We start from the raw sequence: 143,161 nt of genomic DNA, 5'->3' as shown, positions 1-143,161 counted from the left end.
TCAGTGTGTTGGACAGACAGAGAGCTGTACATGTCAGTGTGTTAGACAGACAGAGAGCTGTACAAGTCAGTGTGTTAGACAGACAGAGAGCTGTACATGTCAGTGTGTTAGACAGACAGAGAGCTGTACATGTCAGTATGTGTTAGACAGACAGAGAGCTGTACATGTCAGTGTGTTAACCAGACAGAGAGCTGTACATGTCAGTGTGTTAGACAGACAGAGAGCTGTACATGTCAGTGTGTTAGACAGACAGACAGCTGTACATGTCAGTGTGTTAGACAGACAGAGAGCTGTACATGTCAGTGTGTTAAACAGACAGAAAGCTGTACATGTCAGTGTGTTAGACAGACAGAGAGCTGTACATGTCAGTGTGTTAGACAGACAGAGAGCTGTACATGTCAGTGTGTTGGACAGACAGAGAGCTGTACATGTCAGTGTGTGTTAGACAGACAGAGAGCTGTTCATGTCAGTGTGTTGGCCAGACAGAGAGCTGTACATGTCAGTGTGTGTTAGACAGACAGAGAGCTGTACATGTCAGTGTGTTAGACAGACAGAGAGCTGTTCATGTCAGTGTGTTGGCCAGACAGAGAGCTGTACATGTCAGTGTGTTAGACAGACAGAGAGCTGTACATGTCAGTGTGTTAGACAGACAGAGAGCTGTACATGTCAGTGTGTTAGACAGACAGAGAGCTGTACATGTCAGTGTGTGTTAGACAGTACAGAGAGCTGTACATGTCAGTGTGTTGGAAGACAGAGAGCTGTACATGTCAGTGTGTTGGACAGACAGAGAGCTGTACATGTCAGTGTGTTAGACAGACAGAGAGCTGTACATGTCAGTGTGTTAGACAGACAGAGAGCTGTACATGTCAGTGTGTTAGACAGACAGAGAGCTGTACATGTCAGTGTGTGTTAGACAGACAGAGAGCTGTACACGTCAGTGTGTTAGACAGAGAGCTGTACATGACAGTGTGTTAGACAGACAGAGAGCTGTACATGTCAGTGTGTTAGACAGACAGACAGCTGTACATGTCAGTGTGTTAGACAGACAGAGAGCTGTACATGTCAGTGTGTTAGACAGACAGAGAGCTGTACATGTCAGTGTGTTGGACAGACAGACAGCTGTACATGTCAGTGTGTGTTAGACAGACAGAGAGCTGTACATGTCAGTGTGTGTTAGACAGACAGAGAGCTGTACATGTCAGTGTGTTAGACAGACAGAGAGCTGTTCATGTCAGTGTGTTGGCCAGACAGAGAGCTGTACATGTCAGTGTGTGTTAGACAGACAGAGAGCTGTTCATGTCAGTGTGTTGGCCAGACAGAGAGCTGTACAAGTCAGTGTGTTAGACAGACAGAGAGCTGTACATGTCAGTGTGTTAGACAGACAGAGAGCTGTACATGTCAGTATGTGTTAGACAGACAGAGAGCTGTACATGTCAGTGTGTTAACCAGACAGAGAGCTGTACATGTCAGTGTTAGACAGACAGAGAGCTGTACATGTCAGTGTGTTAGACAGACAGACAGCTGTACATGTCAGTGTGTTAGACAGACAGAGAGCTGTACATGTCAGTGTGTTAAACAGACAGAAAGCTGTACATGTCAGTGTGTTAGACAGACAGAGAGCTGTACATGTCAGTGTGTTAGACAGACAGAGAGCTGTACATGTCAGTGTGTTGGACAGACAGAGAGCTGTACATGTCAGTGTGTGTTAGACAGACAGAGAGCTGTTCATGTCAGTGTGTTGGCCAGACAGAGAGCTGTACATGTCAGTGTGTGTTAGACAGACAGAGAGCTGTACATGTCAGTGTGTTAGACAGACAGAGAGCTGTTCATGTCAGTGTGTGTTAGACATACAGAGAGCTGTACATGTCAGTGTGTGTTAGACATACAGAGAGCTGTACATGTCAGTGTGTTAGACAGAGAGCTGTACATGTCAGTGTGTTGGACAGACAGAGAGCTGTACATGTCAGTGTGTTGGACAGACAGAGAGCTGTACATGTCAGTGTGTTAGACAGACAGAGAGCTGTACATGTCAGTGTGTTAGACAGACAGAGCTGTACATGTCAGTGTGTTAGACAGACAGAGAGCTGTACATGTCAGTGTGTTAAACAGACAGAAAGCTGTACATGTCAGTGTGTTAGACAGACAGAGAGCTGTACATGTCAGTGTGTTAGACAGACAGAGAGCTGTTCATGTCAGTGTGTTGGCCAGACAGAGAGCTGTACATGTCAGTGTGTGTTAGACATACAGAGAGCTGTACATGTCAGTGTGTTAGACAGAGAGCTGTACATGACAGTGTGTTAGACAGACAGAGAGCTGTACATGTCAGTGTGTTGGACAGACAGAGAGCTGTACATGTCAGTGTGTTAGACAGACAGAGAGCTGTACAAGTCAGTGTGTTAGACAGACAGAGAGCTGTACATGTCAGTGTGTTAGACAGACAGAGAGCTGTACATGTCAGTATGTGTTAGACAGACAGAGAGCTGTACATGTCAGTGTGTTAAACAGACAGAGAGCTGTACATGTCAGTGTGTTAGACAGACAGAGAGCTGTACATGTCAGTGTGTTAGACAGACAGACAGCTGTACATGTCAGTGTGTTAGACAGACAGAGAGCTGTACATGTCAGTGTGTTAAACAGACAGAAAGCTGTACATGTCAGTGTGTTAGACAGACAGAGAGAAGTACATGTCATGGTGTTAGACAGACAGAGAGCTGTACATGTCAGTGTGTTGGACAGACAGAGAGCTGTACATGTCAGTGTGTGTTAGACAGACAGAGAGATGTTCATGTCAGTGTGTTGGCCAGACAGAGAGCTGTACATGTCAGTGTGTGTTAGACAGACAGAGAGCTGTACATGTCAGTGTGTGTTAGACATACAGAGAGCTGTACATGTCAGTGTGTTAGACAGAGAGCTGTACATGACAGTGTGTTAGACAGACAGAGAGCTGTACATGTCAGTGTGTTGGACAGACAGAGAGCTGTACATGTCAGTGTGTTAGACAGACAGAGAGCTGTACAAGTCAGTGTGTTAGACAGACAGAGAGCTGTACATGTCAGTGTGTTAGACAGACAGAGAGCTGTACATGTCAGTGTGTTGGACAGACAGAGAGCTGTACATGTCAGTGTGTTAGACAGACAGAGAGCTGTACATGTCAGTGTGTGTTAGACAGACAGAGAGCTGTACATGTCAGTGTGTTAGACAGACAGAGAGCTGTTCATGTCAGTGTGTTGGCCAGACAGAGAGCTGTACATGTCAGTGTGTTAGACAGACAGAGAGCTGTACATGTCAGTGTGTTAGACAGACAGAGAGCTGTACATGTCAGTGTGTTAGACAGACAGAGAGCTGTACATGTCAGTGTGTGTTAGACAGACAGAGAGCTGTACATGTCAGTGTGTGTTAGACATACAGAGAGCTGTACATGTCAGTGTGTTAGACAGAGAGCTGTACATGACAGTGTGTTAGACAGACAGAGAGCTGTACATTTCAGTGTGTTGGACAGACAGAGAGCTGTACATGTCAGTGTGTTAGACAGACAGAGAGCTGTACAAGTCAGTGTGTTAGACAGACAGAGAGCTGTACATGTCAGTGTGTTAGACAGACAGAGAGCTGTACATGTCAGTATGTGTTAGACAGACAGAGAGCTGTACATGTCAGTGTGTTAACCAGACAGAGAGCTGTACATGTCAGTGTGTTAGACAGACAGAGAGCTGTACATGTCAGTGTGTTAGACAGACAGACAGCTGTACATGTCAGTGTGTTAGACAGACAGAGAGCTGTACATGTCAGTGTGTTAAACAGACAGAAAGCTGTACATGTCAGTGTGTTAGACAGACAGAGAGCTGTACATGTCAGTGTGTTAGACAGACAGAGAGCTGTACATGTCAGTGTGTTGGACAGACAGAGAGCTGTACATGTCAGTGTGTGTTAGACAGACAGAGAGCTGTTCATGTCAGTGTGTTGGCCAGACAGAGAGCTGTACATGTCAGTGTGTGTTAGACAGACAGAGAGCTGTACATGTCAGTGTGTTAGACAGACAGAGAGCTGTTCATGTCAGTGTGTTGGCCAGACAGAGAGCTGTACATGTCAGTGTGTTAGACAGACAGAGAGCTGTACATGTCAGTGTGTTAGACAGACAGAGAGCTGTACATGTCAGTGTGTTAGACAGACAGAGAGCTGTACATGTCAGTGTGTGTTAGACATACAGAGAGCTGTACATGTCAGTGTGTTAGACAGAGAGCTGTACATGTCAGTGTGTTGGACAGACAGAGAGCTGTACATGTCAGTGTGTTGGACAGACAGAGAGCTGTACATGTCAGTGTGTTAGACAGACAGAGAGCTGTACATGTCAGTGTGTTAGACAGACAGAGCTGTACATGTCAGTGTGTTAGACAGACAGAGAGCTGTACATGTCAGTGTGTGTTAGACAGACAGAGAGCTGTACACGTCAGTGTGTTAGACAGAGAGCTGTACATGACAGTGTGTTAGACAGACAGAGAGCTGTACATGTCAGTGTGTTAGACAGACAGACAGCTGTACATGTCAGTGTGTTAGACAGACAGAGAGCTGTACATGTCAGTGTGTTAGACAGACAGAGAGCTGTACATGTCAGTGTGTTGGACAGACAGACAGCTGTACATGTCAGTGTGTGTTAGACAGACAGAGAGCTGTACATGTCAGTGTGTGTTAGACAGACAGAGAGCTGTACATGTCAGTGTGTTAGACAGACAGAGAGCTGTTCATGTCAGTGTGTTGGCCAGACAGAGAGCTGTACATGTCAGTGTGTGTTAGACAGACAGAGAGCTGTTCATGTCAGTGTGTTGGCCAGACAGAGAGCTGTACAAGTCAGTGTGTTAGACAGACAGAGAGCTGTACATGTCAGTGTGTTAGACAGACAGAGAGCTGTACATGTCAGTATGTGTTAGACAGACAGAGAGCTGTACATGTCAGTGTGTTAACCAGACAGAGAGCTGTACATGTCAGTGTTAGACAGACAGAGAGCTGTACATGTCAGTGTGTTAGACAGACAGACAGCTGTACATGTCAGTGTGTTAGACAGACAGAGAGCTGTACATGTCAGTGTGTTAAACAGACAGAAAGCTGTACATGTCAGTGTGTTAGACAGACAGAGAGCTGTACATGTCAGTGTGTTAGACAGACAGAGAGCTGTACATGTCAGTGTGTTGGACAGACAGAGAGCTGTACATGTCAGTGTGTGTTAGACAGACAGAGAGCTGTTCATGTCAGTGTGTTGGCCAGACAGAGAGCTGTACATGTCAGTGTGTGTTAGACAGACAGAGAGCTGTACATGTCAGTGTGTTAGACAGACAGAGAGCTGTTCATGTCAGTGTGTGTTAGACATACAGAGAGCTGTACATGTCAGTGTGTGTTAGACATACAGAGAGCTGTACATGTCAGTGTGTTAGACAGAGAGCTGTACATGTCAGTGTGTTGGACAGACAGAGAGCTGTACATGTCAGTGTGTTGGACAGACAGAGAGCTGTACATGTCAGTGTGTTAGACAGACAGAGAGCTGTACATGTCAGTGTGTTAGACAGACAGAGCTGTACATGTCAGTGTGTTAGACAGACAGAGAGCTGTACATGTCAGTGTGTGTTAGACAGACAGAGAGCTGTACACGTCAGTGTGTTAGACAGAGAGCTGTACATGACAGTGTGTTAGACAGACAGAGAGCTGTACATGTCAGTGTTTTAGACAGACAGACAGCTGTACATGTCAGTGTGTTAGACAGACAGAGAGCTGTACATGTCAGTGTGTTAGACAGACAGAGAGCTGTACATGTCAGTGTGATGGACAGACGGAGAGCTGTACATGTCAGTGTGTGTTAGACAGACAGAGAGCTGTACATGTCAGTGTGTGTTAGACAGACAGAGAGCTGTACATGTCAGTGTGTTAGACAGACAGAGAGCTGTTCATGTCAGTGTGTTGGCCAGACAGAGTGCTGTACATGTCAGTGTGTGTTAGACAGACAGAGAGCTGTTCATGTCAGTGTGTTGGCCAGACAGAGAGCTGTACATGTCAGTGTGTTAGACAGACAGAGAGCTGTACATGTCAGTGTGTTAAACAGACAGAGAGCTGTACATGTCAGTGTGTTAGACAGACAGAGAGCTGTACATGTCAGTGTGTTAGACAGACAGAGAGCTGTACATGTCAGTGTGTTGGACAGACAGAGAGCTGTACATGTCAGTGTGTGTTAGACAGACAGAGAGCTGTACATGTCAGTGTGTTAAACAGACAGAGAGCTGTACATGTCAGTGTGTTAGACAGACAGAGAGCTGTACATGTCAGTGTGTTAGACAGACAGAGAGCTGTACATGTCAGTGTGTTAGACAGACAGAGAGCTGTACATGTTAGTGTGTTAAATAGACAGAGAGCTGTACATGTCAGTGTGTTAGACAGACAGAGAGCTGTACATGTCAGTGTGTTAGACAGACAGAGAGCTGTACATGTCAGTGTGTTGGACAGACAGAGAGCTGTACATGTCAGTGTGTTAGACAGACAGAGAGCTGTACATGTCAGTGTGTGTTAGACAGACAGAGAGCTGTACATGTCACTGTGTTAGACAGACAGAGAGCTGTTCATGTCAGTGTGTTGGCCAGACAGAGAGCTGTACATGTCAGTGTGTGTTAGACAGACAGAGAGCTGTTAATGTCAGTGTGTTGGCCAGACAGAGAGCTGTACATGTCAGTGTGTTAGACAGACAGAGAGCTGTACATGTCAGTGTGTTAGACAGACAGAGAGCTGTACATGTCAGTGTGTTAAACAGACAGAGAGCTGTACATGTCAGTGTGTTAGACAGACAGAGAGCTGTACATGTCAGTGTGTTAGACAGACAGAGAGCTGTACATGTCAGTGTGTTGGACAGACAGAGAGCTGTACATGTCAGTGTGTTAGACAGACAGAGAGCTGTACATGTCAGTGTGTGTTAGACAGACAGAGAGCTGTACATGTCAGTGTGTTAGACAGACAGAGAGCTGTTCATGTCAGTGTGTTGGCCAGACAGAGAGCTGTACATGTCAGTGTGTGTTAGACAGACAGAGAGCTGTACATGTCAGTGTGTGTTAGACATACAGAGAGCTGTACATGTCAGTGTGTTAGACAGAGAGCTGTACATGACAGTGTGTTAGACAGACAGAGAGCTGTACATGTCAGTGTGTTGGACAGACAGAGAGCTGTACATGTCAGTGTGTTAGACAGACAGAGAGCTGTACAAGTCAGTGTGTTAGACAGACAGAGAGCTGTACATGTCAGTGTGTTAGACAGACAGAGAGCTGTACATGTCAGTGTGTTGGACAGACAGAGAGCTGTACATGTCAGTGTGTTAGACAGACAGAGAGCTGTACATGTCAGTGTGTGTTAGACAGACAGAGAGCTGTACATGTCAGTGTGTTAGAAAGACAGAGAGCTGTTCATGTCAGTGTGTTGGCCAGACAGAGAGCTGTACATGTCAGTGTGTTAGACAGACAGAGAGCTGTACATGTCAGTGTGTTAGACAGACAGAGAGCTGTACATGTCAGTGTGTTAGACAGACAGAGAGCTGTACATGTCAGTGTGTGTTAGACAGACAGAGAGCTGTACATGTCAGTGTGTGTTAGACATACAGAGAGCTGTACATGTCAGTGTGTTAGACAGAGAGCTGTACATGACAGTGTGTTAGACAGACAGAGAGCTGTACATGTCAGTGTGTTGGACAGACAGAGAGCTGTACATGTCAGTGTGTTAGACAGACAGAGAGCTGTACAAGTCAGTGTGTTAGACAGACAGAGAGCTGTACATGTCAGTGTGTTAGACAGACAGAGAGCTGTACATGTCAGTATGTGTTAGACAGACAGAGAGCTGTACATGTCAGTGTGTTAAACAGACAGAGAGCTGTACATGTCAGTGTGTGTTAGACAGACAGAGAGCTGTACATGTCAGTGTGTGTTAGACAGACAGAGAGCTGTACATGTCAGTGTGTTAGACAGACAGAGAGCTGTTCATGTCAGTGTGTTGGCCAGACAGAGAGCTGTACATGTCAGTGTGTTAGACAGACAGAGAGCTGTACATGTCAGTGTGTTAAACAGACAGAGAGCTGTACATGTCAGTGTGTTAGACAGACAGAGAGCTGTACATGTCAGTGTGTTAGACAGACAGAGAGCTGTACATGTCAGTGTGTTGGACAGACAGAGAGCTGTACAAGTCAGTGTGTGTTAGACAGACAGAGAGCTGTACATGTCAGTGTGTTAAACAGACAGAGAGCTGTACATGTCAGTGTGTTAGACAGACAGAGAGCTGTACATGTCAGTGTGTTAGACAGACAGAGAGCTGTACATGTCAGTGTGTTGGACAGACAGAGAGCTGTACATGTCAGTGTGTTAGACAGACAGAGAGCTGTACATGTCAGTGTGTGTTAGACAGACAGAGAGCTGTACATGTCAGTGTGTTAGACAGACAGAGAGCTGTTCATGTCAGTGTGTTGGCCAGACAGAGAGCTGTACATGTCAGTGTGTGTTAGACAGACAGAGAGCTGTTCATGTCAGTGTGTTGGCCAGACAGAGAGCTGTACATGTCAGTGTGTTAGACAGACAGAGAGCTGTACATGTCAGTGTGTTAAACAGACAGAGAGCTGTACATGTCAGTGTGTTAGACAGACAGAGAGCTGTACATGTCAGTGTGTTAGACAGACAGAGAGCTGTACATGTCAGTGTGTTGGACAGACAGAGAGCTGTACATGTCAGTGTGTGTTAGACAGACAGAGAGCTGTACATGTCAGTGTGTTAAACAGACAGAGAGCTGTACATGTCAGTGTGTTAGACAGACAGAGAGCTGTACATGTCAGTGTGTTAGACAGACAGAGAGCTGTACATGTCAGTGTGTTAGACAGACAGAGAGCTGTACATGTTAGTGTGTTAAATAGACAGAGAGCTGTACATGTCAGTGTGTTAGACAGACAGAGAGCTGTACATGTCAGTGTGTTAGACAGACAGAGAGCTGTACATGTCAGTGTGTTGGACAGACAGAGAGCTGTACATGTCAGTGTGTTAGACAGACAGAGAGCTGTACATGTCAGTGTGTGTTAGACAGACAGAGAGCTGTACATGTCACTGTGTTAGACAGACAGAGAGCTGTTCATGTCAGTGTGTTGGCCAGACAGAGAGCTGTACATGTCAGTGTGTGTTAGACAGACAGAGAGCTGTTAATGTCAGTGTGTTGGCCAGACAGAGAGCTGTACATGTCAGTGTGTTAGACAGACAGAGAGCTGTACATGTCAGTGTGTTAGACAGACAGAGAGCTGTACATGTCAGTGTGTTAAACAGACAGAGAGCTGTACATGTCAGTGTGTTAGACAGACAGAGAGCTGTACATGTCAGTGTGTTAGACAGACAGAGAGCTGTACATGTCAGTGTGTTGGACAGACAGAGAGCTGTACATGTCAGTGTGTTAGACAGACAGAGAGCTGTACATGTCAGTGTGTGTTAGACAGACAGAGAGCTGTACATGTCAGTGTGTTAGACAGACAGAGAGCTGTTCATGTCAGTGTGTTGGCCAGACAGAGAGCTGTACATGTCAGTGTGTGTTAGACAGACAGAGAGCTGTACATGTCAGTGTGTGTTAGACATACAGAGAGCTGTACATGTCAGTGTGTTAGACAGAGAGCTGTACATGACAGTGTGTTAGACAGACAGAGAGCTGTACATGTCAGTGTGTTGGACAGACAGAGAGCTGTACATGTCAGTGTGTTAGACAGACAGAGAGCTGTACAAGTCAGTGTGTTAGACAGACAGAGAGCTGTACATGTCAGTGTGTTAGACAGACAGAGAGCTGTACATGTCAGTGTGTTGGACAGACAGAGAGCTGTACATGTCAGTGTGTTAGACAGACAGAGAGCTGTACATGTCAGTGTGTGTTAGACAGACAGAGAGCTGTACATGTCAGTGTGTTAGAAAGACAGAGAGCTGTTCATGTCAGTGTGTTGGCCAGACAGAGAGCTGTACATGTCAGTGTGTTAGACAGACAGAGAGCTGTACATGTCAGTGTGTTAGACAGACAGAGAGCTGTACATGTCAGTGTGTTAGACAGACAGAGAGCTGTACATGTCAGTGTGTGTTAGACAGACAGAGAGCTGTACATGTCAGTGTGTGTTAGACATACAGAGAGCTGTACATGTCAGTGTGTTAGACAGAGAGCTGTACATGACAGTGTGTTAGACAGACAGAGAGCTGTACATGTCAGTGTGTTGGACAGACAGAGAGCTGTACATGTCAGTGTGTTAGACAGACAGAGAGCTGTACAAGTCAGTGTGTTAGACAGACAGAGAGCTGTACATGTCAGTGTGTTAGACAGACAGAGAGCTGTACATGTCAGTATGTGTTAGACAGACAGAGAGCTGTACATGTCAGTGTGTTAAACAGACAGAGAGCTGTACATGTCAGTGTGTGTTAGACAGACAGAGAGCTGTACATGTCAGTGTGTGTTAGACAGACAGAGAGCTGTACATGTCAGTGTGTTAGACAGACAGAGAGCTGTTCATGTCAGTGTGTTGGCCAGACAGAGAGCTGTACATGTCAGTGTGTTAGACAGACAGAGAGCTGTACATGTCAGTGTGTTAAACAGACAGAGAGCTGTACATGTCAGTGTGTTAGACAGACAGAGAGCTGTACATGTCAGTGTGTTAGACAGACAGAGAGCTGTACATGTCAGTGTGTTGGACAGACAGAGAGCTGTACAAGTCAGTGTGTGTTAGACAGACAGAGAGCTGTACATGTCAGTGTGTTAAACAGACAGAGAGCTGTACATGTCAGTGTGTTAGACAGACAGAGAGCTGTACATGTCAGTGTGTTAGACAGACAGAGAGCTGTACATGTCAGTGTGTTGGACAGACAGAGAGCTGTACATGTCAGTGTGTTAGACAGACAGAGAGCTGTACATGTCAGTGTGTGTTAGACAGACAGAGAGCTGTACATGTCAGTGTGTTAGACAGACAGAGAGCTGTTCATGTCAGTGTGTTGGCCAGACAGAGAGCTGTACATGTCAGTGTGTGTTAGACAGACAGAGAGCTGTACATGTCAGTGTGTGTTAGACATACAGAGAGCTGTACATGTCAGTGTGTTAGACAGAGAGCTGTACATGACAGTGTGTTAGACAGACAGAGAGCTGTACATGTCAGTGTGTTGGACAGACAGAGAGCTGTACATGTCAGTGTGTTAGACAGACAGAGAGCTCTACAAGTCAGTGTGTTAGACAGACAGAGAGCTGTACATGTCAGTGTGTTAGACAGACAGAGAGCTGTACATGTCAGTGTGTTGGACAGACAGAGAGCTGTACATGTCAGTGTGTTAGACAGACAGAGAGCTGTACATGTCAGTGTGTGTTAGACAGACAGAGAGCTGTACATGTCAGTGTGTTAGAAAGACAGGGAGCTGTTCATGTCAGTGTGTTGGCCAGACAGAGAGCTGTACATGTCAGTGTGTGTTAGACAGACAGAGAGCTGTACATGTCAGTGTGTGTTAGACATACAGAGAGCTGTACATGTCAGTGTGTTAGACAGAGAGCTGTACATGACAGTGTGTTAGACAGACAGAGAGCTGTACATGTCAGTGTGTTGGACAGACAGAGAGCTGTACATGTCAGTGTGTTAGACAGACAGAGAGCTGTACAAGTCAGTGTGTTAGACAGACAGAGAGCTGTACATGTCAGTGTGTTAGACAGACAGAGAGCTGTACATGTCAGTATGTGTTAGACAGACAGAGAGCTGTACATGTCAGTGTGTTAGACAGACAGACAGCTGTACATGTCAGTGTGTTAGACAGACAGAGAGCTGTACATGTCAGTGTGTTAAACAGACAGAAAGCTGTACATGTCAGTGTGTTAGACAGACAGAGAGCTGCACATGTCAGTGTGTTAGACAGACAGAGAGCTGTACATGTCAGTGTGTTGGACAGACAGAGAGCTGTACATGTCAGTGTGTGTTAGACAGACACAGAGCTGTTCATGTCAGTGTGTTGGCCAGACAGAGAGCTGTACATGTCAGTGTGTGTTAGACAGACAGAGAGCTGTACATGTCAGTGTGTTAGACAGACAGAGAGGTGTTCATGTCAGTGTGTTGGCCAGACAGAGAGCTGTACATGTCAGTGTGTTAGACAGACAGAGAGCTGTACATGTCAGTGTGTTAGACAGACAGAGAGCTGTACATGTCAGTGTGTTAGACAGACAGAGAGCTGTACATGTCAGTGTGTTAGACAGACAGAGAGCTGTACATGTCAGTGTGTTAGACAGACAGAGAGCTGTACATGTCAGTGTGTGTTAGACAGACAGAGAGCTGTACATGTCAGTGTGTGTTAGACATACAGAGAGCTGTACATGTCAGTGTGTTAGACAGAGAGCTGTACATGTCAGTGTGTTGGACAGACAGAGAGCTGTACATGTCAGTGTGTTAGACAGACAGAGAGCTGTACATGTCAGTGTGTTAGACAGACAGAGAGCTGTACATGTCAGTGTGTTGGACAGACAGAGAGCTGTACATGTCAGTGTGTTAGACAGACAGAGAGCTGTACATGTCAGTGTGTGTTAGACAGACAGAGAGCTGTACATGTCAGTGTGTTAGACAGACAGAGAGCTGTTCATGTCAGTGTGTTGGCCAGACAGAGAGCTGTACATGTCAGTGTGTGTTAGACAGACAGAGAGCTGTACATGTCAGTGTGTGTTAGACATACAGAGAGCTGTACATGTCAGTGTGTTAGACAGAGAGCTGTACATGACAGTGTGTTAGACAGACAGAGAGCTGTACATGTCAGTGTGTTGGACAGACAGAGAGCTGTACATGTCAGTGTGTTAGACAGACAGAGAGCTGTACAAGTCAGTGTGTTAGACAGACAGAGAGCTGTACATGTCAGTGTGTTAGACAGACAGAGAGCTGTACATGTCAGTGTGTTGGACAGACAGAGAGCTGTACATGTCAGTGTGTTAGACAGACAGAGAGCTGTACATGTCAGTGTGTGTTAGACAGACAGAGAGCTGTACATGTCAGTGTGTTAGAAAGACAGAGAGCTGTTCATGTCAGTGTGTTGGCCAGACAGAGAGCTGTACATGTCAGTGTGTGTTAGACAGACAGAGAGCTGTACATGTCAGTGTGTGTTAGACATACAGAGAGCTGTACATGTCAGTGTGTTAGACAGAGAGCTGTACATGACAGTGTGTTAGACAGACAGAGAGCTGTACATGTCAGTGTGTTGGACAGACAGAGAGCTGTACATGTCAGTGTGTTAGACAGACAGAGAGCTGTACAAGTCAGTGTGTTAGACAGACAGAGAGCTGTACATGTCAGTGTGTTAGACAGACAGAGAGCTGTACATGTCAGTATGTGTTAGACAGACAGAGAGCTGTACATGTCAGTGTGTTAGACAGACAGACAGCTGTACATGTCAGTGTGTTAGACAGACAGAGAGCTGTACATGTCAGTGTGTTAAACAGACAGAAAGCTGTACATGTCAGTGTGTTAGACAGACAGAGAGCTGCACATGTCAGTGTGTTAGACAGACAGAGAGCTGTACATGTCAGTGTGTTGGACAGACAGAGAGCTGTACATGTCAGTGTGTGTTAGACAGACAGAGAGCTGTTCATGTCAGTGTGTTGGCCAGACAGAGAGCTGTACATGTCAGTGTGTGTTAGACAGACAGAGAGCTGTACATGTCAGTGTGTTAGACAGACAGAGAGGTGTTCATGTCAGTGTGTTGGCCAGACAGAGAGCTGTACATGTCAGTGTGTTAGACAGACAGAGAGCTGTACATGTCAGTGTGTTAGACAGACAGAGAGCTGTACATGTCAGTGTGTTAGACAGACAGAGAGCTGTACATGTCAGTGTGTTAGACAGACAGAGAGCTGTACATGTCAGTGTGTTAGACAGACAGAGAGCTGTACATGTCAGTGTGTGTTAGACATACAGAGAGCTGTACATGTCAGTGTGTTAGACAGAGAGCTGTACATGTCAGTGTGTTGGACAGACAGAGAGCTGTACATGTCAGTGTGTTAGACAGACAGAGAGCTGTACATGTCAGTGTGTTAGACAGACAGAGCTGTACATGTCAGTGTGTTAGACAGACAGAGAGCTGTACATGTCAGTGTGTTAGACAGACAGAGAGCTGTACATGTCAGTGTGTTAGACAGACAGAGATCTGTACATGTCAGTGTGTTAGACAGACAGAGAGCTGTACATGTCAGTGTGTTAGACAGACAGAGAGCTGTACATGTCAGTGTGTTAGACAGAGAGCTGTACATGTCAGTGTGTGTTAGACAGACAGAGAGCTGTACATGTCAGTGTGTTAGACAGACAGAGAGCTGTACATGTCAGTGTGTGTTAGACAGACAGAGAGCTGTACATGTCAGTGTGTGTTAGACATACAGAGAGCTGTACATGTCAGTGTGTTATACAGAGAGCTGTACATGTCAGTGTGTTGGACAGACAGAGAGCTGTACATGTCAGTGTGTTAGACAGACAGAGAGCTGTACATGTCAGTGTGTTAGACAGATAGAGCTGTACATGTCAGTGTGTTAGACAGACAGAGAGCTGTACATGTCAGTGTGTGTTAGACAGACAGAGAGCTGTACATGTCAGTGTGTTAGACAGACAGAGAGCTGTACATGTCAGTGTGTTGGACAGACAGAGAGCTGTACATGTCAGTGTGTTGGACAGACAGAGAGCTGTACATGTCAGTGTGTTAGACAGACAGAGAGCTGTACATGTCAGTGTGTTAGACAGACAGAGAGCTGTACATGTCAGTGTGTTAGACAGACAGAGAGCTGTACATGTCAGTGTGTTAGACAGACAGAGAGCTGTAAATGTCAGTGTGTTAGACAGACAGAGAGCTGTACATGTCAGTGTGTTAGACAGACAGAGAGCTGTACGTGTCAGTGTGTTGGAAATAGACCATGGAAATAGTAAACCATTGTAGTTCTGGTTAGACAGTTGTACTCTACACACAGCGGATGTTGATTTGCTAGGTGAAGTGTAGGCACACTGTCTTTATAAGCACATCAACCTGATATTTACAGGAAATGTTTTGTCTTTGTAACACAAACACATCCATAGATTTTCGTTGATGTTTCTACACTCAAGCTGGGCGATGTTTGTACAATGTTCACATGTAGCCTACACCTGTAGGGATATTAGTTCTGGGATTTGTCCCCGGGAAAGATCTAACAGAGGACATAAGGAGAGACAAGACAAAACTAGCCAGTTATAGAATATTTTGTTGTAGGACAGCTGAGCTGACTGACGACCGCTGACTGAAGACCGCGGGCATTAAACTTGCAGTAGTTGATATCGTTTCTACGGTAACATGTATTACACGGTGTGATGAAACATTGAAACTAAGTTGCAAGCTACTTTTGTAACAAGGTGTTGTAGAACAAGCGTCTTATGAAACACATTTCAGACACTGGCTCTTGCTACCTTGCCATAACGGATTTGACAGAGAAATATCAGCGAGATTGGATAGCCAGCTTAAGCTATCACCAAGCTATGCTAGCTAGCTGTTGTCAGCTTGGCTAAACACAATGTCAGCGCAGGCTTTAGCCTAAACCTTGAACTGAATTAGCTGACCATCTTGAGATGGCCAGTCAGCCAGAAGGGGAGAAGTCCTCAACTTCAAAACTTTGTTCTCTCCATTGCAAAGCTAGCTTATTTTACCTCACTGTACCACTGGCCTTGTTTGTTGTGATTGAATGGCAAAGACACACCCATGAAACACCCACATCAAACCACACACCCAAGATTATTCTTGTTTGCCTTCTGTAATGGTCGCTAGCATTTCTTAATGAGTATTGATGGAAAAACGAGGCCAAATCAGGAAGTGCAGTTGACCTTTAAAGAGTTTCAGGCAGACTAAATGAAACGCTTTTTCTTCAAGCTAATTTGATCTGTCTGAACAGCCTACTTATCATACACTGAACCCTCCCCTTGTTTGATAGTTGAATGAAGCCATTTACATCACTGATTTTTAATTAATTTCCCTGTTTTGTTTTTTACTCTTTCTCCAGTAGACCATGACAGTACAGACATGTTTTAATCACAAGAGTAAATGGAATAATTAAATCAGTAAATTTGGTCTTGTCTTTATTTTCACATGGGTGATTAAATATGTAACCAAACCTCAGGATATTATACTGGCGAAGTGTGTGTGTGTGTGTGTGTGTGTGTGTGTGTGTGTGTGTGTGTGTGTGTGTGTGTGTGTGTGTGTGTGTGTGTGTGTGTGTGTGTGTGTGAGTAAAGGAGACTTTGACATTTTATGGCTTTAGAACCTTAAGATATGCCATGCTATGCTCTATGGTCAGTCTCTCTCCTCCCGTCTCTCCTCTTATCACTACAGATATAGTCCTGATAGACATCCATACCCAGCGACGGTGTGTGCCACATCAGCTGATGGACAAGATGTAACGCCGCAATGACGAGGAGATGGTCGTATCGGTCGTCATGGCGATGGTGATGGAATGATGACAATCATATTATTCCCCCTCCTACTCACAAACACTTAAACCCGTACAGACAAACCTACTCGTATTCCTATGCAGTATGTACAACTGAGCAAACACAAGTATGTACACAGGACAGTTCTACGTTTTGTAAACACATCTAAACTCTTGCGCAGGGCGGTGTCACACCCACAATGTATAAGCGAATGATCAACCGCGTGCATAAACCACCGAGGAGTTTGTTGATTTTTTTTGCCGGTGTTTCTTACTTCCAACCAATTTTACCAGATGCATATCAGCCAGCGCAGTCTGCCTGAGGGAGATAAGAGCCAGTAGATGCTGCAGTTGCAACATCCCACTGAGCCAATGAGTGAGCAGAACGCTTCTCATACCGACCCTGAGCAGATAGGCCTGCTGTGTCTCACCTCCCTCACCCCTCCCTCACCCCTCCCTCCCCCGTATCCCCACTCACTCTGTGTGATGGCTGTGATAATCTCTGATAAACTTCTGTCTGGTTCGCAGGTAGACCCCCCCATGGTGGGGTGAGGGTGAGTGTGAGACTGGGGACTGAGGACCTCTGTCTTGGGACCAAAGGGTTGTCCCAAGTAACACCAGGCTCATTCTCGCCCTTTGGGGTTCAATGTGAGGGTGCGGGGTGGATCAGACGATCAGATAGCATTTGTTTACATGGACATCGCTGGGGTGCTGAGGGCTGAGACAAAACAAAAACTACAGCCATGGACAAACAATACATAGTGTTGTCTAGGAATGCCCTCACCTGAGGCACCATTTCTGCATCAGTGACAAGCCAAGGGGGACTGTAATGATGCCTAACCGACTGGCTCCTGACGCCGGCTCACAATGAGCACCATACAGATGTAGGATCTTAATTTGAGCCAGTTTGCTACAGCAGGAAAATATATACAGAGTGTACAAAACATTAATATTAACGCTAATATTGAGTTACACCCCCCCCCCCCTCCCCCTCAGAACAGCCTCAATTTGTCAGGGGATGGACTCTACAAGGTGTCGAAAGCGTTCCACAGGAATGCTGGCCCATGTTGACGCCAATGCTTCCCACAGTTGTGTCAAGATGTCTGAATGTCCTTTGGATGGTAGACCATTCTTGATACACACAGGAAGCTGTTGAGGGTGAAAAACCCAGCAGCGTTGCAGTTCTTGACACAAACCGGTGCGCCTGGCACCTATTACCATACCGCGTTCAAAGGCACTTAAATCTTTTGTCTTTCCCATTCACCCTCACAATCCATGTCTCAATTGTCTCAAGACTTACAAATATGACTTTAACTTGTCTCCTCCCATTCATCTACACTGATTGAAGTGGATTTAACAAGTGGATTCACCTGGGCAGTCTATGTCATGGAAAGAGCAGGTGTTCTTAATGTTTTGTAAACTCAGTGTAGTTGGTCTGAACGCCCTATGCTGGTTATTCCAATGTGCTTCTTTTTGTGTGTAGACGGTGTAGGTAAGGCCACTAAGTCCATAAGGATTGTTCAAGGTCACAGTTAGAAACATAGCAGCTACATTGCAAGTCTTTGTCGTTCTATAGACCACACACCTGTAGAGAAGCTCATCCTCCCAATCTTTAGGGACTCTACAAAAGAGACCCTTAACAGTTTACTAATATGAATGAGATAAAGGAGGTATCAGAGGGTTGTGACTCCTCTACTTTCCTCTTACCCTGTCTCGTCATCTCTCCTCCTAGGGTCCCGTCCCCCAGCCCTCACCCCTGGCACTGGGCCCGGCTGCCCTAGATTCCCCCCAGTCCAGTTCTCCAATTACCTGCTAGTGAAAGCTGGGGGGGAGCATTGTGAGGGTGCCGAAGAGGATAAGAGGTCCAGACGCCCACTCCCCCGAGCCCTCCCAGGCATTAGTACTGAACTTCCCCCCTGGTTTGTAAATGGGAGCCCCAGATGAATGGGCTTGTTTGTCCGCAGACAGCAGGGATGAATTTGTCTGCCTCACAAAGGAACAGAAGGGCCTCAACACTGCCTGAACGCTACACCTGAATGGCACCTGAACACTACCTGTCCCAGGTGAATGCTGTGAATGCTGCCCGTCCCAGGTGAGAGGAGGTCTGACCTAATTTCGTAGAGGATCAAGGGGAGGGCGGTTTCCTTGGTGTCCGCACCTTGCAGCAGCCATTACTACCCAGGCCCAGGATTACCCCACTCAACAGTAGAATAATATGCATGAATGGAGCAGAATGGAAATGGTTAGATGATTGATGCTAATTCTTAATGGTGTCAGTCTGAATTGAATGAAGTTCATGTGATTAGGGAGCTGAATAATGTTGGGTTTTTGTACCAGGTTTTTGTAATGCCTTTATATTATTCCAACAATAACGTCTCTATCTGCAGAGTCGGGGTTACTAGATGCCCAACACCATTCTGAACAGTATATAATCATAGGGGAGCACAACTTAATTTGCTTTCCAACTATACCAAGACCACAAGCACATTTCGATGGTCTTTACAACCTCTTTCATTACTGGCCTTCCCATTGTGAAACCCACAAGGAACAGCAATAATGATTTACCACTAACCACTTCTCAATGATATGAAACACTCTCAGTTTCTTTCCCTCTTTCGCTTTTCTTCTGTCGTTCTCATCATTGATCTCTTGTTATCCCGTCAATCACTAAAATGTTGATTTATACAAATGTATTGAATATGTCACAAATTAATATGAGGTAGGCTACCCAACTTTCTGTTTATCAATCTTGTACTACCCTTCCTTTGTCAGATTCTGGGTCTCAATCGGTCCTAATAATACTGCATAAGTATTTCCTGTTAGAATTTTTCTCTTCTCGTTTTTTTATTTTCTGTGTGCATCCAAGCTTAAGTGCAGCTGTAGCAGTTGCTGTATGGAGGTGGGGCATAGTGGGACAAAATTATGTGAGGGGGAGTACATGACTTATCATGCAATAAAAACAGGGCCAGTTCAAGGCATAAGCGACATAAGCTCGTCGGAGGTCATAGCGGTATTTCTTATAAGTGTCCGGATTAATGTCCCACTCCTTGAAAGTGGCAGCTCTAGCCTTTAGCTCAGTGCGGATGTTGCCTGTTACTCATGTCTTCTGGTTGGTATATGTACGTACAGTCACTATGGGGACAACGTCATCGATGTACTTATTAATGATGCTGACAAATCCGTCCTGTAGCTTAGCCTCCGCTTCATCGGACCACTTCCATATTGAGCACGCCATTGGTACTTCCTGTTTGAGTTTTTGCTTATAAGCGGGAATCAGGAGGATATATTTATGGTCAGATTTGCCAAAGGGAGAGGGCGAGAGAGAGCCTTGTTTGTGTTTCTGTGTGTGGAGTAAAGGTGATCTATAGCTGTGTTGACTCCAGTTGCACAGGTGACATGCTGGTAAAAATGAGGTAAGATACATTTCAGTTTCTCTGCATTAAAAACCCCACGAGAAGTGCTGCCTCTGGATGTGCATTTTCTTGTTTGCTTATGGCTCTATACAGCTCGTTGAGTGCAGTCTTAGTGGCAGCATTGGTTTGTGGTGGTAAATAAACAGCTACGAAAAATATACAGTTCAGCAGATGAAAACTGTTTTGGTAAATAGTATGTTCTGCAGCTTTTAATGAGGTATTCTAACTCCTTAGCATTAGAGATTGCGCACCATTTGCTGTTAACAAAGAGACACAGCCCTCCCCCTCTCAGCTTACCCAGAAGCTGCCGTCTGATCTTCACGATGCATGGTAAAGCTAATGACGTGTATATTATCCATGTCATTGTTCAACCACAACTCAGAGAAACATAGGATATTACAGTTCTTCTGGTCCCGTTGATAGGACAGTCTCGAAAGATGCTCGTTCAGTTCGTTCTCTAGTCATTGTACATTCGACAACAAAACAGAGGGCAATGGCGGTCTAGATGCTCGCCGACGTAGTCTAATCATGACGCCGCCTCGCTTTCACCGCCGCTTCCTCTTTGGAATCACGGGGATCAGGGCCTGGTCTGGGGTAACCATAACATACATAGCTGCTGACTCATTGAAGTAGAAATCTTCATCCAAATCAAGGTTAGTGTTTTCTGTTTTCGGTCATAGGAAATGATGGAGGAAACATTATGTAAAAAAACACACAAAATAGCAGAATTGCTCAGGAGCCTGTAAGACGGCAGCTATTCACTGCAGTGCCATCTTTTTACATGAAGTGTAAGACCTGAATTATTCATAGATAACATCATTTATATAGGAAGTATAACATTCAATGATGTGGCATGTACACAGGCAGGACTACACGTCCCATTCTTTAAAGCTCTAAATATAGTCCAGAATATACCCAGTTTTACATCCTCATGTCCTACTAGGGGTTTGGGGTAGAAGGGGAGGGTGCTTTTTCAGTTAGGCTAGTGTGAAGGTCAGACCCCACCCTCAAAGACACACACACACGTATCCAGTCCAGGAGAACTTTGTCTGAACCGAGCTGCACTTCCTTTCATCTTTCCTCCCTGTCTCCTTAACTCCACTCTGTGTGGGGAAATGCCAACTACCTTTTGATTCTGCTAATTCAATTTGATAGAAAAACAAATATATGGAAGGAGTGGGAGAGGGAGAAGAGAAATAATTGGGAGTGGGAGGGGTGGAGATGTTGTAGAGAGCCAGAGGAGGGGGTTTGTGGGAGAGGGGGGAGGTAGGTGAAGGCAGAGAGGGGTATACGGAAGGAAAGATATCTGGAGGATGAGGGAGGGAGAGTGGGACAGAGGGGACATAAAAGTCCCAGGTTGAAGACTCATAAAGCTCTCAGAACTCTGATGAAGACAACCAGCATCTTCACCCTGCTCCTCATCTAAGGTCATCTTCCATCTTCATCTATATTTTTGGAGCTTTGCTGCTGTAGTTTAATGCTACCTTGGCGGTGAAGGTAAAATTAGCTATAAATACTTGCTGGTTATTATAGTTGTTCTGAAGTGTATCACTACTTTTGATCCTGTTATTATCTTTCTTAGAGAGATTCAAATTCCTGAAATGTTCTGTCCAATGTGGTTATGTCACCCCATGCTGATTTATACACATAGCCACTCACAAACGGTTTATTATGTACATCCACTCAGGTTTAAAAGGTGTCAAGGAGCCAATACTTCTGAAGAGGAACCTATAACTATCCCTAGATCAAACCCTCACTCTCGATGAGTATGGCGTCTCCTACCCATATCAGTGGAACCCTCTCCTTCCATGCAGCAGGACAGAGCAGCTGTCTCCTTCCCTCCCGTCTCTCCTGTCTCTTAGACTCTGGCAGACTGCTGTATTATTTTTGGGAGGACTTCTCTTTCCCTCTGGAGGGCCTCATTGAGGAGGGCTGGATCTCAGGCTCTCGCTCTGGGGCTCAGACATCTTTACACACACGTCACTGGAAATCACCATGTATTGGTAGTGTATGTGGTCAGATTCCCTGCCCCCCTTATAATGTAAAGCACTTTGAGCACTTTAGAATGCCCTTTATGAATACAAGACATTATATTCATTCATATATTAACACATTTTTGTAGCTACATGGCTTTATTTATTATAGACTAATGATGCAGAGTCATTTTTTGCCCATTTTACATAACATGCCAATTCCCATAGATACAAAGCTGATCGTACTACACAGGGTAACAGGGTGGGTAGTGTTATGGTCCAAGTTCGGATAGGGTGGCACTAGTTCTGTTTGATGGCGTCTGTCCAGGACCTGTTTGCCATGGCCGTGGTGTGTGAGGGCAGCTAGGCGGTCAGTGAGGATGACCTTGGATTGGCCCTAATCTGCCCGGCTCATTAGCTGCAGGCTCTGCTGATGGTTTCCTCTGTTCCTCCGTTTAGCTTGAGAGAGAGAGAGAGATAGAGAGAGAGAGAGAGAGAGAGAGAGAGAGAGAGAGAGAGAGAGAGAGAGAGAGAGAGAGAGAGAGAGAGAGAGAGAGAGAGAGAGAGAGAGAGAGAGAGAGAGAGAGAGAGAGAGGTCGTGTTTATACCTGGTTCTAACATGCAGCCTTGGTCCTGATCTTGTCCACATTCTGATTGTGTGTAGACGATTAAAAGATGCTTTGTGATCTGATTGTGATCAGTGTAAACCGTCAAGATCAGAACAAGACCAGGATGAAAGAAACATGTTAACGGCAGGTATAAACAGGGCTAGAGAGAGAGACAAAACAGCAGACGGAGGGAGAGAGAGTTGAGAGCTATTTCCTGCAGTCCTCAGCTGCAAGCACATCTGCGTGTGAGGGGTCCAAACAACCTCCCATGTGTTTGCTCACAGGTCGCCTGATTGCCTTTCCTTCCTCTTTTCTCTCCCACTAAAGACCTTCTGTCCTTCCTCTCACTCCAATCACCGCGCTGTGGCCCAGAGAGGGGCATTCTGGGAGAGGGACACGAGGAATCGAGATGCAAATAAGGGAGGAATAAAGTTTTTGTTCAATCGCTTTGGTGCTATTTTCACAAATATGTGGTGAATTTTCCAAACTCTTAGCACAAAACTCCAAACTATTAATACTTGTAACGCAGCAAGTACTATATTCAAAACCATTTATTGTGCATTCATTTTGTTATGAGACATATTTTACTGCACAGCCATTGATCCAAACAATAACTTTACTGTAAAATACCATATGTAAAATACCATAAGAACATCGATTTAATCACCAAAACACACAACAACCAGTTAATTCAATAGAAAAAAAATCAAGATACATGTTTAAAAATTCTCCTTTGAATGCAATTTGCTGTACTGTAAATTTCTGTACATTAATTACACTGTTCACATTAGGCAATACTACCCACTAAAATTGACTGAACATCAAATTTCCACTGAAGACATCTTTCACAATGTATTCAAACAAACTAAATGAAAGAAACTAAATGTTTGCATCAAGCTTGTCTTGAGTATTTGGCTATAAGTTCTCATGGAAATCGCAGTAAATGTCCTCATTGTTCATGCACCTGGGGAGAATGCCTGACATAGGTCTGGATTGAAATGATGTCATGCCTCATCCATGGCCTGAAGGAGGGTGGTACGCTCATGGGGATGGCAATCATACATCTTCCGTCTATATTGAAGCTGTGTATTGTATTTTACAGTATTGGTTGTACTTGTGTGTTGTAGTGGTCCTGTACATTGCTTATTTCATAAGAGCATGGCCCTAGCAACACCAGACTTGTGGACTGTTTTCATGTTGGATAAAACCGTCTTCTACGTAAATTGTATATATTACAGTATTACAGTACTCTTTTTGCCAGTACAATTTTTGTGAAGCAGTGTGAAACAGGCAAACCACTTTAAAAGCTGTAGGTTTACCAAATAGTTAAGTGATTATCAATTAAGAGCAGTCGGATTAAGTAATAGTCAAATGTATTTTAACAGATGAGAAGACAATCATATCAAAGGTAATGGGAGCATTGCATTGTGAAAAGCAACTGACTTTATATGAACATGTATTCCAATGTGAAATATGTATTTCTAGATGAAACACTGACTAAGTTTGGTGAAAAAGGGACTGTGATTTTGTGTGTCGTACTTAGTCAATTGAAAATGTGCTTAGAATTTTTAAACAACTGCCTTGTTTTGTACTAAGTGTTGTGAAAATGTACCACATACTGTACTTGTGAAAATCGCACCAAAGCGATAGAAAAAAACTGTAATATGAACCGAAAATGTGTATTTCTGTAGGACATGTGTACGCGTTAGTGTGTGACGTGGGAGCCCTGTGCTCACCCTGGGTTTGGAGCCTGCTGTCTGGGTCACACTGGTGCACCCTGGGGCCTGAGCTCCACAAAGAAGCCTTCTATAAACAGCAGCACATCACTCAGGGGAGGAGCACAACAAAACCATTACTGCGCTTTGGGGATCATAGAGCTGGCTTCATTACATCTGATATCACTTAGAAATATAGCAGAAATCAGAACCTCTTCCCCGACACTGGAATTCACACTGACACTCCAATAGACAGAGCGAGAGACAGTGAGAGAGAGACAGAGACACGATACAGTTCACGTTTCAAGGACTCAGTGACATTATTTAGTATTTAAACTTTATTTCCTTTATTTTGTGAGATGGAAAAATGATAAAAACGTACAGCTCAGGAACAATGTCTCGTGTAAGATAAGTCTGTGTTCTTTTCTTTACATAATAACAATGAAATTATAATCGTAACAATATCCTTGTGTTCTGAAGAAAGCAAAAAGAGTGAAAATAAATTATCATAACAACTAGTATAACATCAATTATAACAACAATAATAACAATTATTAACTTTATATAAACTTTCTGTTTGCTTGCTTCTTTTTCCCAATAAAGTCCAGGGGGACCAGGTGGGTGGTGTGTATTCCAGCATGTGAGGGGTAAGGGGTCAGTGGTGTGTGTGTGTGTGTGTGTGTGTGTGTGTGTGTGTGTGTGTGTGTGTGTGTGTGTGTGTGTGTGTGTGTGTGTGTGTGTGTGTGTGTGTGTGTGTGTGTGTGTGTGTGTGTGTGTGTGTGTGTGTGGGGAGGCTGGTTCAGAAAGTCTCTCATACCCACGGTGTCAACAGTCTGTCCACAACAGCCAGGACAGAGGCGGAAGGGAGGGGGGGGGGGGGGGGCTGGTCTCATTACACTACAGAGGTTCAGGAGGGGAAAGCAGTGGTTCTCCTAATACCTCACATATTTTCTCTCATGGGGTGGGAGGGGTACCAAAGTGACTCAGTAAAAAAAGGCAACTTAAAGGGAGCAACTCAACACGCCCACGTTCCACTTCACCGTCGCCCTCTCACGTTCTCTCTCCCTTCAGTCACGTCTCCTCTCCATCATTCTCTAAATGAGGCCAGGCAAAACAATGTCCTACTGACAGTGAGCCCAATTCCTCCTCTAGAAACAGAAGCAGTCGTGGTGATGATATGGTGGAGGGGTGATGGAGGGGCTTCAGGAGGTTTCAGTGCTCAGCCCAGGCCGGCGACCGTCCAGAGTGATGGTGAGGATGGCCGAACGAAGGGTGGATGGGAGTGGGAGTGGGCAGCATGTGTCCGGAGTGGCTGAAGGGGGGAAGGTGGCCCATGTGGGTCATGTGTCCAGCCAGGCCGGGGCCACCGCCGAAGGGAGAGGACTTGTCATGCATGCATTTGGACAGCTCATCGTAGCCATCTCCGGACCGCTTGCCCCTCTTGGACTTGCTGGACATCTTGCGGTTTCGTGTCTGGATGCCCTCCTTCTTCATGGTCATTGGCCTGTTGACCTGTGGAGAGGCCAGGGAGGAAGGATGTTAGCTAAGGAGTAGTCAGACAAGCCTTGAGTAATATAGTTAAATAAAGGTTAAAAATATATATAAAAATATATATAGGCTACTACATATAGGCTTCATGTTAATATTATGTGGGTTTCAAAATCAAATAGTCCACCTGGGGGTGGCAGGTAGCCTAGTTGTTAGAGTGTTGGGTCAGTAACCAAAAGGATGCTGGATCAAATCCCTGAGCTGACAAGGCAAAATTCTGTCGTTCTACCCCTGAACAAGGAAGTTAACCCACTGTTCCCCAGTAGGCTGTCATTGTAAGTAAGAATTTGTTCTTAACTAACTTGCCTAGTTAAGTAAAGTTTTTTTTTTAAACTGTGTTTCTTTTTTTTTAACTGTTCATAACTCAATTATTAGTCATTGGACATTTTCTTGCACTCTTAGTGATTTTATAATCAATTATGTCAAGTGTAATTCGTACTTTTAGATCATTTAGAAAACTCCAAACAACTATGATGGAAAACATGTTGCCTTCTTAATAAACACGAGGGGGAAAATCTGATGTGCCATAAATGTTGTGGAACAGATTTAACAGGCATTGGATGATCAAGCCACAATAAAAGGCATGAGCCTGTTAGGCTATTGTATATAATTATCTCACTAAACATGAACACACAGGACTGGAAGCCATGCTGGATCTGAAAGGGCTACTCTCAGACAATTTCGCATCAATGTAACTGACGCGTTACCCTGACATCAATGTAACTGACGCGTTACCCAGAATGACAGTCCCACCCTCTAGCCTCTCCTGGGAGTAACACCCCCCATTGAAACAAAGATGGATTAATAAAAAGGGAAAAAACGACCGCGGGTTCTGCTTCACAGGGAAAGCAGGCTTTGCATCTCTCGCCCCCGCTCCTAAATCGATACAAGCTGTCCGCCCACTTGACCAGCTCGCCCCGCAGTTTCTATGTAAGCGGTTAGGCTACTTACGTTGTGCAGTTTATAGTAGAGCCCGCAGGCGTTGCACACCGGGTCGCCATTGCCGTTACGCCTCCAAAGGGTGGTGGTGGTGGTCTGACAGTTAGCGCAGCAGGTGCCAGCTCGTCTCGAAGCGGACTGAGGAGGAGAAAAAGGCAGAACGTTAATAGGCTACATTATGAATAAAGCCATTCAAATGTTCGCTGATTTGACGATTGTATTAGCTTAGGCAACAGAGATCAACGAGGAAAGTGAACATGACATGAATACGATTATTGAAATTAACTACCATAGCCATGTAGGCGTAGCCTAAGGCATAGCCTAATATAGGCTAGGCCTTTACATTTCAAATGTTCATTCGGGAATTTTGCCTATAGGATATTTCTGCGTTTAAAACTTAAAACATCTCGTTTTATAGCCTATTGTAATGTCCCACTCTCAGGGCTACATTCACAAATAACTTCAAAGCCAGGCCAGCGCCTGTTAGACTCATGAAATTGCTTACAGGGAGTCACATCTGTATTTGTTTAATTGAATATATTCTGTGATTTACACAAGCTTAATTCAATGTTCCAATTTGTGCAATGCTACAAAAGCTGTTTCTCTGAAATGCGTTGTTTCTCTCTTGTACCAATTTCTGCTGTCATAATTCATTTAATAAAAAAATTAGATAGGGCTCATTAATAATTTATACCGTCTCTACGGATGATTCTCCCTTCCCTTGATCCAGAGAATCAAACGACTCGGACTATAGGCGTCTATAAGACCAGGACCCTGTCTGCCAATGCGCTTTGTGTCCATTACAGATCTATTCTTCATACATAATAAGAAACATTTAGGCTCACAATACAATAACACTACAGCCATGTATATTGCATGTAGGCCTATCTATTTATTTTAATTAATTTTGGGTTTTATGACAGTGGTTCATGCAAAACATCCCGAATAAAAACTAGGATGGCGACGGACGGAATTTAAAAAGCAGACAAATAGAATACTACTACAACAAAAAACACATCGCATTCCGGCGCATAAAGCTTGAGCCAGTGCCAACCGAGCATGACTAGCAAACAAGAGACCAAGAACATAAATACATTTATTTTCCAATCCCCACCACCATCCCGCCCCTCACGTTCTCTCTCTCTCTTCACACATAACTGGGTCCTATAGTGTTATGATAATCGCTTTACAGTATATTGTAAAAGTCTGGCCTGCCGGGTCCATACAAAATGCAGCGGTATTTGTTGAAGGCGGAAACACCCGGGAGCCTGGCTTCCTTATCGTGCCGGGGCAGATATCCGAATAGGAAACAACTGGATGCCCTTTGAACAGAACTCTGAAAACACTTGAGTTGAAAATGCAAAGCTGTGGCCACAGACCGACAAATGGAAAATGTAATGGACTTCTCATCGGGAGAACGAGTCAGAGGCGCGCGTATTTACACCAAGCTGCGCTAAAATGACTTATAGCCTACTTGTTCCACTAATGCTGACAATAACGCTAATACAGTCTGTTACAATATATTTCAAAAAGACAGTTATAGAAATAAAAAACAACATTCGCAATGTTCTCCATCCCATTACATGTATCTCAATGGAAGAAAACCTAGGCAAAGACAAACTCAGGCGACCATTGCAATGTGTTAAACAATTATGATATTTCAAATGGGCCACCGCGTGGGTTAGCCTACACCTGTAAATTAAAACATTTAACAACACGAGTGAATTGGGCTACAATTTGGTGATCCAACTATTGCGTCTTTGGAACTGCATGACTGGACGGATGCATAACGAGTGTCCATTTAATTAGATAGTAAGGTATTAGCTATTGATTGAAATATTCCCATTAGCCCTATGTATAGTAGTATGATTTAATTATGTCAGAACAAAACTATTCAGATCTAGCCCATACAGAAATGAGATGTGGCGGGTAAACCCTACTGATCATTAGAGGTAAACAGGGTAGAAAAGTTCCTTATATAAATCAATTAAAATATGTTTTAGCAAAATGTAAGTAACGAATTCAAAGTTTATATCAATCTAAATCCATTGCATATTAATGCGTAAATGTTTGGAGCTACCCAAAAGTTAGCATTTGGAATGTGCCTTGAACTGCCACTGAAATGAAGTCACTTCTCACAACTTGAATGTCTTAAAAAGTACAAGATGTTAAGTAGGCCTATCCTATACAATCAAAATGATGAATCCTAATCAGAGGTCTGAATATAAAATTAACAAATAAACCTTTTCAAAATAATCAGGAACCAGTATAATTTGGGGAAAAAATGTATTGTAATAATAACTTGTAAATTAAACATACAATAATAATTCAGCCCACCTGAGACAAGGAAAATATATAGGCGTATGTGCATTAGAAATAACAGGGCTCAGAATAACCCTTGCTCTTAAATGCCTGTGCAGAAACACTGGACAAAGTATTTGTGTGTGTGCACTGTTTTTCACTCACTTCAGCATGGTGATAACCAAAGCAGCATGGGCATTGGGATCAGTGACAGTATCAGCAGTATCAGCACTAATGATAGCAGTTAAAATGGCAATAGTAGCAGTATTGTAACAGGCGGTGTAGGCAATCACCAGGGGGTGCGAGGGACAAACAATTCCAGGAAGATCATAGGGAAAATACAACTTTCCTGGAATTGTCCTGGCGGTATCTGCTTCGTGCTCTATTTTGGCCCCCTTTCTCAGATGTGGAAGGGTAGACGGGAGCGAGATGGGGACTCACCAGTCTGCGTTTGGGCTTGATGAGAGGTCTGTTCTGGCCGTTCATCTTGTGGTACAGGCCGCAGGCGTTACACAGGTAGTGGCCCGTCCCGTCCCGCCGCCACAGCGGGGTGGAGGTGGCACCGCAGTTGACACACTCGCGCCCCTCTGAGCAGAATTCAAGTGGAGGGAAGACAAAGGAACATTTATATAATTAAAAAGTTCACACTCCATCAAAAGCTAAACAGTAACAGATTCACATTGAAAACAATAGCCGCCAGGAGGACACAGAGGAAATCAAGAGCCTACTGGACACACTCTTCATTAGTAGTGTAATATGAAGTCCAAGCCCCCCCCCACACACACACACACACACACACACACAAACACACACACACACTGGGAGGACAGTGTCTCTGTGTACATATCAGTGTGCAGGTGTACCAGCCAAAGACAATCCCATATGACTGTCATTTGTACAGTTTGGTTCAGGGCGAATCGCCATGGACACAGACACCTGTATGTAAAGTGATCCAGGGTAGGAAGCCCAGAGACAGCCAGGACGTGTCCAAAGGTGTCCAAACAGATGAATGTGAGACACCATCAAATTAGAGCTACATAATTCATGTGCTGTGGGCACACATGAGAGGAAACAGAAGAGTGTGGTGCTGGTGGTGGTGGTGGTATTAAATGTGGGCCTGACCACATTGTGGTCTCCAACAAATAGGTGCCCAAATTATAGCTCAGTATCACTTTATACCAGCCCGGTTTCTATGTTTCCCTTTACTCATGACTTTTGAAATTATTTACAAAATCTTTTCATTGTTAGGTTTCTGTTTGTGTGCCTGGCAGCTACTGTGACCCATTTAGTGGTGACCCTCTTCTGGTGTGTTCAGGGTTCAAGTCTTTTCACCCACTTCTACATCTTCAGCTGCAGAAAGACAGTGGGTGTTGTCTGTCTCTCTCTCTCTCTCTCTCTCTCTCTCTCTCCTCTTACAGGTTGCACTGTGATATAATGCACAGGCTCAGTCAAATGGGCCGTTGCTGAACCTCGACCAAAATGGCCTTGTTTAATTCATGTCTCTCTCTCCCTAGAGCATCGTGCCTTTATTCCTATTATAATGTCAGCAACACCCATAGTCCCACCTAAACCCGAGAAAGGGATCTGCTCTGGACAATGGCAACGCTCCTTTTGAAGTGTATTCTGAGTGTTTGACTCTCTCTCCCTGTTTTGTCAGTCCAGCAGAGGCACCAGTATCAATACAACATCGCCTTCCAGCTCCAAAAATACAAAAGCTGTTGAATTGTTGTGTAATTTGGGAAGTTCCTTGGGGAGAGAACACTGAAATCCCACTGGCCGAGAGTATAGTAGAAAGACTGAGGCCATTGCCATTCCAGGGAGGAGGTATGTAGGTGAGGGCTAGTTTAAGGTTATTTAAACAGGAAGCCACACTGTTGTGTAAGGTAGGTGCTGACTGCTGAAATGTCAATGTGGCATTTCATACAACAATCAATCAGGGCTCCATCAGACTTTGGGACTGATAAAGGAATGGCAGGCCTTGTGCGAGTTACTGATTCTGGATCTGTAAGGGAAGCTTCAAGTTCATGTGTATTTCTCTGTTGTGATAGTTACAATGCTCTTGCACAAAATAATCCCTTTAAAAGATTTGTGGATACCGTTTTAATTAAAACATTTGCATAACCAATCTCCCATCCACAAATGATTGAACTACTGAGCATACATCAGATAATAACACTTTGATCTGTAGTGATAATCCAAATGAAGACAGTTGTTTGCTAATATCTCTATACACTAACGAACAGTTAGTGAGACTCCACATTCAAATCATTTTTGGACACCAGACCCACAGCATAATTAACTTTGAGTTAATTAGTCTGAGCAAAATGTAATGATAAATGTCTCCCTATGAGCTCATGTGATGGCTTGATTAACTATGTAATTAACGATCTAATATTTTCATATATTTATCTGAAGGTGATGTGCTCTTTTCGGGAGAACCGAAACTGCTATAAGAGTAACGGTTATTACTGCAATATCATAACCTTATTATCAATTATTATTATTGTATTATGACTTTGTTGTCTTTGATATGGTCATTACTACTAGTGTTAATCATCCTTTCATCTCCCTGGGCTTGATTCTTTCTCACTATCTCAGCGCACTGGGCCAAGGCCATGCCTAAAAACACAAACAGCAGGGCTCTGTCGCCTGTGACAGCGCGTCCCGACAGCGCTTTGTTAGTATTGGGGCGAGCAGTGGACGGTGGAGGTCGTGATTTGTTCACTCAAGGTATACAGGATATGGCAGGAGTCGCCAGAGCGTCGTGACTCCTGCATTTTTTAAGCTTCTGCCAAACAAGGGCATCGGTGGCATTTATTTTCAGCATCCAGCCAACCAGCCAAGATAAACATAAACACGACCACATTGAATATGGTTTCAAAAGAATGATTAGGTTACCATTCGTGCAATTTTGTAATAAAAAAACGTTATTTTTTAAATCTGATAGGCCTGTCAGACATGCTTATTATAGGCCTAGGCCACGTAGCACTTTCAACAGGCCTACTAATAAAAACATTCACAATAGGTATTATTACATATTCTATTGAAATATTATTATATTCAGCACCCTCTTTATAATAATTATGCCAACTAGACTATAAGCCAAATTATTGACAATAAATAAATGTTTCACGTTGAAATCCGTATTTTCATTTTGGTGATTGTTTGACTTTAGGCCGTTATCTCCTTGCCTCGACTCAAAAGTGTTTAATCATGTTCAAACCTGAATATTTGCGATTCAAATATTAGCCGTTTCATGTCAAATGCTTAATCATTTCATTTAAGTGGACGGTGTTTACAAGTGGTGACGAATGCGATGGAACAGAGATAAGAGCCACTGGGACAGGTTTGGGAAGGTGAGAAGCGCTGCGGGTAAAATAACCTGAGGTTAACAGCCACTGTTCGACAGTGAAACATTTACAGGACCACCCAATCTATTTCTTGAAGATTAAAGCATTCATACCCCTACAAGTAAAATACATTTAGAACAAGCTAAATGTTACTTATTGTTTGGGCCCTGACAGAAATCCATGCGCTTCCAAAGCGTTTTGACAAAACATAGGCCTGACACTGGTTTAAAATGTCCTAACATGGACTCCAAATATTTGTATACCTTAACATTTCATAATTAGGCTATACAAGACTCCTTATGTGCAAGGTACGTTTAGGAATAGACTTATGAAACTCACCTGAGCACGACCGGGCTTTGCTTTTACACTTCGGCGTAAAGCTGGATGAAGATCCACCCAGCAGGCTACCGGGGTGGAAGAGACTGCCGCCGTATTCGTGTGGTGTTGGGAGAGAGTATGGGTAGGTCGGGATGGGGTGGTGTGTTGCGGGAGTTTGGGCACTCATCGAAGCCAAGCTGTTGCGGAGAGGACTGCAACCCTCCAATTTCATTCCTTCTGCCAGTGACACTTGGTATTTGATGGACTCCTTTTCGTCCATTCTTGTCGAGGTGGAGGTTGGAGAAGTAGGGCCGAGGTCCGGGGACACGTCTTTGGGAGGCGTAGGAGGGAAACTGTAGAGATGGTGCGGGCTGCAGTGTGACGCAGGGGTGAGGGAAGACACCGGAGCAGTGCTGGAGCTACTACTGCAAGGGTAGCCGGAGCTAGCAGGATGCATTCCTGGCTTGCTGAAGTGGCTGACCGCCCATGCGTTATGGTGGTGGGCAGCAGAGAGGGCCGCTTTCCCGCTGTCAAGCCACGGAATGCCGGGACTGTGGATGAGGTGTGGCCGGCAAACCGGACTCCCAAGGCGAGCTGTAAATAAGAAATATTATTTTATTTTTTTTCTAATCGAAAGCGATGTGTCCAGTTCTATCACACTGCGTAAAGTGCTGTCTCCTCACCTGTTGATGTCAATTCCAAACTATTTAAACTCGACATTGAGGTATACTTTTGTTAGTGTAAAGGTTATTCAAATAGCCTACAGGGCACCGACTTTAAAACCACGCCATTTCACAGTCCCCAGCGAAATCTAAAACAATAGTTAGGCTACTACAGTTCCGTACCATAGACTACTTGACAAAAATATTTACAGATGTAAATGTTTACGCTTGTTGCAACACAATCTCTTATTGTCGAAAGCATGTATGGGAGAAAGAAATCCACGGGGAGAAAATGGGATCAGTGTAGAGGCCTCGACTGAACTCCTATTTGCCTATGGTCATTGCCTGTTGGTCGCTCAGTTCCAGATCTCGGACTAAATAATGTTATTAGTAATTTTGCGTTTGGATTTTATATCCGGGAAGTGCCTCTCTCTCTCTCTCTCTCTCTCTAGAAACCCCTGCTTCAACAGAGGGGTTAAATGACATACTTCCCTTTCCTCTTGCTGTCTCTTGCTAGAAATTCTCGTTTTATGAACCCATGCCGTGCGCCAGAGACAGCCACGCGCATGGACATCTATGTGTTACAGTATTTCAGTTGACATCATTTATGTTCTCACATATTGAATAAAATACCGTATATAGATTTGTTTTTAAATACAAGGTTCTGTATGGACGACTTTTTACTGGTAATGGAAAAATGTTCTGTGCCAAAGGTCTTTGTGCATTAAACATCACACAATCAGTTATGGCAAAAATATAGGCCTACCGTCGATTAGTTTTAAAGCAACAGCCTGGGTGGTTGGATACATGTTGTCTTATTGCACCCTCTCACAATGACCTAAAGGCTATAAAGCGGACCTAATTAATACAGTTTAGTCACAAGGCTGAGCGCGTCTTACCATGTGCCTGGCTGTATGTAACCCTGGCCCGGGAGTTGGCATAGTAGGGGTTCCCCTGAGAGTCCAAGTGGTTTAAAAACACATCCACTTCGTCTGGGGGCAAAAGCGGCGCCATGGGCTCCATGTAGTTGTGGGCCAAGCTGTGGTGATGCGAGTCCGGGTGCTGCCCATTCAACACGGCGTGATGATGCGCCATCCACCGTGATTGATCGGCTGCGACTTCCATACCTAAATCGTCGATAACTTTATCCAAGATATCACCGAAACGTCGTACTTTTTCTGAAAATACAAGTTATCTTTATGTGGTCCTTCTCCTGGGTTAAGCACTTTTTACAGTCCCGAAATGTGGAGAAAAGGATGGACGTAGTGATGTCATACGGGTTTTCGGCACACTCTCCTTAAAGGTTCTTTGCTTCAGAAATAGAATCCTTGATCCGTTTTATTGGCTCTTACTGACACCTGAAATGAAACACAACAACATTTTATAATTTAATACACAACCCGATGCCAGACTCTTTTGCACAACTCCTTCGGCGATGTATGCAAAATATAAGAGATTGTTGTTTTCCCTATATTTTCAATCATCCCAGGAGCATTGTATAGCCTACTGACGACCTTTTACCACAAAACTGTATTTTTTAAAAACTACTTACAGTGTATTGCACCATTGCTGCAATGTTAAACTCATAACACATGCATCCAATCTTATTCCATTGGAGAAAAAATATTTATTCTGAATTTACCTGTTGAAAGTTTGATCTATGACTACGATCAGCTGTTCAAACACACTTTAATCTCTGAAACGCCTGATCCGTGAGGTACCCGGGCGCACTTTCCTACTGAATTGTGGCAGTACACTGACGCGACTGGCGCCAGTAAATTCCATATCAAGCGAGCCGGGGCGGAGTCAAGAGCGAGCAGTGACCTCCTGTAAGCCAATCACAGATCAGTATAGCTGCAATTGGCTCATGTATCCCAGCTCTTTCAGTTCCCATTCGAAACAGTAATGCCCCGGACCAAAAAACTACAAGACATATCAATCAGCGGTGTAATTTCTCGGGGGACTTTTCTCTCTCGTGAAGCTCGCAGAATGAGCAATTTGCCCCTGATAATGTCTTATTTTACCAACACTCAGAGACGGACAGCCCAGATGGAGGCAAATTGAAACTGTAAATTGTAAGCCGTACAATTTCTGTAACAGTCAACTAGGCCTACATTATCTGGCAAACGCAGTAGCCTATAGGCTGTTGTCACTTAGCCTTGCATACCACCTTGAGATTGTTTTGCCTTTAGATAACACAACATTATATTGCTAAGTTTGAATTCAAAGTGGATGCCAATGCTATTTTGTATAGGCTAGTTAAATGAAACCAACCAGATTAGATGTTCAACATGTTTAGTGGGCTAATTGAAATGCTATCAAACATCATAAAATAATTAAGCAGTCTTTTGGTTATTATTCTGTATTCAACAGTAAAGTGGTTGGTTTTCACATCTGCCTTGTTTTACAGCATAGGCCCTTGTGGAGAACTGCATCGGCAGTTTGGACACATTTTACAAGGATTCTATATGCCAATTATGTAAATGTCTTGTAGAACAACACCAATTGCAAGTGTGAATGTTCACATGAACCTGCAATGCATATAAACCCAATTTTCAGTCCCTCTAGGATTAATAGGAGAGGAGCCGTTTATGACTTCGAAAGTGAGGCCATTGTTGTGAGCGCCTAATTGTCTTAATTAGTAGTCACGACATTCCTCTTGTGAAAACATTGGTTTTGCCTAAGATCTAGAGCAGTCAACACTTTTTGCATGTTAATGGAGCCCTTTTTCTCACTTGGTGGTACAGACAGGGCGTCAGGCCCGCCTCATTTGTGTAAAACCAATTGGTGACCATTAGCGACACTTTGTTAATTCTTGTTTACGTTCACCTTATGGCTGAAACAAGAAGGCTTGTCCACCACAGGCATAAAGACAGAGTGTCGCCAATAACCTTTTATCAAGTGCGCCGGTATAACCAGCTAGGCTTTGTCCTACAACCGCTCTACATACCCAAATACCTGTCTGCATACCCAAATACCTGTGATTTATTTCAAACCAGGAATAGATTAGAAGGACTCATAAGCAAAAGCCTATTGAATAATAGGCTACCAACTGAACCTCCTAAAATGTAGTCTATAATCCAGCTCTTGTTATGAGGTTATTAGGTTTAGCCTACAAGTAGTATTTTATTATAATGTGATGAAATACTGTAGCCTACACACTTTTGCACAGGTATTCTATGGGCCTGTCTGTACCTGATCAAAATAATACGGGGAAAGAGCATCCAGGAAAAAATCGCCAGTCAAGACGTTTCGTGCCATACATCACGATATTAAATACTAAAAAGAAAATGTTTGAATGTCTTTTTTAATAAAGAATGTGTGTGTGTGTGTGTGTGTGTGTGTGTGTGTGTGTGTGTGTGTGTGTGTGTGTGTGTGTGTGTGTGTGTGTGTGTGTGTGTGTGTGTGTGTGTGTTTGCGTTTGCGTGCGTGATTGACAGACAATAATTGGACGGAGCTCGGGGCCCAGACTGGCCGCCTCTCTGACGCCCCGACTAGACGTCACAGAAAAAAATCTCAGCGCATGGACTTCACAATCGTTCCAAAAAAGCCTCGAGATCAGTTAGGACCAAGCTTTGTTTATTCTGATAGAAATACAGTGTTATTTTGGCCAAGCCTAAATCAAATAATTACATACTTAGGCTACTATACTCAACCTGTGAAGAAAAGGATGCATGAATAGCTTAACGCAATGTTAGAACGAGGGCATTTGGACAGTTTGGGCTTTGATATGAGGATGTTTGCAGGGTGTGTATGTTGGTGTTTGTGTGCGTGCTTGCGCGCGCGCGAGAGTGTGTGTGGCTTGGCATTCAGTCATTGGCATCTGGTCAGGGGCCATGACATGATGAGCTCAGCTCTCTGTGCTTGTCAACTTCTAAAATCAACAAATGAGTGTATGTGGGGTCATAACACACCCAGGGGTTTCCCTATGTAATCACCCGAATAACAGACATTCTCCTGAAATGAGAGCTATAGCAGCTGAAAATGTCAGGTGTAGCGAGGACATCTGTCTTAATAAATAGGTTTCTTCGAAATCATTTACAACTCTGTCAATTGTCATTCATTGGCAGGTCAAGTTACATAGATTTCAAACAATGTTTTCTGTGGCACTTTGGTCTAAAGTACAACATAGATATTCCCTAAAGATATTTCAATGAAAAAGTACAGGACTGCATTAAAAAAAGAATAAAAAGCATCAACACAAGAGATCTTTCTAAACTATGATGCATCGATTTAACGGCAATGCAACGACTACATGTTTTCGATGTAAACCAAGAGGAAATCAAATCTTGCCTTGACCAAACCCTAATAGTGATCATAGCAGGTCATCTTTTTTCCCCCTGACATCACCGCTGCTGTTTGTCTGTCTGTGTGGTTGTCTGTCCTCGGTGCTGTGCTCCTCTGTACCGCAGCCCGCTCTGTGCAGTGTGGCTGGGCCTTGGTGGGTCAGGCCCAGCAAGCAGCCTCTCCATTGTTGTTTTGCATGTTTGCCAAATGGATTACTCAGCGGGATTTACCCCTCTGTAATTTATACCTTCATTAATCCCATTTGTATCTGTGCTGGAACAAAGGACGGGATGATGGGTTTGTGTGTGTGTGTGTGTGTGGGGGGGGGGGGTCCACGCTCAAGGACATAGCAGCATTGTCTCACAGGGGATGCTATCCTACTAGAGCAGTAGAGCCCTTGGATGTAAGTACATGAACCCTTCCTTGCTGCCTATGGCTGAGGGAAAACATTTATTCCCATAAGAAATGTTCATTGGCTATACATGTCATTGACAGGCATTTGTTATGAATAAGAGGCAATACGATGGTAGCAAAACCATGTCAATTCAGGATGCTTTTTCTCTTCTGCCATAGGTTTGTAGGCCTATCTGTGCAGCGGTCAGCTTTAAAGTCCTACTCCAGTCTCATTTTCACCCCATTTAACACCTGATTTACTTAACAAAAGGCACATCTCATGTTGAAGATATCCCTACGACCATTGCTAAGGTAAGGTGAATGACCCGGACCGTTGTTATTTATTATTTATTTATTATTTAACCGTTATTTAACTAGGCAAGTCAGTTAATAAGAACAAATTCTTATTTACAATGAAGTCCTACCAAAAAGCAAAAAGCCTCCTGTGGGGACGGGGCCTGGGATTAAAAACACATGACAACAACATGGTAGCAACACAACACGGTTATTACTGAACCAGAGTTGGTGTACGAGCAACAGAGACCATTCCAATAATTAACAGGTGCTGCTATGAAATGAGCTTGCCTTTCTCTACCTGTTTGTTCCCCTTGCTTATGGTCAACATCCATCATTATTCAGAGGGGTGAGGGTGGGGGATGGGGGGGGGGGGGGGGGTAGAGAAAGCCACAGAGGGGTTTGTGAAGATAAGCAGAGCTGGGGAGAGGAGAATGACACAAACCAGCTGAAGCATTATTGTCCTTTACTCATGGGTAATTACATCGAGCACAGGGCACTGGGGGCTATAGAGTAGACAGAAGCAGACAGCTCACAGCCCATCCTAGTGGAAGTGCGAACCCAGAACAGGGTTTCACCCTCATATTAAACTAGATGCATTAACTGTTTTCTGAGTTGGTGAGTCTGGCTACTGTATGTTCAAAGGAAATGTTCATAGTATAATGGCCCATTATTGGATGGACTTCTGTACATTTTGGCTCCATGGACCTCGCTGGCCTTGATATCGTTTGAGAGTGTATTTATATTAGGTCTAAGTGATCATCTTGACCACACTTATCTGAGACACACACACGCAGAAAAGGGACGCTTAACTGGTATGGCATGTGAGGTGACTGATAGGTAAGGGGCCACATGCTGAGTTTCGAGTGTAAGTGTCATTTTTATTAGCTGATGACAGTCTCACGAGGGCAATAAATCTGCCTGCTCGAGACAACAGTCCCGCCCTTGTTTCTATTCGGCCACTGAGACCATGACGTTACTGCCCTTTCTTGTGATGAAAGGGGGTTGGTTACTGGAGTCTTAATGCGTTTGAAAGCACAGGTGATTAGTGGATACATACATCGTCATCTCAATACGAAGCTGCAGGAAGCTGATGTTGATCTCACACCCGTGATTGGTTCGCCTAGATCTGCACAATTCCACAGTTCCATAACCCAAGGCCACAGCAATTGTCACGTTTAATTAAAGTTCAATTGTGATGAACTTTTTAATACTTCACGAACATCTAGTAAAAAACAGACCACATGAAGTCAGTTCATTCAACTGATTGGGCTGCTCGTAATAACCACGTAATAACACTGTTAAACCATGAAGAATTGAATTTGGACAAATGATAGCCTAATCGATGGTGCGGAAGGTATGTCTTTGGGAGGACCTTAGCTCGACCAGATGACTTCATGTTCAATGCATCACATTGTGTTATATTCCTGGTTTATACAGCCTAATAGTTACAAAGACAAGTAATAACGAATACTGAAAGGAGCTATAGCATACTGTTTCTATGCATTCTATTTAGTCTGATTTTTAAAAAAAATGATGTTATTGTTTTGCAAGCCAGAAAACCGTGCTTGATAGTAGTAATTATAGATGTTACGGAAGTGCATGCAGTACATAAGCAGAAGATAATAGCAGAATTAGATTACATGCTGCGTAACGAATTCTTATAAATGGAAGACTATATGATAAACACATGAGAAACTGTTTGCATAAAATACAGTGAAATTGTAGTCTATTGTTATTATTGTGATAGCTTATAGGCTCTCTTGTTCTTCCCACATTCTAACACGGCTACTCCGTGACGGTGCCACTCCAAGTGCGGTGCCAACTAGGGCTCTCTGTAGCCTATAATGTGTGCAGTCAACGATGCATCATTATGAGGCAAGTATATTGTAAATGATATATAGGCAGATGGATAAAAAAAGAGCTTTACGCTTGGATAGCCTACTCTCACATATTTAATTTCAGTTGATGGACAACTAGTCTTTCAAGATGTACCCCAACCAGTAACACGATTGCAAGGAATTTACAGCATGTCTGAATAATTCCACTAACAACAATAGTAAATAGTAAATAATGAATATCTCTTACCATCAGACTGACTCGGTCCTGCTCTGTCTGGGAGAGGAGTAATGAGAGATTCAGTCCGGTAGCCTATAACCGGTTCTCGGTTTCGCCTGCCTGGCACTGCGTGGTTCTCGCTGACGTTTCCCTATTATGCGCAGTTATGGGTGGTGGACTGCCTAAAAATCAATCCGCGTTTGTTGGGGATGCTGCTGTGGAAGCTGTGTCCCTCTGTCCCAAAAGAGTTATGTCAGCTGGCAAGCAGTTTAGCACCCCCCCCCCCTTCTCTCTATCTCTCCCGTTATCTCTATTTCCCTTTCTCTCTCTCTCGCTCTGCTCTCCCCCTTTTTCTTTCTATAGCTCCGCTGAAAACGAGAAGAAAAAAACTTGATAGACATTGGAGACATGTATGTTGTTATGGTGCGTCAACCAGTCCCAATCTTGTCTTCCGGGTCGTGACTTCTTTGAGCATTTTGATATGGATTTTGAAGGAGGGGACGCACGGTATCTAGTGTTCATTCCTAAACCCTTTTAATCATAAGGTTTATCCGGCCAACAATTCCACTTCATAGTCGAAGCAGAACAGTTCCTTATGGAATGTTAGAGAGAGTGGCACGTCAGTATCACTCAACCAACCCGTGCAAGGTGAGTAACCCAGTAACTGAGTGAATACGAAAAAAACGCTTCCGAAAGAGACACTGCTTCATTATTGTCATCCAATCCACTTGGACCAAACATCTTCCCAATCAGGTTATTGTGTTTAGTTGACTCAGATTTTTTGGGATTATATTACATATTGAGCTATCTTGGGTTGCTTGGCTCTCAAGCAAACTAAAACTACATGCACAATATAATTGGCCAACAGCAATCCGATGTAATGAATTCCTTCCCCGCTCATTTTGATTGAAATACGGTATACCCCATGACCGAACCTCCCTCCTACGATCTTCTTTTTACTCTGTCCCACACATTAACACCAACTTTAAAACATGCAAAGCCTCAAAATCTCCTGCACGCGACCTAGGCTCGTGCGCTGCAGCTAAAGCCAGGCAGGTGCAAGGACTGCTGCATCCCGGGCCGTGTCCCCTAGAGTGCACACACACAAAAAGAGGAGAAAACCAAGCTTGCATAAAGAAAATAAAGAAAAATTGAACTTTGACAGAATTACTTGCATTCATTTCAATGTTTAAAATCACTTCTGCAAATACCTCTGTTTTGCGTCCATGAATAAGACCTTGAATAAAAACGACATCAGAAAAGAATATACACACTGTCACTAGTTTATTTGTCATCCCCAAAAGGCCTAGTTGATTAAATCATCGAAAGAAAAATAAACTGATAATAATCGGTCTGGTCTACATATATCAGATTTTCACAAAATAAAGAAGAACAGCTCGAGAAAGAAAGACAGGAGATGAGCCTATATGTTATCTTAAGATGGCTTTATGGCAACCCTCCATGGAGGCAGAAAAAAGCTCCCCAATGTAGGCTACACGGTTGTTGTATTTTGACGCCATTTAAAAGTTTGTGCCTATAGGCCCATATTTGAAATAGCCTGTATGGCGCATAGGCCTTCATTTTCTTCAAAATGTTTTTGTACAACATCAAATTCAATGACCGCGCACAATTGACGACACCATATCTTGTTGAAACTGGATAGAGCATTATAGACGTAGGCCTACTTGCACACAGTGGTGACTCCAGCCTGCCTGTACCTTCCTTGAAATGTAAACTCGACCCCTGTCTGGATGTTGTTATCCCATTATTCAAATTAGAGGTTGAAAATGCACTTAACATTTGGGAACTTGGAGCAGACATAAGAGATCAATTCGAATGTCCATTATTTTCACTGTATCCACCCCAAAAGCAACAGTTATTTCTTTTAGGCTACATAAAGTTACGTCAACAACAACAGCAAAGTTTATGATAATACTTGTTAATGTTAATAATTACAATCAAACACTCATCACGAATAGCTCTTTTCGTTTAGATTATCGTTTATTTACAAGCCCATCATCACTTGACAAAAACAAAATGGTTGGGCTAAAATAAGAATTTCGTAACATACCATTAAGTCAATTAGAATGCCAATTAGTGACAGATCAATAAACGTATGAGCAGCGTGAGCCTTGTGATCTCTGTCCAGCGAAAATAACAGCCTCTTGGTTTGAGCGCCCGTTTAAAGTTTATCAGCCCAGAGCGTCAATTCCTATTTGGAAGTTGTGTAAAAAAAATATATTAAAAAAATTATAAAACATATATATTTCATAGACAGACAATATGACACGTCACATTGTCCACCCAAATCTAGCCTATAGTGTGACACCTAGCTTATATTATGGACATTTTAAAGCAAATTATCTTGAGGTGAGCGTAATGACAATATAGCCTACAAAGTTATAGTTCAAGATTAGCCACAATAATTATAAGGCGGAGGACTTAATAATGATAATAGGCCTAACAATAATTGAATAATAATATTTTTCATAGGGTCATCATAATCACATGAACATGTATTCTGTGTATTTATTCATTTATTTAGCCTATGTTTCTTTCTTATCAATTTCAACATGTTCTGCAGCAGGGTTTTTGTCCGGTCTGCACGGCGCTTGGCAGAGACGTTATTATTTATATATGCATGCTGCATTAGATGCCAGGGCCCTTCTTCTTCCGATTATTAGCCTACCAGGGGTAATATTTCATCGGCACTAGGCAATCTTTGTTCTCTGTGAAGATAATAAATGGCCTAATCGTTATCAGCAAACTGCTGGGGGTGTCAGCACCGAACGAGGCTGGAAGCAGGGACCAAAGTGCCGCTGAATAAATTGGTGTTCCTTATCTCTCATTCCCAGATTATCGCCGCCTTTTCAAACTTGCACAAGAAATACATTCAATGCATCTAATGCATCATTTGTGGGGGGAAGATCCCGCAGGTTGATAGAGACAGATAGATGCAGAGAATGAACAAATATTTACAGGTTTTACGCGCCGGGTGTTGGAGCCAATATTAGCTCCATTGGGGTTTTTTAAATGAGTTTACTGAGTATAGGCCTTTGGTACACACACTTTACATATCAATACACGCTGTATTAAACATATATCATAGTGAAGTGATATGATGGTTATCTGACTGATTAATCCTGTCTCCTCGGTTGTTGTCTCTACATTGGCAAAGTGGTAAGGCTAAATGTGTTTTTTTTACTCCTTTGCCTGGGATGTAGCCATGCATGCGTTTTCAGATATGCTTTCTATACTGAATGGTAGCCTACTTCCTGTAACTTATATTAACTATCACCGTTGAAATTTGAAACACAATGTAACATAATAACTAACACATAAGAACAATTAATAATGATAATATTAATGGCCATAAATAACAATCAAATAAACAATAACATAATACTGTCATAATATTAGCTTAGGCTAAGTAAAACGAAGAACAACAACATTAATACAGGCCTACTATTCCACTACTACCACTAATAATAACAATATTAATAATAATAATAATAATCATGATAATAATAATAATAATGGGCCTAATAATAGTAATAAAATATAATTATTATGTCTATTAATCATAGTATTATCAATGGCAATTATGTCCACTTCAATATCGACTTAAAAATACAATATATACTATAACGCATACAATAGGCTACACTAAAGATTCCGAAATGCCAAAAGTTTATTAGTGCAAGTGGACAAGCAGTTCCTGCTGTTTTAGTATATGTGTATTCTCTAACACTGCCTTTCTTACCACTAGAATAAAATATTCCAATTCAAACACAATTATTATTCAATGTCTTACGTGTAGACCTATAATCTTAACAGGTATAGGCTGACGATAGACATGGTGTGGTATGGGCCTAATATTACTTCACTCTGATATTTCATTACTGATGGCTTATGAGCGCATATTTCGCAAACACTATTAGCCGCAAAAACTGCACCATGGACACCCAGGTTTCTCATGACTGCCCTTTGCTGTAGCCATAGAGTCTACATTAATCATTTGACCACACAGATAGTACAATGTTTTGTAAGAGGGAGAAACCAGGTTTCCATTCATAATCGAGCATGGAACATTATCTACAATTTATGTGACACTTATGACAACAACAAGAAATCGTGTATACGCAACCTCCCCTTTTAATAAAGACCCACTGCACACACTGGTTGAATCAACGTTGCTTTCACGTCATTTCAATGAAACAACGTGGAATAGACGTTGTATTGATGGGGCATATCCACCCGCCCGGTGCTCTGATGGTCTCCTAGACAACCAAGATAACGTAGCAGCAGTTTTCCATATCAGCACCAGTCTATTATATCCCGGGATTAGCTCTCTTTCCGAAAAGGTCAGACACAAAGTCATGAAACCTGGTATTTTCACCCTGGCCCAGAGTGCATGCACATACATATATGCATTCGTGTGCCATTTCATTCGTATGCCTACAGTCATTAACTTAATGGCCTTCAACATTTCCCTGCTCACAAAATATCAACATCATAAAGAACGATCTTCTGTGACTTATGGTGAATGAATGTAAAGACAGAACAAGGCTTGTCGGGGTTACTCAGGCTGTTTGTGTTATTACCAACCCGCTAGCGCTCGGTTTTAGCAATCGGGCCCTATTGTACTGTTATGTAGCGACCCCTAGTGATAAAATTATGATTAAACTGTAGACCCATTCAAATGAGGAAAGTGAAGTGGACGTGCGCGCGTACCTTAGAGACACCAGAATAGTGGATTTGATTCCCTGCATGACCCGTACATTAAACGCATGCATGAGTTTAAGTCGTCTGTTAAATGGCTTTTTTTGTGCATGTGTGTGTGTGAGAGAGAGACAGAGAACCTAGAGAGAAATTCATGCCAGATAGAAATTCATAGAGTCACAGAGAAGAGATGCAGGAGATGGAGACAGTGTGAGAGACACACAGAGAGAGAGAGAGAGAGAGAGAGAGAGAGAGAGAGAGAGAGAGAGAGAGAGAAAGAGGGTGAGAAAGTGAAAGAGAGGGAGAGTGCATGTGTGTGTAGGTGTGTGTGTGTGTGTGTGTGTGTGTGTGTGTGTGTGTGTGTGTGTGTGTGTGTGTGTGTGTGTGTGTGTGAGTGTGTGTGTGTGTGTGTGTGTGTGTGTGTGTGTGTGTGTGAGAGAGAGAGAGATAGAGAGAGAGAGAGAGAGAGAGAGAGAGAGAGAGAGAGAGAGAGAGAGAGAGAGAGAGAGAGAGAGAGAGAGAGAGACTACAAAAGGCCATTGCACAGCTGGAATGTTCCAGCTGGGATTCCCGATGGCTGGACAGGAAGACAGTGGAGTCCTGACAGGAAGAGTCTGCTGGGAGGGCTAGCGCTGGGTGGGGAGAGAGAGCTGTTTCCTGTTCGCTGCTCTCCCTCTCTCAACACATTTCTCTCTAAGTTTTATGTCTACCTATCCCTCTGTCTTTCGCCATGCTTCACTCCCCATCCACTTTAGGGCTTGTCGGCCTATCGCTTTTGAATCCATCCTATTTCTCTGAAATGTTCCCCTTCAAACTCCTCATGTGAATTCACACAGCCACCGTATATGATACGTTTGTTTAAGGGGGTTGTGGGGAAGAGGACAATGGGTCAAGCTGCCAGGCTGCCAGGTTGCTTGAGGTGTAAGTTAACTGGGGTGCAGGAACCAGGTGTTACCACGGTGACACTTCCTGCCTGTCAGATCTGGCTCACAATGTAAGGCCATGTACCAAGGGGACAACAAAGAGTTAATGTCAGATTGGCAAAAAGAGGTGAGAAAACACGGAAATAATGAGTCTCACTGTAGAGATGAAATAGAGTGGTATGTGAAGTGTGAGAGGAAAAATGTCTTTGTCTCTCCTAAGCTCAGTGGACAATCAAAGTTTCCTATCAGCTCTGGAGTAGGGGGAAATTGGCTGCCCTGGAAAGGAGAGGGCCACTCTCACAGCCAATGGGAAGTGGCCCTGTCACTCTAATCAGGAGTGATAGAGAGAGGAGGAAGTGTGTGTGTGTGTGTGTGTGTGTGTGTGTGTGTGTGTGTGTGTGTGTGTGTGTGTGTGTGTGTGTGTGTGTGTGCGTGCGTGCGTGCGTGCGTGCGTGCGTGCGTGCGTGCTGATACTGGGTGTCAAGTAAAGTGTTACCGCATGGGTATTTGAAAACAAATAAATATTTATTTGATGGCTGCCAAATATTTGATGAAGAACAAAAACTACAACAGGTAGTCGAATTAGTCTAAATTTATGATCATGAGCACATGGTTTGGATACAGGAAGGACATGGATTCACCTCAACATTAGAGTACACCCCTTTTGCAGCTTCAATATGACTAACAAATATATTTTCATAATGAGTGAGACAAGGTAATACAGTAACACTTCACATCAAATTCTAATACTTTGTGATCGTTACAATAGCTACATTGTTGTTACATAGAACATGAAATTGCTTTATAGTTGCATAAAAATTTAGTTATTACATAGCTAAGTGGAATAAGGAACAGTCACTATTCCTCTTGTGTGCAGAAGTTACAAAAACTCTCAGCTCATTAATATGCAATACATATGCAATTCCGAAGTATTATGTAACAACATGCTAATAAAACATTGTTCAAAAACGTAATTACAGTTTGATTAAACAGGCACAAGAACAGTTTAATGTTACAGTAACAAAATATGGCTATTACATGTCAAAATGAAACCAGAATATCGCAAAACTGCCTTCTTGAATAAACTACAGCCAAGGTACAGTAGGTTGAAAATCATGTTAGTTTGTATTTTTAGTAAACTATCCCTTTAAAGATGGTATAGTGTGTGTTTAAAACAATAACACTTACCCTCAGATGGACAAAGAGGTTCGAAGTTGTTCTTGCTATGCATCCAACTTGCTGTTTGCAATGTTTGCAAATGGCTTTGAATTACTCTGCAGTATTTTCAGGTAACATAAAATTAATTGCAGCTTTCAACCTTTTCAGTGGCCTGTTGAAAAAGTAATTCAGTAGTTGAGCCTTACAACTTGTACTTATCTGTTCAAAATATAATTGGTTAATTGGTTTGACTTGATTATGTACACCTGGGGCAATAGACAATCAGGATAATGGACATTTGCAATATATTCAGATAGACATGTATTTTGTAGATCAAATGGAGAGTTCATTCTAAAATGCTATATATCCATTTTCAGAAATGTTGATAAATTAGCTTATCTTATCTCATTTACATACAGTAAGTATTCACACCCTTGAGTCAATACTTTGTAGAAGCACCTTAGGCAGAAATTACATCTGTGAGTCTTTCTGGGTAAGTCTCTAAGAGCTTTCCGCACTTGAATTGTGCAACTTTTGCCCATTATTCTTCTCAAAATTCTTCAAGCTCTTTCAGATTGGTTGTTGATCATTTCTAGACAAACATTTTCAGGTCTTGCCATAGATTTTCAGTAGATTTAAGTCAAAACTGTAATTTTACCACTCAGGAATATTCACTGTCTTCTTGGTAAGCATCCCAGTGTAGATTTGGCCTTGTGTTTTAGGTTATTGTCCTGCTAAAAGGTGAATTCATCTCCCAGTGATGGGTAGAAAGCAGACAGAACAAGGTTCTCCTCAAGGATTTTACCTGTGCGTAGTCCCATTACATTTATTTTTTTATCCTGAAAAACTCCCCAGTCCTTAACGATTACAAGCATAGCCATAACATGATGCAGCCACCACTATGCTTGAAAATATGAAGAGTGGTACTCAGTAATGTGTTGTATTGGATTTGCCCCGAACATAACACTTTGTATTCAGGACAAAGAGCTTTTTGCGGTATTACTTTAGTGCCTTGTTGCAAACAGAATGCATGTTTTGGAATATTTTTTCTTCTTTATAATTCACTTGTAAAAATGTTTTGAAAAACATAATTCCACTTTGACATTATGGAGTATTGTGTGTAGGCCAGTGACAAAAAAAATCTAAATTTAATCGATTTTAAATTCATGCTTTAACACAACAAATGTGGAAAAAACTCAAGAGGTTTGAATACTTTCTGAAGGCACTGTAGCATTTTGGAATGAAACTTCAAATATGACTGTCAGATAGATTAGAATAGTATAAGAGATTGTGTGTGTGCTCTATTCATTCTATTTCTATATTCAACATGCTGTTCCAGATACAGCCCTGCCATTTGATGAAGGCAGCCAATCCAATAGTTTCCGAAAAGTAGTCACTTCCCGAGAAATGTAATCAAATCTTTTTTTTTAAGTAGTTGCTTTCTCAAATCTGTTTTCAAATTGTTTGCAAAAGTGGTTAACATCTGAGATCTGTATTCGAATAGTTGTAGTCACCTCGAAAGTAACTATTTTTTCCCCCGGAAAAATAGTTACTTTCCACAAGGCATTGTTAAAACTATAGTTATCCCATGACTCTAAGAGCAACATATATCCATTCTTTTTGTAAAAAATGCAGCACTGTTCATACCTTGTCTCAAACCTTATTTTATTAATTTGGAAAATGTTCTGTAATTCTCTTTCACTTTGAAAATGGGATGTAGGTTGTGTAGATCTGTAGGAAAATATCTAATTGAATCCCTTTTTCGATGTAATTTTAAGGTAGTAAAATGTGAAGACAAGTGTAAGGGTGTGTGTAGACGTTCACTAGGCACTGTACACAGTTGAAGTCGGAAGTTTACATACACTTAGGTTGGAGTCATTAAAACTCATTTTTCAACCACTCCACAAATTACTTGTTAACAAACTATAGTTTTGGCAAGTCAGTTAGGACATCTACTTTGTGCATGACACAAGTAATTTTTCCAACAATTGTTTACAGACAGATTATTTCACTTATAATTCACAGTTTCACAATGCCAGTGGGTCAGAAGTTTACATACACTAAGTTAACGGTGCCTTTAAACAGCTTGGAAAATTCCAGAAAATTATGTCATGGCTTTAGAAGTTTCTGATAGGCCAATAGACCTCCACAAGTTTGGTTCATCCTTGGGAGCAATTTCCAAACACCTGAAGGTACCACCTTCATCTGTACAAACAACAGTACGCAAGTATAAACACCATGGGACCACTCAGCCGTCATACCACTCAGGAAGGAGACGCATTCTGTCTCCTAGAGATGAACGTACTTTGGTGCGAAAAGTGCAAATCAATCCCAGAACAACAGCAAAGGATCTTGTGAAGATGCTGGAGGAAACAGGTACAAAAGTATCTATATCCACAGTAAAATGAGTCCTATATCAACATAACCTGAAAGGCAGCTCAGCAAGGAAGAAGCCACTGCTCCAAAACCGCCATAAAAAAGCCAGGCTACGGTTTGCAACTGCACATGGGGACAAAGATCGTAGTTTTTGGAGAAATGTCCTCTGGTCTGATGAAACAAAAATAAAACTGTTTGGTCATAATGACCATTGTTATGTTTGGAGGAAAAAGGGGGAGGCTTGCAGGCCGAAGAACACCATCCCAACCGTGAAGCACGGGGGTGGCAGCATCGTGTGTGGGGGTGCTTTGCTGCAGGAGGGACTGGTGCACTTAAAAAAATAGATGGCTTCATGAGGAAGGAAAATTATGCGGATATATTGAAGCAATATCTCAAGACATCAGTCAGGATGTAAAAATTGGTCGCAAATGGGTCTTCCAAATGGACAATGACCCCAAGCATACTTCCAAAGTTGTGGCAAAATGGCTTAAGCACAACAAAGTCCAGGTATTGGAGTGGCCATCACAAAGCCCTGACCTCAATCCTATAGAAACTTTGTGGGCAGAACTGAAAAAGTGTGTGTGAGCAAGGAGGCCTACAAACATGACTCAGTTACACCAGCTCTGTCAGGAGGAATGGGCCAAAATTATTGTGGGAAGCTTGTGGAAGGCTACACGAAACGTTTGACCCAAGATAAACAATTTAAAGGCAATGTTACCAAATACTTATTGAGTGTATGTACACTTCTGACCCACTGGGAATGTGATGAAAGAAATAAAAGCTGCAATAAATCATTCTCTCTACTATTATTCTGACATTTCACATTCTTAAAGTAAAGTGGTGATCCTAACTGACCTAAGACAGGGAATTCTTACTAGGATTAAATGTCAGGATTTGTGAAAAACTGAGTTGAAATGTATTTGGCTAAAGTGTATGTAAACATCCGACTTCAACTGTATATGCAGTACATGGACGCAACAACAACATTCTCAATGATCTTTCCTCCATCTCCTCAACCCTCCCTCCGTCCACCCCACCCACCCCACCCCTGACAAGAATGTGTCTCTCCACACCCGCGACACAATCCTCTGTTTGAAGTCAGACGAACACAACCCATCCAGCGATATCTCCCAATCGCTCCCTGTTCCCTTCCTTCCCCTCCTCTCTGTCTGTCTGTCTGTCTGTCTGTCTGTCTGTCTGTCTGTCTGTCTGTCTGTCTGTCTGTCTGTCTGTCTGTCTGTCTGTCTGTCTGTCTGTCTGTCTGTCTGTCTGTCTGTCTGTCTGTCTGTCTGTCTGTCTGTCTGTCTGTCTGTCTGTCTGTCTGTCTGTTTGTCGCTGTCATTGTGCTCCTCTTCCTCGCCCTGCCACCTGCACAGGACATTGGCCCCGACCAGGCTGCTTTCATCCCCCTCCCCAGCGCAGGCCCCTCTGCCCAGGCCTGTCACTGTGGAATGGCTGACACATAGGCCAGAGGACAGAGGGCCACAGAAAACGGGCTGCTGTTGTCACCTCTCCATCTCGGTTTGTTTCCAGGTCAAGAGGAGCCAAAGTATGCAGGATTTGTCCACAGCGAAGCTACAGATTCTAGCATAGGATGCTATATTTGTAAATGATTTTGAATACAACAGGAGGCAGAGACCTGGGAGTGTGTTTATTGCCAGGATGCATGATGTGGATTTTCCAGATTTATTTTGCCTTGTAGCCCAAAGTCAATTCTTCACAGACCCAGCTAACAATTCTAAGGAGAAATAACATTTTTGTAATGTTACCCATAATGTTCCCCTGATGTTTGAGTATCCAGTTTTCCGCCATTTCTGGGAACATTCTATGTGTGATAGCAACCTTTTATCATGTTTTGGCACTAGAGTTAGAACATTCCCTTAATGTCAAACAGAATTTACCCAGAATGTGGTTACCATGTTCCCAGAATATCCCATTGTTCTAGACACTTTCATGGGACGTTGCACGAACATTCACATGTCCAGTTTCCTTCTCTTCTCTTCTCTTCTCTTCTCTTCTCTTCTCTTCTCTTCTCTTCTCTTCTCTTCTCTTCGCTTCGCTTCTCTTCGCTTCGCTTCTCTTCTCTTCTCTTCTCTTCTCTTCTCTTCTCTTCTGTTGTGTGTGTGTGTGTGTGTGTGTGTGTGTGTGTGTGTGTGTGTGTGTGTGTGTGTGTGTGTGTGTGTGTGTGTGTGTGGGTGCGTGCGTGCGTGCGTGTGTGTGTGTAATAAAATGGGGACAGGGAGGATGGTGTCTGTTGGAGTGATTTATGAGCATGCGCTGTGAAGTGTCTTCAGTTCATAATATTGTTATGACAGTGACTGGTCCTTCGGAAGGGTGTGTGTGTGTGCATGCGTGAAAGAGAGAGAGCGAGAGCGAGAGAGGGAGAGAGAGAACGAGATTAGGAGAAGGGGGCTGCAGGTGAGCTCAACATAATCAATCACCAGCACGTCACGTTGCCCTTGCCCTCTGAATTCCCAATTTCACAGGTACCTGGCTTTTTATTTCAGATTCTTCTTAAACTATTCATCAGTTCTGAGAAATAACCTACTTGCAATAGCCTAAGTTACATAACAACCACATGGTGCCCCTTACCCACACACACACACACATATGCACACACACACATATGCACATGCACATACCAGTGCTTCTCAGCTTTCACTGTTCGCCACATCAGGATACAGTTCTGTTCATGGATTCGGGTTTAAACAGAATGTTGCTCGGCTTTGGCCAACAACTCAACCGCAGCCCTGGTGCGACCAGTTATCACATCCACTATAGGCTGAAGCTAAAGCAGAGCCAGAACTCAAAAGAACATCTCTAAGAAATATTTTCCTTCTACCAGCAACATACAGTTGAAGTCGGAAGTTTACATACACCTTAAGCCAAATAAATGTAAACTCAGTTTTTCACAATTCCTGACATTTAGTCCAAGTAAAAATTCCCTGTCTTAGGTCAGTTAGGATCACCACTTTATTTTAAGAATGTGAAATGTCAGAATAATAGTAGAGAGAAGGATTTATTTCAGCTTTTATTTCTTTCATCACATTCCCAGTGGGTCAGAAGTTTACATACACTCAATTAGTATTTGGTAGTATTGCCTTTAAATTGTTTATCTTGGGTCAAACGTTTCGTGTAGCCTTCCACAAGCTGTCCACAATAAGTTGGGTGAATTTTGGCCCATTCCTCCTGACAGAGCTGGTGTAACTGAGTCAGGTTTGTAGGCCTCCTTGCTCGCACACACTTTTTCAGTTCTGCCCACAAATTTTCTATGGGATTGAGGTCAGGGCTTTGTGATGGCCACTCCAATACCTTGACTTTGTTGTCCTTAAGCCATTTTGCCACAACTTTGGAAGTATGCTTGGGGTCATTGCCCATTTGGAAGACCCATTTGCAACCAAGCTTTAACTTCCTGACTGATGTCTTGAGATGTTGCTTCAATACATCCACATAATTTTCCCTCATCATGATGCCATCTATTTTTTGAAGTGCACCAATCCCACCTGCAGCAAAGCACCCCCACAACATGATGCTGCCACGCCCGTGCTTCACGGTTGGGATGGTGTTCTTTGGCTTGCAAGCCTCCCCCTTTGTCCTCCAAACATAACAATGGTCATTATGGCCAAACAGTTCTATGTTTGTTTCATCAGACCAGAGGACATTTATCCAAAAAGTACGATCTTTGTCCCCATGTTCTGTTGCAAACCGTAGTCTGTTTTTTTATGGTGGTTTTGGAGCAGTGGCTTCTTCCTTGCTGATTTGCCTTTCAGGTTATGTCGATACAGGACTCGTTTTACTGTGGATATAGATACTTTTGTACCCGTTTCCTCCAGCATCTTCACAAGGTCCTTTGCTGTTGTTCTGGGATTGATTTGCACTTTTCGCACCAAAGTACGTTCATCTCTAGGAGACAGAACGCCTCTCCTTCCTGAGCGGTAAGACGGCTGAGTGGTCCCATGGTGTTTATACTTGCATACTATTGTTTGTACAGATGAAGATGGTACCTTATGGAGGTCTACCATTTTTTTCTGAGGTCTTGGCTGATTTCTTTTGATTTTCCCATGATGTCAAGCAGAGGCACTGAGTTTGACGGTAGGCCTTGAAATACATCCACAGGTACACCTCCAATTGACTCAAATTATGTCAATTAGCCTATCAGAAGCTTCTAAAGCCATGACATCATTTTCTGGAGTTTTCCAAGCTGTTTAAAGGCACAGTCAACTTAGTGTAGGTAAACTTCTGACCCAATGGAATTGTGATACAGTGAATTATAAGTGAAATAATCTGTCTGTGAACAATTGTTGGAAAAATGACTAGTGTCATGCACAAAGTACAGTGCCTTGTGAAAGTATTCGGCCCCCTTGAACTTTTCGACCTTTTGCCACATTTCAGGCTTCAAACATAAAGATATAAAACTGTAATTTTTTGTGAAGAATCAACAACAAGTGGGACACAATTATGAAATGGAACGAAATTTATTGGATATTTATAACTTTTTTAACAAATAAAAAACTGAAAAATTGGCCGTGCAAAATTATTCAGCCCCCTTAAGTTAATACTTTGTAGCGCCACCTTTTGCTGCGATTACAGCTGTAAGTCGCTTGGGGTATGTCTCTATCAGTTTTGCACATCGAGAGACTGACATTTTTGCCCATTCCTCCTTGCAAAACAGCTCGAGCTCAGTGAGGTTGGATGGAGAGCGTCTGTGAACAGCAGTTTTCAGTTCTTTCCACAGATTCTCGATTGGATTCAGGTCTGGACTTTGACTTGGCCATTCTAACACCTGGATATGTTTATTTGTGAACCATTCCATTGTAGATTTTGCTTTATGTTTTGGATCATTGTCTTGTTGGAAGACAAATCTCCGTCCCAGTCTCAGGTCTTTCGCAGACTCCATCAGGTTTTCTTCCAGAATGGTCCTGTATTTGTCTCCATCCATCTTCCCATCAATTTTAACCATCTTCCCTGCCCCTGCTGAAGAAAAGCAGGCCCAAACCATGATGCTGCCACCACCATGTTTGACAGTGGGGATGGTGTGTTCAGGGTGATGTGCTGTGTTGCTTTTACGGCAAACATAACGTTTTGCATTGTTGCCAAAAAGTTTGATTTTGGTTTCATCTGACCAGAGCACCTTCTTCCACATGTTTGGTGTGTCTCCCAGGTGGCTAGTGGCAAACTTTAAACGACACTTTTTTATGGATATCTTTAAGAAATGGCTTTCTTCTTGCCACTCTTCCATAAAGGCCAGATTTGTGCAGTATACGACTGATTGTTGTCCTATGGACAGAGTCTCCCACCTCAGCTGTAGATCTCTGCAGTTCATCCAGAGTGATCCTGGGCCTCTTGGCTGCATCTCTGATCAGTCTTCTCCTTGTATGAGCTGAAAGTTTAGAGGGACGGCCGGGTCTTCGTAGATTTGCAGTGGTCTGATACTCCTTCCATTTCAATATTATCGCTTGCACAGTGCTCCTTGGGATGTTTAAAGCTTGGGAAATCTTTTTGTATCCAAATCCGGCTTTAAACTTCTCCACAACAGTATCTCGGACCTGCCTGGTGTGTTCCTTGTTCTTCATGATGCTCTCTGCGCTTTAAACTGACCTCTGAGACTATCACAGAGCAGGTGCATTGATACGGAGACTTGATTACACACAGGTGGATTCTATTTATCATCATTAGTCATTTAGGTCAACATTGGATCATTCAGAGATCCTCACTGAACTTCTGGAGAGAGTTTGCTGCACTGAAAGTAAAGGGGCTGAATAATTTTGCACGCCCAATTTTTCAGTTTTTTATTTGTTAAAAAAGTTAGAAATATCTAATAAATTTCGTTCCACTTCATGATTGTGTCCCACTTGTTGTTGATTCTTCACAAAAAATTACAGTTTTATATCTTTATGTTTGAAGCCTGAAATGTGGCAAAAGGTCGAAAAGTTCAAGGGGGCCGAATACTTTCGCAAGGCACTGTAGATGTCATAACCGACTTGCCAAAACTATAGTTTGTTAACAAGACATTTGTGGAGTGGTTGAAAAATGAGTTTTAATGACTCCAACCTAAGTGTATGTAAACTTCCGACTTCAACTATATCAACCAACCACACACAGTAAATTACACTAAGCTATTACAAGTAAACACTATGGCATGCATTTGTGTAAAACAATCAAATTATTACCACTAATGGAGGTGATGCCAGATGTAAGGAATTGGTGTTATTATGAAGTGCTAATGCAACATACTGTACAATACTTTCTCTCCCTTGTGATATAAAAATAAGTTTACTTGCCAAACATACAGCAGTTCAGGAAAAAGTATACAGATGATACTCAACCTGGTGTAGAATACAATATCGGACTATCTCGTAACCAGGTGGCGATGTGATGGTGTCATTAGATTGTAAGAAGCATTACATTACCTCAGTCATTTTGTTTGACATAGCAAACAAGTGAGGGAAACTGTCTCTACTACAGTCTGTCTGCAGTACAGTTTGTTGGTGTGAGAATGAGAGGGTCTCCCAGCCCTGCAGCTCCAAATCTCCACTGAAGCACAAACACACTAACAAAAACGCCATTGTGGAGCCTTTTAACACCACCGAACATCAGTGCTAACAGACATTGTCTTTGCCTTCCTCCAATGTGTATTTTCAGAATGATTATTGTATGGCACATACAATAAGTTAATGTTATCATGGCAACCAGAATGAGTTTTGTTATCATGGCACAGGAAATGAACTAAGGCAACCTCTCATGACCCTAAAGGGAAAGTAGTGACCTTAGAATGACCTGTGTCTCATCTCCTGTTTGTTCTACTCTCTGATTGGGAAGAATTAAGCAGGTCTCCACCCTCTCCACCCTCTTCCTACAGAAGTTTGGATCAACCTGCTGAGGCCTGGTGTGCACACTAGAATACATCAGGGTTGGAAATGTATGCAAATTCCCAGAGTGGAGAGAGAAGGGAAATGTAATCAATGATGTCATGCAGTATGTGATAACTTTGGATGTAATGGAGAATTCAACCCACCATTGCCCTCTTGCTTACTCACTGACAGGTGAGCCATTATTTCATGTCTTCATCACATAACCAATTATTATTCTTGGTGATGAGGAATTTAACAAATAATATCGGCAAACCACATCTCCATAGATACTGTAGATGACATATGGATTGTGCACATATTTGTACGCATATTGAATTAAAGTCAGGATCAAACTTTGTACTCTCCCTTTCCGAAGTCAAAAACTGAATGAATGACTCGGTCACCACCAGAGATGGGAAAATATATTGAGCGCAAGATTGCCCTCAGTTGGTGGAACTAGGTTACTTCCCGGAAGAGTTTCAAAAGTGTATCAATCATTTGGATTTCACACTGCTGTCAGGCAATGTTACAACACATTTTATATAAAAAAAATTAAAAAACACAAGTTCGCGTTTTTTCGGATTTATTTCAAATTTGGTTCATTTCCCCCCATTTCATTTACTACTGGTACAGGTTTACATCCATTATCAACCAATGTCTTCGATTGCCACATACTTTTCCCCACACACATGGCCTAATGTCATGCATTCACTAATCAAAGAAAACATACCATTACAAAACAAGAAATCATACAAATGTTAGAAATATTACAGAGGAACAATTAGAAACTTAACATGAAGATGGAAACCCTTTGAATTGGGGTCCACACTGTTTCAGAGCTTCAACATTGTTCAAATATACAAAATGTAATGGCCAGGGGGAAGTTGCAATTGTGGTTTGTAAGTGCAAAGAATATGACAAAGACATTTAGAGATTGACTCACAATGACCCCCTTATTTCAAGGGCACCGGCAATGATGACTGCTTCCCCTTTAGAGGAGCACACAGGTTGAAGGGCTCAAGGGAGTATAGACATGAGACATGTCTGAGACAACCCTTACAGAGTAACTTGACTATCCATAGTAAAACAATTATTGTTCATCTCCAAAAATCATACAAAAGAATGAAAACTAAAAAAAAAAGAAAAAAGAGGATTCCAAATTTAAACATGAAAACGCTGCATTTATTCTGAGCAACAACACTCTTCCGTGCAATTTAACTCACACTAGACTCTCCCACACAAGGTGTGACGCAAGCACTCACTGTGGTGTTAAGCATAATGCCGTCATGTTTTTAGCGAGGCACAAAGGCACGAGTGTTTGTGTGCACCTACAGGTTACTTTGCGTTAGTGTGTTTATTTCATGTCTGGGTCTAAGAGGATGGACATTGAGCTTGTGGGGTATAAGTGTGAAAATGTCTATGTTCCTTATTATAAATGAGTGCAAGAGCGGTTCAACAGATGTGTAGCCGGGGCAGCACGTGTGTGTGTGTGTATAGCGTGTGTGTATACTGCACACCATCACGTGTGTATTGTGGCGTTTACAGGGTGTCCAGCAGACTGTCGATGCGCGTCACCAGCTCCAGTCTCTTGCTAGCTAGGGTCTTCTCGTTGTCGATGTAGGCCTCCTTCTTCACCTTGCCTGCCACCAGGCGTTCAGCCTCCTGACAGGAGCGACCCACCAGGTCCTTCACCTGGCCGTCCAGCTTCTGCACCTCACCCACCTGAAACACACACAGTGGAACGTAAGGCTCAGCACAGTGTACACACACACACAGGTAGATACAAATACCGTACACACAATTGAATACACACACCTTATCTGCGAGGTCGGAGCCCTCTGTTTTGAGGCGGGCCTGCAAGGAGCTGATGTCGTTGGTGAGGGTGCGGTGGTCGGCCTCCAGGGACTTGCGGCCGCTGTTCAGGGCCCCCGTGTCTCGGGATTGCTTATAGCGATTCACCACCTCGTCCATGTGGCGGTACAGCCCTAAACGCTTGTTGACCAGAGTCAGGACCTGCTCTGTGATGGAGGCCACCTTCATACGAACCTCTGCAGCAGGGTCCTGGATAAAAAGATGGAGAGAGAAGGGGAGAGAGTCAGGAAGTGAATATAGGAAGAAAAAAAAAGTAGATGAACTTAGAAGGGAGTAATGACAGGAGAGTTAAAGTGCTCCCCATTTTTTATTTTATATCTTTATTCAACTAGGCAAGTCAGTTAAGAACAAATTCTTATTTTCAATGACAGCCTAACTGCCTTGTTCAGGGGCAGAACGACAGATTTGTACCTCGTCAGCTCAGGGATTCGAACTTGCAACCTTCGAACTTGCAACTAGCCCAACACTCTAACCACTAGGCTACCCTGCCGCCCCTATAATAAGAGCAGCAGAGTATGTTGAGGATGGAGTACCTTAGTGATGGAGAAGTCCAGGCGCACATAGATGATGACTGTGAAGAAGAGGATGTAGAAGGCCCCCACCACCAATAGAGGCTCCTGCAGCATCAGGATCTTATTGAAGGTATAATGCACCTGGGGGATGAGAGAGCGAGAGAGAGAGCGAGAGCGAGAGAGCGAGAGCGAGAGAGCGAGAGAGCGAGAGAGACTGAGGAACTTGCACCATCAATGAGGGACCTAATCTTATATTGCATCTAAAGCGTTTCTCTGTAAGGGTTTCAGATGTAAAGCATGCAGCTGCTGGGCCCTAGTGGTGGTGTATCTCTGGAGCGACTACTTATAACAATCCTGTCATAGTAATGGCACACTCTGGTTAACTCATACATAAACTGCCTTCCTTTCTCCCAAGAACCTCCCCGCTAAAGTCTCCAATTCCCTCTTCCACTAGGGCCCAGCAGCTCACCACTACATCCTGGATGTGCTGCTCCACCAGATTGTTCTTAGAAGCCACTAGCACGGGACGACCAAAGGTGTCCAGGTAGGTGTAGTGCAGCTGGTCTGGAATGCGGTCAATGGGGTAGGGGGTTTCCACATGGATGTTCCTGAGAGGAAAAGATGTGGATTATTAGAATGAAACAGGAGATCTGTCCATTTCCACAGACACTAAAGGAGTGTGTGCACATACACATCATGCATGCTCACCTGGCGCCTTCTGGCAGTATGAGTTTAACAGTGAGGGAGTCGATGACTTGGTCATCATATACATGGTCAACCAGCCTCATCTTCAGAGCATACTGATCACCTGAGAACCAACGGGATGAATTCAAGCATTAGCATATCATTTTTTAAGCTTTCGGGCCATTTCTCTTTAAAGAGTTCTGGTAATTTAGCAAACTCAACTCACCCAGAGTGTAGAGGTACTCGTAGCTGGGCAGATTGTAGCCGATAATGTAGTGGGTCTTCCAGCCACCAAACAGAGGGAAGCGGGGCCGAACCTCCACCTCCACAGATTCTTCCAGAATCTGGAGGTGGGAGGTGGATATGTTGCCGATCTCATCCCGGTAGTACACATCCTGGGCTGAGGCAGGAAGGATGGTCTTCGGGAGAATGAGGAGATGCAGTTATTACACAATCTTAACCTGTTAGGGCTAGGGGGCAGTATTTGCACGGCTGGATAAAAAAAATGTACCCGATTTAATCTGGTTACTAATCCTACCCAGTAACTAGAATATGCATATACTTATTATATATGGATAGAAAACACTCTAAAGTTTCTAAAACTGTTTGAATGGTGTCTGTGAGTATAACAGAACTCATTTGGCAGGCAAAACCCTGAGACATTTTCTGACAGGAAGTGGATACCTGATGTGTTGTATTACCTTTAAACCTATGCCATTGAAAAACACAGGGGCTGAGGAATATTTTGGCACTTCCTATTGCTTCCACTAGATGTCACCAGCCTTTACAAAGTGTTTTGAGTCTTCTGGAGGGAGATCTGACCGAACAAGAGCCATGGAACGATGATGGCCCATTAGACACCTGGCGCGCGAGTTCATGTTGGGTACCCTCGTTCCAATACGTTATAAAAGAGAATGCATTCGTCCACCTTGAATATTATTCATGTTCTGGTTAAAAAAGGCCCTAATGATTTATGCTATACAACGTTTGACATGTTTGAACGAACGTAAATATATTTTTCCCCCTCGTTCATGAAGTGAAGTCCGGCGGGCTTAGATCATGTGCTAACAAGACGGAGATTTTTGGACATAAATGATGAGCTTTTTTGAACAAAACTACATTCGTTATGGACCTGTGATACCTGGAAGTGACATCTGATGAAGAGAATCAAAGGTAATGGATTATTTACATTGTATTTTCGATTTTAGATCTCCCCAACATGAAGGCTAGTCTGTATCGCAACGCGTATTTTTCTGGGCACAGTGCTCAGATTATTGCAAAGTGTGATTTCCCAGTAAGGTTATTTTTAAATCTGGCAAGTTGATTGCGTTCAAGAGATGTAAATCTATAATTCTTTAAATGACAATATAATATTTTACCAATGTTTTCTAATTTTAATTATTTAATTTGTGGTGCTGACTTGACTGCCGGTTATTGGAGGGAAACGATTTCCTCAACATCAATGCCATAGTAAAACGCTGTTTTTGGATATAAATATGAACTTGATAGAACTAAAAATGCATGCATTGTCTAACATAATGTCCTAGGAGTGTCATCTGATGGAGATTGTAAAAGGTTAGTGCATCATTTTAGCTGGTTTTATGGTTTTGGTGACCCTGTCTTTGAATTGACAAAACATTACACACAACTCTTGTAAATGTACTGTCCTAACATACTCTAAATTTATGCTTTCGCCGTAAAACCTTTTTGAAATCGTAAAACTTGGTTAGATTAAGGAGATGTTTATCTTTCAAAGGGTGTAAAATAGTTGTATGTTTGAAAAATTTGAATTTTGACATTTATTTGGATTCAAATTTGCCGCTCTTGAAATGCACCTGCTGTTGATGGAGTGCACCACGGGTGGGACGCTTGCGTCCCACCTAGCCCATAGAGGTTAAGAAGTCCTCCTGCGAGCATGATATCCATGGCAATAAAGGAGTCTTTCAAATCAACACACCTTAAAGGATTTAACTGATGAGATGCCACTGTCAGACTGGCGCTGGTAGTCGTAACGGGAGAAAGGCCCTTTAAGGAATGCACCTGTGTGCCTCATGTCGATGGTCTCTTCCACAGCAATGTTTCCCCAATGGGAGACTTCAATGATGCGGGTGATGCTGCTAATGGTGAGGAAGGGGGTGTTGTTCTCATAATGGACCTTCAGGGCATCCTAAAAAGAACAAAAAAAAGAAATTACTCCTTTTGCTTCTATTCCAAATATGAATCCACTAAGCCAATGTTTGCTATTCAGCTGGCCCAAAAGTGCTTAAACCATTCAAGGACATGGCCTAGGGTGATCTAGCAGTCTCAGCCGGAGCCTCCAGCACACATCTACACGTGTGTATGGTTTGAATCCAGCCTTCTGCGCTTTGACACAATGTCCATCTTTCCCCACTGTCATCCTCTTTATCTATCTATTCAATAAAGTCAGAAAATATACATAAAAATAATATTAAATGCATCCCAAATCCAGTCAGGGACCTCAGACACTTTACCTCACTGAAAGGGGCGACATCACGGAAGGGGCCATACTCAATAGCTTCATCGCTCTTGCTGGGGTTGCCCAGCTTGGTGTAGCTCTCCACAGTCTTAGAGGCGAGGCGGACCCGGGTGGTCTGGCTGCGGGTGGGGTAGGGGGAGTACAGGTAGTGGTTACCCTGGAACACCACCAGCTGACGCTCAGCCTGGGTAATGTGTGTGGGGAAGGGCCTCAGGATGTGGCTCAGGACAGTCTCCACCTTCACCCGCAGCTTAGCGCCCACGCCCAGACTGGAGGGTAACTGCACCTTGTAAAACTCCCCACTGTAAGAGGATAGCAGATAGGAGAGGGGTCAGGTCACCAGCACCAACATATACGGTTCTAAAAGCAAGAGGAAAACTAAAACAGTGAGAGAAATTCCACTGGAAAAAAGGGGTGAAGTTTAACATGGTGAAAATGTGCATATCTACAAACTTTAGTCTAATGACATACAATGGATGATGCACAAGATATTATAAACTTCTCACCTTTGACCTTGGATCGTTGTTTGCTTGAGCTCAAGCATGGCATCCTCGTCTTCATCACCCTTCACCTAGAAAAGACATGTTTACATGTCTGTCCATTCTACTGCAATTCAACTACAACTGGGCATGAGGTGTATTCATTTACAGGCAGGAATGAGTTTGAGTATGCAACTGTGTGAATGTAGAGTGCGTATTCATTCCCCACGGGTATGGGTGGTGTATAAACAATCACTGATAGTAGGGGAAAGAATTGTCTACCTAGCAACTATCTGACATAAATTAAGGTCCTATGCAATTCAAAGATATTGCACACAAAAAGGGGCTGTTCAGATCCGACACGGAAGTAGCTACCCTCTCAGCGCATACGTGTCATTTAGCCACTGACAGACCAAGTTGTGTTGCGGAAGTGCACCCGCTAGCCCATTCAAACAGTTCCACACCATCCTATAATGCACTTATTAAAATGTTTTTGCTACAGCCATTCCACAGTTTGGTAGATCGACCATTTAACAAAAGTAGACATTTACTAGCGAGCAAGTACTACAGCTTCCTTTCCTTGACTGTGCGCTTCGGGACAAAGATGTTCATGTTAGCTAACTAGCTAATGTTAGCCGGATAGCTACCTGGCAAAATGTGGCTTACAGCAAACTCATTCTGAAATCACTTACCGATGCTCCGACATACGCGAGGTGGGGGGCCAAGTCGGGCTCTACCGCCAAGATAAAGTTATGTACCGCCGAGTCTCCCTGGTTTGACAGAAGAATCTCTGCTGTTATTTTAGCAAGGTGCGTGCTCAGGTCCACCGTTCGTTTCACCTCCTCGTTCACCAGCCCGTCGGCAGCCACTCGATAACACAGCACAGTGATAAGGAGCAGATAAGTGAGGGTGGCGAAGAAGGGGATGTTTCGCGCCATGGTTATAAAATTATACTTAAAGATAATTTGCTTAATTGTTAAGTTGAAGCTAGAGAGAAAGAAAGGCCACGCACCACCTCAGGACCAAAGCTGCAGCCGTAAGGATGACGTTTCATTCAGTCCTCACGTACTGACGTTATGCTGTTCCGAACAAATACGGCAGAGGGAGACGTCTCTACCCTGTTATCAAAAGTACTAAAGGTCCAAGGCAATTCAAAATCTTGCACACAAAAGGAGCTGTGTAAATCAGACACAGAAGTAGCGCCCCTCTCAGAACATACGTGTAATTTCGCCACTGACAGAAGGTGTTGTGTTGTGGAAGTGGTGGAAAAAGTACTCAATTGTCATACTTGAGTGAAAGTAAAGATACCTTAATAGAAAATAACTATAAAGTGAAAGTCACCCAGTAAAATACCACTTGAGTAAAAGTGTTTGCTTTTAAATATACTTAAGTATCAAAAGTACATGTAATTCCTAAAATATACTAGTAAAATTATAAATAATGTCAAATTCCTTAAATTAAGCAAATCAGACTACACGATTTTCTTTTCTTTTTTATGGATAGCCAGATCACACTCCAACACTCAGCCATCATTTACAAATGAAACATTTGTGTTTAGTGAGTCAACCAGATCAGAGGCAGTAAGGATGACCAGGGATGTTCTCTTGATAAGTGCGTGAATTTGACAATTTTCCTGTCCTGCTAAGCATTCAAAATGTAACGAGTACTTTCGGGTGTCAGGGAAAATATATGGAGTAAAAAGTACATTATTTTCTTTAGGAATGTAGTGGACTTAAAGTAAAAGTTGTAATCTTTTTTTATAGATATAGTAAAGTACAGATACGCAAAAAAACAACTTAAGTAAGGGGGATACCTAGTCAGTTGTACAACTGAATGCATTCAACTGAAATGTGACTTGAGCATTTAACCCAACCTCTCTGAATCAGAGAGGTGCGGGGGCTGCCATAATCGACATCCACGTCTTAAAAACTGTAATATCTTATGTTTCACCGAGTCATGGCTGAACGACGACATGAATAACATACAGCTGGCAGGTTTTACGCTTTTTCAGCAGGATAGAACAGCGGCCTCTGGTAAGACAAGGGGTGTGGGTCTATGTATATTTGTAAACAATAGCTGGTGCACGAAATCTAAGGAAGTCTCAAGGTTATGCTCGCCTAAGGTAGAGTATCTCATGATAAGCTGTAGACCACACTATTTACCAAGAGAGTTTTCATCTATAATCTTCGTAGCTGTCTTTTTTACCACCACAAACCGATGCTGGCACTAAGACCGCACTCAATGAACTGTATACGGCCATAAGCAAACAGGAAAATGCTCATCCAGAGGTGAAGATCCTAGTGGCCGGGGACTTTAATGCAGGAAAACTTAAAACCCTTTTACCTAATTTCTACTAGAATGTTAATGTGCAACCAGAGGGGGAAAAAAATTCCAGACCACCTTTATGCCACACACAGAGTAGGTGTACAAAGCTCTCCCTCGCCCTCCATTTGACAAATCTGACCATAATTCTATCCTCCTTATTCCTGTTTACATGCAAAATCTAAAGCAGGAAGCACCAGTGACTCTGTCAATAAAAAAGTGGTCAAATGAAGTAGATGCTAAGATACATTACTGTTTTGCTAGCACAGACTGGAATACGTTCTGGTATTCTTCTGATGGCATTGAGGAGTACACTGCATCAGACACTGGCTTCATCAATAAGTGCATCAATAACGTCATCCCCATGGTGACCGTATGTACATACCCCAACCAGAAGCCATGGATTACAGGCAACATCCTCACTGACCTAAAGGGTAGAGCTGCTGCTTTAAAGTAGCGGGACTCTAACCCAGAAGCTTATAAGAAATCCCGCTATGCCCTCCGACGAACCATCAAACAGGCAAAGGGTCAATACAGGACTAAGATTGAATCGTACTACACCGGCTCCGACGCTCGTCGGATGTGGCAGGGCTTGCAAACTGTTACAGACTACAAAGGGAAGCACAGCCAAGAGCTGCCCAGTGACACGAGCGTACCAGATGAGCTAAATTACTTATATGCTCACTTCGGGGCAAGTAACACTGAAACATGCCTGAGAGCATCAGCTGCTCCGGACGACTGTGTGATCTTGCTCTCTTTAGCTGATGAAACAGGTCAACATTCACAAGGTGGCAGGGCCCGACGGATTACCAGGACGTGTACTCTGAGCATGCGCTGACCAACTGGCAAGTGCCTTCACTAACATTTTCAACCTGTCCCTGACTGAGTCTGTAGTACCAACATGTTTCAAGCAGACCACCATAGTCCCTGTGCCCAAAAACATTAAGGTTACCTGCCTAATTGACATATGTAGCCATGAAGTGCTTTGAAAGGCTGGTCATGGCTCACATCAACACTATTATCCCAGAAACCCTAGACCCACTCCAATTTGCATACCGCCCCAATAGATCCACAAATGATGCAATCTCTATTGCACTCAACACTGCACTTCACAACGGTTACACCAGGACAACAACCTCTCGCTCAACGTGATTAAGACAAAGGACATGATTGTGGACTACAGGAAAAGGAGGACCAAGCATGCCCCCATTCTCATTGACAGGGCTGTAGTGGAGCAGGTTGAGAGCTTCAACTTCCTTGGTGTCCACATCACAGTGTAAGGATAACTGGTCATACGAAAGTGGGTCACCTTTTAGCCAGGTACATTTCTATGGTAACGAATCCTTCAGAACTAACCCACTCCGGAGCAGGCTAACTCGAGGCTAACTCCATTTATCCTGAATGAAGTGCCACGAGTACCAATGAAATCAGATACCCTCCGTCTCACAAAGATTGTGGCATCATCCCCTTCATTTAAGGAAGACGACTGATTAAGTATTAATACATAAATAAAAAATGGTGTACAATTTTGTTTTGTGTTAAAATACCTAGCACATGACACATTTAGTTATGACAGATTTACCTTTTAGGTCTGTGTCTGTACCTAGCTACAACTAACTTTAGTTGAAGACGACCAGAATTGAGATGGAATATCTCTCAAGCTTTATTGACCCATGTTTAAATCAGCCAGAGGATTTGTATTTGGCTGGCTACCCAGACTCCTTGCCAAACGCTACACACCACCCATTGACTTTAGTTTCTTCTCTGCAATTTAAAGTATGTATACAAGTAAAGTATGTAGCCAATGACAGAGCAGCAGAATACTTTAGTGTGAGTCGTTATACTATGTTTTCATAGAGGTGAATAACAAAAAATAGTACTGAAGAAAGTCAATCCATGAGTTAGCTGACTTTCTAGTCTAGACACATGGGCCAGCCAATTTCCCGGATGCAAATTAAGCCTATCTATAACTCTTAGAACAAAACACTTTCAGTGAAGCTTCCATTGAGAATGGTGTTGGAGTGGACTTTGAATCATGAAGGGATATCAATCAGAGTAGCAGTCAAGCAGATCTCTTCTGTCATAAAGTTCCAGAACAATGAATACAGGGAGTGGCAGGGAAAACATTATTCCCCCTCTCTTGAGAGGCGAACCATGCATAAACCCCACTATGAACAGATGCCCACTTCCAACAAAAGCCCAAGAGACTGCAGGATGATCCCATTTCTGACAAAGATTGAGGGGACAGAGCCAGTGCATTGCTAGAACCAGGCAGGCAGTGGCATAAAGATACAGAACTCTTGGCAGATGCCTTCAGCACACAACATGATCAAATTCAAATTTTAACAATTTGCATAATGCCTATAGCTAGCTGTCTGAACAAATGTTGTTGTTGATGAAAATAATGGTCAGAGCTATCCGAGGTCCTTGGGACGTCCCTAATCGAACCTCTACCCTTACCCTAACCATTTTAAATTTCAATTTCAATGGGGGTGGGAACGTCCCATTAATCCTAATTGCACGGACCTGAAAATAAACCAGAATACAAAGAGGGCCGGGTTTAGGGCGTGTCTTCACGAACATCTGATGTCAAAGATCGCTGACACCGTTGTTTTGGAGGAAGTGACAAGAGACTGAAATATAAAGAAATAGGCCCTCTTCAAGTAAACAAGCAGAGATTCCTTTCGCTTAATAATTTATCTTACTTTGGAAACACAGGCGGCCACCTAGTAGTATTGCATTATAATTAAAGAGACGTGCGTTCTGACTGCAACTAACCACCACTGGTGGCACCAGACAGTTTCCGTCCGATCTCGGCAACTAGCTAGCTATGCAGCTAGCCTAGGTTGGGGGCAGACAGACAAAATTGAATTCATCTGTTTTTCATCCAGCAGGACGAAAGGCCCATTTTGACATTCTTTAATATACCATCCCTTAGTTCGGGTTGATCAAGGTAAGGATTGTAGCCGGTATTCTTTTTGTGCAGTAATATGTTTTTTTAATGTTTACCAATTAGCCTGCTAGTAAGAAGAGACCAAGTACTGAGCTAGCTAACGGGTCGATTGTCCCCGCGTTGGGCACTAACGTTAGCCACCCACTGTGCACTGTTTAAAGTCAGCTAGGTAACGAATGTTTCTCTACTCTGTGTGTTACTCAATCTATAGTTCTGTCCCAATTCACTGTGCAGTTAGTTAGTTAGCTAGCTAACGTTAAGTTACATGTCAAATGGCGTTGCTAGCTAGTTGGCTAATGTCTGCGTTAACAGTATGCGTCCAGAGCCATGTAACTGTTTAGTATTACGTTTCTAAATTCATGGCTCTGTACACGTATAGATAGCTAAGCTATGTTCTAGCTAGAAATAACTAATATTAGCCAGCTAACTTACTAGCTAGGCCCTTCAGGGGTGAAGTTAGCTGACTAAACTTACTCAACTCCGGTTGGTTGACTACGTCACGTCAAGTATGCGCGCGCATCGATGTGGCCGGAAATTGTGTTATGATTCTGATAACCGTCAGATAGCAACAATGACAAGAAGCTATAGCAACAATGACAAGAAGCTATAGCAACAATGACAAGAAGCTATAGCAACAATGACAAGAAGCTGTCCCATTGTATCTTCTTATTGATACCATGTTTTGTTTTGAGGTGTTTGACTTTCGCTAGCTAGTTAACAAACATCTGTAAATTTGAGACAAGTGCTCATAGTGCAAATGTATTTGTTTTCAATAAACATTTTGAAAGTAAATATAGTTTACATGTTGTCAACAATCTAAGCCAACCCTGTCTGTTTCGTCCAATAGTCAGGACCGTGTCAGTTTTGTTTAACTACCAACCCGTCTATAAAGATCCTATTAAATTAGAGTATTCTAATTATATGATACCGGCTATGTAATATAATAGTGAACGTTAGCATTAGCAAACAAGCAGACAGTTTATCCAGAGTTCAGCTAGAGCTGTCATGCTAGTCAATTTAGCTAACCTGGTTGGTAAAATAGCTAACGTTAGTGTTGTATGATGTGCTCATCTGTAATCATTAGGTAGCTAGCTAGCCTAGTACTATGACTATGCTAGCAACTAGTAAACATTAGCTAATCTAGTTGGCCAACTAGGGGTGTATTCATTAGTCGAATTCCATTGCAAAACGTTTCATCTGTTGCAATTGCAAAACTTTTGCAACAGAAATCATTACGCGTTTATTCTATGAAGCAAACATAACGAAACGGGGAAGAACCTACTGGAATTTGTCCACTATAAATTGTTTTGGTTGCAAAACGTTTCACATTTGAAGTAAATGGTTTCCGTTATGCAACAGACCAAATGTTTTGCTACACAATCCGACAAATTAATAGTCTAAACGGGATCTTTGGGACGTCACCCCAATTTAGTTCAAATTTAAAACGGTTAAGGTAAGGGTTAGGAAAGGGTATGGATGTCCCAAGGATCCGGGTAGCACTAAGCAATAAATCATTATTGGTGTTGTTTTCTAGAGAACCATGTGACCCAACTCTCACGAATGTCATGGGTTGCAGCCAGCCAGACCAAGAACTGCCCTATTAATGTTAGAAATGGAAAAAAGTTATATAATGCTTAATTTAATTGTTCAGACTGAGGTTATGCCTATTTTGCCACCATGTATCAATCTTCCACCCTCATAATCGAGTGGTCTAATGGATCACTTGTCTACGTCCCAGGTCTGGGTTCCTAGATGCAAGGCCCTGTGATGCAATTTACTGACAAATTGAAAAACGAGTTCAGTTTGACTTTGCTGTACTATATTACACCAAATAACTGTATTATACCCATTTAGTCTGTGTTAATACAATGCTCAGGAAAATATTCACATTAGAGTTTAATTGTTTGGCATGCTGTAGTATTTGTTTGTGTGCTCTAAGCAAATGTTGGACTCAGTACTCAAAGCTTAGCCTAATGCAAACTACATGGTCCTGTTTAGGTCCAGTGTTGGCTCCCTTTGCTTTCAATAGCCCATGATTGAAATGAAAGGGCAGAGGGAGTGGACGTTGACTGTGCAACCTTTTGTTACTATTGAGGATAGTATGAGACACTGAGACACTGAGTAACTGACTGCTTGTGCAAGAACTGCAGCAATGAAAATGCATTTAAGAGCCTGGCTTGTTTTGAAATTTAGGCTGCCTATGTCATCATGTTTCTGGCCTCTCCTGATAGCTTGTTTCCTTATTCCATGATCTTTATCAACCAGTCAGTCATAGGGAATCAATACTATCCTGGTGTTTTCCATGCTTGTCTGCAGATTCTTTTGGAACCAACACCATTTTACTGTGAAACCAATAATGGAACTGATACTGTATGTCGTTACTTTTAAGGATCGGAATATAGTGATGAGGAGGAGTTCCGTGGACCCTTCGTGTCCAGAAGTAATTTAGCCATTCATTGTGGTCATTGCACTCTGTAGAGTTGCTATTTTCTTGAGTTTTCTCGTGTCAATTAACTTGTGACTTTGCTTGATTACTCAATAAATAAAGTCAGATTTAAGAAGGTTAAGGGTACAAGACTGTGTACTCAGCTGGCTGTGTTGGCAAAATCACTACATATCCCATCGAGCAAAGCAGGGAGAGGTTGTCACAGTTCCGACGCCAGTGGATCTCAAAACTGAACTTGGATCCACGTTAAGTAGCAATGATATCCTATTCAATAAAACAATCATTTGTTTCTTTCCAGCAACTTTCTTAATTACATGATTGTTTAACTAGCAAAGGAGTTTTAAAGTTGAGGGTGCAGTATTTATAAAGTTTGGCGATATCAGTGATTGATTAGTAATGCCTGACGAGTTCCTATAAATTGGTGTCAGTTACTTGAACTGATTTAAGATGGTTTTTGCTTTCTGAGAGTAAAGTCACGTTTTTATGAGCTCCTGTATGCTGCTTCTGTCTAGTCTTAACTTTCCTTATAGTTGATGTCCCACCCTCTGAACGGCACATTATATTACCGTCAATGCAGAATTCTTAAGAGGACCCTCATTGTCACTTTGTGTTGCTTGAAATAAATTTAAGTTGAAATGAAGGTTGCTTTGTTTCAATGCTGGGGTAACCATTATGGGTGAGGCCCCTTGACAGAGAGAACCAGTGCTAATGATTGCTCTGCACGGCAGCCTTACCTAGCCTAAATGTTGTGAATTTGTTATTTGGGGTAGATCTGGTGATGCTGTTAAGAGAATGTTGGTCAGTGAGAGCAAGAGATGCTTTATCAACAAGAATAGTGTATTCCACTCTCTCTCTCTCTGTCTGTGGATCAAGTCTCTTAACTGGCCTTCACATGTTGAAACGTTTCTGGTTTACGTTAAGCCTACGTTCCTCTCCCAAACCTGTGTCCTGTACAAGTGAAAATAGAGGAACATGATGGAGGGGAAGGCAGAGTTTTAAAAAGTAGTCTGTTTTGTTGTTTCTTATTTAGTGAGGGACAAACTGTACTTGGTTACATTCCCAGAACTATTCCTACTCAGAGCATTTCAACACACACTGTGCCAGATGCCAATCACAACTTTTAACGGGCCGTGGTTTCACATTTGATTGACAGACAGGTGGTATAATGTTTGACCTTTGGCCTCCTGTTATGTGTGTTGATGTGTATAGCCTACATGTGTTCCTGAATGTCTCTGTGTCGTAATCCCCATGACTGGACAACTAGCTTTGGACCACATGACTACGGTGAGGGTGAGCTGGCAGCTGGTCAAAGTAGTCCGTGGCACAACGACGTGTTATAGTATTTGCAGTAGTTGCCTATTATAATATTACCTGCGTCATAGAGCATAAACAGCATTGCTTTTTAACCCTGGGGGGGGGGACACAGGCAGCATGCTTTATAGACTGTGTGCCTGTGTTTATAGGCTGCTTTTATACTGTGTTTATCATGGTAACAATGAGGATGATCATGTGAAGGTAATGTTAGCCATGCTACATGGTCAGTCCACCATTCTAATTGAGTGCCCCTTCTATTTCCCCAGCTGTGGCACAATGACGTCTAGGAAGAAAGTACTACTCAAAGTAATCATCCTGGGAGACTCTGGGTGAGTGTCCTGTACCTTGCACAGCCACTTACACTTCTTCTCTGTTATCATAGAAGGTTACAAAATATATTTGTTTACCAATCACTCTGTCATATCTGTTGCTGACCTGAATCTATCTCGTCAGAGTTGGGAAGACGTCCCTGATGAACCAGTATGTGAATAAGAAGTTCAGTAACCAGTACAAAGCCACAATTGGAGCTGATTTCCTGACGAAAGAAGTGATGGTGGACGACAGGCTTGTCACCATGCAGGTACCGGGGAAGGGATTCGATCAAGTTACTCCACGTCACAAGTGCTGTGCTGAAGTACAGGTCAATGGGTAGGCCTATATTTTATTGTTCTTCATAAACATGTATGCCCCTCCCCTGTGCTCTGTCACAGATCTGGGACACAGCGGGGCAGGAGAGGTTCCAGTCTCTGGGCGTGGCGTTCTACCGCGGGGCAGACTGTTGCGTGCTGGTGTTTGACGTGACCGCCCCCAACACCTTCAAGACCCTAGACAGCTGGAGGGACGAGTTCCTGATCCAGGCCAGCCCCCGAGACCCCGAGAACTTCCCCTTTGTGGTGCTAGGCAACAAGATTGACCTGGAGAACAGACAGGTGGATCCAGATGTAGCGTTTGAGACCGGAGCATCTGACAGTAAGTAGCTTGTGTCCCTTCAGAGAATGACGGCTGCTTTTTGTCTGTATCTGACAGGTGACGACTAAACGAGCACAGGCCTGGTGTCAGAGCAAGAACAACATCCCCTACTTCGAGACCAGCGCAAAGGAGGCCATCAACGTTGAACAGGCTTTCCAGACTATCGCACGCAATGCTCTTAAACAGGTAGGGGGTCAGAAGGGAGCTTATGAGAGCTTAGCTGAATGCCGTGTGTGTATTGACAGTATTTTTATACTTTGTTTTTATTGAGGAACACAAGGTACCAATAAAGTAAAAGAACTGGCAGTTACAGTGCACATCATGCCTTCATCATATTAGTTACATTGACGTCTTTGAATTAGACCTTTTTCCAAGTACAAAACCCATTTTTCCCAGTATTCCTGACCTCTCTCTTGTGTTCTTAAAGCCAAGCTCCATGTGGTGTATTTCTTTTATAATGTCTATCCATTGTCACTGTGGGAGGGTCTTTTTGTAGCCATTTCCCAGTGATAGCCTTTTTACTGGCTGCCAGTAGTACTTTTCTCTATTGTGTAAGTTATCAGGTATTTCACCCAAGTACAAAGAAATTAATGTTTGTTTTATGTCAAATCCCATTATATTTCCAATGTTAGATCTTATTTCTCGTTAGTAAGTTTCGATTTTGGGGCAGGTCCATAAGATATGAGTGGCTCCCTACACCCTTGTTGGAGAGAATGCGGTCTATTGAGGGTGGATCAGTCTATTTTGATTTCAGTTTAGGCGTTATGAAGAAACGTACAACATTCTTCCAACAGAATTCTCTCCATGACCTTGAGTTGGTGGAGCTTTGTTGAGTCTCTAAAATGTTTTTCTGTTACTCCCCAAGTTGTTGTATTGACGTCTTCATTTCCATGCATGTTGGAAGTCACACAAAAAGCTTAACGCCATCTCGTCTTTTTCTCCCTTTAGGAGACAGAGGTGGAGTTGTACAATGAGTTCCCTGAACCGATAAAGCTGGACAGGAACGAACGTTCCAAGCCATCAGCGGAGGCCTGCAGCTGCTGAGGACCTAGCAGACTTACTGGGGCACAACGGTCGGCCCTGCTACCCTGTCTTGCCTTGTCTAACCCCTATGCCCCACTGTGTGCTCCCCTTTGCCCAATATTATCACTGGCCTTCGTAGATGCGAGTTCCGCTCGGAAAGTATACTTTACACACATGCTGCACTCACACCCCAGTGTACACATCACACACTTACTCTCAGAATAAGTCTCCAAGCCCAAAGAACACCCAGATGGATATTAGAGCATTTATTAACCTGATATCTGCTTAGTATTTCCCCCTTAACTGTCTCATGACGCAAATACCTTTTTATAGACACCATTGTTTCCATGGCACCACCCAACCACACGCATACATACAGAAATAAAATCCTGACATTTTAAAGGGGGGGGCTTAGTTCCAGTGGTAGAGGAGGTTGTGAAGGATCAGAATGAGTAATTTATATATATATATATGTGTGTGTCATGCCAATGTACTGCCCAAAGATACATGTGTTAATTGTCTTGGAAGTGAACTAGCAAGTCCAACATATGAGTGTGTTGTTCAAGGCATTTTTTTGCACTTTGTCATGTAGACTTATTAAAATCCTGTTTGACACCTCATTTTGGAGCCACAATTAAAAAAAAAAAACATTTTAAGTCGAGGCTGAAGAGGCAGTGTGGATTTTAACTCTGCTCCCCAACTTCAGTGATGTCCCCTAACTGCCCTACACATGCTTTGTTTCTCAATGGGGAAGGTCAAGCAGCAAATTGTTGTCATCATTCTGCGACCTGACACAAGGGGAGGACGTCCTATCTGATACAGCTGGGGGAGGGAACAGATTTTTCAAGCATATAAATATGACTCGTTAGTAGTTATTGCCTCTTGTCTTATTTTTACACTGGCCACTGTTGCAAGACTTTATGTGCAAATCTTTAAGTCTGTTAATTGTTTTGCGTAGGCAAAAACCATGCATGTTGTCAGTTTCCATGTCTGCTGATAGCTCAGGTGGCAAATGATTTGATAAGTGCTTGATATTTCTTTTAACTGATCAGATCTTGTGTCTGTATACTGTTATTACTATGTTTAGAATTTGAATTGCATCAGAGGACCGAGAAAACAACTTTTTATTTAAATTACACAAATACAGGGGAAATCTGTTAGCATTAATCATATTAATAAAATGACTTCATCTACATTTTGAAAATGTCTTTGGGTTTCAAGGAACTGATAGTCATTGAATAAAGAAAGTGTGTTTCTGCAAGGAGAACATGTAAAGCATAGGTGACTATCAAGGCTCATACAGTTTTACTACACTGAACAAAAATATAAACGTCCCATGTTTCATGAGCTGAAATAAAAGATCCCAGAAATGTTCCATATGCAGAAAAAGCTTATTTCTCTCAATTGTTGTACACAAATTTGTTTACATCCTGTTAGTGAGCATTTCTCCTTTGCCAAGATTGTTTTATTTCATTTAACCAGGCAAGTCAGTTAAATTATTATTTAAAATGATGGCCAAATCTGGACGATGCTGGGCCAATTGTGCGCCGCCCTACGGGACTCCCCATCACGGCCGGATGTGAAACAGCCTGGCATATCAAGAAGCTGATTAAACAGCATGATCATTACACAGCTGAGGGCTGAAGAGTATTTCTGTCTGTAATACATCCCTTTTGTGGGGAAATACTCCTTCTGATTGGGTGGACCTACACCTTTCCAGGGCTGTGCCCCTGCCCAGTCATGTGAAATCCATAGATTAGGTCTTAATGAATTTATTTGAATTGATTGATTTCCTTCTATGATCTAACTCAGTAGAATCTTTGAAACTGTTGGGTTTATATTTTTGCTCAGTATATAATCAATAGTATACTCTTGGGAATACATTGACAGTTTTAGTTTTGCATGGGGGCACTCTGTATTTCTATTCTTCGGTCTAGTGCTCGTACAGAAATGTCAGAATTGGTCACTTTCGAAGGCGGACACATGACAGAACCATCAAAATCTGAAAAATGTTTAATAACTATCTTTAACCAATACCAGACAGATATAACAATAATCAGAAACCATTTCCTCTCTTCCACATCAATCAACACACCACAATATCAAGACAATGAGGCCTACATTTTTCAATCTGTTCCTTTCTCTCTTCAGTCAGTCAATGTTTCTGTCCCACTCAGTTGGTCCTGGGTTTCTTATTGGCTCCCTGCAGCCACTGTTGGAGAGGCCCTGCAGGCTTCAGCTGCTTCTTAGGCCTGGTCTCTATTGGGTGCCCCTCCTGTTTGACTTCCCCAGTGTCTGACTCTTTCCTCTTGGGGTCCGTGCTGCTCTTCAGCCAGCCCATCATCATCTTACTGCTGGCTGAAAGCTTGGGCTCCTGGGGAAGGTGATGAGGGGGTAAGTGAAGGCAGGGAGGAACAAGTAGTATGGTATGGAGCCAATTATACATTTTCTCTTTAGGTTTTAAATCTAGATTTTGAGTAAATATGTGAAGTGTTCAGTCTGGGACCACCTTTCTAATGATCCTGAGATATTCAATGATTGGAACATCATCAGACATCTCAAATATGGGTATGTAGTGAGGTCAAGCTGTTGTACCTTAGCTTGAGGATCCACTGGCTGCAGGCACTCAGGGGAGTTGTTTCGAGAGTTGTTGACAAATGAGGAGACGGGGTGAAAGGTCAGTGTATTTTTGGACTGAAGCAATTTAAGGGCATCTAATGACTTCACCTCACCAAAATCCAGCCATTTTCTGACCTCCTCCTCTCCATCGAGAATCGCTGGCATCCTGTATGTCAATCACAATCATTGGTAATTCTACATCATACACAAACTCTCATATACACAGAACATACTCAATTTACTCAAAGAGAGAGTAATGCTTGAGACTGAGGCCCTTACCGGTCATGGATGCCTTGAAGATTAGGGGATGCATCCACAGTGATCACAGTGTAGGTGTAGAGGGGATCTCCACCACTAGGGGGAGTCCAGCAGTCAAACAGTCCTGCAATGGTCAGCAACCGCCATCCTCTCCACTCACGGTCTCCTTTGTCCTCCTACACAAGACACACACACAAATAGGCAAGGTATATATGGTCAAAAGGCAATGCTCACATTATTTCATTACTGCAGACTAAAAACTGAGAAAGACCACAAATGGGTCTGAATGGAGTCAAAAAGGGTGTTTTTGAGGGGGGAAAAAAAGGGAAGAGGATGGGGGATATCAGTGTAATCAGACTCAAGCATCTTACTCTGAATGTCGTCAGTTTTCTGTGTTTGCTCAGTGATGCATGGTCCATGTGTGTCAGCAGCTCACCCCTTTCTGGTCTACAGAGCCTTCCTCAAAAGTGCATGTCTGTGGATCCTCCTTACAGGGTGTCCCCTCATCCTGCTCCTCTGTTTTCACATGAGCAGGTCCTTGAGTCTGGGGGAAATAGATGAAGAAGGGCTGCTTGTCTTTCTCCTGCCTCCTCCATTCATAAAAGCCATCAGCCAGGATGACACAGCGCTGTCCTTTCAACAGCGGATCCTGAAACGAAATAGTACACAAACATTCCCTAATACACAGGGATGCACGCTGTCCCTGTTGATAATGAGCCATGTGCATTTCATGTGGAGATTAATCAAACTCACTCCACACCTTATAGGACTTTTTCTCTAGCAGGCTCTCACTGCGACAGTTGTTGGTGCTGTACTGCATCTTGTTTGGGTCATTCTCCCTGAACCAGGCAGGCACCAGGCCCCAACGCATCGCTGCCAGCACACATTCATCCACTGGGGCATTCTGAGAGAAAAGGGTTGGATGGGGACCATCTGGTTAATACACAAATATTTTCCTCCAGGCAGGGCGCAAATGACGCTACAAATAAACATCCAGCCACCCTGGCCAGGATCAGTTGATCTGCTTCAGTTGCACAACTATACTTACCTTAACAAAATGTCTTTGGGACAACAAGACTGGGCTCAAAGACTGGGGGCTCTTGTTGTAGGAAGGTCGGTACTTATCAGAATCTCCGTCTTTCCACCTTGGCTGTCGACGCTGCCCTCCTCGGTCTCTGTACTGGGAGGCGCGGCTGACTTCATCTGCCGCCAGGGTGCATGCAGTCCTCCCGCACATCGTCAGCCCAGTAGTCCCAGTGCAGACTGATGAAATAACAACAACATGCAGTCATGAAATGCATGCATTGGGTTTGCCAGTAGATACCGACCCTACCATTGCGCTTGTTTACACTGGGCTGAACTGGGGTCGGAACGCAATCATGGTAACATTATCTTGCCAGTGCGAGATATGGGTCGGAAAATGTACCTCAATGCAGGGATGACATATGCCACTGTACTCCAAATTTGACCAATTTCCACAACGATACATCGAGAATATTTAAAAACTGCTCGTTTTCCCAGAAAACATGCTAGCTAGCAGTAGCCACCGGAGCCATTATGGAATGGCAGTATCAGCCAATCAGTTTTTTGTTGTTCAACGCAACATTCCATAATGGCTGCTGTGGCTATTGCTAGCTAGTATGAGGACGGAATGGGCAGTTTCCCAGGAAAACTAGCAGTATATCAATCTCGATAGACCATTGTGGATAGAGGTACAATTTGCAGTACAGTGACACCCCAGGTACGTTTTCCGACCAATATCTTGTCTTAATGTAACCATGATTGCTTTCTGAACCTAGCTAGCAGATCCGACCTGCTTGCTTACAGATGCACTAGGGTCGGACAGGCTTCATGTATAGGTTAAGACACAGCAGAGCTGTCTCGAGATGTGGCTCGGAAAACGTACCTTAATCCAGGGATGATAAATGCAACATACTCCGAATTGTACTATTAACCCAGCTGTTACACAGGGAAGATTGAACGACTGCTGTTCAATCTTCTCGGTTTAACAGTTGGGTTAATGTAACAATTCATATTACAACGCATTTCTTACCCCTGGATTGAGGTACGTTTTCCAAGCCATATCTTGCACCGGCTCCACAGTGTCTTAAACTTCTTAGGGATAGGCGTCCCGTCAACGGGACAGTTGTAAATAATTTGGCTCCGTGTGTCACGATCGCAGATTTTAGAGAAACAACAAATGTCGGTACATACAAGTGTCTTATATCAGCTGAAAGCCTAAATTCTTGTTAATATAACTGCTATTACTGAAAAAAAATGCCATGCTATTGTTTGAGGGCTCCTAACAAAACACTTTTTTCACCGCGATAGGTTTGATAAATTCACCTCTGAAGGTGAAACGTGTACTTACATTCTGAAATCTTGCACTGATTTATCATCCAAAGGGTCCCAGAGATAACATGAAGTTTTGTTAGATAAAAATCATTTTTCATATCCTAAAAAAGGTCCATATGGCACGCACGATCGATTTTGTATTTGCACTCGTTCAATTTGCAAAGAAGGAATCTGTGAAAACCTAACCCTAAACGTTGTTTCAACCAGTCAAATAACATTCGTATTTATTCCTCAGAGATCCTAGAATGTAACCAGACTTCACTATATCATTAGGAGTGTAGTATATCCTATAGGACACCAAATTTGGTCAGAGAGCGACGCCTTCATGGCACACCGACGACGTTGGCGGTCTTCACTTGATTGACTGTAACTTTGTCAAATAAGCACCAATCGGGGTCAAACAAAGCTAGCTAGATAGCCAATGAGAGGAAACCCAGTAAATGTCGCAAAATGTTGCTGCTAACCTTGTGCGACAGCAAGCCTTTTTCTTTTGGACAAAAATTCTAAGAATATGGAGAGTTATGAAAACTGGGTGTTTCGCAAATGTTGAACTTATAATATGGCTACTAATACTGGAAAAGCTAAATCAAAGTCCAAGTATACAGATTTGACGATATTCTTGCTGAAAAATGTAATGTGAATATCTCCTTCATGATTTGCCCAAATGTACCTGGGTGACTTCACACTAAATGTCATGTAGTTTGCTCATACTTCAAGTTATCTGTCTGAAACTTTGCACATACACTGCTGCCATCTTGTGGACACCATCGGAATTTCAACCAGAGTTATGGCTAAATTTGGGACCTTTCTGTTGCATTTCAAAGATGGTGGTAGAAAAAAAAGAATAATCTTTGTATTTTCTTCTACGAGATCTATTGTGTTATATTCTCCTACATTAATTCACATTTCCACAAACTTCAAAGGATTTCCTTTCAAATAGTACCAAGAAAATGAATATCCTTGCTTCAGGGCCTGAGCTACAGGCAGTTAAATTTGGGTATGACATTTTAGGCGAATTTTGAAAAAAATGGGGGTTATTCCTATTTAGCTTCATGTCCACCAGATACATCAAACTCTTTGCGCTCCGGCGGAAGTTATTCATTGTTAATGGAGCAGTCCGCAACGCTACGTTTGGGATGCCGCACTAGGCTGCGGTGCGTTCTGTGTACCGCATGCATTCAATATTTTCAACTCGTGAGTTGCATTACCATTACCGTGCAGTGGTACAAATGGAAGTTCATTATGAGTATCCCATGGTGGGGGTTGCACTATACTGAGGCCAAATTATGATGACAATTGTGTAGTTAGAGAGGAGAAGATACTGGCTGAATGACTGGAAATTCATCTCTGGTAAGAATGACACAGACAACTCATCATTACTATACTTGGGTAGCCAACAGAACGCAGTACAAAATTAATACACACAGAACTTTTCAGTGTGTAATTTAGCATGCCATCACGCTGAGCAAGCTAGTGGTTTGAAATCAGTACTCTATATGGGAACAACCAGTTCAATTTGTTAATGTTGCTATAGATGTTGGCAAGAATAGAAACAAACTAGATTGATTATTGTAATATGCCGTTGTGCGCACCAGTCTGTTGGTAGCTCTGTCACCCTATGAAACCATTAGGTCGATAGGAGAATAACTTTCATCTGTTATAATTATTAGCTTGGGTCAAACAGAGCAGAAATGGTATTCTCCATACTGCAAACTGTTCTGCAGCCTTGCAAAGGACATGAAGTACAGGAAATGTGGGCTAGACATTTGGCAAAAACAACATATGGCAAAATGCATGTATCTGGTGGACATATGGCATTAATCTACACAGGAAGACTGTCAGACCCTAGTACAGCTGTAAGCAAGTGGGTTGGATCTGCTGGCTAGTTCCGACCCCAATGACAGTGCAGCTCAGTGTAAACAAGTGTAACAGTAAATTCGGTATCTTCTGGAAAGTATTGGGTATACGAACTGACAAACTAAACATTTTCCAAGGTGACTCAAGAAGCATTAGCTAATAGCTAGCTATATCGATCTACCAGTAACGTGAACTAGCTCTGTTAGCTTAGCTTGCTAGCTACCAAGTCAACCATGCAACTTTATTTTCGGCTAACTGCCTAGGAAGCCACGGTTCAACTGCAGATAGCTGACAAATCTTTCGATGCATGGTAAAAATGGGAGAACCAAATATTAGTATTTACATAGTGGTGATTTACCGTTGTTTGTGAAATTTCTGTTGTTCAGGACTGGACTTCGTCTCGATTTGCCAGTCACTGCAGCATAAGTCAGAAGGCGCGTTCAGATGGTTATTCTTCTTCTGATATCGTGGCGGTACGCAAACAAACGTTGTGCATGTCGCTACCTACTGTGATGGAATGTACGATCAATCATGATCTGCCCATGATCTTGGTACATCTTTTCCTTCTTTTACATTGTACAGCTACATGTCCCATTCTTTGACATTTAAAACACCGCAATGGGGATGGGACAAATTTAAACTAAGGAATCTTTACTTTTCCAGGCAAAACCTTCTAACCTCAGCAGCACTGATAAGCTTTCACTTATTTGACCCTCTTTCCTACTGATCAATCTTTTGGCCTCAATGACTCTTCCTCCCTTCACATTTTCTTTAATATCATCTATGGACATATATATTGGGACCCCAGTGATGACTCCCCTCAACCTAGAATAAGCACCTGGGACATGGCTTTTAATATTCTTCCAATTAATAATTAAGCATTTTCAGAATCTTCTCTTGCTGACCCTGGTTACCACAAAATATGAACAATCTACCATTTCCAATGAACCGAGCTAATTTGACTTCACCCACCTCTTTCTCTACAGCATTGGTTAGTCAGATGGGGTGTAAATGAGGACCTGTGGTCTCAAACACCATCACCACTTTCCACTCCAACACATTACTCTTGTTTCCTACCTTGATCCTCTATATGCTTTCTTTACTATATACTCCACTGCTTTCTGTATCATGATCTGTCTTTCCACTACCGACCATTCCGGTCCTTGACCCTCATCTTACCGCCATACCATCAGAACCAACTCATATTGTTCTCATTCCAGCACAACTGTTGCTTCTCCAACCTTCTCTCCATTTCATCCAGACCAGTTGAGTTGGTTAAATGTTTTGCAACATTATGTAGTGTGAAAGTAAATTGCACATCACATTGATATTCCCTCACAACCCTTTTCCTGATATTTATTTTTTCACACGTTACATTTGAGTTTTTCCATACTAGAGATACACTATAAACGTTAAATAAAATGTAAACAAATCAACAGAACTTGGAAAATGCCAGTGGAAAACAATACTAGTTAGCCTCAGAAAACAAATGCCAGTAATGCACACAGAGTACCACATGAAATCATCATAAGCTCCTCTGATGAGGATGTTCAAACAGTGAATACAGTGCACTGAAAGTTTAGTTAACATACTCATACAAGAATACACAAATGAAAAAAAATGCATGCCTCCATTTTCAACAGTCTCAACAACTATGACAATCATGCTACATCATTGCAGGTATTCACTGTACTTCCATTGGATAGTTATATAGAGTAAGAAAACATGATAAAATGCTTATGGCCACTAGAGCATGGAAGCATATGACCAGACACACATATACAACAGTATATACTCATTGGCAGACTGAAACTACCCCTTCCCACACCCACCCTAAATGATTGCCCCTCTACCCATCCAGCAGCTTGAGGATGCTGTCTCTTTCCTTCAGTGCTTTCCATGCCTGATCCTTCTCCTTCTTTGTCGGTGTGCGTTTCTTCTGCCTGGCAGCCATAATGCGACGGAAGCCCTCCATGACCTCATTATCAGACACCCGGACCCTCTGCCGCAACTCCTGCTTCCGCATCTCCTCCTTTGCCAGGCTGCAAGGAGGACAGTGAAGGGACGGTTAGAGTCAACTATGAATGCTGAGGCGTGTTGTGAATAATATCCAAATCCAGTAGTAGTTTTTGGGGAGTGTTCAGGTACTGCACATGTGATGTGGATGAAGTGAAGCAACTGGGCCTTCTATAAGTGCAACTCATTATCATCAACGTAAGAACATCCCTCCTTTTAGGTCTTAAACCAGGGGTGTCAAAAGTGCCTGCTGATTTTGGGTATTTTCCTTTCAATTAAGACCTAGACAACCAGGTGAGGGGAGTTCCTTACTAATCAGTGACCTTAATTCATCAATCAAGTCCAAGGGAGGAGTGAAAACCTGTAGACATTTGGCCCTCCGTGGAATGAGATTGACACGTGTCTTAAACAAAGTCATCAGACAGTTCTTTAGGATCTTAAATCAACACTTATCTCCCTCACTAGCTTTAAGCACCAGCTGTCAGAGCAACTCACAGATTACTGCACCTGTACATAGCCCATCTATAATCTAGCCCAAACAACTACCTCTTCCCCTACTGTATTTATCTTGCTCCTTTGCACCCCATTATTTCTACTTTGCACTTTCTTCCACTGCAAATCTACCATTCCAGTGTTTTACTTGCTATATTGTATGTACTTCGCCACCATGGCCTTTTTTTGCCTTTACCTCCCTTATCTCGCCTCATTTGCTCACTTTGTATATAAACTTATTTTTCTACTGTATTATTGACTGTATGTTTGTTTTACTCCATGTGTAACTCTGTATTGTTGTATGTGTCAAACTGCTTTGCTTTATCTTGGCCAGGTCGCAATTCTAAATGAGAACTTGTTCTCAACGTGCCTACCTGGTTAAATAAAGGTGAAATAAAAAAATAAAATAAAAAAATAACCTTATTGCTCATGTACATTTTACATTTCTCCCCTCCACTTTTCTCTCGTGCTCTCACCGGAGTAGCTCCTGCTTACGGGATCTGTTGTGGGCACTCAGGGCTTTGAGTTCAGCCTGTCTCTTGTGGAGCTCAGCGAGCACCTCATCCTCGGAGTCTCCTCCTGCTCCGGGTCGCTCCTCAGAATCCAGCAGCCCCTGAGACATCAGCTCCTCCTTAATCCGTGCCTCGAGAGAGCGCGTGTGAGGAACACTAGGAAAGAGGGAGAGTGGGAAAGTCAGCGGAAAGAAAGATCTAGTTGACTGATTGGTGAGTGACTGAGTCGCAGAAGAAGCAATCAGTGATTGGAATATATTGGCGTAATCTACAAAGCCTTTGTTGCTATTTAGCGTTTTCCTTCAGGGTATCTGTAGAGTGTATCCTACAAGGTTATAACGGGGTGATGTTAGTTCATGGAGGATATGCCTTTACCTAAAAGCTTTGCCCTGGCTGCGAGGTGAGGTCCCAGCCCCCTCGTTCCCTCCATCCTTCCCAGATATGTCAGGGATTGGAGAATCCTCCATTGGTGATATGATATTCTCCTGCAAGAAAGAAACAATACTTAAAGAATTTCAGCTCTACAGTTTAATTATAAAGTATTCAAATCAACTAGTTATTTGCAGGGATGTGTTTTAAGTCATTTAGAATTGTATGCGTTAACAACAAAGCCTGAAATATGCGACCTCAACAAGAGCCTGAAGGAGCCGCTGTGTAAGAGGACCAAAGGGACAACCATCGTCTGGTGGGTCGTGCTGGGACTCTGACTTTTTTAGCAGGGCATCCACATCTAAGAGAATAAAATCCCCCTTGTGTCAGACATAATTCAACATGATTTGTTTCAGTGTTGATGCTAGAGGAAGACAAACACTACCCATTTGTGAAGGTTCATCCACTCAATACACGCTGTATGTCGTTATCCCCATCTCCTAGTGTGCCCTCACCTTTGGCGTCTAGTTCAGACAGTGGTCCCATGAGGCTTTTCTTCTTGTCGTTGGCTCGAGCCCCTTCCCGCTGTTCCTCCAGCAGATCCTCCTGAGCCCATCGCTGAGAGTAGTGTTTCCCCAATGCCGGAATCTACACAATATAACCAATACAGTATTATTTATCTATCTATGTTCTCTCCTTGGGGCAATGTGTGACAGAGGATGAGTCACAGAATACCTTCTATCAGACAGGCTAGTAGTGCTTGGGACCTGAGAGGCCAGCTACTATAAGTTTTGTCATGTTATGCTCATTGCATTAAGGGATAGGATTCAATATTGTACCTTGTAGTATTCAGCCTCATCATCCGGGGGCTTCAGGAGATCTTCCAGAACCCGGATTTCTTCATTTGTGATGTCAGCACAGTATGGCTCTACTGATGCCCAAAATCTGGAAAACACAAGACACAAACACACTGGAAAATCTTGCATGTGGGACAATGAAAAAACAAACACAGCCAAACACTGTCAGTGACATTAGAGCAGTGTTTCCCAACCCTGGTCCTCGAGTACCACCAACAGCACACACTTTTATTGTAACCCTGGACAAACACACCCAATTCAACTAATCATCAAGCCCTCAATGAGCCGGCGATGGGCGATGGGTTCAAGGCGATGGGTTCAAGAAGATGGCAGACAATGGAAAAAGGAAGAAACAAACATTATGAATAGATTTGGAGTGGGAGATTGTACAAACCTTCAGAACAATTGTTGAAGGAGAAGATGGTGGACAAGGGAAACAGAAGAAAAGTGAAATATGTCCTGAGTGAATATGGAATGGAGGATTGGACAGAACTTCTAGAAGAGCTAGAGAAGGAATTGAACATGACATGAGTGAGGGTGAATCAATTGCAGTAGCAGGTGTAGTGATGACAGCTGATAATGAGTTGAGTAGAGGGAAGCAGGGTGGTAGGGAAGGTTGGCGACAAGTGTAAAAAGAGGGATATACGCTCTAGTAGCTCGGAGATGGAACCTGAAGTACCCATGGTGGAGACTGCTGAGTTTGGGCCTCGTTCCAAGGATGTAAAGAATGATTCTGGTCCAGTGGGAGTGAGATTGCTGGAGAGTGGATCCTTGCAGTTTGGCTGAAGAGTGGAAGACCACGATAAAGGAAACTGGAACAAAAAAAAAAAAAACGAAAGTTGTTCATGAGTATAGGTTTTTGGTTGGAGTAGGGTTCACTAACAATGATGCTTTTTTTCAGGGATCCGTTTGAAGTATCAAGGATGGTAAGAGATGCATTGGGAAAGGTGGAGTCGGTCAGAGGGACTACAAGTGGTTTTGTTTTGATTTCTTGTGTGCCGAAAGAGCAGAAGGAAAAGGCATTAAGGATCGACAAACTATCGACTTATGAAGTGGAGAGTTTTGATTTTTGTAGCAGAACACCTTTAAAATTTGTCGTATTGGATGTGGAGCACTTGTGGTTTACGAGGAGCATACCAGGAGTAGTTGGAGCACACCGGCTGAACCGTGTAGTGGATGGGGATTAAAGAAGAATGCCTGTCAGTATTATTAGTGTTTGACGAAGAGTATCTCCCTTCAAATGTGAAAATGGTATATGTTAGATATGCGGTGAGAGCTTTTGTGTCCAAGCTGTCGTTTTGCCGGAATTGCGAAATGTATGTATCAAGTGTGTGTCGAAAGAATGTTGTTGAAGAATCTGACGGTGTACGATGTTATTGTGATGGCAACCATCTTCCAAATTCCCCGGAGTGCCCGGTTAGGGTAAAGGAGTATGAAGAGGCAAGGGTCAGGGCTATTCAGCAGGTCTCCTACACGGAGGCACGTGAAATAGTTGAAGGAGCTGAAGATATAGCGGTGGATGCTCCGCAGACTGTGGAGATTCAGTGTTGTTCAACAGTTGAGGGAAACTGATATGCTGATTGTGAAGAAGGTAGATGTATGGTGTTTATCGGGCATTTGATTAATTGTACTGCATAAATTAACAAAAAGTCCAAGAAACTGCGGCTGAAAAGTTTTGGGGTTCCAGGATTTCACTGCCGAAACATTGCAAAGAATACTGTCAGACTATGCTCTTCCTTCGCAGGCCCCAGAACCTGTGGGGATGGGCTTTGGCAGTTGAATCTGAATAAAGGTACATTGTGTTTTGTTTATTTTGTTCAGTTTTATTTTGTTAATTATTTGGGTTGATATACAGCCAAAACAGTAGGTGGCGGCAATACACCAATGTGTAGTTTGCCATAACACTTTAAAGAAGAAGAAGCAGCCCTCAATGAGCTGTGTTTGTCCAGGGCTACAACAAAAATGTCTACTGTTGAGGATATTTGAGGACCAGGGTTGTGAAACAACGCCTTAGAGCACTGTTTGTGTGAGATGTGATTGTCACCGACCTGTTGGGGGCATCATTCTTAGGATTACGGGGAATGTCCTGTGGATCCTCACTTAACTCGTACTCCTGGACTTTGGGCTGCAGATTTTTGGATTTAGGTCGTCCAGGACCAGGCCCAGGCCCATGACTGCCCTTTCCATCGAGTTTCTGCTTCTTCGGTTTGTGACGCGATGAGGCTGAGAGGTCTGCGTCCTTTCCCAGCTTCAGAAAGCGCTTGTCCCCTTTCTTATCCTGCCAGTCTGTAAGGATCTGAGAAAAATAGGTACCAGTCACCAACAAAATGTAATTATCAAATAAGGATGACACAGGAATATTCATAACATCAGGCAAGTATCACTTGTAGTGCCAGAAACACTATGGCAGCAAAATATCTTGCCTGTCCAACATTACAGATGGAGGTATAGCAGCAGGTATAGTAAGGAGGCAAGTCAGGCTGTCCAATGACATAAAAACTGCTCAATTGTTTAATGACAACATTTGAGATGTGCTCACTGACTCCTGCCTTACCTGCCTCTGTTCTTCCAAAGCTCTGAGACGGCGGCTGGCAGAGGACAGGAGAGTCTCCAGCTCCAGCTGCAGTGTGTCCAGCTCCTCAATACCGATGCCATCGTCCTCTGAGCGTCCAAGCACGGCAGTGTAGCGGGGGCACACCTTGACATGCTCTACTGGCTTAAAGTCATAGTACTTTAGAGGCGGGCAGTCCTTCAACTCACTCATCTTGATGGTTAGAGTGGGCTATGTCTATGTGGAGGAGAGATCAAGTGCACCATTGGTCATACAAAAATGGACATCATGAAACAAAGTCAATTAACACACACACACACACACACACACACACACACACACACACACACACACACACACACACACACACACACACACACACACACGATTTTGTTTTAGCCCAGTACTAACCCACTTGATTCAACTATTAAAGTCAGGGCTGGTTGAATCAGGTGTGTGGCACTGCGCTGGAACTAAAGTCTGCACATCCTGTGGGCCCCCTCAGAACCAGGAGTGGCAGGATTAGAAGAAAACTAATCTGTCCATAATGCAACCTGGGACCACTGCTCTGGAAAGGCTCCTCATATTAGTTTCAAGAACGGGGAACAACGCGGGTGATTTCCATTGAAGATAACGTGAACGTTAGCTAGCGTGCTGGCTGGCTTTAGCACAGTATGCGCTGAATGACCGGTGCGTCGGAAACTAAACTGACCATTCACAATATCAATCAGAACCCCCAATACACCTTATAAATGGACAAGACTGTGGTTTGATTACAAATGCACCATGTAAATGTAATGTAAATTGGCTTAATTTTGAATATTAACACAACAACATTTAACTTACCTCTGACCCGTAGACTGGCATCCATCATTGACTGAACCATCTGTGGAAGAAGGGGGGTACGAATATTCAGGAATCGAGATTTGTGTTCAATTTTGAAAACTTGTAAATCGTTTTTCTGAGTGTTAAATGATCTTCAATTGTTACTAATATTTTTGTTTCACTAATAACCAAGTAAAGAATAAAGAATGTCAGACACTAAATTGTAGAATGGTATCTCCGGTAAAAACATATATTTAAAAAAATATATCATATTTGGGGATGTGTATTTACGGTAATGGGAATCAAACGAATATTAAGGATCTAAATATTTTTCACTTATGTTTATGAAGTTCTGTGTGTAATAATACAATAGTTCTTAATACAATTATTATTAAAAAAATATTACTTGGCCTAAATTCTTATTTTATTTAACTCCCCCACAGTGAGGCCAACAAATGGACGCGTCCAAAGACGTTTAGAGCCCAGAAAGATGGTCGCAGCGACCAAAAGGTGGCCACTAGTTACCGCAGCCACTAAGTCAAAATTGGCTATAGTAAAATTCATGAAAACATACATTTGCTGTTTGGTCATAATTTAAGGTTAGGATTAGTCATAAAGTTAGCAGTGTGGTTAGATTTAAAATCAGATTTTAAGAAGAGACATTTTAGAAAAAGGCGGGGTTTATGGCAGTGGTAAATAGTAACGAACAGACCGAAATCCAATGAAAACGCTCTGTCAAAGATGATCTATTATATTGACAAAATGGTCGATTGACCGCTCTAACAATGGAAATACAGGCCAAAGGCAGCCGGTAGCCAGCAGATCCGCTCCGCACCATTAGTCATCATTCAGATTATTCAAATTCAATCATGAAGTGTTTAGAGAGTGATTAGAAGGACAATAGAGCGCTGAGTACCAAGCCATTAGTGAGGGCCGTAGACTACACATCCACGCCACTAATTTGCACAGTTTTGGATGGGATTACCATGAACAACTGTCAAAGGGAATTTGAATGCGGTCATGACTTGTGACTGCTGGTGTGGCGGTAATACGGTCACTGCAACAGCCCTATGATCATTGGATGTTATTAGGTAACATGTTTATTGTTAGCATGAGTGCTTCTTGTGATACTATGTAATACATGGTTATTAGATACAGTCCTTTGCTCTAGTTCTAGTCATTAGCATTCCTTAATGCATAGCGTATCCCATTCTATTGCACTCTGCACATACCTATGCAGTATATTTATCTCCTGTATAGCATATTCATTATCTATCCGTCTCTGTACCTTCACAGAACTATCGTCATGTACATCCCCATGCACATCATCAGTGTGTGTAAATAAAGTTCAATGTGTGTGTCAACTCTTGGACAGCCTTATTCCCCTCTAACCAGGGGCGGTGTCAGTGAGTCACAAACCAGTAGAATACATAGACCCAGTTCTCTCTTTTCGTTGTCTCGCCAGATTTGTGACTTTGCTGACACCACTACAGTATGGCGGCCCACAGAGACCACACAAGATACTTTCCACACTGCCCACCTGCGGTCCAGTGGAGTATGGCTCTGGGCAGGGGCGAAAATCTGATATCAACTTTGGAGGGGACAATTACATGAAATTTTCTCAAGAGCAATTCCTGAGGGGGACACCAAAAGTAGTGCTGTAACACATAGCCTACATTGTAATATGGTAAATGTATATTGAGGAACCAAAGAAATAAGGTGTTTGCTGTACTCCTAACTACCGGTACCCAAAACGACACAACTAATCACAACAGCAATACCATTGCCTTTAACAAATCTTAGTTCAGTCACCAGTTTAAGTTGAGAGTGGGGGTATCCATGGCATTTTCCAATTATGTTCCTATTTTACAAGTAAAAAAAATTGAGAACCTTTCATAATGTTGCCAAACAAAGACTCAACAAACTTACCTGAGACTCCCTGTCTCTGCCAGTCTGTCCCTGCATATCTGTCCCCAACTCTGCTGTCTGTGTGCCATCTGTTGCCTGCTCTGCCTAATGACATCATTGTGAAACATTTCCATTAGAATCTCATTTCTTTCTTATGAACATTTTATCAACTAGTCTTTCAGATATTAGGCTACTAGGGTTCTTACTATGCGTTTTGGTTTATTGAAAAATACCCTGATGTCCGTCTTTTATTTTTCTGCCATTTTTCTACCTGGCTGGCTGGCTGGCTACACACACACACACACAGTGTGTAGGTTATTTACAGTAGGAGATGGGCTTCTATCATCTTCTATCATTCTATTTGGGCTTCGATCTAAAAGGTAGCTAGCAAATGTGAAACGGATTAAAATGACAAGAGTTGACAGCTGTATGAGTTCACCATTTACACAACATATGCTGCAACCTTTTGTAATTTTAATAGTTTGTTTCAAATTGGCTGGCTTCCAACAATAGCCGAATTTGCAAAGCTAGCGAGCACCAATTCCGTTTCAGTGGTGTTTGCTATAATCTTTGCTACCCGGGTTAAATAAAGGTGAAATAAAATAAATAAATAAAAAGTTCCCTTGCGACAATTTAGCTTTTGCAACGAGACCATTAAATATATTTAAGACAATGGTAGAAGAGAGTGTAGTTCTGTTCAGTTTGGACTTCAGTTTATCGCTAACCTTATCACAGGGACTTTGAAGCACTAACTTACATCATCTGCATGCTGATCTTGGAATAAATTGACGATAGCAAAGATTCCATCTTTGACGACGCCACATAAATGGAATAGGTACTAGCTAGCTTAATAGTTAATATTTGCGCGCTAGCTCTGCATATTCAGCTAGTGTGTGTGTGCGATTGACTGGATGAACCTCACGTCAGTTACGTGCATTGAGTGCCTTTCAGACAGTAGACACGACCCCTCTGTTACCTTGCCAACTAAGGAACTGGCAGTGGATCAAACCATTGTGAGGCAAAGGGTGGGGGGGTCGCAATCTTTTGAAACTTAAAAACACGCTATTAAGTGTCTATAATCAGCACAATTGCTTTCATTGCGTATTATTAATATTATTTAAATTACATAGTTATGTTTCAGTGATATATTGGGGGGGACAAATCATATTTTTCCCAGGATGGGGGGGTCGTGTCCCCCCCGGGATTTCCGCCCCTGGCTCTGGGGTATCCAGTGGACTACTACCATGTGGATTATACCTCCTCTCTGGAGCCATTGGGAGCCCTACGCCTGCTGACCGTGCAGCATGGTCAGCATTTTACATTTTAGTCATTTAGCAGACGCTCTTATCCAGAGCGACTTACAGTAGTGAATGCATACATTTCATACATTTCATTTCATGCATTTTTATTTTTTTTTTTATTTTTTTTGTACTGCACCTCTTCTCCACCTGTGGGATATTACTCAGCACCAGGTGGGGCTGCAGTAACACCCCAATGTGTGGGCTACCAGGCAGTCACATCGCTGCATCCGTCAAATGGTTTGACGGGAAGCACGTATGGAGCAGAATATACAGTGTCTTCTTCGCATCTTGAAACAGCAAACCAGATTCTGGGATTCCTCCGGTCAGGGGAGCCCTCTCCGACAGGTTGCAGTGGAGGACATGAGACAGTCATATGGAGTTCAGCAGAAGGACGCCGCTTCAGCAGCCTCAGCAACGTTACCGACTACGACTGACTGTAGGGTGTGAGTATTCTGCCTCTTCGGCCCCGGCATGGCTGCAACTGAGACCGGGCATGGACACGTCATGTCCTCAGCCACGACTGGTCATCTGGAGCTGCCTGCTATAGAGACTGAGCCCACACCAGATGTCATTTTCGATCCCCCCCTCACCGGTTTAGCCTTGACATGGGCCCATCACGGGACACAGCAACAGCCCTGGGTCCTGTTCGGGGTATCCAGGATGACCCTGACCAGCGTGCACAGGACTCAACCCCCGACGTGACTGTGGGGGATACACCAGACTTCATCTGGGGTGACCACCCAGACCTTGCCCCCCAGTGTCCTGTCCCAGGGGCACTACCTATTTCTGCACCTGGGGTCAGAGCTGGTCCACCGTCTGCCTTGGACTCACCAACACTGCCTCCTGATCTGGCCTTGACCCTGGATCTACTGCCGGGGCCTGCTCCGGGGCTTGCCCCTTGCCCTCCTCTGGTTCCTGCACTGGGGTACTTACCTGCCTCAGTTGGGGAACCGTTGCCGTCGTGCCTGCTCTCCTCTGCTTGCGAACAGCCCTCCTCTGTGGGGGATCCATTGCCGCGCCTGCTTTCCGCTGCTGGGGCATTGAGGAGTTTACCACATCAGTCACCGACTAAATTAATAAGTACATCGACGACATCATCCCCACAGTGACGGGGTCAATACATATCCCAACCAGAAGCCATGGGTTACAGGCAACTTCCACACTGCGCTAAAGACTAGAGCTGCCGCTTTCTAGGAGCGGGACACTAATCGTGATGCTTATAGTAAATCCCACTATGACCTCCAATGAGCCATCAAACAGAAAAAAATGTCAATACAGGGCTAAGATCGAATCCTACTACGCCGGCTCTGACACTCATCGGATGTGGCAGGGCTTACAAACTATCAGGGATTACAAAGGTGAACACAGCCGTGTGCTTCCCATTGACGCAAGCCTATCAGACGAGCTAAATACCTTCTATGCTCGCTTCAAAACAAGCAACACTGAACCATGCAAGAGAGCACCAGCTGTTACGGACGACTGTATGATCTCGCTCTCCGTAGCTGATGGGAGTAAGACCTTAAAACAGGTTAACATTCACAAGGTCGCAGGTCAGACGGATTGCCAGGAAGCGTACTCAGAGCATGCGCTGACCAGCTGGCAAGTGTCTTCACTCCTTTTGTTACGTTCAGTACGCATTATTTAAAGTCGCCGTTCCTCAGTCTGTAATACCTACTTTTTTCAAGCAAACCGCCATAGTCCCTGTGCCCAAGAACTCCAGGGTAACCTGTCTAAATGACTATTGCCCCATTGCACACACATCTGCAACTTATACGCAGGGAGTTAGGAAGCAGGTGCAGAAGGTGAGTTTAATAATAATAATAAACATGAATAAAATACAAAACTGGAGAAGCATACTGAACGTAACCAAAACCAATACTGCCTGAAGACTAAGTCTTACTGAGGGCTATATGAAGGGAGAGTAATCAGGGTGGTGATCAAGTCCAGGTGTGCGCAATGATGGTTGCCAGGTGTGTGCAATGTGGGTTGCCAGGATCGGTGGTTAGTAAACCGGCAACGTGGAGCACCGGAGGGAGGGAGCAGGCGTAGGCGTGACAGTAGTCAGGAAATGCTTTGAAAGGCTGTCCATGGCTCACATCAACACCATCATCCCAGACACCCTGGGCCCACTCCAGTTCAAATACTGCCCTAACATATCCACAGATGACACTATCTCTATTGCACTCCACACTGCCCTTTCCCACCTGGACAAAAGGAACACCTACATGAGAATGTTGTTCATTGACTACAGCTCAGCGTTCAACACCATTGTGCCCTCCAAGTTCATCACTAAGCTAAGGAACCTGAGATTTAACACCTCCCCTGCAACTGGTCCTAGACTTCCTGATGGGCCGCCCCCAGGTGGTGAGTGTAGGCCATGCTGACCCCCAACATGGGTCCCCTCAGGGGGGTGTGCTTAGTCCCCTCCTATACTCCTTGTTCACCCACGACTGCATGGCAGCGCACAACTCCAACACCATCATTAAGTTTGCAGACGACACGACGTTGGTAGGCCTGATCACCGACGAAGATGAGACAGCCTACAGGGAGGACAACAACCCTTCCCTCAATGTCAGCAAGACAAAGGAGCTGATCGTGGAGTACAGGAAACGGAGGGCTGAGCACACCTCCATCCACATCGACTGGGCTGCTGTGGAGCAGGTCAAGGCTCTGGGTCATTTGATTGAGACCACTCTAAATAGCCTGTTTTAGAATTAGTTGCTTATTAGGCTATAAAATGATGTGTGCCCGATGCCACCCCTCATCTTTGATTCTCTGAGCCCACACCAGATGTAATTTTCAATTCCCCCCTCCACTGCTGTAGAGTCTGGGGGAAACACGCGGTAGTGAGCCTATGTTGCCCAGCACTTGATATTGCACGCCCAGCAGAGAATCAAAGATGAGGGGTGGCATCGGGTACATATTGTTTTATAGCTTAATAAGCAACTCATTCTAAAACAGTAAGAAATATTGGAATGTCATCAATTACATGATCCCCCCCCCCCAAGACTAGATTTTTTTTAACTTACTAAACCCTCCCCTTGACTGGAATTGCCCCATTTTCCTCCAGGTAACCATTCTGTAAATTTCAATCCATCCCTTACTGTTACTGTTATCTATTGCGTTACTATTTTCTTACTTTTTAACTCTGAATTGTTGGGAAAGGGCTCGTAAGTAAGTATTTCACGGTAAAGTCTACACTTGTTGAATTCTGCGGATGTGATAAATACAATTTGATTTGAACAGCTTTGAGCCATATCTCCAGTGGTGTAAAGTATTGAAATAAAAATACTTAAGTACTACTTAAGTAGTTTTTTTAGGTATCTGTACTTTGCTATTTATATTTTTGACAACTTTTAATTTTACTTCACTGCATTTGTAAACAAATAGTCTACTTTTTACTCCATACATTTTCACTCACACCCAAAGTATTTGTTACATTTTCAATGCTTAGCAGGACAGGAAAGTTTTAAATAAAAAAATAGGCAGAAGTTATACAAATATATACAATTGTGCCATCTGATCTTATTATTATAAGCAATTTGAAATTATTTATACTTTTACTATAAATAATACTTTACTATACTTTTGATACTTTTGATATTCTACTTTTAGACTTTTACTCAAGTAGTATTTTTCTGGGGGACTTTCACTTTTACTTGAGTCATTTTCACCACTGCGTATCTCGTGCCTGCTCCATTAATATACACAGAAATGCTGTCTGATCCTAGTGCAGCTGTTAGTATGCGGGTCAGATCTGCTGGCTAGGAAGGTGGGAAGAGGCCAGATCAGGTGGGAACATTCTTGCTAGCCAATGATCTTTTGCAGAAAACATATCAATAAACTCGGAACAACCTAAGCATTATGAAACCTCTATTCGATCAAATATGCCTCACCTATTAAAAAAATTCCTCACTTGGTCTGCTTAATCTGCGCAGACAGATTTTGGGCGGAGTCGACCCTCTCGCTTTGCCTCTTCTTCTCTGGCGCTGTTCGCTGTGATATAGAAGTGTAACATTTGCGGAAGAGATGTTGAATGCAGGCGTGGCAATATAACTTCCGCCTTCAAACCCAGAACAACAGAGAAATGGTGAGTGACTTTGATCATAAATACCGATGCAATTCTCTGTTTTCAAATTCCTCGGTTAAACCATCTTTATTCTGGTGGCTTGATAGTTGCACAGATTAATGTGGGCGGGACGGTGCGCTCTAAAAATAAATCTGGATCAAAGCTGTTATCAAACCAGTTGGACTTGTATACTTGTCTGATCCGATCCTTTAGATTATATTACATCTAGAACGCGCGGACACCACCACAACATTCATTGATTGGTCAATACTATGCAAGTGACCATGGAGGCTAAATATGCTTGTAGTAACATGGTACTTCCTCTCTAGAGGTCTGGACAGCAGTCTGTCTGAGACGTAAAGGGGGGGGGATTTTCGTGATCATTGATCTGTAATATTAGTGTTTCAAAGTTAATGTCGACACCCCCTCCCTCAGACAGCGACACTACGCCCATACCTGAATGCTGTGCGTGCCACACTGCAGGCCGCCCTCTGCCTGGAGAACTTCTCCTCTCAGGTGGTGGAACGCCACAACAAGCCAGAGGTGGAGGTCAGGTGAGTGAGCTCTCGCGTGCTCTCTTCTCATAACGATATCATTAGTGTTATTTGTGACACACTGTCTTTTGTCATTACAGGAGTAGTAAAGAGCTCTTACTACAGCCTGTGGTAATCAGCCGCAATGACAAGGAGAAGGTCCTCATCGAGGGCTCCATCAACTCTGTGCGAGTCAGCATTGCTGTGAAGCAGGTCAGGGGTTATGACCCTCCTTTTCGCTTTCAATGTCACCCTTCCATTATCTTGATGTTGTGTGTTTGTTTTAAGTAAGTAAAGTCTTTCTCATACACAGAGTGTAAAAAACAAAACAAAAAACTTTAAGAACACCTGCTCTTTCCATGACAGACTAACCAGGTGAATCAAGGTGAAAGCTGTGACACCTTATGGATGTCACTTGTTAAATGTATCTGTGGCATTCAGAGGGTGAATGGGCAAGACGAAAGATTTAAATGTCTTTGAACGGGGTATGGTAGTAGGTGCCAGGCGCACTGGTTTGTGTCAAGAACTGCTGTGTTTTTCACACTTAACAGTTTCCTGTGTTAATCAAGACTTGACCCAACTGTGGGAAACATTGGAGTCAACATGGGCCAGCATCCCTGTGGAACACTTTCGACACCTTGTAGAGTCCATGCCCCAACAAATTGAGGCTGTTCTGGGGGGGGGGGACGACTCAATATTAGGAATGTTTTGTACACTAAGTGTAGATTTTAAACGCCTTCGTCTGCCAATAAAAGAAAAAGTGTGTTCAAGGGAAATGCTTACTGGTGCTCTGATTGGCTCCATCAGGCTGATGAGATCGAGAAGATCCTGTGCCACAAGTTCATGCGCTTCATGATGATGAGAGCAGAGAACTTCTTCATTCTCAGGAGGAAATCCGTTGAGGTGAGAGAGGAGTCAAGAAAACAGGATAGGATCCAGTTGGTGTTAGTATTGCTTTAATGTTCTAAGACCTCTCTCTTCCTCCATCTCTCCATCCTGTCATCTAGGGCTATGACATTAGTTTCCTCATCACCAACTTCCATACGGAGCAGATGTACAAGCACAAGCTAGTGGACTTCGTCATCACCTTCATGGAGGAGATTGACAAGGAGATCAGCGAGATGAAGCTGTCTGTCAATGCCCGTGCCCGTATCGTTGCGGAGGAGTTCCTCAAGAATGTAAGACTGCTATGTTTTTAGAAGAAAAATTAAGATTCTAATGCATTTATTGAAATGTGGTCAAATCAATGGGAATAATGAAATAATTATGTTTGTCAATGGCTTCTGTTGCAGTTCTGAGGCGGCGTCATCGCATCCCTCTCACTGATCACATGACTTGGCCATGACCATGGATCTGTGAGAGAAAGGGCAGGCTCAAGGGCCCGATAGCAGGAAGAGGGTGGAGAAGCGTACTGTGAGTGAACAACCAATCTGTGGCGAAGACGATAGAAAAGTGACCAATCCAGTGTGGGTGTGTGGCACCCAACTGCGTCTCCCAAGTATGTACTGTACTCATAAATATTGATGACTGTATATAATTAAATGTTTCATTTTCTGCCTCTTAGAGCAAATCTCAAAACCAAGGCAGGTCCTTAAAAGTATTAACCAGGTTGATATTCATGACGGGGACAATGAGAATGTGTTTCAACTGAAACGGCCTGTATTGTTTTTATACATTCTTTATGTACTCTTGTTTGTCATTTAAACATTTTTTAATTCTCCTTTTTGTTACAAAATATTAACCTGTTCAGTACGCTCATCATGGAGAGAGGAAAAACAAGATGTTTACATTTTAGTACAAGACGCATCACAGATTTATTAAGCGGTCATAAGATACCAAATGATAATGAATGACATAATCAAATAAAACTCATGACAGCTTGTTTGTACTTTTGAGTAATGGTGCTTGTGTGTGTCCCATAAATTCTCTCCTTTTTGTCCACATCCTCAGTCATGAGGTTGTGTGCATACCATTTGATATGCACTTTGTCTAGTTCTATTTCTGTGGCCCTAGCTGTGTTGGTTGAGAATCTAGTCTCTGCTAAGATCAGCTGTTTCTGTTTGTAAAGGTCTCTGTATTATTTCAGTTGTGAGGAAGTGAATGTGTTTGCTGGCCCTAAGAGTGAGTCATATCTTGCATGCTTCCTGGTCGTGTGGGTCTCTAGCTCAGACTGTGGTTGGAGTATTTATGTTGAAGTTGATTTCCCTTCTTTTGTAAGCCTAAAACTGCCAACGCGTATTGCATTATAGCCAATTATTTTCATAACACTTTGTTCCAGCATATTCATTCAACACTAGTGATCTTGGGTAAGTTGTATGCAATTATGTGCTTGGCTGATTGAGAAAAATCCACATTTCCAGAAAAAGATAAATGTTAACTGTGAGGTCAATTGTAATAGATGACCTCTGTTATGAATCTGAGGCATCTGTATAAAAATACAACATCTTTATTGAAGCTGAGGAGAGGATTCTTGACAATCCTCCTTGACAAGAGGATGCTTGACATTTTGAAAACAATGAGCAAACATTTGGATCCAATAACAGCCTACATAAGCACCAACAATTGGATTTGCCTACATATCTGCACCTGCTGATTGTGTAGCCAAACAATAGAAATATACTGAAATGTAACATGTAAAGTATTGGTTTCATGAGCAGAAATAAGATCCCAGAAATGTTCCATACTCACACAAAGCTTAATTCTCTCATCTTGTGCTCAAATTTGTTTATCTCTGTTAGTGAGCGTTTCTCCTTTGTCAAGATAATCCACCCACCTGACAGGTGTGGCTTATCAACAAGCTGATTAAACAGCATGATCATTACACAGGTGCACATTGTGCTAGGGACAATAAAAGGCCACTCTAAAATGTGCAGTTTTGTCACGTAACACAATGCCACAGATGTCTCAAGTTTTTCAGGGAACGTGCAATTAGCATGCTGACGGCATCAATGTCAATTTCTCTACCAGAAGCTGCCTCCAATGTTGTTTTAGAGAATTTGACAGTACGTCCAAGCGGCCTCACAACCGCAAACCATGTCTAACCACGCCTAGGGTGGCACATTTTGGGAAATATTCAGAGGTGGAAACTTTCAGTGGGAATTAATGGAAATATATGCAAATTAATAATACCATTTAAATGTAATGTTTTTTTGCATTGGATATATTTACTATATCAGATGGAGACAGAAACAAACCTTTTACCTTAAGTGGACATAATTGCAAATTATTAAATCCTTCCAATGGAAATAAACAATTTTTAGTTACGAATTGAACTTTAAATGAGTTGACTCTTCATGGGATGATTTCACTGAACAACAAAAGAAAGGGAATATTAAATGATCCCCAATGATCCATCGCATCTCCCAAAAACATTTAACATACATCTGTAAAATGATTGTCTAGAAACCTAAAGCTTTGGTTGTCTTCCTCTCAGGCTTCCAGGTCTTCTCCCTGGACCTCCTCAATGTCCACCTCTTGAACATCAGACTGAGGCCTCATCTTCAATATCACTTTCCAACCTTGTTGAGATTGGCTTGTTGTCAGGCTCAAAAAGCCTCAAATTTGCCCGGATGGCCACCAATTGTTCAACCCTTGTATTGGTCAGCCTGTTGCGTGCTTTGGTGTGTGTGTTCCCAAACAAGGACCAGTTGCACTCTGAGGCGACTGATGTTGGTGGGATTTAGAGGATGATGGAGGCAACAGGGGAATGAGCCTCAGATCCACAGTCCCTTCCACCAGGTGGCTTATGAGATATGTTGGCACGACTGCCATATCCCAAAGCCCTTGCTTGGAAGTGTACTTTGCCAGACAAGCAATAACCTTGCCCTCATCCAGGCCAAGGTGGTGAGACACGGCAGTGATGACACCATAGACTTGGGGTCCAATATGTACGCTGCGGCGTGTATGGACTTCAGGTAGAAGTCTTCATGCTTTCTGAAATATTTCAGAACTGCAGTTTCCTCGGCTTGGAGCAACAGTGAAGTGGGCAGGGCAGTACAGATTTCTTCTCTTACATCTGCAAGAAGTCTGAACATCAGATAGGATGGCATTGTCTCCCTCAATCTGTGCAATGGCTACAGCTTTTGGTTTCAGGCTGCTTACCAATCTCTCCCAAAATACATCATCCAGGAGGATCCTCTTGATGGGGCTGTCCATATCGGCAGACTGTGATATGGCCATTTCTCCACACTCCGGACTCCTTCCCCTCCAGGAGACTGTCAAACATGATGACAACATCACCCCAATGGGTGTTACTGGGCAGCTTCAATGTGGTGCTCTTGTTCTTCTCACTTGGTGAGGTAGATTGCTACTATAACTTGATGACCCTTCACATAGCTAACCATTTCCTTGACTCTCTTGTAGAGGGTATCCATTGTTTTCAGCACCATGATGTTCTTGAGGAGCAGATCAATGCATGAGCAGCGGAGCCAATGGCTGTGATGTGAGGGTAGGACTCCTCCACTTTAGACCAAGCAGCCTTCATGTTCACAGCGTTGTCTGTCACCAGTGCAAATACCTTCTGTGGTCCAAGGTCATTGATGACTGGCTTCAGCTCATCTGTAATGTAGAGACTGGTGTGTCTGTTGTCCCTTGTGTCTATGCTCTTGTAGAATACTGGTTGAGGGGCGGAGATGATGTAGTTAATTATTCCTTGCCCACGAACATTCAACAACCCATCAGAGATGATTGCAATACAGTCAGCTTTCGCTATGATTTGCTTGTCCTTCACTTGAACTCTGCATCCATTAAATTAGTAGATAAAGCATGTCTAGTTGGGTGTATGCTGGGCGAAGAACATTCAGAAATCTCTTCCAATACACATTGCCTGTGAGCATCAGAGGTTAACCAGTTGCATACACAGCTCGAGCAAGACTTTTATCAGCATTTCTCTGACTACGTTCCTCCATACGTTCCTCTCTGACTACGTTCCTCCACTCTCCACTGGCTTCCTGCTGAAGCTCGCATCCGCTACAAGACCATGGTGCTTGCCTACGGAGCTGTGAGGGGAACGGCACCTCCGTACCTTCAGGCTCTGATCAGGCCCTACACCCAAACAAGGGCACTGCGTTCATCCACCTCTGGCCTGCTGGCTCCCCTACCTCTGAGGAAGCACAGCTCCCGCTCAGCCCAGTCAAAACTGTTCGCTGCTCTGGCACCCCAATGGTGGAACAAGCTCCCTCACGACGCCAGGACAGCGGAGTCAATCACCACCTTCCGGAGACACCTGAAACCCCACCTCTTTAAGGAATACCTAGGATAGGATAAAGTAATCCTTCTACCCCCCCCCCCCTTAAAAGATTTAGATGCACTATTGTAAAGTGGTTGTTCCACTGGATATCATAAGGTGAATCCACCAATTTGTAAGTCGCTCTGGATAAGAGCGTCTGCTAAATGACTTAAATGTAAATGCATTGAGTCAAAAAAACTTCTGATTCCAGGAGGACCATGAGCTGTTGCTATCGATAAGGTGTCTGATTCATCATTATCACCTCGAATAGAAGTAGAGGGACTTTCGTCAGAGGTTGCTTGTTGTGAGCGCTGAGGGAACTTTATGCACTTGGCCAGATGATTCTGCATCTTTGTTGCATTTTTCACATGTGATTTGGCACAGTATTTGCAAATATACACCGCTTTTCCTTCTACATTAGCTTTAGTGAAATGTCTCCACACATCAGATAGTGCCCGTGGCATTTTCCTGTAAAAGACACCTACACACTTTGCTGTAGGCTACTATTTACTACTAACAAAAAATCATGTATTTCATATAAAATATATTCATCCCACCCAGTATTGTAATCAAAACATACCAGAAAGCATGTAGTCCTTGGCTCAGACAGTGTAATAGTGTGGGCTCAGTACCATATCATTACTGTGCAAGATCTTAAGAATCAGCTGTACATGTGATGGAAGAATGCACTGTGCATGCAGAGGGTTGCAATTCCATTGAATTGGAGATAGTTTAACCAAAATATGCCACAAGACCTAGAATTGCCTTATGTGTATCCCATAAAAAAGGTTCACTGTTAAAAGCTAACTTTTTGGATGAGTTTAAGCAAAATTCCCCAAATTCCTGGGCTTAACTTCCCATGGAAAAATTTCAGAAAAATTCTGGAATTTTACCAGAAAGTTTCCGACCCTTTGCAACCCTAACCACGCCAGCCCAGGACCTCCACATCCGCTTCTTCACCTGCGGGATTGTCTGAGACCAGCCACCTGGACAGCTGATGAAACTGAGGAGTATTTATTCTGTAATAAAGCCCTTTTGTGGGGAATTGGCTGGGCCTGGCTCCCAAGTGGGTGGGGCCTATGCTCTCCCAGGGCTGTGCCCCTGCCCAGTCCTGTGAAATCCATAGATTAGGGTCTAATGAATTTATTACAATTGACTGATTTCCTTATATGAACTGTACTCAGTAAAATCTTTGAAATTGTTGCATGTTGCATTTATATTTTTGTTTAGTATATGTATAATATGATAAATACAGGTAACTGCCAAAATAAAGGAAACACTAACATAAAGTGTCTTAATAGGGCGTTGGGCCACCACGAGCCAGAACAGCTTCAATGCTCCTTGGTATAGATTCTACAAGTGTCTAACTCTATTGGAGGGATGTGACACCATTCTTCCACAAGAAATTCCATCATTAGTTTTTTTATTTATGGTGTTGGTGGAAAATGCTGTCAGGCGCCGCTACAGAATTTCCCATAAGGGTTAAATTGGGTTGAGATCTGGTGACTGAGATGGAAATGGCATATTGTTTACATCGTTTTCATTCCCATCAAACAATTTAGTGACCACTCGTGCCCTGTAGATGGGGGCATAGCCATGGTATTCAAAATAATGGCCTGCCCAGTATTTTTAAACATGACCCCAGAGAGGAAGAGGCGAAGCAAGAGGTTTTACTCCACCCAAAATCTGTCCACGAAAATATATATATTTTTTTATAGAGCTCAATGAGTGTTGAATTTGAGCCACAAAAAAATGTAATTGCTAATTTGTTACATAAGGCTTATTTGATCAGATAAATGTTTTGTAATGGTTTGGTTGTTACAAATGCATTTCGGCAACTTAAAAAAAATACTTCATATTGGAGTGGTGCCTGCTGTGATAGATATAGAACTAATCATAGATATTACCAGTTTTAACATGGACATTTCCCATTGAGGGCTTCCACCATTTTAAAGTAGTCAACTGGGTGGGGAGTCCTAGGAGTTGGGAGCAATGAGCCAATGAAGAAGAAAATGTAATACTTTAAAATGAAGGCGCTGCCCATGCTGTCACAGACACTATAATGGCAAAGATAAAGATTAGTCCTCTATCTAGCTCTATGGGCTGGTGTTCACAAGCAATCTGCCCTCACACTGGCTAGAATGGTCTCCCAACTGATTTCCCCTCTCACTAGACTTCTTTCCATCTTCGAGGACATATATTAACATTGTTAAAGCGGTCAACCGACTATCTTGTCAATATAATAGACAATCTTTGATAACCCTAAGCATGATGGGATGTTAATTGCTTAATTAACTCAGGAACCACACCTGTGTGGAAGCACCTTCTTTCAATATACTTTGTATCCCTCATTTATTCAAGTGTTTACATTATTTTTGACAGTTACCTGTAGATTACATAACACATTGACATGAAAAGACAACACAGTGACACTTCTGAGGTTCAAATTAGACAAGTGCATCACACAACCAATACTTTCTAAAGAGTAACAGTAGGTAGGTTTCCATTGACCCAGGTTTACTGTGACGTGTGTAATGGAAACAGCAGATAATGGAGACATTTTTGAAAGATCAAAAAATAAATAATCTGTTAGACGGGTGCACTTTTCTTTTGTCAAACTTGTTATATTGCGACAAATGGTGGAAAGTGTTTCTGGAATAAATTATGATTGCTGAATAATTTAAAAGTACGCAGGGCACTTGATGTCAACACAACTATGAAGTTCCACTCCACATTTTATTCTAAATCCATTTTTCAACTATAAAAATATTTCTTTGCAGGATCCTCATCCTTACTTTCAAGGCTGAATTTCTATGCCTTGATTTTCTGGTTGGCTGGATGCAAGTTTCACCATGTAATTATTTCAGATCTACAGGAGTGCAAGTTTCTAACCCTAACCCCCCCCTCCCCTTGCTACACTTTTTGCCATGGGGCACAGAAGAAAAAAAATACTGTTTTATAGCTCATCTCATGCTTTTGTTCACATTATGCCATGAGGCTGAGAGAAAATTTGGCAGTTTTAAAGCAACTTTCTTGCCATTACACATTTTGCTATCATGTTATTTTTTTTACAGCACAGACCAAGGCGATATGTTGGCACATGATAATTATTAGAATATGGCAAATATAGGTAAATTATTGCATTCTATCAATGCTGACTTTTGCGGGCTACCTGAGACATGAAACTGATAGGTGGGAGGGCATACAGGCTGTCTCCAATTAATGGGTGTACAATTTGCCTAAGTGGGTAATAGAAACCCTTCAACCACTTTTTCTATTCAATACTAGTTTTTTGTTTTGTTGGTGTGACGTTATTACGTCCTGCTGTTTTTAAATGACACTAGAATGTTCAAAGGAAACACTGTATGCAGCGGACAATTGTCTAATCTATTTTCTATGCAAAGTTTCTAAATGTCGACAACAAAAAAAAAGTTACTGGACAAGTTAATGGAAACAGATACTGAGGGGTTCATACTTTACAAAAATACATTTCAGTCCCTTTCTCTCCTAGACAAGACTGTCAGCTGTACGTAAAGCCTTAACACACAAACCAAACTAGTACCAAGGACTTCTGGCTCTTCCAACCATGAGATTGGAGCAGCAATAGGTGATAGGTCAGAGTAATTCTGTGAATGCATAACCCCAAACCCTACAATGCAAGCAGAATGGTTAATTGTATTCACATTTTTATTCGGACCTCTAACAATTGGACTGAATGTGCTGCAGACTGAGAATTATACCTATGAAAGACAGGGGTACAGGCCAATTGAGAATGCCAAAAGGCTCTGGATCCTCCAGGTCACATTGCTCTGAACACAGACACCTAAAGCAGATGAGGTTGTGCTCAGAGAGGCAGAAGGAGTGGAAACACATCGGTTGAGTGCGTTGTTGAACAGATCATGTCCAGACTGTACCACTAGGGCCACAAGTAATGACACATGTAGTGACAAATCTGGGAGACAGAGGAGGCCCAACTTCAACCCGATTGGCTTTGATTTCAGAGGTGAGCTGGGACTGTCTGCAAGGCATCTTCTGTGGTGCGATGAATGTTGACGTTCTGAAAGAGGAACATACAAGTTTTACATCCGTTCGAAGAAGACACCAGGCTGACTATTAAAATCTGTCCATGGTATTTTAAAACAAGGGAGATGTGCTGGGGATACCAATTAACCTATAAAAGGGAGGCCGTCAATTGCCCATCCCTAAATTCCTAATCTAGGAAAAGTAAATTAGTGGAGGGGGTGGGGGGGGCATGTTTTGCAGTATGCTTTGTGGATGAAGAGAGTTACTGCTATGGTAATGGTTACCGTCCCAGGCAGACGGACAAGCAATGTTCTACCAACAGGCGTTTGTACAGAGTGATGAATAGAAATGATTTCCAATCCAGCCTTTGCATACGAATAAGGTTGAGGAACAAATGCTATTTATTTGAGTAGCACAGAGGATTATCAAGACATTTGTGGAACAAAAACATGAGGTTTGATGCATCGATACATAAAATACAGCAGGACAGGTCAAGTAGATTTTATTAGCAGTCAGTAAACAGTGATGTGGAAATGACTCCCTGTCATATTCCATATGGAGCAGACCTTCACATTTTTATTAAAAAAAGTATGTTTTCCTCTGGGCCTTCTTCATACATGATTATAATTAAACATTTAATCTTAAGTGATCAAATAAAAAATATATACTAAACTGAATTTTAAAATAATTAATTAAATGAGTACTAAAAAGAGTTTAAGACTCAGAGTCCAGGTGCAAAACACTACCTCAAATCAAGTACACATTTGTGCAACAAGCAGACATTTGTGCAATGCAATGAACGTCGACAGACACACATTCCACTTTTAAACTAATTAAGACATCGATTCACATCAACAGCCACACATGACTGACAAATATTCCAAATATTGAGCTTCCTGAATATGTATTTTATTAGGATCCCTACTCTTCCCTGAGACTAAATTAAGAAGATTATCCTAAAATTAAAATAAACATTTGAAATGAAAATGTGCTCTGGTTTGGAAATACAACATTGATTTGCAAAACCATTAAGAGCAAGTCAATTTGGAGAGAAAAATATAATTTCAATAAACAGACAAAAAAAGGACACCAGACCCTTACTTATAGTAAGGATATTCAAATGAACTGGATTCCAGTTAATTATCATTACTTTAATTGGATACTTCAACTCAATCTGAGTAGAACAATCAGAGTGCTTTTGATGTCAGGAAGTAGAGGGTATGGAGTAATTGAGAACTAACTGCCTGATTGAAGGAGGAAATAAGGAGGCAGGGCCAGCGGGAGGAGTGGAAAGAAGGGAGTGTGAGGGATAGAGCGAGTGAGGGACACTATCTCACTGGTGAGCTGGTACTGTTAGCAAAGCCTCCTCTGCCATCCGTGACACCTCTACGTTCTGTTCAGCAATGAAACAAAAAGGTTGCGGTCAAACATCAGGGGAACAAAATAGATAGGATGGGAGGATGGGTGGGAAAGACAGGATGTGATAAAGATGCACAGTACATTATTTAATTACTCAAGTTGATTCTCATAGTTACACTCCCCAAATTCTTCTCTACGTATACAATAAAGAAATGGCATGAGCAAGATTCCTAATGACAGATTTCACCTGATGACATAACATCATGAATCATAGCGTTCTATCCCACAATCCTCTTACAGGTATATTCAGGTAGAGGGTGTGAAAAGGCGATGGACAAAGGTCACTACATGAGTCACTATCACCATCTTCAGTACTGATATCAGTGAACAGGACACATATCTACAATAAAGAATCCACTCTAACCCCTACTATTAAATGCACTTCTGATTGTGAAGCCATGGCAACCGGGACTGTTGAAAAGCACTACAGCTGCATTCAAATGCTCCTCAACAACAGGTTACTGAGTTGAGAGTTATCCGTCAAGCATAGCACGTATTCCAACTTATCCATCAAATTAGTGTATGTATGCAGATATGCATGCAGATATACCAACCTCTGGTCGTTCTCTGTGAGTGTTCACTGCATCCACATTTAGATAGATGGACTCCACCTTACAGCCTGAAGACAGAGCCCAGAAAGGTGCATTTTTGCATTATAAACCACTAAATCCAATACTAAAATATGTTATTTTGCAATTTATATTGACATTGACACAGGTGCAGACAGGACTGGGTAGCAGTGGAAGGCCAGTCTTACCATAAGCAACTGGTGTGAGCTTCAGCACGGTGTGCAGTGGGCACTTCAGGTAGGGCAGCTCCTCTGAGAAAAACACACACGACTAAGAAATCTATTACAAAAGAGATCTACAAAGTGCGAAAAGAAACACCTTCCGTCCATCACTGTTATCCAGGAGAGACAACCAGACTGACCTGCTGTCTTATCAAGGAAGTAGGCCAGCAGGCAGCGCATGACAGCCTGATGACAGATGACCAGGACATGCTCCTGCCGCTCCAGCTCCATGATGACCGGCTCTAACCGCTGCACCAGGTCCTCATAGGACTGAGGGGACAGGGGAACTGTCAGATACACCGATAGACAGACAAACCAAGATACTCACCCAAAAGGGCAGGGTCACAATAGGGTCTCGCACACAAAAACTTAAAGGTACAAATACATGAAAAACAGAGCACAGACAAATACTGCAACAGGAGAAATTATCTTCAGTAATGGGTCTACAGTGGGACAAACAAGGTAGAACACTTAATCCTAATGTAGGCCCACATGACGATAAGCCATTAGTACTGTAGTAAAGCGTCTTGGACAACGATGCTCTCTCCCACTACTGAGTGGGAGACAGCCTCGCTAATCACCACCTCCATCTCTCTAAGTGGCAGCAATGGGATGGACTAAAAGTGAGAACACACCACCGTGTTCATGCCAACTGAAAAACAGCCTGTACCCAGAGCCTGGAGCACAGACAGACAGGGCAGGAAGAGGGCTTTGTTTACTACAGCCTGGTGCTTAGCTTATGCGGTCTGAGAGGCAGCTTATCCAGGCTGGGCTCATTAGCAAGGTGTACATGGCTATTAGCCACCTGGATGTGGTTTAATATCCCAGTGCCAAATTAAACTATATTTGGACCGCATAAGCAAAACATTCACTTAGTTTCTCATCTATTGTGATGCAAATTCCCATTGTTAAGAACTATAGCGGAGCAGAAGCAAGTTCTAATACACATTTCTTGGCACACATAAAAGTATCCAGGTTGGTAGAGCTCTTTCATAATACATACAGTTGAAGTCGGAAGTTTACATACACTTAGGTTGGAGTCAAAGATTGTTTTTCAACCACTCCACAAGTTTCTTGTTAACAAACTATAGTTTTGGCAAGTCGGTTAGGACATCTGCTTTGTGCATGACACAAGTAATTTTTCCAACAATTGTTTACAGACAGATTATTTCACTGTATCACAATTCCAGTGGGTCAGAAGTTGACTGTGCCTTTAAACAGCTTGGAAAATTCCAGAAAATTATGTCATGGCTTTAGAAGCTTCTGATAGGCTAATTGACATAATTTGAGTCATTTGGAGGTGTACCTGTGGATGTATTTCAAGGCCTACCTTCAAACTCAGTGCCTCTTTGCTTGACATCATGGAAAAATCTAAAGAAAGTCAGCCAAGACCTCAGAATTTTTTATTTATTTTTTAGACCTCCACAAGTCTGTTTCATCCTTGGGAGCAATTTCCAAACGCCTGAAGGTACCACGTTCATCTATACAAACAATAGTACGCAAGTATAAACACCATGGGACCACGCAGCCATCATACCGCTGAGGAAGGAGACGCATTCTGTCTCCTAGAGATGACATCAGACAGGAAGTTAAAGCTTGGTCACAAATGGGTCTTCCAACTGGACAATGACCCCAAGCATACTTCCAAAGTTGTGGCAAAATGGCTTAAGGACAACAAAGGTATTGAAGTGGCCACCTCAAAGCCCTGACCTCAATCCTATAGAAAATTTGTGGGCACAACTGAAAAAGCATGTGCGAGCAAGGAGGCCTATAAACCTGACTCAGTTACACCAGCTCTGTCAGGAGGAATGGGCCAAAATTCACCCAACTTATTGTAGGAAGCTTGTGGAAGGCTACCCGAAACGTTTGACCCAAGTTATACAATTTAAAGGCAATGCTACCAAATTGAGTGTATGTAAACTTCTGACCCACTGGGAATGTGATGAAAGAAATAAAAGCTGAAATAAATCACTCTACTATTATTCTGACATTTCACATTCTTAAAATAAAGTGGTGATCCTAACTGACCTAAAACAGGGAATTCTTACTAGGATTAAATGTCAGGAATTGTGAAAAACTGAGTTGAAATGTATTTGGCTAAGGTGTATGTAAACTTCCGATGTGATTAAATGAGGCATTAGAGAATGCTCTCCTCTCACTCACCTCTCCCTTGGGGTAACGGTAGCGGTACTTGTCCTGGTCCCTCATTGCAAACTCCAGAGGGTAGTGCTGCTGGATCTCCTCATACATCATCTCCTCACATACACCCTGAGGATAGCACAGAACACACCACTTCAGATATACAAACTGTATGGGGTGTGGTTGAGGATCACCGACATACAGTCACACAGGTGGCATTACTGAGTCGAGTTCTCACCGCGTCTATCTCGTTGAGAGCCTTCCACTGCTCGTAGGGTACAGACACAGCCTCAGCTGTCTGGATGGTCCTCTTCATCTGGCTGGTCCACACCTTCAGATCACTGATCTCCTGAGACTGGATGAACTGGTGCAGATACTTGGCAAACTGCCCAGGGAACAATCAACACAAAAGAGAGAAAAAAAATAACATCCTCAGAATATGTAAACCAACTAAATACTGAAGAAACGAAAAGTTTCTTTTGTAAGGTAGAGATGGAATCTAAGGATAGAGTTAGCCGTACCTCCTTGCCCCTGGGTGAAAGCCCAGAGTCTCCTCCAATGCAGCCCTTGACGTTGAGGTCACTCTCTCCATGGCGACACAGGTAGATGGAGCGTGGCGTGATGTGGATGTTCATGAGGTAGTAGACAATCCTGCTCTGTATGTGGTCCTGGACCTGGTTCACCAGGTACCTCCGGCCCACATCCATGATCTTAATGTAGGACAGATGCCTGGGAGATACAGAGATCTTTAGGAATCCCTTACTTTATACAAGAGATAAACCTCGTAGATACAACATGCATTGAAACCAGCTTTAAAATGATTCCCAGATTAAAAAGGACAAGAAACATGTCATTGTTGTAATGGGACATTATTTGATGAATTACTATTTGATTTACTGTGGATATGGACTGATATGTAATAAACGTGATTGTGTTTTCCTGCACGTACAGACAGGTGATTTACCTTGTGGGAAGGGAAACAGGAGTTAACCATGTATGTTTAAGTAACATATTTACTTAAAGCTGCAATATGTAACTTCTTGGGCGACTAGACCAAATTCACATAGCAATAGGAGTTATAGATCTGGCAAATCAGATTAAGAGAAAGTCTAAGAAGCAGTAGATCGATTCCATGTGCGCCATTTCTATGCTTCCAGTTCTCAAGTTTATTTTTTGAGTCTTTTACTTTCTGTTTGGACACCAGCTTAAAACAGCTGAAAATAAAATATATTTGGTTATAGAAAATATATTTCACAGCAGTTTAGATGCTACAATGACTCTACACTATACTTGCTTATTTTGTCACAAACTGAAATTAGGCAACCTATTACAATTTTTGCAACCAGGAAATGCCGGAGCGATCTTTAAATATACGGAATAAAAATATAAAATGCAACATGTAAAGTGTTGGTCACGTTTTCATGAACTGAAATAAAATATCCCAGAAATATTTCATATGCACAAAAAGATCAAATTTTGTGCACAAATTTGTTTAAATCCCTGTCAGTGACCATTTCTTCCTTGTCAAGATAATCCATCCGACAGGTGTGGCATATCAAGAAGCTGATTAAATAGCATGATCATTAGACAGGTTTACCTTGTGCCGGGGACAATAAAAGGCACCTACACTAATGTGCAGATTTGTTACACAACACAATGCCACAGAAGTTGAGGGAGCGTGCATTTGGCATGCTGACTGTAGGAATGCCCAACAGAGCTGTTGCCAGAGAATTGAATGTTCATTTCTCTACCATATGCCACCAACATTGTTTTAGAGAATTTGGCAGTATGTCCAATCTTCACCTACGGGATTGTCTGGGGGGGGGGAGTATTTCTGTCTGTAATAACACCCTTTTGTGGGGAAAAACTAATTCTGATTAGTTGGGCCTGACTCCCCAGTGGGTGGGCCTATGCCCTTCCAGGCCCACCCATGCCTGCGCCCCTGCCCAGTCAAGAGAAATTCATAGATTAGGGCCTAATTTATACATTTCAATTGACTGATTTCCTTCTATGAACTGTAACTCAGTAAAATCTTTGAAATTCTTGCATTTATATTTTTGTTCAGTATAGTTCTGTTGTAACAAAGTACTGATGTTCTTACTTTTGACCCGTTTAACTGACAGTATAAAATGTCTGCCAGTCTTGAAGACTGAATTTGAGGACACAGTCATAATGTATCTATGACACTGATTCGTCGCAGCTTATGTTCTGACTTCCTACAAGCCTCTTGGGCTGGTGTTTACAGAACATCCGGTGCTGTGTGACTAATATACAAGGGCCCGTTAGACATTTTCTTTGCTTCTGCTCTGGTGGTGTTCTTGCACAATTCTTGTAATGAACCAGATTCATTTTGATGGGATTTATCAACAACTGCACTCCTTTTCTTTCACCTGGAAATTCCCGTTACAACTGTAAAAACAACCACTTGCTAATCAAAAGAGGAGAGAACTCTTTGTTCCTCAGTGAGATAAGTTGCTCACCTGTCCAGAACCTCGTCCAGGGTCTCATAGGAGTTCTCATAACACTTGATCCTCTTCTTGAAGTCCTCCATAGCCTCCTCTGTGTTGCAGTTGGTGTAGTCAGGGCTGCCCAGCTTCACTTGCTGAGCAGAGAAAGATACAGGGGAGATATAAGACTCATTGGCTCTCTCCAAAGAGTTACCTACAGGAACTGTGGAAGAGCACTCACCACAATGTTCTCTGCAATGACTTCAGGGTCTTCACAAACAGACTCTACAAAGAACACCTAGGAGAAAAAGGGAAGACCGTAAACCCCCAGGATAGACAAGACATCCAAGTTCCAGTTGTCGTCTCGCGGCAGTCTATTTGCTGCCACAAACCAATGCGGCAGAAAGACCACACCCAACGAGCTGTATAGGGCCAAATAAAGAAAATGCACATCCAGAGGCGGTACACCTAGTGGCCAGTGATTTTGTTGCAGGGAAACTCTAGATCCCCTTTACCCCATGCATGCAAAGCTCTCCCTCCATTTGTCAAATCTGATCATAACTCCATGCTCTATGCTGATACCTGCTTACAAGCAAAAACTCAAACTGGAATTACCAGAAGCGGTCAGATAAAGCAGATCATAACAGGACTGTTTTGCTAGCACAGACTGGAATATGTTCTGGGATTCATCGGATAACATTTAAGTTCACCCAGAAGCGGTGCTCCTAGCGGCCGGGGACTTTAATGCAGGCGAACTTTAATCAGTTTTACAAAATTTTTACCAGCATGTCAACCAGAGTAAAAAAAATAAAATAATAATAAAAAAAAATAATAATAATAATAATAATAATTCTACACCACACACAGAGATACATACAAAGCTCTCCCCCACACTCCATTTGGCAAATCTGACCATAATGATATCCTCCTGATTCCTGCTTACAAGCAAACTAAAGCAGGAAGTACCAGTGACTCGCTCAATACGGAAGTGGTCAGATGACGGACGCTACAGGACTATTTTGCTAGCACAGACTGGAATATGTCCCGGGATTCATCCAATGGCATTGAGGAGTACACCACTTCAGTCATTGGCTTCATCAATAAGTGCATCGACGAAGTCGTCCTCACAGTGACTGTACGTACATATCCCAACCAGAAGCAATGGATTACAGGCAACATCCGCATTGAGCTAAAGGCTAGAGCTGCCACTTTCAAGGAGCGGGAGACTAACCCAGAAGTTTATGAGAAATCCCGCTATGCCCTCAGACGAACCATCCAACAGACAAAGCGTCAATACAGGATTAAGATTGAATCCTACTACACCGGCTCTGACGCTCGTCGGATGTGGCAGGGCTTGAAAACTATTACGGACAACAAAGGGAAACCCAGACGCAAGCTTCTCAGTGACGTGAGCCTACCAGACGAGCTAAATGCCTTTTATGCTCGCTTCGAGGCAAGCAACACTGAAGCATGCACGAGAGCACCAGCTCTTCTGGATGACTTTGATAACGCACTCGGTAGCCGATGTGAACAAAACCTTTAAACAGGTCAACATTCAAAGTCGCTGGGCCAGACGGATTACAAGGATGTGTATTCAAAGCATGCGCAGACCAACTGTCAAGTGTCTTCAATTACATTTTCAACCTCCCCTGACCCAGTCTTTAATACCTACATGTTTCAAGCAGACCACCATAGTCCCTGTGCCCAATAACACTAAGATAACCTGTCTAAATGACTATCGCCCCGTAGCACTCACATCTCTAGCAATGAAATGGCTTGAAAGGCTGGTCATGGCTCACAGCAACACCATCATCCCAGACCCACAGGGACTACAGGCAACTGAGGGCCGAGTACGCCCCCATCGACGGGGCTGTAGTGGAGCGGGTCGAGAGCGTCAAGATCCTTGGTGTCCACATCACTATGGAATTGTCATGGTCCCCACACACACACAGTCGTGAAGAAGGCACAACAATGCCTCTTCCCTCTCAGGAGGTTGAAAAGATTTGGCATGGGCCGTCAGATCCGCAAAGGTTTACAGCTGCACCATTGAGAGCGTCTTGACTGTCTGCATCATTGCTTGGTATGGCAACTGCTTGTCACCCAACCACAAAGCGATACAGAGGGTAGTGCATATGGTCCAGTACATTACTGGGGCTGAGCTCCCTGCCATCCAGGCCTTCTATACCAGGTGGTGTCAGAAGGCGGCCCTAAAAATTGCCAAAGACTCCAGCCCTCCAAGTCAGACTGCTCTCTCTGCTACTGCACGGCAAGCAGCACTGATGCAGCACGTCTGGAACCAACAGGACCCTGAACAGCTTTTACCTCGACGCCATAACACTGCTAAATAGTGAGTTAAATAGTTAACCAATAGCAAACTCTTGACTCATCACATACGCTGCTGCTACCGTTTATCTACCCTCTTGCCTAGTCACTTTATCCCTACCTATATGTACACATCTACCTCGTGCCCCTTCACATCGACTCAGTACGGGTACCATGTGTATATAGCCAAGTTATCTTTACTCATTGTGTAGTTATTCCTCTTTTCTCTCTGCATTGTTGGGAAGGGCCTGTAAGGAAGCATTTCCCCGTTAATCTACACCCGTTTACAAAGCATGTGACAAATAAAATGTTATTTGACGTTGACGGGTGGGGTGTTCACCAACAAAACCTATGCATACGCAACCTCAAGTCTAAAAACAAAAACAGGGTCGGTTCACACTCGAAGGACTATTGACAGTGACCGACCCGCTCGATCTTATGTAGAAACATTTAATAAATGGATAAAAGTAGAGACTCAGAGATATACAATTTATTATACACTATAGTTGAGGAACAACGGGAACATAATTCTGCTTTGAAAGTTGATGAACTTATAACCCCATTTTTTTTTAGAAAAGTGCCCTTGTTCACACCATCTTAAGCCCCCACACATCTCTTGAAGGATTCACATGGGAGGCCATGTGCTAAACAGAGCACGGTAGTGTACTAAACAACCAAAGATTAAGACTTAAGGCTGGTTTATACTACGTCTATCGACATGTCTGTAGACAGTTGTCGCAGGGACATCATTGTTGTTATGAAAAAGTATGAACACAAAAACGACAGGTTGCATGACATAAGCTGCCTGGTGTTCCAAACTAGCATAACTGGTATATTTTAAACACCAATAAAAATGAAATGAGTATCTGTCAATCTAGCAAACCAGGCAACTAAAAGCAACTTCCTAACCAATGTTTGTGTTAGTTTCTAGCTTGTTAGCTAGCCGGTTCAAATAATGACCATATCATATAGCTAACATCTTAACTTTAGCTAATTTGTATTTGTTATTACAGGGAAATAAACTCACAAGATCCTTATTTACAAGTTAATGGCGAGCTAATTGCAGGAAATAGAATACAGTTGTGACAAAATTAAAGCAGGGCATTCTACCAGTGTCCAAGTTCTAAAATGCTGTCTCATTGGCCTAACGTTATATCCTAATTTGACTTTGGTGCAGGTCATGTGGTTCTTCACATTAGTCTAGTAAACACACACTATATTCAATAAAATCTAAGTTTCTGACACATGCACAGGACAGATATCAGTTTGTCTCTGAATGGTTTGTCCTCTGACAAATCAACTGTAAATTTCAGTGTTCCTCAAGGTTCCGTTTTAGGACCACTATTGTTTTCACTATACATTTTACCTCTTGGGGATGTCATTCGAAAACATAAATGTTAAATTTCACTGCTATGCGGATGACACACAGCTGTACATTTCAATGAAACATGGTGAAGCCCCAAAATTGTCCTCGCTAGAAGCCTGTGTTTCAGACATAAGGAAGTGGATGGCAGCAAACGTTCTACTTTTAAAACTTGGACAAAACAGAGATGCTTGTTCTAGGTTACAAGAAACAAAGAGATCTTCTGTTGAATCTGACAATTAATCTTGATGGTTGTACAGTCGTCTCAAATAAAACTGTTAAGGACCTCGGCATTACTCTGGCCCCTGATCGCTCTTTTGAAGAACATATCAAGACTGTTTCAAGGACAGCTTTTTTCCATCTGCGTAACATTGCAAAAATCAGAAACTTTGTTGAAAAATTACGCAGAAAAATTAATCCATGCTTTTGTTACTTCTAGGTTGGACTACTGCAATGCTCTACTTTCCGGCTACCCGGATAAAGCACTAAATAAAACTTTAGTTAGTGCTGAATACGGCTGCAAGAATCCTAACTAGAAACAAAAAAATTGATCATATTACTCCAGTGCTAGCCTCCCTACACTGGCTTCCTGTTAAGGCAAGGGCTGATTTCAAGGTTTTACTGCTAACCTACAAAGCATTACATGGGCTTGCTCCTACCCATCTTTCCGATTTGGTCCTGCCTTACATACCTACACGTACGCTACAGTCACAAGACGCAGGCCTCCTAATTGTTCCTAGAATTTCTAAGCAAACAGCTGGAGGCAGGGCTTTCTCCTATAGAGCTCAATTTTTATGGAATGGTCTGCCTACCCATGTGAGAGACGCAGACTCGGTCTCAACCTTTAAGTCTTTACTGGAGACTCATCTCTTCAGTAGGTCCTATGATTGAGTGTAGTCTGGCCCAGGAGTGTGAAGGTGAACGGAAAGGCTCTGGAGCAACGAACCGCCCTTGCTGTCTCTGCCTGGCCGGTTCCCCTCTCTCCACTGGGATTCTCTGCCTCTAACCCTATTACAGGGGCTGAGTCACTGGCTTACTGGTGCACTTCCATGCCGTCCCTAGGAGGGGTGCGTCACTTGAGTGGGTTGAGTCACTGACGTGGTCTTCCTGTCTGGGTTGGCGCTCCCCCTTGGGTTGTGCCGTGGCGGAGATCTTTGTGGGCTATACTCGGCCTTGTCTCAGGATGGTAAGTTGGTGGTTGAAGTTATCCCTCTAGTGGTGTGGGGGTTGTGCTTTAGCAAAGTGGGAGGGGTTATATCCTGCCTGTTTGGCCCTGTCCGGGGGTTTCATCGAATGGGGCCACAGTGTCTCCTGACCCCTCCTGTCTCAGCCTCCAGTATTTATGCTGCAGTAGTTTATGTGTCGGGGGGCTAGGGTCAGTCTTATATCTGGAGTATTTCTCCTGTCTTATCCGGTGTCCTGTGTGAATTTAAGTATGCTCTCCAATTCTCTCTCTCGGCGGACGTGAGCCCTAGGACCATGCCTCAGGACTACCTGGCATGATGACTCCTTGCAGTCCACCTGGCCGTGCTGCTGCTCCAGTTTCAACTGTTCTGCCTGCGGCTATGGAACCCTGACCTGCTCACTGGACGTGCTACCTGTCCCAGACCTGCTGTTTTCAACTCTCTAGAGACAGCAGGAGCGGTAGAGATACTCTCAATGATCGGCTATGAAAAGCCAACTGACATTTACTCTTGAGGTGCTGACTTGTTGCACCCTTGACAACTACTGTGATTATTAGACCATGCTGGTCATTTATGAACATTTGAACATCTTGGCAATGTTCTGTTATAATCTCCACCCGGCACAGCCAGAAAAGGACCGGCCACCCCTCATAGCCTGGTTCCTCTAGGTTTTGGCCTTTCTAGGGAGTTTTTCCTAGCCACCATGCTTCTACACCTGCATTGCTTGCTGTTTGGGGTTTTAGGCTGGGTTTCTGTACAGCACTTTGAGATATTAGCTGATGTAAGAAGGGCTTTATAAATACATTTGATACGATGTGTAAACAGTACAGTGAAATGGAGTCTTGTTTAGACATGTAGCTAGCTAAATAATGAACCAGAATCCCAACTCATAATGTTTCTACCCTGCATGAATCTGCAGGTAGCTAAAGCTAACCAACTAGCTAGATTCAATGTTAGCTATCTAACTAACATTAGGCTAAAACAAGCAATGGATACGGCTCTGAGATATTATGTAGGAATATTATTCATACACGTAACATTAGCTAGCGAGCCAGCCAGCTAACGTTAGCTAGCTAACAGTACGCTTTAAATTGGCAATGAAAACGACTTTCATAAAATTAGAAACCTACAATATCTGAAAACGTAGCTGGCTAGACTCGCTTACATGGATGAACGCTTCTCCCTCTATGCCATGGTTACCCTTAGTTTGAAGATGTAATCTCCGGAGACAGGTGTTTTATACAACAGCCTTCTTCTGTGTGTTGTCTTTGACTCCCTCCGCATTAATTGCAATCAATTACCATTGATTGCAATTGATTGCAATTGCCAGAATTTCCTCCAGCTCCTTAGAAATCATACTATGCTTCCACCGATTTCAAAACTTGGCCTCCAGAAATTGGAGCGCATTATTAACACTTATGCAGTTCTTAGTGATATTTAAAAATATATATATATTTAATTTTTTATCTGCGTTACAAAGGATTACCTACACATACTGAGCAGCTCATGTTATTGACAGAAGCGTACTACATGGCAGACCAATCCGAACTCATCTCTCGGCATGTCCAGCCCATCCAGTATCTCAACCAATCAAGGCTAGCGGGAAGGTTCCTGTCTTTTTTTGTGGCAAACCAACTAGGCTCGTAAATGTAACAATTTTATTCGAATTTACAGATGGCATACAAGCTTGTTATTAAGACACATGAAAGTTCACATTCTGCAAAAAACACATTTAATAAACATCATTGAACATACTTATGTTCAAATGCCTCTCCTGTGAAGTAGTGGCGGGCGACATACGCCTAGTTTCCTGAAACGAGCTAGAGTGCCTTCAGAAAGTATTCGCACACACACCTTGACTTTTTCCACGTTTTGTTGTGTTACAAAGTGGATCTAAAAAAAAGGTGCAATACACACCAATCGCTCTGCTATTTCCTGGTTGCTAAAATTAAGTTTGCCTAATTTCAGTTTGTCAAAAATACAAGCACTCAGTGTGGAGAATCATTGTACCATCTGAACCACTGAAATACAATATTTTTGGTTATTGAAAATGTATTTTGAGCTGTTTGATGCTGGTGTACAAAACCGACAGTAAGCCATAAAAAACAAAAAACTTAAGAACAGGAAGCATAGAAATACCGCACATAGAATAGATCTACCGCTTCTTAGACTTGCTTTCAATGAAAAAGCAGTATCTATAACTCACATTTCTATTTGGTCAGGTAGCCCAAAGTTACACATTGTAGCTTTGTCAATGATCTAGACAAAATACTAACAATAATAAAAAAAGTTAAATGAAAAATGAAATCTTGATTAGGTAAGTATTCAACCCACTGAGTCAATACATGTTAGAATCCCCTTTGGCAGCAATAAAAGCTGTGAGTCTTTCGGGGTAAGTCTAAGAGCTTTCCACACCTGGATTGTGCAACATTTGCCCATTATTCTTTAAAAATATTCTACAAGCTCTGTCAAATTGGTTGCTGATCATTGCTAGACAACCCTTTAAGTCTGCCATATATTTTCAAGCAGATGTAAGTCAAAACTTTAACTCGGCCACTCAGGAACATTCACTGTCTTCTTGGTAAGCAACTCCACTGTAGATTTGGCCTTGTGTTTTAGGTTATTGTCCTGCTGAAAGGTGAATTAATCTCCCAGTGTCTGGTGGAAAGCAGACAACCAGGTTTTCTAGGATTTTGCCTGTGCTTAGCTCCATTCCGTTTCTTTTTTTTTTATCTTGAAAAACTCCCCAGTCCTTAACAATTACAAGCATACCCATAACACGATGCAGCCACCACTATGCTTGAAAATATGGAGAGTGGTACTCAGTAATGTGTTGTATTTGCCTCAAACATAATTTGTATTCAGGTCAAAATGTTCAGTTCTTTGCAGTATTAGTTTTGTGACTTGTTGGTGGAACGCTTCAAGTTCCTTGGAGTACACGTCACTGACAAACTGAAATGGACCACCCACATAGACAGTGTGGTGAAGGCGCAACAGAGCCTCTTCAACCTCAAGAGGCTGAAGAAATTTGGCTTTTACAGATGCACAATTGAGAGCATCCTGTCGGGCTGTATCACCGCCTGGTACGGGAACTGCACCGCCCGCAACCGCAAGGCTCTCCAGAGGGTGGTGCGGTCTGCCCAACGCATTACCGGGGGCAAACTACCCACCCTCCAGGACACCTACAGTACCCGATGTCACAGGAAGGCCAAAAAGATCATCAAGGACATCAACCACCTGAGCCACTGCCTGTTCACCATCCCTCTATCATCCCGAAGGCGAGGTCAGTACAGGTGCAGCAAAGCTGGGATCGAGAGATGGAAGCCGTTTTTCAATCTAAAGGCCATCAGACTGTTAAAACAGCCATCACCAGCACATTTGAGGCTTCTGCCTATAGACAGACTAGAAATCACTGGCTACATTAAGAAATAGAACACTAGACACTTTAATAATGTTTACATAGCTTGCATTACTCATCTCATATGTATATACACTGTATTCTATACTACTGTATCTTAGTCCATGCCGCTCTGACATTGCTCGTCCATATATGCATACATTCTTAATGCCATTCCTTAGGTGTGTGTATTGGGTATATGTGTGAAATTGTTAGATATTACTGCACTGTCGGCGCTAGAAGCCCAGCATTTCGCTACACCCGCAATTACATCTGCTAAACACGCATTTGCAAACAGGATGTATGTTTAGAAATATTTTGATTCTGTACAGGCTTCCTTCTTTTCACTGTGTTATTTAGGTTAGTATTGTGGAGTAACTACAATGTTGTTGATCCATCCTGAATTTTCACCCATCACAGCCATTAAACTCCAACTATTTTAAAGTCACCATTGGCCTCATGTTGAAATTCAATTTAAAAAAAAACAATATTCAGGTACAACATTTGAAAAAAGTCAAGGTGTGAATACTTTCCAAAACCCTATATTTCATCTGCAAATGTTTATTAGAAATATGCATACATTTGTCCAATAAGCATTTGTTCCCTTTCAAATACATTGTTAATTACCCTAGCCATGTTAGCATATGTAACAAGAGATGGCATCAATAACAAAATACAACTAGCTGAAACAAGCCATCTATGATTCACCACAGCAGCTTCTAGTCATTGTTGCTAAACATCTGACCGATCAGGATGAAAACACAGCCTTTTACCGCCGAGTTACGGCCACATTTTTGTTGTGACATTGTCAACCCACCCGTCTACACACAAGCATGATCATCACCACCAAAGACACCAACATTACCTTGAAGCCATTCTGCTCAGCAAACGCAGTGATAGTCTCTCTCCTCTCTCTAGTGGTGTTAGTAGCATCAAAGACCTGGAGAAAGAACAGAACACGCACCATCGTTCACAGACTGAGAACCTGCACTGTAATCCATATTCAAATACGCAGTGCGATATCAAAGTACTTCATGACGGGATATCCCATCCCAATGTTAATGTACACAATCTGGCTACATTGGAGAATTTCATTCAAAGAGTGATTGTACGCACAGCAACTTGGCCTCCATCAGTGAGGTACTGTCTGACATCCTTCAGTGCTGCTGACGCACACTGCCTGCAAAGGAGAGTGGGGAAACAGTCAGAGGCAGCAGTGACAAGAGCCACTAATGGGTTAGCAAAGACAACTCACAGACGCTGGTTAAAAACAGGTACATAACAATATCATGATATTGTTAGGCAATTTGGGGCATTCAAGGACAAGAGGATCTGATCAGTGTTTCCACAGCGGAGGATCAAAGCACTGGAAATGTTTCTTACTGTCTGATTTTCAGGCCTTCCTCATTGTCTGGACGGAAGAACTCAAAGGACTTGTAGATCTTCAGACACTCACGCCGGTACTGCCCAACATTGAATTCTAAATGGGGGAAGAGATAGTTGCAAGATTTACTTTTCTAGATACTATTGACTGTTCAGCGGCATTCTTACAAGTCAGTGTGTGTGTGGATTGGATTCCGGAAATGTAATTTCAGGTGTAAGGGCTGAAAGTTGGTACCTCTGGTGGGCACACCAATCCAGTTGAGATAGCGGGTGAGCTTCTTGGAGATGTAGGTCTTCCCTCTGGCTGGGAGGCCCACCGTCACTATCAGGGTGGGACAGTTGGTCATACATACTGCACATGGAAGAGAGGAGACGGGAGAGAATAAAATGATTCTACAGGTTATTATAATTATTCTACTTGGATAGAGACTGCCACTGAAACATAAGCATGAACAAACAGTGCAGGCTGTGGCAGGGAAGTGCTTAGATTACTTTTAGGACCATTTGGAGTACCTGGGCAATTCCACTGTAACAGAGTGACACTAGGCAGGTGTCCAATGAACAAGCTTTATTCTACAAAAGCAATGTCGCAAAATAAAATCTTAGCAACACGTAACCGAAACGGCAGATATTGGAGACATTTTCTAAGATCCACATTTTTATTCAATTGACAGGTGGATTTTAAGCTTTGTGACAAATGATGCCGATTTTTTTTGGAATAAATTATGATTTCCAAATAACTTTGAAGGTACGCGGACACGTGATGTCATCATATAGCCTAACTATAAAGCTCTATACCACATTTTTTTCAACTCTAAATTTGTTTATTTGCAAGACAAGGATTGTCTTGACCTTCAAGAATGCCTGAATTGTTTCACCTTGCTTTTCTGTTTGGCTGGATGCAAAAGTTTCACCATCCCCAATTATTTCATATCTACAGGAGCGCAAGTCTCACCATGGTACGGATTGTTGTGATATGTTGGCACATGACAATTATTAGGATATAGCAAATTCTTGCATTCTATCCATGCTGGCTTTTGTGGGCTACCTCAGACATGAAACAGATAGCTAGGAGGGCATACAGACTCTCGCCAATTTATTATGACCAATTTTCCTAAATGGCTAATGGAAACACTTCAACCACTTCGTTTTTATTTAACACTAGGTTTTAGTGAAGGTTTTATTTTACAGTGTAATGGAAATGCAGCATAGCTGGCAATTGTCACATTTATTTTCTATGTGAACTTTCTAAATAGACTAAAATCACTTGACAAGTTAATGGAAACATAGCTAGTGTCTAGTCTGATTAAATCAGGCCGTAAAACAATTAATTGGTAGGCTATATACAGCCTGAAACATGTGGCAAAATTGTGTACATTTTCCTTACAAGCCAGAATGTTGAATAAAATATAATTGGAACATACTCGACCGGTTGTCTGTGCGGCTTGTCCTTCAGCTGCTCACAATGAGACAATATCCACAGGAAAGTATTGCTTACCAACTTTTTAGAGAGCTGGTAGGTACAGTATATGGTTCAGTACCAAGGTAAAAAGTTTTATATTCGGTTCTCTCGCCAATAGCTATTGAACCAATCATGCCATGACAATAAAACATCTATATTCTGAATCAGGGGAGAATGGAGAACAATACACCTTTTTTTCATTTATAGGATTTCTAATCTTCAAACAAAACAAGTGGATTGTTCTCCATCCTCCCGATTCAGAATATATCATTTTCGTTGTCTGGCATGCTTGGTTCAATAGCCTAGCTATTCACGAGATAAAACTATTATCCAAAATAAAATAAACCGACTTTACCTTGGTGCCAAACCAAACCAGTGGATATTTTGTCTCAAATTTCAAGCAGCTTAAGGACAAACCAGTAGAGTAAATTCAAATGTATTTTTATTCAACATTCTGGGTTGTAAGGAACATTTAAACACAAATGCTTCAGGCTGTATTTAATTGTGTATTACAGCCTGATTAATCAGACTACAAGTGACCTAGTTTCCCACTAAATGCCTCGTTCAAAACAACTGGGAACTCGGAAATCTCCGACTTCGGTGCGTTTAAACCGACTGGGAACTTGGGGGGAAAAACGAGCTCCGACTGGGAAAAATCCAACTCGGAAATTTTGGCATCTTTCTAGAACTGTTGTCTTTCCGACCAGATGATCACTTATGTCATGTGACCTTGTTCCCCCCCCGAGTTCCCAGTTGTCTTGAAATAACCATAATGTTCAACCCCTCGGGTTGATGTTGTGCGATCTGTTTCTTTTACAAGTCGGGAGAAAACTAAGATACAGTAATCCAGATAAATTGAGAAGCAAAGAACGATGCTCTGGCCTGGAGAGGGGAGCCAGTACGTTATTCTATTGCTCTATGGTCCAAGGGGCTGTCAGAACAGAGTCAGTAGGGTTAGGGTCATGGACCTTAACATAATTCACCTAACCTGTTACGTTAATTCTCATAACTTCCTGCGTAAATTCTCATAACCTGCTACGAAAAGTAAAATGACCTTAATTTGAGAAAAACGGAATACCTTCTAGCCATGACCAGTCAGTAATCAGACGCAGGAATCAACGATCATCAATAATCGATTGCCAAGACTTAAGGTCACGCCATAAATACATTTTCTCCACATCTTTCAGAAAGCACGGAAGTTAATTACGACAATGACATAAGAGGATTTAGCTAGCGATTAATAAAATGCAATTTCACAATATACACTGCTCGAATATTAGAATGCGCGAGTCAACCGGCTTGCTGTCTAACTACGTCGGTAATCGTTATACGCACCCATTCTTTGACAAATGCGTTTATCAGGAAGGCCATTTTTACAAGGCAACGGCATCCAGATTTTCTTGAGCGGGTTTTGAGTTAGTTCCCGCGGCGTTGCAGAGTTTGATGGTCTTGCTTCCATTCCGACTTCCACGGAGGACATGGTGGCCTCTGTTACTGTGGCGCGGCGCCTTTTCTTCTGTTGGAGCGTTTCAGGAGATCTGTCTCGCATCAGTGCTGTTTGATGAGGTCTGCTGGTGGTTGTCATAATGGACTGAGGAACCATCAGAAGTGTGTGCCTACCATAATCTCTCAAAAATACGCGCATATATTTCCTCTGAAATAATGAAGTAATGCTGTCGCAGTGAGCATCCGAGTTGGCATTTACAAAATGCAATTACAATTTCCTACTTCCAAGTTTATACTGGGATTAATGGCGCACTACTCGATGGTATTATTGTATCAAGCTACAAGCACGGACAATGAATAATTAATTGAGCCTGTAAAAACAACCTATCCGTGTAGGCCTGTTTTATTTATATATTTTTTGATAAACTGATACGTTGTATTCTGTTTACCGTAATAACTACATAACGCGACCTTAAACCCCAACCCTCTCCTCGGGGACCACCAGACGTTAAACATTTACACCAATATCCCGTTATTATTCGGACTACAAGTATTCAGTTTGAGTTGACGCATAAAACATCATATCCCGTTTAGCATAACCCACCATTGTCATCAACCCCTTGACTAATTGAGTCAGGTGTGCCAGTTTAGCACGAAAACAAAAATGTGCGACGTCGTGGTCCCCGCGGAGAACTGCGGTAAAGACCGCTTCAGGTTGGATATTCGCCTGTAGTTTTCCTTACATCCACCAACAGCAGTTAGGGACCGTCAACATAGTGACAAATCTCATTTTTAAAATGTCAATAGCTTTAATCATTACTCCTAAAACTTTCAACACTGGTTGTAGCTAACCCAATGGCATAGACACACATTGCACACTTTTTTTTGGTCGATTTACATCTCACACTATTTTAAAACATTTACATTTCAATAGCTCTTTGGTCAAATGACCTACTGACTTCAAACAAGGTTCAGAATGTCCACTGACTACCCTTATATAGTCAGTGGACTATAGTTATTCCATTGTACTGGATCTAATATACATTAGCATTTTACATTCATAAGTGTAATAATTTCTCATGACATACTGTGAAAACCTCTTGACTGCTGGCTCGGTCACTTTCAGACATGCACAGAGTAGACTGAAAGGGGAAGGGTAGCTCTTGACTTGAACCACAGGGGTTCTCTGTAAAGAGAGTAATCCAAAAGGCAGACACACCCCTTGACTTTCAATTTTCACCCTTGACCTGTATGCATTCTCTCCTGATTGGTCTCCGTGGTGCTTAGTCAATGGGAACTCTGTTGCCGGCCCCATAAAGTTTTTACACAGTCTGACTAAAAAGTGCTAGAGGTATGAGGAGAGACATCCTCCTTTGTATTTATGGGAACAAATATTTTATATAACAAACACTCTACATTTATTCACTCTGATAGGGTTGGATCATATATGCTATTTTTTTATTCTCCTATAAATGGTTCAGTGCCTATAATTTAGGCTGTGTGTAGATTCGGGCATAAAAGGAAATTACCGCTACTAGATTATAGTGATAAGGAAATCAGCATACAGTTTTGGCCTATGTATTCATTTGCCTATAACTAATCAGAATTGCATTAGGTTTACATAAAAAAAAGAGAATACTTCAAAATGAGAAGATCCTGCTATGGAAAAGACGACTGGGTGCACATAAAGTGGAAAGAAGGGGAAATAACTCACACCATGCAGCAGGACACCTTCAGCTGCAGGGTCTATGTAATGCAGGTTTGATAGTTATTTTCAATAATGAATGGTTAGCTGTTGTGACAATTTGGTCAAAAACTGTAATTTTTTTGGTGTATATGACCAAGGAAGTTGCACAGAACTTCCCCATCATCCCCTCACACATTTTTTTTTATTTCACCTTTATTTAACCAGGTAGGCTAGTTGAGAACAAGTTCTCATTTGCAACTGCAACCTGGCCAAAATAAATCAAAGCAGTTCAACAGATAACAGAGTTACACTTGGGGAAAAAAACGGTCAATAATACAGTAGAAAAAGTCTATATACAGTATGTGCAAATGAGGGAGGATAAGGGAAGTAAGGCAATAAATAGGCCATGGTGGTGAAGTAATTACAATATAGCAATTAAACACCGAAATGGTAGATGTGCAGAAGATAAATGTGCAAGTAGAGATACTGGGGTACAAAGGAGCAAGATAAATAAATACAGTATGGGGATGAGGTAGTTGGATGGGCTATTTACAGATGGGCTATGTACAGGTGCAGTGATCGGTGAGCTGCTCTGACAGCTGGTGCTTAAAGCTAGTGAGGGAGATATGCGTCTCCAGCTTCAGTGATTTTTGCAGTTCGTTCCAGTCATTGGCAGCAGAGAACTGGAAGGCAGCCAAAGATAGAATTTGCTTTGGGGGTGACCAGTGAGATATACCTGCTGGAGCGCGTGCTACGGGTGGGTGCTGCCAGTGAGCTGAGATAAGGCGGGGATTTACCTAGCAGAGACTTGTAGATGACCTGGAGCCAGTGGGTTTGACAACGAGTATGAAGCGAGGGCCAGCCAACGAGAGCGTACAGGTCGCAGTGGTGGGTAGTATATGGGGCTTTGGTGACAAAACGGATGGCACTGTGATAGACTGCATCCAATTTGTTTGGTAGAGTGTTGGAGGCTATTTTGTAAATTACTTCGCCGAAGTTGAGGATCGGTAGGATGGTCAGTTTTACAAGGGTATGTTTGGCAGCATGAGTGAAAGATGCTTTGTTGCGAAATAGGAAGCCAATTCTATATTTAACTTTGGATTGGAGATGTTTGATGTGAGTCTGGAAGGAGAGTTTACAGTCTAACCAGACACCTAGGTATTTGTAGTTGTCCACATATTCTAAGTCAGAACCGTCCAGAGTAGTGATGCTGCAAAATCAGTTGAAGAGCATGCATTTAGTTTTACTTGCATTTAAGAGCAGTTGGAGGCCACAGAAGGAGAGTTGTATGGCATTGAAGCTCGTCTGGAGGTTAGTTAACCCAGTGTCCAAAGAAGGACCAGAGGTATACAGAATGGTGTCGTCTGCATAGAGGTGGATCAGAGAATCACCAGCAGCAAGAGCGACATCATTGATGTCTACAGAGAAGAGTCGGACTGAGAATGGAACCCTGTGGCACCCCCATAGAGACTGCCAGAGGTCCAGACAACAGGCCCTCCGATTTGACACACTGAACTCTATCAGAGAAGTAGTTGGTGAACCAGGCAAGGCAAACATTTGAGAAACTTTGATATAGATTTTGAAATTGATATAGAACCTTAACAAAAACACATGGCGCAACTACGAAAAGAAATGGCTGAGGATATATTAAAAAAATGTCTGGTATGTAATGACATTTAATTCAAAGTAAATGCTTTATTTTTATGTAGGACAGCCATATGTTCAGTTCATGCCTATGATTTCAGAGTTCAACAAAGCCAACAACTGCTTCATGTGTGCCACTGATAAAGAACCTGGATGTGGCCCAAAGACTGACTGGGTTAGAAACTTTATTTAACATGTTTATAATCTTTTGACAACAGTGACGGCATGTAAGACAATTTATGATATAACACAAAGGATGGCCAATTTTTCATACTGCATTGATATTATTTCTAACGTGTTATGTTTTGTTTTAGATTGAATGTTTTGCATGCCAACGGTGGTTCCATGTGATGTATCTAGGAATAAAGACAAGAGTTCAGAGTGAAGAACACAAACTGGAAGTGCAGTCTTTGTTGTTGAAAATGTATGCTATACCCCATCGACACTGAAGAGGCTCTGAAATGTACATCAACCAGGGATAAAGAGAAAGTTAACACTGAAATGTTTTGTACTTATTTCAAGTAAAGTGTCTGTTGACATGTTGGAAAAGATTAAGTCTACAATTTGTTTAATTTGTCAATATTCCATTTTTATTCATTGATTATCTGGCCACCATTACTGTGGTTACATGTTCAGTATATGTATTGACCAGCAAACCCACCTCACTCTCCATCCCTGCTTTGGACAATTAATAAAACATGACTCTTGTACTATGCCCTTTATGGTTGATATTAACGATGAAAGGAGATATGTCTCTCTCCTATTGTGTACCACTTAAATATTGTGCCAAAATAAAATTGACAAAAAAAAGGGAAAATATGTACTCAGAACTACCAATTATTATAGATAAATATTTAAAAAAAAGGGTTAACACTGGACTGAACCCCCTAATTGTCAAACAAATATTAATGTACAACAATATAGAAGATACATGACTAGAGGTTATGCAATATGGGTGTATATCCACTGCATGCTTCTTAGGTGTGTAATTGACATGACTAAGGAGCTATTGAAATTTAAAACTATGAAAAATGTATGTTAAACTGCGTGATTTTACAGTACACAAACAAGAGTGTGCAATATATAAGGCTAGTCTGGACATTGAAGTTTGTTTGAGTCCAGTAGGTCACATGACCAATGAGCTATTGAAGTTTTAAATTCTGAAAAATTCATGTAAAATCGAGTGAGATGAAAATGGACAAACTAAAGGGTGTGCAATATATAAGGGTAGTCAGTGTACATTCTGAACCTTGTTTGAGTCAATTAGGTCACATGACCAAAGAGCTATTGAAATTCAAATGTAAAAAAGTTTGTACTTTGTTTACGCTCCCTAACTAATTCAACCAGGAATACAAAATGCAGCTCACATTTCCACATGTTTATTAGCTTTGGAAAGCGAATTAATGTCCAAATCGTGAAAATAAGACATGTGCAATGTTGTGCACAATTTTTCCAACATCATGACACTTATTTGGAGTCTGTGGCGCAAGCGATTTGAAAGCGTGAATATCCGTCGAATATCCAACTTGAAACTGTCTTTACCTCGGTCTGCAGAGAGGGTTTGAAGCAAGTGTGTAGTGCTACAACAAAAACGTGCACTCCTTGGTCCCCAAGACCAGGATTAAGAAACACAGATAGAATCCACGGATTCTATTTGGGTGGTCTATGAGATAGACTGTAGGCTACTACAGACACAGTAAAGAAAGGCTAAGATGCCACCAAGATATACAAGCGCTCCAAAATACATAGATATTAGGGTGGAAAACAAATATGGGGGCACTATGTTGGTCAGAAAGAGATAAAAACACTTCGATTTTTTTCCAAAACAGAACGGAGAGAATTATTTATAAGCTGATATGTAAATGCCAAAATGAAATTATAATGCTTGCATGACCTCAGGATACCAACAGATTCAGTGTTTGTGAAGAACTTTGATCTCAGTTCCAAACAAAAAGGGTGCACCCAAAGATCAGTATACCCTTTCATCTGTGGCACCCCTCTACAATACAGGTAGTGTTTTTCATGTTCATAAGATGGCAGCATTTAGCTAGCTAGGCTTAAGCCTTTGAAGCATTAATAATACATTAACTGGATGGTGAATCAGAAAACTTTGTGATAATAATACACAATAACCGATGCATGCACAATGTTCAGAAGTAGACATAGTGGATACACCTCATAGTGATTATAATTGGCACCCAAGGGTCATAACGCTGATGAATATGATTGAGGTAGGCAGTGCCACAACAAACCGCAAGATCAAGCAACTTCTCTAAAAGTTCATACTTCTTCAATTTCAAAAATGTCATGTTCCTTTTCCATTTAAAACCTGCTCGTGTTGCATTTTCTGACCACATTATTCTCTGGTATTGCAATGACCTGGTCTTGTGCCATGGTAACCATGTTACAAATGCCATTGCAACCCCTTGGAAGAACACCATTGTTGGTTTAAAAACAAAAAGAAAGCACAACTGACCACTGAGTTAATAGTTTTGGACCGACGGCTGCTGTAAACATATTAGTTACTGTGATACAAGACACATTGAATTTGGCTATAAATAACAATTTACATTAGCTAATTATATATTGACAATGTATTAACCATTTCTAAGTCTTTAAGAAGATAAACCTATTTCGAGCAAAGCAAGTTGTTGCTCCTTTTAGGTGAACACATTCACTGAAATGTTGCGTCTAAGCATTACAGGCATCTTCTGTCACATGCCCTGCGTGACTGACTGATAGGTACAGTGTAAGTTTATAATACATGCCTTCTGATTATGCAATAGACCATGGTTAGTGGGAAGGAAGCATTTCAGATTTCAAAATAGTGACCGTCATAAAGAAAACAAGACTACGGCATCCCTGTAAACAACTAACTTGCCATATCAAAGCATGAGACAGGTTGCTACTCAGACTGTCCACTATGACAACAAATAAACACACAGTAAATACTGTGGAAGTTTTTCCATGGCCTTCCTATGGATACTGCATGTGCCTTACACACACCAAATGCAGCTCTGCTACCCTTGTTGAGCAAATGACATTCAAACCTGCCCCTGAAAGACTTTTGCCATTTTAGAATGACTGTGTGTGCATGCTGTAGTTATATTTACATCATCTAACCAGTCCAACCGGATAGAAATCTTATTTGTCAGCATCAATCTGGTTTAGAACAGGTTTTGACTTCCAACAATAAGCTTTAGCCACTACGTAAATTCCTTGATTTCTCAACCTGCCAGGGAGGCTTCCTGGCAAGCCTACCTGTCATCCATAATCAGAGTCAAACCATTGGCTTAGCACTGCCCAATGAGAAACTGAAGCAGAGAAAACACAATTCATACCAAGTTGACAGTCTTGTATTTGGTGCAGTTGTAACTCCACAGTGAGGTGGTTTTCCAGGACATCTGTGAGGATATAATGCAAGGACCTTCTACACTACATTGTATCATGAACAGAAAGTGGGTCTAGCGCAACCCTTCCCACGTCTCAGCTGTGATACACACCTTCCTAATATTGAGTAACAACCCCCATAAAAAACCCAGTAGCGTTGCAGTTCGTGACACAAACCAGTTCGCCTGGCACCTACCCTGTTCAAAGGCACTTACATATTTTGTCTAGCCCATTCACCCTCTGAATAGCACACATACACAATCCATGTCTCAATAGTTTCAAAGCTTAAAAATTATTCTTTAACCTGTGTCCTCTCCATCTACACGGATTGAAGTGGAATTAACAGGTGGCATATATCAGGGATCATAGCTTTCACCTGGTCAGTTAATGTCATGGAAAGAGATGTCCTTAATGTTTTGTACACTCAGTGTAGAAGCCACATGACGTAATAACATGGGGAAACTCACTAGCCTACAAATGCCAATGGGTATCAGTATCCTAGCCATAGAATATAATCATCATAGCCGTTCCTCACAATTCAGGTTACATTAGTTTTCATGAAAACAGATTCCAACGTGTGTGGTTAAAATGTATAAAGTAATTTGCATAAATTCAGCACTCATTTCAAATCGGCCACAATAACCCCATGCATGATATTACATTATACCCTTCCTCAGAGAACCACCAGTAGCCTAAACCTGTTAGCCCCAGATAGTCTATAGAAATGAATTGTCAAGCTTTGACCATATATATTGCAAGCTACATTTACACTGCATCCTATGAACCTACCGCTTTTTGTGTTGAATGAATGGACTTGTAGGCTACGCATCTGTTGTAGGTCAGCTTCGAATTAAATAGCTGCTTATGGGCAATAAATAACATTTATCAGTGTGGTAATCTCTCGTGGATGTCAGTCTTCAAAACAGATAGATTGTATCGTCGTCACTCTAAGGTATGTCTTCAGCGTCAAAACAGATTGTATCGTCGTCACTCTAAGGTATTTCTTCAGCGTCAAAACAACACACCGCCTGTGACATTGGCACTTGTTTACGTCTTCCGCAGAGCCGATACTTCGTTATTTCACAGCCCAGTTTTGGTCGAATGGATGCATTCATATTTTGAACCTTGATATCTAAAGTCCAAATTCCTTACCCGTCTGATCCAGATTCTGCGTGCTTTTGGAACGACTGCAGCCTCTCATCATCCGTGTTTAGTTCGAATGTAGCCTACGTTGAAGCTCAGAGGTTGGTTGTGGTGTGTGTGTGTGCGTCTGATGTGCGCGGGGCAATCACATTGAATGAAACATGGTGCAGCCAGTTGAAGTCTAGAGCTGTGTGATGAAATTGCTGAGATGTATGTTGACTATTTATGCACACACCCACTTCTGATGAATTACTTCAGGGTGATTGCGATACCTCTGTAAGATACTCAGGCTGACTATTCCGTTTCTCAAGAAAGATAACTAACATGTTGATACTTATTTTTCACTATTGTGTTTCAGGTTAGGCCACGATCTCAAATGAGATCACAGACAGTCAGGTATGAGTCTAAGACAGGTCACTGATGCTGTGTAGCCTACTCAACATATACTACATGACCAAAAGTATGTGTACACCTGCTCATCGAACATCTCATTCCAAAATCATGGGCATTAACATGGAGTTGGTCCCCCCTTTGCTGCTATAACAGCATCCACTCTTCTGGGAAGGCTTTTCACTAGATGTTGGAACATTGCTGCAGGGACTTGCTTCCATTCAGCCACAAGAGCATTCAGGAGGTCAGGCACTGATGTTGGGCAATTAGGTTACATTTTACATTTTAGTCATTTAGCAGATGCTCTTATCCAGAGCGACTTACAGTAGTGAATGCATACATTTCATACATTTCTTCCGTATGGTCCCGTGTGGCTCAGTTGGTAGAGCATGGTGTTTGCAATGCCAGGGTTGTGGGTTCAATTCCCATGGGGGACCAGTATGGAAGAAATGTATGCATTCACTACTGTAAGTCGCTCTGGATAAGAGAGTCTGCTAAATGACTAAAATGTAGGCCTGGCTCACAATTGGCGTACCAATTCATCCTGATGGGGTTGACGTCAGGGCTCTGTGCAGGCAGTCAAGTTCTTCCACACTTATCTCGACAAACCATTTCGGTATAGAACTCACTTTGTGAATGGGGCCATTGTCATGCTGAAACAGGAAAGGGCTTTTTCAAGCAGAAATTTGCTTCCTGCAACACAAACTCAAAAAAAGTTCTGGGACACTGTAAAGTCCTTGGAGAATAAGAGCACCTCCTCCCAGCTGCCCACTGCATTGAGTATAGGAAACTCTGTCACCACCGATAAATCCACTATAATTGAGAATTTCAATAAGCATTTTTCTACGTCTGGCCATGCTTTCCACCTGGCTACCCCTACCCTGGTCAACAGCACTGCATCAACAAAGCAACTCGCCCAAGCCTTCCCCATTTCTCCTTCTCCCAAATCCAGTCAGCTGATGTTCTGAAAGAGCGGCAAAATCTGGACCCCTACAAATCAGCCGGGCTAGACAATCTGGACCCTTTCTTTTTTAAATTATCTGCCATAATTGTTGCAACCCCTATTACTAGCCTGTTCAACCTCTCTTTCGTGTCGTCTGAGATTCCCAAAGATTGGAAAGCAGCTGCGGTCATCCCCCTCTTCGAAGGAGGGGACACTCTTGACCCAAACTGCTACAGACCTATATCTATCCTACCCTGCCTCTCTAAAGTCTTCGAAAGCCAAGTCAACAAACAGATTACCGACCATTTCGAATCCTACCTCACCTTCTCCGCTATGCAATCTGGTTTCAGAGCTGGTCATGGGTGCACCTCAGCCACGCTCAAGGTCCTAAACGATATCTTAATCGCCATCGATAAGAAACAATACTGTGCAGCCGTATTCATTGACCTGGCCAAGGCTTTCGACTCTGTCAATCACCACATCCTCATCGGCAGACTCAACAGCCTTGGTTTCTCAAATGATTGCCTCGCCTGGTTCACCAACTACTTCTCTGATAGAGTTCAGTGTGTCAAATCGGAGGGCCTGTTGTCCGGGCCTCTGGCAGTCTCTATGGGGTGCCACAGGGTTCAATTCTTGGGCCGACCCTTTTCTCTGTACACATCAATGATGTCGCTCTTGCTGCTGGTGAGTCTCTGATCCACCACTACGCAGACGACACCATTCTGTATACTTCTGGCCCTTCTTTGGACACTGTGTTAACTACCCTCCAGACGAGCTTCAATGCCATACAACTCTCCTTCCGTGGCCTCCAACTGCTCTTAAATACAAGTAAAACTAAATGCATGCTCTTCAACCGATCGCTGCCTGCACCTGCCCGCCCGTCCAGCATCACTACTCTGGACAGTTCTGACTTAGAATATGTGGACAACTACAAATACCTAGGTGTCTGGTTAGACACCTAGGTATTTCCTTCCAGACTCACATCAAACATCTCCAATCCAAAGTTAAATATACAATTGGCTTCCTATTTTGCAAACAAAGCATCTTTCACTCATGCTGCCAAACATACCCTCGTAAAACTGACCATCCTACCGATCCTCGACTTCGGCGATATCATTTACAAAATAGCCTCCAACACTCTACTCAACAAATTGGATGCAGTCTATCACAGTGCCATCCGGTTTGTCACCAAAGCCTCATATACTACCCACCACTGCGACCTGTACGCTCTCGTTGGCTGGCCCTCACTTCATACTCGTCGCCAAACCCACTGGCTCCAGGTCATCTACAAGACCCTGCTAGGTAAAGTTCCCCCTTATCTCAGCTCGCTGGTCACCATAGCAGCACCCACCTGTAGCACGCGCTCCAGCAGGTATATCTCTCTGGTCACCCCCAAAGCCAATTCCTCCTTCGGCCGCCTCTCCTTCCAGTTCTCTGCTGCCAATGACTGGAACGAACTACAAAATCTCTGAAACTGGAAACACTTATCTCCCTCACTAGCTTTAAGCACCAGCTGTCAGAGCAGCTCACAGATTACTGCACCTGTACATAGCCCATCTATAATTTAGCCCAAACAACTACCTCTTCCCCTACTGTATTATTTATTTTGCTCCTTTGCACCCCATTATTTCTATTTCTACTTTGCACTATCTTCCACTGCAAATCTACCATTCCAGTGTTTTACTTGCTATATTGTATTTACTTCGCCACCATGGCCTTTTTTGCCTTTACCTCCCTTATCTCACCTCATTTTCTCACTTTGTATATAGACTTATTTTTCTACTATATTATTGACTGTATGTTTGTTTTACTCCATGTGTAACTCTGTGTTGTTGTATGTGTCAAACTGCTTGCTTTATCTTGGCCAGGTCGCAATTGTAAATGAGAACTTGTTCTCAACTTGCCTACCTGGTCAAATAAAGGTGAAATAAAAATTAAAAATAAAATAAAAACTGTTTTCACAAAGTTGGAAGCACAAAATCATCTAGAATGGAATTCGTAGGCCTATGCTGTAGCGTTAAGATTTCCCTTCACTTCACTGGAACTAAGGGGCCTAACCAGGAACAATAGCCCCAACCATTATTCTTTCTCCACCAAACTTTACAGTTGGCATTATACATTGGGGCAGGTAGCGTTCTCCTGGCATCCGCCAAAACCAGATTCATCCGTCGGACTGCCAGATGGTGAAGCGTGATTCATCACTCCAGAGTACGCGTTTCCACTGCTCCAGAGTCCAATGGAGGTGAGCTTTACAGCACTCCAGCCGACGGTTTGCATTGCGCATGGTGATCTTAGACTTGTGTGCGGCTGCTCGGCCATTGAAACCCATTTCATGAAGTGCCTGATGAACAGTTCTTGTGCTGACTTTGCTTTCAGAGGCAATTTGGAACTCGTAGTGAGTGTTGCAACCGAAGACTGACGATTTTTACGTGCTACGTGCTACATGCTTCAGCACTCGGCGGTCCCATTCTGTGAGCTTGTGTGGCCTACCACTTCGCGGCTGAGCCGTTGTTGCTCCTAGACATTTCCACTTCACAATAACAGCACTTACAGTTGACCGGAGCAGCTATAGCGCGGCAGAAATTTCACGAACTGACTTGTTGGAAAAGTGGCATCCTATGACGGTGCCAAGTTGAAATTCACTGAGCTCATTCTACTGCCAATGTTTATCTATGGAGATTACATGGCTGTGTGCTCAAGTTAATACACCTGTCGGTAACGGGTGTGGCTTAAATTGCCAAATCCACTAATTTTAAACGGTGTCCACATTCTTCTGTATATATTGTGTACATGTTGCAGACTATATATAGACTGAGATATAGGCTAAGGACTTCAAGGAAGTCCAAGAACACATTTATTGAAGTTTCCCCTGGGAGATTTAATTTACCATAGCGGGAATCTGAATTAAAATATTCTCAGTTGAACTGCTGTAAACCTAATCTGAACTACTTTGTGATTTACATGGCCCATTGATTTAGTAGCGACCCTAACTGAGCTATATGGGTTAAGTGGACACACACACACACACACACACACACACACACACACACACACACACACACACACACACACACACACACACACACACACACACACACACACACACACACACACACACACACACCTAACAATGTGACCCAGTTGCCCAGCAGAGATAACAGTGCAGCATGTGACCCGTCTATGTGGACTGAAGGCTATTTCAGTTGCTCTAATGATACCCTTATCAGCACTGCCTTGATAATGGCACTAATTGTCAAGCACAGGATGTTGTGTTTTGTCTCTACTCAACAATAATATTGGAGTAAATGCATTGTGACAAACGAAGAGAAAGGGATGAGGGAAAGATAAAGACAGTTAAATGAAACCAGTGTTGGGGAGGAAAATGTGATGAAAAAGATATGAGAAAGAGCAAGAGAGACAGAATTGCTGGTGATGTATGTGCAACCTGGACTCAGGGGTAGACGTAAGATAGTAAATGTAAATGTATGACACTCCAAATAGTATCATATGTTACGTTTAGTATGGTATGTATTAATTTGTAGATGTCCATCCTCAATTTTGTATGATATGTTATGAATTACAATTCGGATAATAGGTTACAAATTGCAAATCGTAAAATGTTACGAATTCCAATTCGTACAATATGTAACGAATTTGCAAACCGTATGATATTTTACGAATTCCAATTTGTTGTGGCTAACGTTAGCTAGGTGGCTAACACCAACATTAGCTAGATGGTTAGCATTAGTTAGGCTAGGGGTTAAGGTTAGGGTTAAGGTTAGGAGTTAGGTCAAAGGATTAAGGTTAGGGTTAGCTAACATGCTAAGTAGTTGCAAAGTAGCTAATTAGCTAAAATGCTAAAGCTAGATGTTCACATTAAACGCGCACCAACCTTTGGGTTGCTAGACGTTCGCATTGTATGTCCACCCACCCTAATTACATTTTTGCCTTAAGTAACCTGCTGTCTCATGTAGGGCTGACCCCATTTAGTCAACTGGTTGATTGTTTGGTCGATAGGCTGTTGGTCGACCAAGATTTTTTTAGTCGAGCAACAACAAATATATATATTTTTTATGGCACACGAGACACCCGTCTGATTCATGCTGGTCTCAGTGGAGTAATCCATTGTGGAGGCCTGTCTCAGTGGACTAATCCATTGCGGAGACCGCGGGGATGGCTCACCAGTATCACCAGTAGTGCATTTACCATTCTAATCTACAATATTTGTTTGTTTAAGGTAATTTCTGTTAATGCATACAATGTATTATTATTACAGTCTTTTACAGTTCTCATTGTCGTAGTGGATACGTTATTTGCGCACCGCACAACATAAGCTATGCTTGTGAGGAACATGTTTTGGTTTATTTCATTCCATTTACAGAGTTGCCTTTTGTTTGTAGCGCTCCTGTCAATGTTGATTAAGGACATGTGCCTGATTATGCATAGAAGTAGGCCTAGGCTACTTGGCTTGCGCACAAATATAGACCTATAAATGTGCCCATATGAGGACCTGAAAGTATTTCTGATTGTCTTAACTCACCACCACTGTGGAGCATCTGAAAGTAATTGTTTCTTCACCTTAAACAGCAAGTAAACAAAGTCTGTTTTTACATCCGTTGAGAATGACAATAGTTCCTCAATGTAGCCTATTTGAGAAATATTTCCAGCTCTCTTTCAAAAGTTGTGAAATAGGCTTACCTGATTACTTCTTGCCCCTTGTGCAAATAGTTTACAGCTGTATTTGTCCTGAGCTCACTGGTGCAGGAAACTCTGAGGGCCCAGAATATGTTATACAATGTTGCAAGTTTGCTAGAGTGAGCTTCAGGCCTGACCAAGTTGATACAATGTTTCAAGTTCCTTGCAGACAGGACATGTGTAGCTAATGTGATTTATAGGATATTTATTTTTATCAAGACATTTTCTACCTGCAAGATGTAATGTTTTTATTTGTTGGCTTTATGTATGCTATTTTTAGTCTACATAGTTGGCAATGGCAATAGAAGTTCCTTTTAGAATTTTGATTAACTGCATGATAATGATTTTGAGATGCAAAGAGTTTATTATAAATTAAATTAAACTGTTCCACATTTGAAAATCATAACTGGCATGCAGATTGGTAGAAATGGTAAGATAAATTGACACTCCAAATTGAAAAGGTTGCCGACCAGTGGTGTAGACTATTACCGGCAACTTCAGGAGCTAAGGTCATCAGCAAGGGGAGGATAGGGAACAGTTTTTTTCTTCAGGTTAGGCTATGAGGCTATGTTGATCTCTGGCTCTCTCTTGAGTCATTTGTGTGTCATAATAATGATATTAATCACAGTGTGCTTAAAGTATAAAACAATCTAATTAGCCTACATACAGTATAGGGTAGTTGATTTTATTATAATACATAGGGTGCGTCTATATACTGTAGTGAAAAATACACCTTTTAAAATTTAGACCAATAGATTGGTCGAAAGAACAGGCGACTCTCGGTCGACCAAGATTATTTTTAGTCTGGGACAGCCCTAGTCTCACGTAACCATACCAAACGTAACATACCATACTAATTTCAGTGCCCCGGATTTACGTTTACAATTTTATGTCTAGTCTATGGCTGGTATGTGAGCACAAGATAGAGGGGTGGATAAATTACCAGGTCATCATAATGGCAGAGAGGTAAAGAAAGCTAGAGTAAAAGGCCGATAGGAAGAGAGTGAGCAAGTTAGAAGAGGAAAGAACAACAGACAGAGAGAGAGAGAGAAATAAAGATCACTGTGCATGAGAATGGCTTGACTCCTGTTCCTCACCACATTCTTTCCTAAAGACCATAGTGATAAGCATCCCTTTTTCCCCTCATCGGTCCCCCTCTTACTCCGTTCCAGATAGTGTATCCCCTCTAACCCCCTCCCAAACTCTAGCCTCTGGCAGCATGTTGTGTCCAGGGCTGGCTAAACACGCTTTGTCCAATCCAATCACTGCTGGAGGCACCACAAATACCATCCATATCAGCCTCCTGCTCTCATGTATCTGCTGCCATGACTGTATGGAGTATGCTAGAGAGTGTTTGTGGGGGAGTTGTGGAGGAGCTGCTTTGAAGTGAAATAACAACTAACAAATGCTTTATAAAAGAGTTTGGTTTAGGGTTAGTTAGGCTAAGTTATTCTGGTCACACACATGCTGTTAAGGAGATGATAGTCATCATGCCAGTCACCATATTTTACTCACAACAGTTTTGAAAGAGAAAGTCCCAGGTTTCATCATCCATTGTGACAGAGTACATTTGCAGTAGTGATTATGAAAGACCTCCATGTCACACCTGAGGAGGAAATTACTCTCAGAGAGGAAGAATACATCTTCTCTCTTTTTTTTCTTTAAAAACAAAAAGGATTTTAGTTTCATCCAACAAAATGTAAAGGGTAAAACACAGGCTTTGTAGTAGGGCTAAATTAAGTGGCATACGATCTGTGAACTGTCACTCAAAACCTTCCTTTTATGCCCTAATTCCTCTGGTGTAGAAAGCCATATCTGAGAATCTGTCTGTGAAAATATCCATTAGAACAAAACAACAGTTGTGAGGTCATGATCTGTTTGAGCCACATATAAGCATGGCCAATATCCCATATTAAAAACAGTAAAGCCCAAAACTATTTTAACAACTAACTTTCCCATCCCATTCCCCAAAAACCAGAGGGCAACAACCGTGTGAGCTGGAAGTAGGGGAAAGGTGCTTTATTGTGGTATATTCTAAACATACAAGGATGACCTTCCTGAGAAGAACTCTGAGAGTCAAATGGCTATGTTCCAAATAACAGCTCCACTTCTCCTATTTATAACTACCTCACAAAGCTTCATTAAGAATCCTTGTTCACAAGGAACAGTCAGTTATGTCCTTCGTATGATGATTACTCTGGTTTTACAGTTTGGAGACCAATAAAGGACAATGTCTTATTTTTTGGTTGACAGGTACACCAAGTAGACTATGTTCTCTCCATAACCTAAAAATACACTTTTGATCAAATCTGTAGACAGTCCCAAGCACCTTTTATCGACCTCATGTGGATGCCTAGTTAAATAAAGGTTAAATTAAAAAAATTAAACATAACAAAAAAGATAGAGTAGAGGCGTCAAAGGCTCTAGGCTCTACTGAAGTAGTCCTAAACCCACTAAACCCAAACAAAAACAAAGAAGTAATTTCTCAAGGCTGACACAAGTCAGCTTTCCACATCACAACCTTGAGCCACCATCCGGTTACATAAGGCTGCCCTGATCTCACAAACAGGACAGTAACTGTTCTACAGTATCTATCAGGGTAATATTACCCAGAGGTTACCCTGGTCTGCATGAAGGACCTTGATAAAAACAGACATTGTGGTAAAGTGTGCAGGCAAGCCTGTAGAAGTACCCGTTTTAAACTATAATTCCTAGCCAGCATTTAATGACATCCAGTTAGTTGGGAAGAAGACTAATTTGAGGAAACTTGTCAGACAATTGCAGTTGCCTGTGTTGAGTTTGATGCCTTTGAGCCAATTCTGTGTTAGTGAGACTGCCATGACTCTGAGTTTGTGTACATTAGAATTCATCTCTTTTAGTCCTAAGTAATTGACAGGACAAAGTCTTTTAAAGGTTGTTTTAACCCCTGAATAAAGGACTAAGACGTTGTAATAAAACAGCACGGATAACTTATGGGGCATTTCAACCAGAGACTTACCCCACACCAGTGTGTTGCCAGTATTTATGGTCATTTAAGCTCTAGAGTTATTTTTAGGGAACTGTGTTTCCATCAGGAGTGTGACACTAAAGACCTGGAGCAAGCAGAATCAACGTCTGTGTTATCAAGACAGTTGCTTAGTAAGCAGGTGTTAACCATAGAAGGAGTTAACCCATTTATGTAAATGCAGGCTGAAAAGTACCAGTGGCCTGGCCTTGGCCCCAAGTCAGAGCAGGTCCGCTGAAGCCATGGTCCAGTGAGACACTGGAGCCGGACCTTGGAAGTAAAAAACAAAAGTTTGAGCATGAGGTAAGTTTCTTCCGGAGGTAAGTCTCAGGTAGAAATTCACCACAAGAGTGTGCTGGTTTCAGACAGTCCATGGTTGGTCTGTCTAGTCACCTCATCATCATTTCCATCATGCACCAAAATATTGAGAAGGTGTATGATCTGTGATATGTGCAAGCACGCAGTAGGCCCGAGACTGCCGCGCAGTTCCCCAAGGACTACCACGCAGAAGGAATATCAGCCCACAGCGAGAAGCATGAGATTGAACTTCACTCAACTTTCTGGAGCAGTAGTCACCAATCGGTCGATCGCGATCACATTCCAAGTCGGTCACCAAACACTTATGTAAAAAACCCAGCGATAAAGCCTTGTGTTCCTATTTGTTTCTCGGGCTGTTGGCGCCCAGTGCACCCGATTCAGCTGCCTTGTGTGGCGGGTAGGCGAACTGTTGCCATTTTGAACTATTTAATTTGTCTGAAGGTACAAACTCCGCCTTCCCGGCTGGCCCGGAGAGCAAATCAAGTGCACTATAGGCCTACCGCTGGCCAATCAGATGGCTCAGATTACCGTGTCTGCAGTAACGTAGCAGGCATAAAAGAAAGATACAGCAAAGTTGATACTGTGAGATTCCAAAACCATGACTAGAGAGAGACTGTCAACGAATACAGCAAAGAGCTGCTGTTTTTATGAGTGACTTCATGTTTAAGTTCTTACTCTTTGTATTCAACACTTTTATAAGCCATAAAATGTGCGTTCTTCCTATTTCCACTGAGCGCTACAACAAGCACTGCAGCAGTAATGATTGAGTAGGAAAGTGTATTGATAGGCTTGATGTTACGCTCCCCAGTTTCTGTGTTTTAGGTTTGTTTGTGTTGTTTTGGGTTTGTTTGTGTATATGTATATTTCAGGAAATGGCTTCCTGGATTCCCCCAAGCAGCTGATTGGTCAGCCCCAGCAGATTGGAGCTCTGATCCCGCCCTCTCATCAGGGGATACAGCTGTCTGCAATTACCGACTCCTGCTGCAGCTTTAAAAGCCAGTGTTCCTTTGTTAGGAGAGAGAGCTTCTTGGTTTGTCCTGTTTTGTTGTTGGTCTGTATAATTGTTGTGAAGTATTTTCTAGCCGGTCCTGCAGACAGACATATGTGTATGTCAAAAGGACTGTGTTTTTGATTATTGAAATTGTTCACTTTACGGGCATACATATACCCGTAGTATGTACTCTGTGTATGCACACTAGGTAAGACCTGGGTGGACCACCCCCTGTATTTTGGTTAGCGCGCCAGGTGGCGTTAAGAATAGGTAAGTAGTGGGTGGGTAGGTAGGTAAGTTAGGAGAGGGGACTCTTGCTTTATTATTAGAGGCTTGAGTCTTTTTTTAATATTGAGGAATATTTCACTTTCTCTGTTCATAGGAGGAACAACATGAATTTGTACATAAGGCATA

General features: G+C 42.6%; 7 protein-coding genes and 1 long non-coding RNA gene across 16 annotated transcripts; 3 read left to right on the top strand and 5 right to left on the bottom strand.

Annotated features, from left to right (window-relative positions):
- Window positions 1-24,490: 24,490 nt before the first annotated feature.
- LOC106582928 (GATA-binding factor 2) lies at window positions 24,491-40,562 on the bottom strand. 5 transcript variants are annotated; one of them, XM_014166557.2, is made up of 6 exons: window positions 40,348-40,562; window positions 34,185-34,643; window positions 32,645-33,217; window positions 29,397-29,554; window positions 26,667-26,792; window positions 24,491-25,679 (listed from the first exon to the last, which is right to left on the bottom strand). In XM_014166557.2, exons 2-6 carry the CDS (start codon window positions 34,408-34,410, stop codon window positions 25,380-25,382), a joined length of 1,383 nt encoding a protein of 460 aa, XP_014022032.1. In that variant the 5' UTR covers window positions 34,411-34,643; window positions 40,348-40,562; the 3' UTR covers window positions 24,491-25,379. The 5 variants fall into 5 exon arrangements, with proteins under 5 accessions (XP_014022032.1, XP_014022031.1, XP_014022034.1 ...); XM_014166556.2 differs by lacking the exon at window positions 40,348-40,562 and adding an exon at window positions 34,928-35,069; XM_014166559.2 differs by lacking the exon at window positions 40,348-40,562 and adding an exon at window positions 34,928-35,069 and having other exon boundaries at window positions 29,397-29,542.
- A 16,351-nt stretch (window positions 40,563-56,913) lies between these two features.
- LOC106582927 (dolichyl-diphosphooligosaccharide--protein glycosyltransferase subunit 1) lies at window positions 56,914-63,456 on the bottom strand. The gene is made up of 10 exons (XM_014166555.2): window positions 63,084-63,456; window positions 62,419-62,483; window positions 61,908-62,214; window positions 61,373-61,582; window positions 59,642-59,834; window positions 59,440-59,539; window positions 59,201-59,339; window positions 58,753-58,872; window positions 58,163-58,408; window positions 56,914-58,069 (listed from the first exon to the last, which is right to left on the bottom strand). The coding sequence occupies exons 1-10, from the start codon at window positions 63,327-63,329 to the stop codon at window positions 57,887-57,889; spliced, it is 1,809 nt and encodes a 602-aa protein (XP_014022030.1). The 5' UTR covers window positions 63,330-63,456; the 3' UTR covers window positions 56,914-57,886.
- A 3,845-nt stretch (window positions 63,457-67,301) lies between these two features.
- LOC106582926 (ras-related protein rab7) lies at window positions 67,302-74,793 on the top strand. 2 transcript variants are annotated; one of them, XM_014166554.2, is made up of 6 exons: window positions 67,302-67,666; window positions 71,693-71,755; window positions 71,880-72,006; window positions 72,137-72,355; window positions 72,453-72,581; window positions 73,344-74,793. In XM_014166554.2, the coding sequence occupies exons 2-6, from the start codon at window positions 71,703-71,705 to the stop codon at window positions 73,437-73,439; spliced, it is 624 nt and encodes a 207-aa protein (XP_014022029.1). In that variant the 5' UTR covers window positions 67,302-67,666; window positions 71,693-71,702; the 3' UTR covers window positions 73,440-74,793. The 2 variants fall into 2 exon arrangements, with proteins under 2 accessions (XP_014022029.1, XP_045561001.1); XM_045705045.1 differs by lacking the exon at window positions 67,302-67,666 and adding an exon at window positions 71,341-71,396.
- Window positions 74,794-75,413: 620 nt separating this feature from the next.
- On the bottom strand, window positions 75,414-81,161 carry hmces (5-hydroxymethylcytosine binding, ES cell specific). The gene is made up of 7 exons (XM_014166552.2): window positions 80,866-81,161; window positions 77,344-77,558; window positions 77,056-77,199; window positions 76,732-76,944; window positions 76,317-76,471; window positions 76,014-76,203; window positions 75,414-75,792 (listed from the first exon to the last, which is right to left on the bottom strand). The coding sequence occupies exons 2-7, from the start codon at window positions 77,530-77,532 to the stop codon at window positions 75,592-75,594; spliced, it is 1,092 nt and encodes a 363-aa protein (XP_014022027.1). The 5' UTR covers window positions 77,533-77,558; window positions 80,866-81,161; the 3' UTR covers window positions 75,414-75,591.
- Window positions 81,162-81,837: 676 nt separating this feature from the next.
- LOC106582924 (transcriptional adapter 3) lies at window positions 81,838-88,190 on the bottom strand. The gene is made up of 9 exons (XM_014166551.1): window positions 88,151-88,190; window positions 87,308-87,541; window positions 86,802-87,049; window positions 84,736-84,841; window positions 84,412-84,544; window positions 84,154-84,257; window positions 83,903-84,012; window positions 83,492-83,683; window positions 81,838-82,549 (listed from the first exon to the last, which is right to left on the bottom strand). The coding sequence occupies exons 2-9, from the start codon at window positions 87,515-87,517 to the stop codon at window positions 82,357-82,359; spliced, it is 1,296 nt and encodes a 431-aa protein (XP_014022026.1). The 5' UTR covers window positions 87,518-87,541; window positions 88,151-88,190; the 3' UTR covers window positions 81,838-82,356.
- A 612-nt stretch (window positions 88,191-88,802) lies between these two features.
- On the top strand, window positions 88,803-89,840 carry LOC123729644 (uncharacterized). Its single transcript, XR_006761274.1, has 2 exons — window positions 88,803-89,220; window positions 89,595-89,840. It is a non-coding gene; the product is annotated as an uncharacterized lncRNA (long non-coding RNA).
- A 5,286-nt stretch (window positions 89,841-95,126) lies between these two features.
- On the top strand, window positions 95,127-97,828 carry LOC123729643 (actin-related protein 2/3 complex subunit 4). The gene is made up of 6 exons (XM_045705046.1): window positions 95,127-95,428; window positions 95,843-95,961; window positions 96,042-96,153; window positions 96,748-96,843; window positions 96,948-97,118; window positions 97,233-97,828. The coding sequence occupies exons 1-6, from the start codon at window positions 95,375-95,377 to the stop codon at window positions 97,236-97,238; spliced, it is 558 nt and encodes a 185-aa protein (XP_045561002.1). The 5' UTR covers window positions 95,127-95,374; the 3' UTR covers window positions 97,239-97,828.
- A 5,674-nt stretch (window positions 97,829-103,502) lies between these two features.
- f264 (6-phosphofructo-2-kinase/fructose-2,6-biphosphatase 4) lies at window positions 103,503-132,586 on the bottom strand. Of its 4 annotated transcripts, none has more exons than XM_014166195.2 (14): window positions 124,432-124,735; window positions 121,870-121,986; window positions 121,635-121,731; window positions 121,368-121,431; window positions 121,117-121,191; window positions 112,227-112,283; window positions 112,019-112,140; window positions 110,060-110,267; window positions 109,777-109,923; window positions 109,563-109,667; window positions 107,540-107,669; window positions 107,367-107,429; window positions 107,164-107,228; window positions 103,503-105,224 (listed from the first exon to the last, which is right to left on the bottom strand). In XM_014166195.2, exons 1-14 carry the CDS (start codon window positions 124,697-124,699, stop codon window positions 105,165-105,167), a joined length of 1,578 nt encoding a protein of 525 aa, XP_014021670.2. In that variant the 5' UTR covers window positions 124,700-124,735; the 3' UTR covers window positions 103,503-105,164.
- Window positions 132,587-143,161: the final 10,575 nt, after the last annotated feature.

The sequence above is a fragment of the Salmo salar genome, chromosome ssa22 (assembly GCF_905237065.1).
Source record: "Salmo salar chromosome ssa22, Ssal_v3.1, whole genome shotgun sequence".
NCBI classification, from domain to species: domain Eukaryota; kingdom Metazoa; phylum Chordata; class Actinopteri; order Salmoniformes; family Salmonidae; genus Salmo; species Salmo salar.
The sequence above is the reverse complement of the archived record's forward strand: the minus strand, read 5'-3'. Positions and strand labels throughout refer to the sequence as shown.

What these genes read in the sequence shown, in the direction of transcription:
- LOC106582928 (XM_014166557.2), bottom strand. Translation starts at nt 34,410, where the DNA reads ATGGAAGTCGCAGCCGATCAATCACGGTGGATGGCGCATCATCACGCC. An exon ending in TCAAGCCCAAACGCAGACTG is followed by an intron (nt 26,793 to 29,396) that starts GTGAGTCCCCAT and finishes TCTCCTCCTCAG; the next exon opens with TCCGCTTCGAGACGAGCTGG. An exon ending in TCTACTATAAACTGCACAAC is followed by an intron (nt 25,680 to 26,666) that starts GTAAGTAGCCTA and finishes GCCTCTCCACAG; the next exon opens with GTCAACAGGCCAATGACCAT.
- LOC106582927 (XM_014166555.2), bottom strand. Translation starts at nt 63,329, where the DNA reads ATGGCGCGAAACATCCCCTTCTTCGCCACCCTCACTTATCTGCTCCTT. An exon ending in ACAACGATCCAAGGTCAAAG is followed by an intron (nt 62,215 to 62,418) that starts GTGAGAAGTTTA and finishes ATCCTCTTACAG; the next exon opens with TGGGGAGTTTTACAAGGTGC. An exon ending in GCTCCGACCTCGCAGATAAG is followed by an intron (nt 58,070 to 58,162) that starts GTGTGTGTATTC and finishes TGTGTGTTTCAG; the next exon opens with GTGGGTGAGGTGCAGAAGCT.
- LOC106582926 (XM_014166554.2), top strand. Translation starts at nt 71,703, where the DNA reads ATGACGTCTAGGAAGAAAGTACTACTCAAAGTAATCATCCTGGGAGAC. An exon ending in ATCATCCTGGGAGACTCTGG is followed by an intron (nt 71,756 to 71,879) that starts GTGAGTGTCCTG and finishes CTATCTCGTCAG; the next exon opens with AGTTGGGAAGACGTCCCTGA. An exon ending in CACGCAATGCTCTTAAACAG is followed by an intron (nt 72,582 to 73,343) that starts GTAGGGGGTCAG and finishes TTCTCCCTTTAG; the next exon opens with GAGACAGAGGTGGAGTTGTA.
- hmces (XM_014166552.2), bottom strand. Translation starts at nt 77,532, where the DNA reads ATGTGCGGGAGGACTGCATGCACCCTGGCGGCAGATGAAGTCAGCCGC. An exon ending in TAGAGAAAAAGTCCTATAAG is followed by an intron (nt 76,945 to 77,055) that starts GTGTGGAGTGAG and finishes ATTTCGTTTCAG; the next exon opens with GATCCGCTGTTGAAAGGACA. An exon ending in CTTCAAGGCATCCATGACCG is followed by an intron (nt 76,204 to 76,316) that starts GTAAGGGCCTCA and finishes ATTGACATACAG; the next exon opens with GATGCCAGCGATTCTCGATG.
- LOC106582924 (XM_014166551.1), bottom strand. Translation starts at nt 87,517, where the DNA reads ATGAGTGAGTTGAAGGACTGCCCGCCTCTAAAGTACTATGACTTTAAG. An exon ending in ATGAGGCTGAATACTACAAG is followed by an intron (nt 84,545 to 84,735) that starts GTACAATATTGA and finishes TATATTGTGTAG; the next exon opens with ATTCCGGCATTGGGGAAACA. An exon ending in CGTAAGCAGGAGCTACTCCG is followed by an intron (nt 82,550 to 83,491) that starts GTGAGAGCACGA and finishes TCCTCCTTGCAG; the next exon opens with CCTGGCAAAGGAGGAGATGC.
- LOC123729643 (XM_045705046.1), top strand. Translation starts at nt 95,375, where the DNA reads ATGCAGGCGTGGCAATATAACTTCCGCCTTCAAACCCAGAACAACAGA. An exon ending in CCCAGAACAACAGAGAAATG is followed by an intron (nt 95,429 to 95,842) that starts GTGAGTGACTTT and finishes CCCCTCCCTCAG; the next exon opens with ACAGCGACACTACGCCCATA. An exon ending in TCAGGAGGAAATCCGTTGAG is followed by an intron (nt 96,844 to 96,947) that starts GTGAGAGAGGAG and finishes CCTGTCATCTAG; the next exon opens with GGCTATGACATTAGTTTCCT.
- f264 (XM_014166195.2), bottom strand. Translation starts at nt 124,699, where the DNA reads ATGGTTCCTCAGTCCATTATGACAACCACCAGCAGACCTCATCAAACA. An exon ending in ACGCATTTGTCAAAGAATGG is followed by an intron (nt 121,987 to 124,431) that starts GTGCGTATAACG and finishes TTCCATGTGCAG; the next exon opens with TATGTATGACCAACTGTCCC. An exon ending in CTCTCAACGAGATAGACGCG is followed by an intron (nt 109,668 to 109,776) that starts GTGAGAACTCGA and finishes TGCTATCCTCAG; the next exon opens with GGTGTATGTGAGGAGATGAT.